We start from the raw sequence: 144,179 nt of genomic DNA, 5'->3' as shown, positions 1-144,179 counted from the left end.
TCATTATTGGTGTCTAACCCAATGGTCTGAAACAAACTGGGACCTGAGTATGAGTACCCTGAGCAGGTTAAATCTGCACAAAGTGCTTGACATGTTTGCTCAAAGTCAGTGACAAAGTAAGGGGGCAAATCTTATTTTTAGAATCAACTATCTTTGATTATTCCTTGGGGGGGACAGTAATGTGTTTGAAATCATCAATTGCCCAAGAGAAAAGGAACAGGATGTGCTATCATTAAATCATTATACCCTGCTCAATTCACCTAGTGCAGTATTTTACTTGTGTAATAAAAAATAGCACATTTTTTTTCAGGGGAATAAGGTCTCCATAATACTAAGCCAAGTTATCTATCCTCAGGAGTTAGTATAGATCTTATTGCTTCTTAATATGTCAAAAGCCAGCCTTGAAGCATCCAAAGTCCAAAATGAAGTTTAAAGTGATAAAAAATAAACACAGGGTAGTTAATAACCTACATAAAAGAAATATAACAATTCAATAATTTTGGTAAATGACACATAAAATCTATGTTTGCTGGGTTTAACTCCTTTTAGACACCATATTAAAGACATAAAAAGAGCTATTACAACCGATACAAGTTCTAATAAATTAAATTGCCCGTGCTATAATCATTTATTTGCATGCACTCCCCCTAGAACAGCAAAATTAAGTGTGGCCATTTTTAGCCTATTGGCAGAAGCACTACTGACTTCCATATGTGTTTATGTGTACACTGAAGTTTGAAGTTTTAGTAAATGAGGCCCCTCGCCTCGGAGGTAGGCACACTTATCGAAGTTTACCAAAAACAAGTCCGCTTCTCAATTCGTGTGGTTGGCACTTTGATTCTTGTTGATGCTTTGGGATCTTAATGGCATGCCTAAAAGTATCAGCCAAATGTGTTTTTAATCACGAGTAAGCAGATTAAACAGGCCATCTATGCAAACGGCTACAATTAGCGATCATCAGGAATCTAAATTGTTAGGTTTTATTGGAGTGGAGGAATGGTGCAAGACATGTCAAGTCAATGGCAAAGCCTGGAGACAACAACAATATTGAGTTAATGCAAAACTGGTTTTGGGCCGTACAAATACATCACTAACCATAAATGTAACATCACTTTGAACTATGTCATACAAAACAATGAAATAGGTCTGTTTTTTTTTGTTTTATAGCATAAATTGGCATTAATAAATAGGCTTTAATGTGAACATGTGGTCATACACATGCTATCAATGCCGTATTTCCATGACTATAATTTAACAGAGTGCGAAAATATGACACCTCATATATTGATCATGATTTATTTCAAATGAAAACTTCTGAAAATCACATATGTGCACTCTCAAATGACTTTGAAGACCTATCAAAGAGTGTCAAGGCGATGGTTGTAGATGGGATACGGAGGAGTATATATTATGGTAAATTAATAATTAGGTAAAAACCTGACTGTAAAGACTCTGCCAAGAAAACTAATTACTCGTGTACTTATGGAAAATATATCACGTTACATACACTATCATGTCAACCAATGCTCAAGTCAGGCCAAAAAGGGTTTGTGTACTTTTCTTCAAACAAATACTGTGCATCAAAATGAACATAAATTCCTTAGATTCAAATTTTTAAGTGCAGCTGTGTTTAATAGCCGCACTATAAAATACATATATATTTTTTTTCTTGTTGTGTTTTACAGGCCCCAAATGAGCGCAAATGTTTAAAATTATTAGCTAAAAAAGCTGCGTAACAGCTGAAAAGGAATCTGTACACTAACTTTTATGGATGATTTGCTTCCAAAGCATTAGACAGTCATGATACTCCACCAAATTGTCTTTTAATGTTTATTACTGATGTAAAATATGCAGCTTTGAAGATTTCATTCCCAGCAGCAGTACAAACTTATTTTTGTTTTTCCCTCGGGAAAGTTAGATTTTCTTCTCTCCTTGCTCAAACCAGCATGTGATGCATCATGCATTGTGTCAAAGACAAACTGAAACCCTTGTTGGGTTACAACTTTATTCCTATGCCAAAGTCATCCCGTAGCACTTTCACTACTGTCCTCAAGTGGGGAAAAAAAGGATTACTTAGTCCTTTAAATGACAAGCCTTCTCACTCCACTGCTTCTGCAGATGGTACTTGTTGGAGCCCATCTGCTAAGGGTAATGTTCATGTAGTTGGTGATCCAGAACTCATTACCATTCCACCTTCTGTATACGTGATTGTTCCTCCTTCAAATATGAACACGGCAACACAGCCTTGAGATGATGTATAGTTTTTAGGTGACCATTATTAAGTTTATACCCTGCCTCAGTACAAATCCATCTGATGGGAGTTTAACTGTATATTCCAAAAGTGTACTATTTTCACTCGTGTTTATGACATACCTGTAAACCTCATCCCAAGGTTTCCCTTATGAAACGATGTTAATGACCGTAATACTTAAATAAAATTTAACCACATCTAAGATTAGAGTGTGTGTCTAGTACACATTTAAAAATGACACTTTAGCGCAGTGTTGAATGTGATTGCAACAGTGTTGTCAATGTCGGAAAAAAAACATATCGTACATTATATCATTCAGTTTCAAGATCAAATTAATATGAAAAGTATAGATGTATATTACATTTCCTGATTTTCCCCCTTTTCAATCAATAATTGTAATTTTTCATCAATTTTTTCAGTGTTTTTAGTTCAAAATTAATTTTGTAAAAATCTAAAAATATATTTAAAAAGCTAAAATAAACATTGTTTTAGATCTGTAAAAAAACTGAATATTCAGGGCTTTTAATCCAGTTATTTTAATCCATTTATAAAAAAAGTCAAAATATTATATCTAAAATGGCCCACCCCAGGTGAAATCAAGTTGACGTTAAAGCGGCCCGAGAACCAACCCTGAGTCTGACACCCTTGCTGTACACCATCATCCTTTAAAAGAATCCCGTTTCAAAAATGGGTAAATTGTACAAGTATGCACTCCACATCATGTATTTTTTAATATAAAATTCCCACTTGTTCAGCCTTCTGCAGCGTGTATCACATTCGCTATGTCCAGGAGGCCTGCATGAACCAAGGATATAAATTGAGCCCTTAAGGTGTTAGAAACCAAGCGGGAGCGGATAAGTAGACCCAGGAGAAATTTCTGTGTCAGTCTCTCCTAGCAGGAGAAGGCACCAGGGTGAAAAATCCGAAGACGGAAATTGAAACTGGAATACCATTTCCGACACCTCCAACAGCAGCATGTCGCCAGGTTAAAGCTGCGGCATCACCCACACCTCAGTGTGCCCTGCCAGCTGGTCCCAAATGATCTTGAAAGACTATCCAACCAACAATAATGCTATGTGAAGCGGTGATATATCTACTGGTTAGCCTTTAGCCAGTAGCCTTTGCCGCTCACGTTGCGCTAGGAAAGTCTTAAAGGATTTTTATAAGCCACCAAGAGACTCCCATTACACTGGGAAGTAGTGAGAAGTAAAGCTCTTATTATATTCATTGTTATGTCCGTTAACTCATGGGCAGTGACTTTGAGCTGAAGACAGAATTTGCCAGTATACATAGTGACTGACCATCTTCACCCAACACTTTCTGGAAATGTCTCTCAACTTGATTTAATGTTAATGCATAGTTGAAAGTAATGAACTTGGGCAACTTTAACAGATAACCAAACGCAAAGCTAAACGAATATAAGGTAGGTTAACCCTTTTACTTAAATTGAGATAACAAAGTGCTTTAAAATGATTTGAAACTTGCTTAACAGGTTCTAAACAGTAGCTTTGTGTTCCCTAAATTTGACAAAGATAATGTATGTTTGTCCATCTACAGATGTAGAACTAGTGAATTTTCTAGAATTTTAACTGTTCTTATGATTCTCTTTGAAAACACTGACTAAAATTGTTACCCTTCCGTCTTTTGTGGACTGTTTGGGATTACATTTGCTAGATATTTGTATGTATCTTATCTCCATTTTTTTTTCATGCCTGCCACACGGGATTAATACATGCTCCTGTACACATAAAGACGTAACGTTGCACAGATGCATGAATGATGATTAGCTATAGCAAGCTACCATCGGAAGGTAATGTAGCAACATCAACATCATGTGTCCCCTCCTAATAAACTCTATGACACGGATCCAAATAGGTTGTTGGTCAAAAAATCTTATCTCCCTACAAATTAAACAGGTGAGAAACTTTGCAGTACATAGCATAGAGCCAACACTTCTTTTCAGTAAATCATCCAAGTCAGAAAATTCAAGAAAAATGCGATGTAGATGTTTTTCTAAATTCTAAAAGTCAGAAAATTGTTCAGGGTGGCTGTGCCAAGACACTAATAGAGTCCCACGGGAACTTCTATGAAAGCCTATCTACATTCCCGCAGGGGCTCCTACTTATTGATGACCAACCACACGGTTTGTTGGCGCCAAACCCAAATGCATAAACAGGCAGCTACTCAAGTTTGCTTAATTAGTGCTGATGACAATAATCAACCAGCTGATGGGCTTATCGGGAAGTCAACTGTGCCACATCGATTAGGCATCCGTGCCGTATTTGATACAGGATAGCGGCCTACGAGGTTGGCAGTACGCCAAACTTAATCCATCCGTTTGCTGAGTCAACTGAAATAAGCAATCATGACTTTTTTTCCCACCCAAACCTTACCTTAACAAACTTTGACTGCTACGAATGAACTAATTATTCACTCATCAGGTGTGCCGCTAGCCTCAGGTCCCAGGTGTGCATAAGTATGCAGTTCTGATCGTTTTGATAAAATTCTCTCCGTGCAAGCTGCCTCATCTTTACAGGTCATTTCACCAATTCTGCAGCAGCACATCTCCAGAGTCTTTAGGTACTGGATATATCTGCTTGTTTGTTGAATAAAGTAAATGAAACCAATCCTGTCAATTCAGCGCTAGGGGGTCTAAATGTCTATATCCAGTAACCAAATGTGGGTAGTTCCTCCATCTGAGATCTACATTTAATCTTTGGCTGTCAATAAAATATTCAGGTTTTGAAAAGCCCCGATTCGTAAACTTTGTCTTAGTCTACGAAAAAAATTCAAACTATGAAATTCAAACTCTGAAAAAATCAAGTATCCCTGAAACATAAATGAATTTCCTATACCCTGCATTTTATTTTGAAATAGACTTGTTGGAGTTACTCTCCCGTCTCCCAACACTCCGCTGGTCTACCATTGGCTGTCTTCCATCACTATGGTTTACCTATTCATTCACAATTTTGGTGTGTTTCTTACTTGTTTTCATACAAAATTGGAATATTTGTATCCTTGTTAAAAGGGCGTAGTTGGAAGTATTGAATAGATGAAGACTTTTCCATGTAAAATGCGTCTCTACTTATGACAATTTCAAGTTACAGAACCGCTTCTTGAACAGGTTAATTTTGTAAGTAGAGGTACGACTCTTCTTTGTAGGTAAAAAGCAACTTGAAGAAATGCAAATGTCTCAACGTCCATCCCTTCTCTAACTTTTTGTTGTCTTGTCAGTTTTGCCATTTGAAGCTTTCTCCAGGTGAATCTGATGTCACTCGCAGTAAAAATGAAGGTGTTGACATTTAAGTAGGATAAAACCGCCTTTTGGTGGAATGCAAAATAATACAAGGGGTTGAGAGAGGTGGGAGAAGTGACAACTTGAGAGAGGGTATGGTTGTCTGAAATAATAATAAGTGACACTTGAGAGTGCAAACAATACTGCTGGAAGAAATCAATGAAGTATTGTCGAGGCATTTTGCTGTGACTGCGGACAGCTGAAATGATAACCGACATTTGAATTCAGCCCTTCATGCCGATAGCACCTAATGCTTGACGTTTGGGCCTTGGGGAATAGAAACGCATGTAAATGGTACACGCAACCATTGCTTAGATGGGAGGGCAGAGTGACACATCAGGCCTTCTGCCAGAGCTCAGAGTCAGTGTGGGAAAACACGTTCACTTGCATAGACCCTGTTACGGTTTTTAAAATTAAAAAAATGTTCTTTAATGTATTAACTCTATGGTTGGCATTGAGGGTGATCGACGCTCGATCTTTTCAGACCCAGTCAAGGCTATCGCAGCTAACGATAACAAAACTGTATGAGATGCCAGCATTACTTTCTATTCAATTTTATTATTTTTAAGATCCATTGCAAATCACACGATGGAAAGCCACAAAAAAATGACTTGTCTTAAAAAAAATTGCTTAACTTTTATCACCACTTTGCCACTAACGAGAACAAGCAAGGATAGGCAGCACACAATCTCATTTCAAAATGTTCACCTTCCTTACAACCATGTCTGTAACATATCTGAAATTGTACACTCAAAACCAGAGCTGCCACTTACTTCCATAGTTTACTACGTCAGTCTTTACCAAACTTCTCAATAGGCATTTTGTATCACAATTACGAAAATATGTTGAAAGTTTTCATTTTAAACTTTTTTAACGCTATTTAACTTACCATAAAAATTACATTTCAAAACAACATGATTTTCTAAATACATTTTGCATTTTCCTCGTTGCCAAAACATTCAATTATTTTCAAAGTAGCATGCTCACAGTTTCTTTTCAACGACACGGGGATTCTTATCATTTGCTTCAAGCCGTGTCCACCAAATGAAAACGTGATTATAATAGTTGATTTGCTGTTTGTGTTTTTTTAGTTTCTTTGCAAGAATGAACATTTGAAAAAGAAATGAAACAATTTAAAAAGCATTAGAAATTGACCACTTGTATATGCCACTAGGAAAAAGGGTCACAAAATTTCAAAATTCTTTCTCCACTAAGAAATATGATTTTTGACGTTTAGTAGCAGTTTAGGTGTACATAGTGTACATGCAGAGACGGACTCAGCTTTTTTACATCTCCGATGATCCTAAATACCTCTGGAAATGAGGTCATGGCAGGGTCATATCATTAACCTGTATAAGTGTGTTTCTGGATCAACTGCCTTGCAAACCTCTATGGGAATATCAATCACAAGTAGGTGTCCACCATAATTTCCGTGCATGCACTTGTGTGCGGAGAGCATTATGGGTTGTTTGCTTGGATGGATTTGGAGGATCAAGAAATAGTGCCCCGGCATTTCAGTGCTTTATATTACGGATTTTGTGGATCACAAACTCACACTCACTCAAGAATAAATGGACGAGTGGTTGGAGTGGGCTCCAGCATCCCCTCAACCCTCGTGACGATAAGCGGATTGGAATATGGATGAAAAAATATAAGAAAACCTTGTATTTTCATTTGTCTGTATTTCCATATATTAGTTAAAACACTTCTTTTATTATAATTTCATTATAATTGTATAATTTAATCTCAAACCATTTTCTGAACCCTTTCATTATCTTTATGGTTGCGGGGGGTGCTGGAGCCTATCCCAGCTGACTCATATAGCTTCTGCCGAAATCATTCTCTTTGATTACACCATCGTTTTCAATGATGCAAACTTTTACATACATTATTTTTGTTGAACAATTTCGATATTTATGGATCTGTGTAACTCTTGATAACTTATTACTGAATACTCCTTGACAATTTCGATATTTATGGATCTGTGTAACTCTTGATAACTTATTACTGAATACTCCTTGACAATTTCTATCATTTAATTAGTGTGTAAAATCTCATAAAAGGCTTGGCCATAAAAAAATGGCTCAAAAACTATTCATAAACTCCCAAGTTGTTTTATTTGCATTATAAGCAAGTCTAGGAGCGGCACCACCATTATCACAATAGATGTGGTCTATCCTTATATATTATGAATGCAAAATAGTAATAGAACAGCTCATAAATAATCCATTTTTTGTGAAGACCTTTAGTAGTGTAGACCATAAAAGCTCAGCACAGACTTGTATGTCACAGGCGGACATTAATAGACACCGCACACAGATCATTTATTCATTTACAGACCAAGAGTGCAGTCTGTGTCATTGGATTGCATTTTCCCATGTTTTATTACTAGGAAACAGACTCACAGCCGAGTGGTGGGAGACATCTCCTTGGTGTTCATTTACCAATGGCTTCGCCCCAACTTGGTGAGAGTATATCACCGAATTCACATTGCCCCCCAGAGGCTATTCCCCCTGCTAACCCAGTAATGCAATTGACGGGCTTTCGGGGCATGTGCTCCCCGTGGATCACTCTCCTTCGAGGTCGGAGATGGCGTCTACGTCGCGTAGGCATGGGTGTCGGTTGCTGGGTGGTAAACCAACTGTCAGGTTTAATTGAGAGAGAACCTTGAAACAGATTGCATACTCACGCTAGCATGTTTGGCATTTTGCCGGTTTGCTTCTGTGATTCCTGCATTTTTGGCTTTGGTTAGGAAGGGCATCTGGCATAAAATTTTGTGTGTCAACGGGTGACCATGAAAATGCCAACACCATGCTCACCCTCATCCTCAAAAACATTTTCTGATCTTTCTCATTGCATGAGAGTAAGTATGTAACATTTTACGTGGATTAAATTCACCATTTCAGATTTGCCTTTCCAGTTTAGGCTGCACTGACTTAATAATCGCTATCATTTTGTGTTTAAATTTAGTCTTAAAATACAGGGTGACTCAATTTTTTTATAACTTTTAATTTTTAAATTGCATATTGGCAGACGTGAGCAAGTACTAATAGCAATGTAAGAAAGCAGTCTTGAGAAAGTAAATACTCCGCCATTTTTGTAATCATAGTAAATTCGGCGTGGAATTCACAGTACTTTTCCTACTGAAATGAAGGAATAAATGAACAAAATATGTTCGTTTCATTACGCTTGGTTGCATTGTAGTGTCAAAGATTTCCTAATGTTTTGGCATATATATATATATATATATATATATATATATATATACATACATACATACATACATACATACATACATACATACATACATACATACATACATACATACATACATATATATATATATATATATATATATATATATATATATATATATATATATATATATATATATATATATATATATATATATATATATATATATATATATTTATTTCTATATATATATATATATATATTTATTTCTATATATATATATATATTTATGCAGTCTTCAAATGACTAAATATAAAGAACGGAAATAACTATTTTAAAATTTAGCATTTAATAAATATACAAAACTTATCTTAAAACATCTTCCTGGGAAATGAGCAAGAGTGTACTGAACGACATCAGTAACGACACAGCAATCTCAGAATAGAGTAAATTATGGTGACATTTGCATTATGAGTATCTTCTTCTCTGCACTTTGTACTAGTCTCGATCCTTATACTTAATCAAGTTCTACTGTAATTGTGACATTGACAGATAACACAAGCAACTGTGCCAAAAAAAACCCAACAAACAACAACAAAAGAAAACAACACATGATGAGAGGCGTTGCGGGACATTGGTGTCTCTTGGGAGCAATTGTAACCTAATTGGAAAGTATTGATTCTCCACCAGCCATTTGTTACTCGCCAGCCACCAATCAGAGACGGCTCATGACTCCTGGTGAGGATTCCCCTGCATAGATCTTGATTAGCTGTTTCCGATTAATTGCACTGACACCAGGGAACCAATTTGGTGTGTTCGTGTGTGAGCGCACTTGGTGGTGTGCACTCTAAAGTAGGATGTAGACAATATGATAGCGCATTGTGTCCTGGGCACATCTTTTTTTCTAACTGCAGTAGTCATGCAGCTGCAGTAAGGATGTCTTCCAACTCCAGGGATCTCAAACCCACGGCACATGGACTAGATGTGGCCTGCTCTTAAAGGCAGATGTTTGTGAGTTGGGTGATCAAATGCACACACTACTGCATTTTGCTAAATTACCCATCTGCAATCAAATTTGTTCATTCGCCGTCAAAACAGTGCTTTCAGTGTCACCCAATGAGTTAATAAGGAATGTTAAATTGCTTCAGTAACCTGGAGATGCCCAAAACTTTGCAGGAATCGACAAATGAACAAGAATCATCCCGGAAATGATCCAAAATTTACCGTGACCTGTGTGTAGCCTAAAATGGAAGTGAAAAAAACTCATCGTCCATTATTGACAATAATAGATGTCCCATTCACTTAAACTGGCTGTTGATGCTCATCTGTCAGTGCCATTGATGGCACTTGACGTCCAATCCATTTTGACTGGAAGAGTTAGCTCAAGCGCCTCCAGGTCAAAATGTATTGGACGTCTAGCACTGTCTATGGCGGCAAGTAAGTTATCTTTTTGAGCCTAAAATAAACCTGGCCCAGCTCACATGCAATCTAGTTGGCATGAATGTCGTCAGCGAACCAAACTGAGTTTGAGACCCCTGCTCTACTCAATAATAAATACAACAACATAGCCAAGGAATAAAATATTAAAATGAAGTGACAACACTTTGTTTGCTGCATGGCCCGCCCTCACAGCCGTTATCATAATGGCCTAATTACTCTTTTAAAATAAATGCTTCATAAAATGTTAACCCACACAAGGTGTCTGCCCTCTTTCACAGGACTAAATTGCCTTGGATATTTCTACAAATAACGGGTTGGGGGTAAGCCAGGCAAGATATGTTTTAGGAATATTTATCACACCTTTGGGTTTCAGCTCCAGACCCTGGAAATGAGGGGTCAAGCTGTTTACACTCTGAACCCATTACGGTCATGTGTGCAGTCTGGTAAGGCATTATGGCTATTAAAGAGTATGTGCCATTGAATAAGCAGGTTGGTAGAGTAGAAGAAATATGTTCAAGTAAAAGTACAGTGTCACAGTGCTACTTCAAGTTAAAAATATTCAAGTCATTGTAAAAGCATTATCTAAAGTACAAGTAAAAAAAAAATCAGTGAAAAGATCCCTTAAGTAATGAGTAACTGCTTAAGACGTGTCATTTGTTTGTTTTTCAATTGGTATTTTTTACGGAAAAATGTCAAACAGTATGAACTGTCATTATTTTACTATAATATAACCAAAGGCATGACCGCATGAACTCAAAACTCGTTTAACATTCACAACGGACGTCTAAAAGCATCCACATACACCTCTGGAGCCGCAGATTACAGGCGTCTGTCATCGTCAATGGTAGTGGAATAATTGACACTGTACTCGAACCTTAAATTGATCGCGTTGTATTAATTCAAAATGAGGTCAGCCTTACCTAAAGTACTTGGTTTGAGGAGAAAAAAGAGCATAGGTTGGTTAAAAATTCTCTTTGTTTTTCCCCAATAAGCAGATGGAATTTTTTTTTTTAAATCTATTTTTGTCTGTGTGGTCATGCTAAATAACACCCAGAATAAGGCTGAAGAGTGGTAACCGTATAAGGTCAGCGACTTCATCAAAAAGTAACAGATGCTCAAGTTAGACCTGCTGACTCTCCCTTCAGGCATGCTGCGTAATTGGAGTTGCACACCAGCCTTTCTTCACACAAACCCCATTAAATCCAAAGTGTTCCTGGCATGACGCTTTGTTAGGCTTTGGTATCCATTGAACAGTTAAGGCTGGGCTGATCCCTTCAACGTGACACCTTTGTGGCGTTTGAACTTGTATAACATTAACATGTGCCAGCAAAGAGTCTCCCTGTCGATTTAGGTGAGGACACTGAAGAAATTGCCCTGAAAAAGGTGCCGTTCTGAATTCTTTTGGGTGGATGACAATTGGGGCTAATGGTGAATGGAAAATGGTGGACAAGATTTTGATCTTAAAGTCAGAATTCTGTCTTTAATCTCAGATTGGATGTGTGGATGTAAAATCACAATTCAGAATTTCGAATTCGGATATAATTATTTTTGTAATTTTGACTTTCTTAACATGATTCTGACATTCACAGAATTCACACTCACGTGAGGGAGACAGAACGAGAGAGTGCCCAAGACGCCAAAACATCTTGGCCCCTTGGACATGGGATCCTGGGCGGGTGCCCACGGAATGGTAAATACCCCACATTTACCCCTCTTGACTCATTGACATTGGAATACAAATAATTTATGAGTTGCAACATATGCCAGCTAAAGCCTTTTTGTCTCATTTGCATGTCGTAGTTAAAGATTCTTAATTTGCACTTGTTAAAACCAGTCAACGTAAAATGTTTTGATCAAAACTAAATAATACTCACTGGCTGGTTCACTTGTCCATTTGGACAAGTCCACTCAAAATCCACTCAGCTCTGCTTGGTTGTACAGAAAAAAATGGCATCTATATGCAGTGTTAGAGAAATATCCTATATAACCTTTGCTCTGGTCACAAGGCGTATGAACCTCTTTCCCCTCTCGATAAAACCGATTGAATTTCTTGTAAAAATCAACTAAAACACCGGCCTAAAATAAACTGATAAAAAAAACAATCAATTTTCTGAGACAGTCCTTCTGGTAACTGACTCAAGCTTCCTGGGCAACAGCAAAATCTGATGGATTTTGCGCTTTTTTGGGGGGTTTAAAAAAGGACTACAGATTGTAGCTCAGTGAATTCCAATCAATCTAACGTTAGTACTATAGTTTCATGTGCTGTGTCAAGATCACCCTTGATGGCCGACCCAGACATATCTTTTTACCGCATGCAAAGACTTACAACTGCTTATGTAAAAGCTTTCACAACTGTCAGGAGAGCCTGCAACTGGATGTAATAGCTTCTAAATCTGAAAAGAACGGGGGAAATACAGGGCTATACCGTGTATAGTTAACTGGCTATTATCAGATGTACAGTGTTTTTTACAAAGACTATTTCTCAAGAAATTTCAGTAAAAGCATAAATTACATTCTGACATACTAAGCGATATGATAGAAAGAATACCGAACAATCCTATTGGGGAGGGTCCCCCTCAGGTAAATTCGTAATCGGCATGCTGGCATACGCGTGGAGGAGAGGCAGTCTGCTTCTGAACCTAAAAGAGAAAGGGTGGGGGGGAGAAAGACCATTTGAGCCCCTGTGAAAGTTACTGGATTCATCCCCGTCACAGCTAATCGTATTTCCCATGTTGAAAGTATCATTAAAGAGCTAAAATAACAAAGTGGCAAAAAGTGAAACACAGTGCAAGCGTGATTTGAAAGCACAGCGGTGGTTGGATTAAGAAAGACTGTTCATTTGCGACATATTGGAGTTCAGAGAAGCTTATCAAAGAAGAAAAAAAAAAGTTAGAGAGTGCAGAGAATACAGACAGGATTGGACTTATTTGTAGGTATGGTTTCGCTACAAATTCATAGTTGTAAGTATACCTCTATTAAAAAGTCGTGCAGTGGTACTTCTACTTTGGAAATTCATTCATTCCAGAAGTGGTTTGGTAACTTGGATTTTTCGTAAGTGGAGACACATTTTAAATGGAAAAGCTTTAATTCGCTTCACCTAATATAACCACCTAATATTACCCTCAAAATCTCTGAAAGATGACATGAGTATACAAGGTTTGGATGAAACACTTTGACGACAACATGCTTTTTCTTCTCATTCGTTTCGCGAATAGTTTTCTCAGTCTCATAATGTAACGCAAAGAGTAAAGCTGAAGCATAGTAAGAAAAAGCCATGAAAGAATATGTTAGAATTCTTTGGCAAATCAGAAACTCGTCACATACCGGAATGGCTCCACCATGGTCGAAGAAAAGGATGAAAAAGGGGACAGAATGGAAGATTTTTAGTCGGACGGTCGCCCTCATTTATCCCAAATAAAATACAGGATTGCTACAAGGGGATGTTTAAATCATTTAGTTTTCTCGTTTTGTAACTTGGAATTTAGTTCGTATCTAGAGACCAAATGTTCCCAAAGTGGCTTTTCATAACCTGAATATTTCATATGTAGAGGGATGTGAGTAGTGCTACCTCTCAATGAACAAACTCGCTCATGGTGCGCTGTTGAGTGATCATATTCATTTTCCTGTTCAGCTCACATGACAAAGCAGAGCGATTCCGACACTATATTTCCCATTTTTCTTTTGTTTTTTTTTCTCCCATATCAAGGCATATGTGACACTGATCATGTGGCATACTGTATTTTCTTGATAAATCTTAAACCAATAAAACGGGACTCGTGTGCTCAGCTGCGTAGAAGCTCACAAAGCTCATTCCGCTAACTGACTCGCGAGGTAGTATCTCTAGGCGCCACCTATTTGCCTTTAGGCTGTAACCCCATAAACCTAGCAAAGCATGTATCCAAGGCAAAGCCAGTACACGCGGGTGATTTGAAATGATTCCAGATGCCCACTGCGATTTATCTCTTGATGTTGCGCTTGATCTAGTCCACAAATCCGGCGTTCTCCTTTGCCCGTGTCCAATCACGGCAATAGATTGCGTCCTTCTGCGGTACGCCGAGAAGCCTCGTAGGGCTTCGATGCACTCCCGCGGCTGTCTATCATTCTTGACACCAGCCTCCGAGGCCGCTTCTCCCCTCTGCACTTGATGAATCTGCAGCCGTTCAAAGGATCGTTTGAACTGGGTTGGTCGTGCTTCACATTCTCTTGACCCCTGTTGTGTCGGGACCTCTGTTCCGCGGGCTCTTACGTCTTACTTCATTAGTTCACAGGGGACCAAGGCAAGGTGAAAAGGAGACTGATTGATGCACCGGACTAGGAGAAGCATTCTCGTCCTTGTAGGGTACAGAAATGAAGTTTACATTAACTGTGCAGCATTTGTTATTTGGCTGTTCGAATTTGTTGAACAACTAGAGCGGAACTGAACATTGGTAGAACTGTAGCATCGGAGAAAGGTGGTGTATTATCGTATTTTTTGGATTATAAATCATATATTTTTTGTAGTTTGGGTGGGCTCTCAATTCATGCTCAGAAAGTGTTATTTTTCTGCAATAACAATAATGGTTGATGTTTTTTCTTTGTCTTTGATACAATTAAATTCCTCCCAAAATTAATTTTGTGCGATTTACAATTCCCCCCGTTATTGTAGTTTATCCTTTGACTGGTAAAGGACTTATTGTTTAAAATGTCATGAAGTGCGCTTTGGGATATTATTGAGGAAATTATTCATTTTTAACAGAAGCATGAATATGTTGTTCCGATCTGTTGGAATCCGCCAAAGTTTTCCCAAGATGTAGATTAGTTGGATTTGTGTTTATGTGCGTTTGAGAAGTATACAAATGAAATCAGTAAGAAAACTAGTGTCATTTGATGTACACATTTGCCTGGTGAATGTCCTTCACCTTGGGTTTACACATCACTAAAAAGAAAACAACAGCAGAAACCGATTTCCTGAATTTTATTAGGTTGCTATGAACAATTTGACTGCTTTGTACATTTTTACAACCAGATAAATTCAGCCCTCCTCTCAATGTTCAGGTTGGAAAGTTATAGAAACTCACCCCAAGGAAATAAAAGTTATTTCAGGACGGTTTTGTTTATCCCAGCCAGGACTTCGGCAGTCATCTTTCCTATGCCTGGTATGCGCAATGTATTTTATTTTTTTATATGTTATTCTTTCCAATGCACTGCTGTCACACAAAACCCTTAGCCAGGATTAATAGATGATTAAACATTACACAATGAAGAGTGCTAGGTGTTGACGCAGATCACTTTAGATTGAGTGTGATGCCTGGATTTAAACTTTATCTATAGAATAAACAAGCTTGGCTGATTAAATACAGCACATCATGGCAAATCCCCTTTAGGGAGAGCAGAGTAGTCCCCATGTCAACGATTGCTTTGACTGATTTCCTACAGCTTTGTGGCTTAACAAAAAAAGTGGTTGAAAAAATAGCAGTTTGGGTTTGGGTTGCAGATTTGTACACGCTGTCCGCCATCTAAACCATCTTTTGTCATAAGCTACATTTGGAGTTATGGCCTCCTCCAGAAGGCCATGATTTTGGATAAATTAACATGGAAATAAAATAAGTCTTTGACTCATGTGTGTGCTGTTGAAGGTGCAACACTTCCAATCCATTTTGACGAATATAGATTACACACGTAATGTGTAGTTTTTGTCGCATTAAAACGACTAAGACTTTGCCACCAAACGCATGTACATGTAGGCCAGTACAAGATGAGTTATATGGGCTCTAGGCAAAAACAATACTCCTAAATGCAAGTAGATTAATTACATTCAATTATATAATTATTATTCATATATTATTTTACACTAGGCTATGTTACACTACTAATCTGTTTTCCCACAAGCGTATATTGCATGCCAGTGTGTTTTATGGCGCGTGCATGCTACCATATGTTACCATATGGACCCACAACTGAGACCACGCCATTAAGTACAGTAATGCCTTGACATACGAGTGTCCCAACTTGCGAGGAATTTGAGATACGAGGAAAAATCTGAGCAAATTTTTGCCTTGAGATACGTGACAAATTTAAGATATTAGCATACCATATGTTTCCCAATGTGGTCACCTATGAGAACATCAACTTATTTTTCTCGCCGCATCTCCCTCGCGTAAAGATATCTACAACGACCGAACCATACCGGTTGCATTTTTTTACTCGAGATATCGAGTCGATAATCTGCGAAAAAGACAGCGGAATCTAAATGGACTTGTAAGCAAAGCAAGCATCTGAAAAAGACAGCAGCGAGTCATGGTTGGTCCGATAATTTCTGTGTGTTCATTTATGTAGTTATTTTTTAGCCAAGGATGTTGCATTCTTCAGTTAGTTTTCATATAAGGTTTGCACTTATTTTACAAGCCCCTAAGTTAAAAAAAAGCATATCACAAGTGCATTATTAAGTTTCCTGTTGACAGTTAATTTGAAGGGATAGAGGTGTCCAGTTGCCCTTGTCTTGAGCAACAGCTTAGTATGACAAATAGCATTGTAGTAAACTCCAAAGTCGCCCGGCCGCACTGCCTGTTCTGAAGATTAACCTTCTGGCTCTGCCTTCGATTATTTCCACGGTTGCCGTAGAGGAGTATGAGCACCAAGTACAGATTATGTTTAAAGGAATCATGACATACACACACTTACTGCAAAGGCAAGACAGTGACACTCGTAACAATGAGTGACAGAGGAACAAAGCAACAGGAAATAAAGGGAGAAAATCCACGGTAACACCTGCCGTGACCCAGAAGAGCTTGATCAATTTCAGCAATATCTTTTCTTTTCTTTATAAATGGATGGGGATTCACTGTGATCTTATAGTTTTAATGCAGCAAAAATGTCGTCCTCACAGGTAGGACATCAGATAATTATGAAACTCAGCTCCTTTATGTGGCTAATTGTATTTGTAGAGAAGAGGAAAGGAAGCAATTGAATGTAATTATAATTTAAAAAACAACACGCGATTAATTATGCATAGTGGGTGTGCCCTGAGGAAACTCCTAACCACTGCGCCGTGGCACATTAGCGTGCCGTGAGCGATCATCCGGTATGCCATGGGAGAATATACAATTTCAATTAATTGGTCTGTAAATTACCCCAAATATTGTAGTCTCATTCATCTATTCATGCCGCTCACGACTAGTGAGAAGAGAGAATGTTACGCTCTGATATTCATAGCTTTTCCGTACCTGTTTTCCTCACAAGGGTTGCTCACACTCATACCTGCGGCAATTTAGAGTGTTCATCCAGCCTACAATGCATGTTTTTGTGGGAGGAAATCGGAGTACCTGGAGAAAACCCACGCAAGCCCAGGGAGAACATGCACACTTCTTGTAGGATGGTCCGGACCTGAGATCGAAGCCTCGATCTCAGACTGTGGGGCCGACACGCTAGCCACTCGACGACCTGCATCCGTTATGTCATCTGGAATCGAACTGCTGACTCTTCAGGCCCAGGACGACTTTAGCTACCTAACAAGGCCACCCAAAATTTAAATTCGTACTCTACAAAATTGATATCTAATTTCTCATGGGAACTACAGCCATTTCCACCTCATCTAGTCAGCCCCTACACAGACCTTACATTCAGTAGGCCTGTCAGGAAAATTACTGTATGGATTTTTCATTTGAGATAGAAACTGGCCAAGGTTTTTTCTTTTTCAGAACATGATGCATGTTCTCTCTTCCACCATAAACCAACTAGCTCGCAGCCAGGGGCGGGGCTTACATATACATGTATACAAAGACGTTGTGATTGTTCTGCGATACTGTGTATGTTGCACCGATCTGGTCCAGATGAGTCATTGGCTCATTTTTCATGACCTTCAAATATTTCTGTAGAAAAATGGCTCCACATTCAGGACTCTCTGAAGTAGAAAAATGCTGGAGTAAAAGTAATAAATAAAGACATTGCAAGAGCGGGAGAAGTGCAACTGAGACAAAATAATCCAGTTTTAGAATTGATCTCATCTGGTCCGTTAAAACAATGTTAAAAAAGGAATATGAAAACCAATGCTGATGTGCGTCAAAATACTGGTGCTGATGAATGGTCATTTTTAAAAATGAAATGATTATTTCAATAAATGCATTAGATCATTACATTCAGTCAGATATTAATTGCTTTATGAATTTCTCAAACCAAAAGGTGCTTCACCCTATAATTCCCACAGTTTGTTGTTTTTCTTCTACTTCAACTGAACTTCCCTCTACATCTTGAAGCTTACAAATCCTCAACAGAGAAAACCCAAAAAACCTTTGTCATTTTGACCAAAGAGGTAAATTATTCCGTGTCAATTTTGAGAGTGAACAATCAACCGCCGTCTACTCATCAGAGAAAATGACCCGTTAAACTTTTCCTATGATTTTACAGAAGGTAAAGTAGTACTTCTACTTTACCGTCTCCTTACACTTTGAACAAAGAGGCTTTGTTCTCCTCACATGACTCCTTCTGACAGGACCGATTTTAAATCAATGTTCCTTGGCAAGCTTGCTGTGTTCTTCTTCCAGCATTATTTTATATTGCTGCCATAATAAATCAAAGCGACAAATCCCCATGGTTATTTTTGAAACCCTTGTATCACCGAGTACTTTTCCTTGCTAACTTTAAAATTTGCTTATTGTGCTACCAAGCGTCGAAATCTCACGTAATTCAAGTTTTGTCTCATTTTCTGAACTGCTTTATCCTCATTAGGGCCGCAGGGGTGCTGGAACCAATCCCAGCTGTATCCGGGCCAGAGGCAGGGGACACCCTGAATCGGTGGCCAGCCGATCGAAGGGCACGAGGGCACTTAGATTAGATTAGATTGGAACTTTATTTCACCCTGTATTCGGGAAATTTCTTGGTTGCAGTGGCAAGACGGACACAAGACACAAAAGACATTGTAGACCTAATTAAGAAACGGAAAAGACAGACAACCATGCACACCCATACCTAGGGGCAATTTAGATTGTCCAATCAGACTACCATGCATGTTTTATTTTTAGAATTTGGGGAACAACTGGAGTACCCGGAGGAAACCCATGCAGGCCCGGGGATAACATGCAAACTCATTAAAGTTTCAGCTAATATTTAAAAGTCAACTTGCTCTGGAGTTACTAATCTTCTCCAGGAAATGTATTTCCTCCAAGCACATCAAGCTAATGCATGTACTTCATTTATGTAAATCACTATATTTATATTTTACTCTGTTTTATGCTAACTTTGAAGCCTACTTCATGGAAGTGTACCGATTCGCATTGGTAACGGTACACGCACTTGTAATCTTTTCTAAAAGATAACCATCTTTAACTCGGTTGGGACTGTGCGGCTGCAGCCACAAACAAGCTCTCGCTTGAGCGGCTGGGTGACTAAATAGAAGAACGTTGCTGCAGGTGAGAGATAAAGACAATATAACCCCGGTAAGAGAAAATCCGGACTTCCATCTGTTGTCATAAGGAATGTGGAGGCGCTAGCTAACAAGATGGATGAGCTCGCCTGAGTAGACTCTGCAGGGAGCTTTCCAAGTGCGTGAACCTAAGAAAACAAAGGTGTGTGAAAGATGGAACTAGCCTTGCCATTTTTATTCTTTATTGATGTCATGTTTTTGGAGAGCCTATACATTGTAAATATCAAGGGCACCTATTATACCGTAACCTGCTTTCGACAGTCCGAGCAGTTGAAAACTCATTTTTTGTGTGTGTTGTCTTTGTTGTGAAGAACTGGGTCTTGCAACTGTCAGGTTTTTTGTTTGCTTAGAATTCAGATTTAGCTGGATAAGATTGACGGTCTATTCTAAGAGACTGGGGAAAAAAACACAAAAAAAGAATACAGGTTAGGAAAAGTCAAACAAAAGCAATTATCTCAAAACATAAATACACTTCCTGCATCCTGTATTTTATTTATTTTTTATTTTTTTCACAGTAGAGTTGTGTTTGCATTGGCCACATCACTGGCCTAAAAAATGAATGTATTATTCATTTTAATGGCTTAATAAATAATTTTCTTATCTTTCTTTTTCTGCATACATACACATTCCATACAACATGGTTGTACTTTTATTCTTGAAAGAGTTAAGTTGTAGTATTGAAGATTGTGTAACAAATTATGCTGAATCGTTGTAGATTACGTCTCTTCTTATGAAAAATTCTAATTTACTAACCCATTTCCAGAACTAATTAATTTCATAAGTAGAAGTTGTCTGTTGAATTTGGCCCTCAGCATAATGAGCTTTTGTGTTCATGTCATTTAATTCTTTATTTATTGAGACCTGAATTATCTTTGAGATGACTTCTTTACAACGGGGTGGTAGGAATGAACATTGAAGGAATCTCCAAAATTAGGATAAAAATACAATAATAAAGTACAAAATAACACATTTCATTCAATAGCCAAACCACCCCTAAACAAGTTATTCATGACTTTGCAAGATGTTTGGGCTTGTTACAGATTGCTTCCCTCCTACTAGCATTTTTCCAATGGTTCTCGGGGTATTTTTCTACAAAATAGGTGAAAAGACAGAATGTGAGACAGACTTTGCCCATCAGCACATGAATAAATGGATCACGCAGTAAAGCAGATTCCATATCAATATGTTATGATGAGCAGAGAGATTTTATCTGGCTGTTTTGTGATTTGAATTCTTTGTTTATTGTGGATTGGTCACAAAATATATACCATGTTCCCCCACAAATGTGTGACATAGGTCTATGACGCTCAGATGAGATGTATTGCAAGAGCTGTCAAGTGATCATCAGCAGGTGGTTGTTTATCTTTGAAGATAGGCTAAATCCCTTTCTATCCAGGTAGATTTTCCAAACCAGTCCTCAAAGGCCCCCTTATTTCCTGGTTTTTGTTCCAACCAATCCAGCAGACAGATTTACCAATTATGTTGCTGCTGCTCAATAAGGCACCACCTGACTGCAATCCACTGATTACATGTGTAAGACACCAGATTGCTGGAAAGGTGTTATCTCATGTGGCTGGAATGAATAGTTTGGAGATCCCTAATGTAAACAACCAGTTTTAGGTCAGTCTGCTTGAATCTGACAGAATTTCAAGGATTTGATTGTAGAGAGGGGGTTCTTTTTAGAGATAGGGTCTTTTTTGTTGGCACATTCTGAAAGCTGTGGGAAGGTGGGGATTGAATAAAAGCCCACAGGATGATCATGAAAACTCCACAGCAGCCTAACATATTCGCCTTCCTTTTTCTCCTCAGGTAATTATATACAAACATTGAATGATGAATCCTTCAACACTGATGAGCAATGACTTCCAGAAAAAAATGCTTTATGGCTTTAAAGCTCTGATGAAGGTTTTGTGTTCAGTATGGCTTCTGCTACAATATGAGTCAATACTACCAAGCTATTGGAGTAGATGGGAAGGCATTTATCTTGTTTGTCATTTCTTCTAGTGGACCTAAACAGTTGCTTGATAAAACCTTTACACATATGAGTCAGTATAGTGGAGAAATACTACTTTCGTTGCAATAGATCAGCAGAGGCTTCAGAGCCTGCTGTAAATATGTGTATTTTAAATGGCACACAAGTGAATAGAAACCCTTGTTTTCTTCATTATGTCTGCTGAAGTGTTCTCACATCATCGTGCTGAGCTAGCAAACCCTCCGGGACCAAAAGTGGAATATTCATGATTCATTTTTTTTTAGTTCCTGGACAAATGGTTCTTTAGGTATGTTGATTTAAATGTATGAATATTCCCCAGAATTTTCCTAGCAGGGGTTTGGCAGCAATGGTTTGGTCCAAACATGTCAAGTCTGGAAAGAGGGTTTTAAGCCAAATTAATTTGTTTTATAAATAGATAAAATGGATCACCTGAGTTAATGATTCCGATGGAGATTGAAATACATTTTAAATGATTTTTTTGGGGGGTCTCTGGACAACGGAGTTCTTCACACAAAGTAGAGAGAGACAGCCCTGACATGAGGAATAAAAATAACTAGGAAAAAAAAAAGAATACACTGCCAAAATAAAATTAAGTGAATTATGGCCCAGAGAGGCTCCCAATTAAATTAGATTCTTCTTTCATCTGTGAACATAGAAACCTAAGCACCCTTTGAACCTATTATCCAAGCAATTTACAGCCACTAAAATTATTTTGAACTGGGAGGACTGTCTATGAATTAATTTCATCTTTTTAAAAATCAGAGAAAAACAGCAACTTATCTATTTAAGTAGTATCTATCATATTCACTGGGTTTTTATCATAAAGGTCATGAGTTTTCAATAATTTATATTAAACAGCAGTATATAAGTATATTAAATGTATTAACTTTCTAACTAACTTCTAGCTCATTTTTCCTGCACTTTATTTCACGAATGAACATTTTACTTTCATGCTGTCGGCTTTTTTTTAATGGCAGAATAATTCTGGCAATCTATGCCGGCACATTTATCGAGTTATTTTCCTGGGATGCAATGATAGGATATTGATTTGTTGCCCAGGCAACAGGTGATAGTCAAATTTCAACAGAAAATGAAGATGAGCCTGCTGGGTGAAAGACAAATTTGAAATATGTGAAAAATAATTTGTTACTCTAAAAATAATCTAGCTTGATTATGTTTTACTTCTAATTTATTGAGTGTGAGTTATGATAAATGCTGTATTAATTTTTTATTCTCCCATCACGGTGTCATGATTCTGATTCCATTCATCTCAGTAAAATATGCCAATCAATTAAGTAAAACTCAGTATTTTCTGCACTGAAAGATTTTGATTTTCTCAAAATATTCCCTGGTGCACCTTATATGTGGATCAATATTGGTTAATCTTGGTATTAATTTCCCTTTAGTAGAGCTCCATTTCGTTTTATGTACTATAAGACAACCACAACTAATACTGCGCCTTATAATGCGGCAAATACGGTACACTGCTCATGATATTGATCACATGAATCAGCAGTTTAGCAGCCCAGCTGAATTTGTTCTTATTCACCTTGCAAACTTCACATTGATAGCTCCACCCACTGCCACTGTCAGACATTTTTTCCCCTCCTGCAGTTATGTTCTTTGAAAGAACAGAATATAGGACAGCATCAAAGAAATGATCAACTCCTCCAGTAGCAGACTTGTTCATCATAAAAAATGTACTCTCGGTCATTCCTTCTTTTGCTGTAAAATCTTCTATTCAGACAGATGTGTTGCCTTGAGTGTGTCTTTCTTTTGTTCGTTTTTATTTTTCAAAAATAAAAATGATAATTACAATAACAGGTTGTCAGGGTGACTGAGGTCTCATGGTGGCAGCTTAGTGTACTGCTTTGTATGTATTCATTCATTCGTTTTCCATGTTTTTTTAATCCTCACTAGGCTCATGGAGCTACTGGTGTCGATCCAAGTGGATTCCAGGCAGTATGGAGGATACATCCAGCAATAGCTTGACAAAAAACAGCTTTTGTTCGGCATAAAAAGTGAGTACACCTAAAGGAGAAGTGTCTACAAGTTTTTGTTTATATATATTTTTCTTTCTGTCCTGTTATTATGTTTGTTTTTTTGCTTCAACTTGTTCTTTTCTTCTTTCATGTCATTTATTTCATGTCAAACCTGTATTTTTTGTTCGATGTCACTTTTCGGCCACTTCCCTTCAACATGTTTTCCTCCTTTCTCTTTATTTTCTTCTTCCATGTCCCCTTAGGGGGTTCTGTAGTTTTTTGGGATTTAAAAGCACAACAATTATTTTTGACTAGTGCTCTTCAATGCTCTCCGAATCATCAGAGTGATGCGTTCAATGGTCTGAAAAAAAAAGCAGCAGTTGCTCAACATGGAAAGTGAGTCCACCTGGAAGGAAGTAACAGCAAATGCTATCTGATAAACATAAAATATGAATACCCGTCCTTAAACAACAACAACAACCTTAAATGACGTACTTTTACCTTTTCACAGCTTCCATCTCAATTCATTTATTTTCTTTCATGTCATTTTAACTGGGACACCCTTTTTTGTTTTATTTTTACCTCAACAAAAAAAACAATCTTAAAATGCCCCTTTAGAGGCACTTCCCCCCCCCCCCTCTCTTGCTCTCCCGCAGGCCGTATGTTTGACACCACTGTTTCAAAGTAGGGAAGCTTGCCTGAAGGTCAAACATGATCTCCATAATTGACATCGCCTCTCCAGACAGAATAAAACTAACGATGCAGTAGAGTGGCCATTGTCAAGTCCTAATGTGAAAATGTTAAAAGTTGATGACGAAAGGAGTCCCTATAGTCCAAGTAAAAGTGGACTTCCACTGTAAGGCACGTTCCGTTACTTTATAGAGTGAGAAACCGTGGCGTGACACCCTACGTTGCTTCTAATAGCTTGTAACGAGAAACACTGGCTGACCACAGAACACAACTTTATTGCCGTTACAATTTACGTCCTAGAGAAGCTCCTTTTCACGGGTCTGACTGGGGCACTAAAGCACACTGATCCTGTCTGCCTGATACCTGGTAAAAAGAACACCATAACAGCTGAAGATTAGCCTCGTTCTGCTTTGTTAACTAGAAATGATTGGATTTCTGTTAATGAGTTGACTGTGAATGCTTGAAATATTTGAACCCAACGACTCAAATGGCTTGTTTTCATTGAACAGTTGGATTTATTCGGACTAAATTGCTTATGGTGACCTTCAACGATGAATTCTTGCCGCTAGGGATACTATCAAATTCAATTTTTCTTCCGGCGAGAGGGTTGAAGTCAATTGTATTCTGGGAACAATGTTTGACAAATAGGCAATCATTGTGTGTTTTGTGATTTCGGCGCTTTAAGAAGATTACTCATCTCTGTTCAGTTTTACAATGATACCCCATCATTAAGTTGCACTATTGTGCATTTCAGTATTCAGGATTTTTCTTTTAGTCACAATATTTATATTTGGGGGAATTGTGTGCCGTGCCTATTGTGTTCATTTTCTACTAATACATGAAGCACATTTGAACAAGTGAGTCTATGACTCCAAACACTTTATCATATCTGGAGCGCTTGCTGCTAGCTTACTTTTGGCTTCATTAGCCTCAAATTAATGAAAGTTGCAAGTTTATTATCATGAACAAAGATTAAAAACAGTTAAGGTTCATTGCAATGAATAAAATGTCTTGGTTGCAGTAACAAGACAGATATAAAACACACAAGACATTGTAGACCTAGGTAAAAAACTAAATACCAAAATGCAATAAAAATGGGCAGAAAAGCAGCAGAAACACTAAACGAGCGGACGGAGTTGCACATCTACTTACAGAAATACAAGAAATGGTTGGAACTTTGATTTTTTTTAAATTGAAGCATATTTTACATTCAATTAGCATAATTCATGACTACTTTTACTTCTACCCTCTGAACTCTTTTTGAAAAATGAGAAAAGTATCGCAATTTTGTATGAAATATGCACGCAAATGTACTTATGTATGCAAAAAAAGGAATGTATATCTGGATTATTTTCTCATGTTTCATAACTCCGTAGTCATCATTAAACAATTAAACATAGCTTTCCACTGTAGTGACCGCTGTCCCTGAAACGGTTAAAAATCAAATACTACATCCAATAGTAGAGTTATAAACTGTGCAGGAAATTGTCATATTGCTATTTACGGATGAAAATAAACTGACAGAAAGCAGTGCAGTTTGTTGTTGAACTGTAACCTAAGAAAACACTGGTATCATTTTCCCTATTCAAAATTTTACTTAATAATGACAGTTTTATGAGAGTAAACAGTTGAATTTCTTGGTAGTATTGCCATATTTCTTGCTTTCCCCCCAAGTGACCTGCATCTGCATCACTTCTGCTAGGCCACTTAAAGCTACCTAACGCTTTTATCGCACAATTACTTCACTTTGAGACGACATTTATTACAGTGCTGAAAGCGATATCCACAGTGCAGGTGTGCGCGCTCCTGTTGAGTGCTTCTGTGCCCTCTTACAGTTTAAAATTCGACTCAAATAAGTAAAAGCCACATCTTTGGTGAGTTGTATAAATCAATATAGTCTGACTATAGTCAACGGTGTGTGTCATGTTTATTATTGTTGATACCTAAAAATGATGGGAGTAGCACAAAACAAATCTTAGCACATTAGAGTGGTACTTCAAGACATGAGCTTAATGTGTTCTGGGACAGAGCTCATATGTCGATTTTCTCATAACTCAAATGAATGTTTCCCATAGAAATGAACTAAAAACACATTTGTTCCAACGCTATGAAAAAACACCAAAAACAGGATATTCAATTGGAAAAACATATTTATTTGTTCTAATTTGCCATCAATTAAAAAAGTAACAAATAACTAGTTGTTTAATAGCACAAACAAGGGTTTAATAGTACTAAAATTAGACAGATTTCGTGGAGGGGAGAGAGGGGAGTGGAATTTTTGTATGGCAACGCACTTGTAACATAACACAAACACATTTAAATTAACTTGGATTACGATGCAGACATGCTCAAAAATAAGTTTAATCTAACCTCGTCTTGTCTGTTTGTATATCGAAATGTGTCTCATATCTCAAGATAAATATTTGCTCAAAATTTAACTCTTATCTCAAATTGCTCGTATGTTGGGGCACTCGTATGTTGAGGTACCACTATAATTGATTTTTGTGTGTGTTTTACACGATAGTCTTTGTTTCATGTAAAAAAAAAAAGGCCCTTTTGATAAGCAAGGCCGCAGGAACATGAGCGATTTTATAACATTTTAACATTTACAGGTCTTTGTAAGAGACGCGAGAGAGCAAAGGGCCGTTTATGTTTGCCCGTGGGTATGATTATATGATGTTGCTGTATGCAGTAAAAGAGTAAAAAATGGTGACTCTTAGCCTTTGACAGGTCGGACATCGGTGTTGTTGACAGTATTTTACCGTGGAAATTTTATATATAAATTCAGTCATTTCTTTTTTCCCATGGCAATCGCAAATCTATTGCAGAACCTCCGCCCACACACACACACACACACACACACACACACACACACACACACACACACACACACACACACACACACACACAGACACAGACACAGACACAGACACAGACACAGAAACAGACACAGACACACACACACACACCACAGCCGTGTGCCTTCTGCTGCCTTGATGATAGCTAGTTTGATGTGTTTTTGGCATGTTTGCAGCTGACAAAAGGTTTCTGGTAAAAAATACACTGATATGATACAGTTTGGGCATGCCCTGGGTGCCCAAACTTCGAGTTATGCTGTCACATAAGAAAGTAATTTACTGAATTAGATAGATTGGACTTTACTAAGCCGCAACACGTAGTGGTTTTCTTTGGAAAATGAACCCAAATGGAGCAAAATCCCATCTGCTTGCCGTATTTTCATGTTTTCATGTCCATCATACTCAATGGCAGCAAATGACAATCAGTGAACAAATAGATAAAATGATTGTACATGTTGCAATGTGGCCTCTTTTTCATCCTATTTTTTTTTCAAATCCTTCAGTTCACATTCTATCCAGTGAATACATATTTCTCACTGATGGTTGAATTTGCAATAATCACAAACCCACTTCATGGGACACTCGAGCCGGCGCACATGAACAACTGCATCGTGTGTCATTTTGTGCTGTGCAGCTTGATTAACATCACTGCCACGGCGTTATTATTCGAGAACTTTGTCCTTGACACAGTTAAGAAAATGACAATGGGAGCTCAAACAATGTTAATCTGACAAAACAATTTAAATTGGGATAGGACATGGTTATTATGATAATCAGGCTATTGTGTTAAAAGAACATTCATGTATTTTCTGTCTTTTACATGCATAATCCGTTTTACTTGCATGCATGCACAATAGCGGCCATTTGCTTTGAATACGATGTCGCTGGTAAATTGTAATATATTTTTGTTGTTCTTCCCAAACCTGAGTATATTATGCATACTTATGAGATTAATTTGTCCGATACGCTATTGTCGCATAAGCAGTCATCGGAACAGTTATTTCCGTCGCCCCCACATTTTTGAGTGCTACTTTATTCATCCTAAAGAAAAATTCCGTCCACCGTTTATTCCCCAGTGTTTTCACTTAGCCAGTACTTGTCTGTTAGTTCTACACCAGGGAGTATCTTTGCCTTCTTTGCCCAAAGAACAATGCTGGGTCTTCTAGCAATGCTTGTCCTGCCAAAAGAAAAGCAATCACCATGGAAACAACGGTTGACATCATAAAAAGAAGCTAGAAAGTTAGGACGCTGACAAACACTGTGTTTGATATGCTGCGTTTGGACTAAAGTGAAACCGTCCCATGAAAATGCCTTGCTTGCACGTCACCCTTCACCAAAGCAGTTTTGTGTTGATTCAAACCTTACGCCGACAAAAGTTGCTGCACACAGCTTTTGCAATCGCCTTTTTTTCCCAATTCCCTTCTCAGCAGTAAAGTCCATTGCGGTATATTTGTATTTTATTTAAATATATTGATGTGTGGCGGCAGCACGGTGAAGAGTGGTTACTCTTACTATGTAGTGTTTGCATGTTCCCCCCAAGCCTGTGTGGGTTTTTTTTCTGATGCCCGGGTTCTCTGCCACATCCCAAAAACATGCTGGGCTAGTTGAACACTATATATTGGCCTTAGTTATGAGTTTGAGCATGATTGGTTGTTTGTCTCATTACGCTCTGTGATTGGCTGGTAACCACTTAAGTGTGTCCCTAACATTTCTCCTGAAGTCATATGGGTTAGGCTCCAGCACCCCACGGACCTGACATGTATAAGCGCTATTGTAAATGAATAGAAAATCAATAGATTAAACTAAAATGGACATTTTCTTGTCTGTATTGCATGGAGTTGATTTGGAAGAAAGAAAAAACATCAAGAGTAATTTGATAGTGGATTCAGAGACCCAGAGAAAGCATGGGCATGTGGAGATCACCCAGGAAGCATCTCCAATCTGGCCACACTTGCCTGCGGCAGATGGAGCAGACAATCAGCCAAGTGGACACTGTTGTCAGCGTCATGTACAAATAGCGCAGCATGCTGTAACTTTGCTGGCTGATTAAAGGACGAGACATGGGCAAAGATTAAATGTCCTCGCCCACTGTGTGGAGTTAAGGGACATGCTGCCTTTGTCCTTTTTTCAAAGGAATATCAGAGAAGAGAGGCAGCCATGCGTATGACTAGTGGTGATATTACCCGTGCTAACTACTCCAGGAAGTTGGATTTGCTTCTGCAGGTTGAGTGCTAGAAATATAAGCATGGTTCAAATATTTTTGACACTTTCACGTCTGTAGTTCCAGTTCTTAAAATAGCCACATACACACACACACAAACAAAAATACACATGTAGAGAGTGTTGCTTTTAAACAGGGGTCGGGAACCTTTTTGAGAGAGCCTTAAACATTGTTACTCCTTGAGAGCCATACTCGCATTTTAAAAGTCAAAATACATGAAAATGTGCAATTTTTTTGTCATTTTACCACTTGGAGTACAAAATTATTTTGACAACATTGTTACGCTATTGCTGATCAATGGATATTAATCAGTTTAATGAGTACCAATGAGAGAATGCCTGCAGAAGACTCTAATGGAAAAAAAAATCAATGCCACAGTGCCGACGTGACGTTCCTATTGGTGTGTTGGGGACTCGGATTTCTCACCACTGGTTTCCATATTTTAGCTCAGAACCATATGCACCCATTAAAAGAGCCATATATGCCTCCTGAGCCATATATTCCCTACCCCGGTCTTAGAAAATTATGACTAGTACTTTAAAGCAGCCCAAAAAATTCAGTGAGTATGAATAAGTGCAAACATAATATTCATCTTGACATCAGCAAATTGCAACTTGAGATTATATTCCAAATATTAGTGTATAGCAGGTGCGGAAATTAGAATGGGTGCTGGGGTTGCGGCTCTACCTGGGTTCTAGGTTTAAAATACACTTAAATTATTCATTTAAAGAAGAAAAAACAACGGCTTTTTGATGGGAATTAATGCTTCCACGATTCCCCTTGACCAATACGTCATGCTGTGGCTTAATGTTATCGGTTGGAGACGAATTTTACGAGCCACGCCCAATCAGGGGCCATTTTTTGGCTCCTCCCATGAAGAGTCTCAACAGCTTTCCAAGATGGAGATGTTCAATATGTTCGTAGTGTAAATATGGAACAATCTATCACGCGTGCCACGTTACGATGGCGAGCAAACAAAAAATGATGCAATTGACAGTCTCGGTGGATATGTGCTCCGTTGTTTTATTGTGGAGAGAAATGTGAAGCTTTTTAAAGTGTTTTATAACGTGGTTAAATTGTCATCTTTCAAATTTTCTGTTAATATTTTATTTCTGGCTCTTATGTGCAGTACATTACACGAGGCATGATCTTTTGAATAATGTTTATTATTTAGTTTGTCTCTTCTCTTGATAAAGTGATACATAGACAATCAAACACTACGCAAACAGAGAAGTGGTCTTCTTCGTATTTGTGAATATGTCACACATTCCTGTTTCACGTATATATATATTTTTTGTGTATACTAACTTTGGATGGAACATCCACTATCTCTGACAGTTGTTTCAAGCTTGTTTTCCCATTGGAAGCAACAGCAAGTTGCTGAGCATCATGAATTTCTCATTGTAGGCAATCCGGTTTTTTTTGTTTTTTGTTTTGCCTTTGCTTCAGATAGTGCATTTGATGAATCACTGTGACAGAAACTACAATACCAACCATTACTTAAGTATTGATTGTTTACGATGTCTGTATGCTTCTGGAGTGGTTTGGCCAGCTTTAGTTTGTTCCAAGCCACGGTAAACAAAAACAGCCTGTGAAATTAATTGTTTGCAATTCAACTAAGTACAAAATTAGCAATCTTTGCTAGAAGCACAGCACTTAATCATAGCACTCGGTGTTATATCACTTTACACATACACACTGCTAATCTACAAAAAAAATAAGGGAAATTATTTGCCAGAGCCTCTAGTAAATTTTATTATTTACATTTCCTGAAAATAGATACACTTTTTCAGATAAAAATAGGCTTAACAGACCTATTTCAAGCCATGAAGTAGTTTAGTGTATGTTTGTATTGCAATTTTAAGGAACAGTTTCTAAGACACAGTAAGGAAATTAAACCTATAACAAAGTTTCTAACACTAATACAAAGCGACAAATTCATTATTTTACATTTTAGAGGTAAATCTTAATTAACGGTTTTATTTGGAGGGCCATCTAGGCTGCCACGATTCATCTGTTAATGAATCAAACAGCTTTTCTGCTCGTTCATTGATCATTTACAGGTGTTAAAATGTGTCAATGTGCTCTTTTTGAGCCTCTTAATTATACTCTTGTATTTTTTTAATTTTTGCTTTAACTAATTTACAATTTTTAATTTTTTTTTCTAATTAAAAGCAAAATTAATGCATACACTTTGTATTTATTTATCTCAGTCAGATCTGTGACGCAGACATGCTCACCACTCATTTACCGCGCTTTCTTAGTAGAATATATCGCAGTAAATAATCTTTTCACTGTCATTTCCATGACATACGCTTGTGCCTTAGGTGGTCTATGAAAGAGTGAGTGGTCTTTAATTAAAATGTGCATAACAGGTTACCCCCCTTTAAGTGCCCGCCCTAATTAATTCACGTATGAGCAAGCAATGGGATATTTATTTTCCTTTTTTTATTATTATTATTTGTTTTATTATAATCAGTGGTGTTAAAATCTTGGTCGTTGAAAGGGTGCCCTACTTTTACAGCCATGCTGCGAGGGGTGACAAACAAACCCAGGAACGCATGGTGAAAATGGAAAGGAAAAGATGGCACGAAAATGGTCAGCAAAACACGTTGCGATGGTGCTCGTTATATAATGAGTGTAATGTGAGGAACACATTCCTTACTGCCTAGCACGTTGGTCATCGGCATGCAAAACAACATTAAAACCAATGGGAACCATTTATAACCAAGCTTTGAAAGCCAAAACATACCACCACTGTGAGATATTAAAAAAAAACACATGCCTGAACTGGCACAATACTGTTAAATATGCAACAAAAAGCCTCTCCTCCAATGCAAGATTTTGCCCTAAAAAATTCCAACACATCAACATGGGCTGGCTCTAGAGGTGACTGTTCCCTTCAAAAAGAGTGCATTCAGCCAAAGCATATTCTCTCCTCAAACCTGGAACTCAATATAATTAACATGCGTGAACTGCCGTCTCTGAACCTCTTGGCTATCATCTTAAAGTCTGGCAGTTCGACCAACTAAATTGTGATTACAACTCTGTCTGAAACTGCTAGGTGTGTGTTTCTGTGTGTGTGTCTAGTATGTGTCATTGTTTATCTTCAACCTACACAAGGGACTAAAGATGGAAATTAGCCCTCGGCTACAATCTTACATATTTGCATATACGTTCATTATTATGTGTTGTCCCTTATTAAATAAATCAAACTGCAACTCAACTTGTGACACTTTGTCTGTGAGACAATTTTCATCCGATGGAGGTTCTAAAGCTCCAAAGGTGCTGACTTGCCCACTAGCTTTTTCAGCCACAATTTTAGAGAAGGGGGAAATCCTCTTAGGACTAAAGACTCTTATGGGCACTTTTCCAATTTTGTTCACAACTAAGGAGAGCTGAAACATAATTTTATTGACCTATCATTGTGTCATGATGATGTCACATCGCAACCATTTTACAATCCGACCTTTGTTGACGTTAATCAGAAGAAGGTCAAATGTACTCAAATGTAGTCATGTAAAAATCCAAAACAATGTTTGGTGATGAAAATGTTATGTAAAAGCAACAAATCTAAGTTTAAAATTTAAACCAAGATTAACTAAAATGCAAAACGTGAAAAACACAGCCCCCCAAAAATGCAGGTTAGTTCATAGGATAGATTTTTTGTGTGGATTTTTTTCCTATATTTACCACATCATCTCAAGCAGAAGTACAAATAAGCTTGAATTATTACCAAGAGTATAAAGAGAAGATGAAATGATCTAGCAGAAGTAATTTCTGCTCATTGAACATAACTCCCCTCGGAATTGAATATTATGTGAAAAACTATTCAACAAGTTCAACACTTCTTTGAAGGATAAATATTTTTATGTGGACCCTATCGATGTGCTTTGGACAGGGGCGGAGCTAGAAAATTATTTATTTATGTGGTGGTGAGATGGAGGCAAATATTTCATGATGCTATACTACACTACATCATCCAATCATTGAACAATTATATGATATTCTGCAATGTTTCATCATGGGTAAATTATTAAAGAATTATGAACAGAATTGACACAATCAGCTCCAATGTTCTGAGAAATACAAATATTTTTTTGTGTCTGACAATTCTGGTGAGAAAGTGTAATATTTTTTCATTGATTTTTTTTTTTTTAACAAAACATTTGAAATGAAATTGTGCTGAAAAAATGATATATTGATCCACAATGATTAATTTGCTTGCCCCTAGTGTCCACACAAGCTTTCTGATATGAAGTTTTGCACTCAAACGTATTTATTTTTTATTTTTTTACTTCAATTGGTGCCAAATGAGGTCGCACGGATGACATTTGCATCAAATCATCATCCCCTCTACTCCCCGGTCAATCTGCCTATAGCTGTGAATATACATGAACACTTAAGTTTATGTGAATCTCTGCCAAAATTCAAACGTGATCCTTATTGTAGTCATAATCATCACACTTTAGATGATTCTTAATAGTATGCGCATTACCAGATCTTTTTATGAATCTGGAATAATATGAACTATCTTCAAAGGGTCTGCTTTCCAATTCCAATGTATTCTAGCAGCCGTGGTAGAAATCCTATGTGTCTCATTAGGCCTTTTATTGGGTCACTTCTTTTGTGCAGTTAACAAAGTCCATTTTAAAGTCATGAATTGAAAATGAAAATGGCCGTGTATTGTGGCAAAAGGTGTTTTTACTACTAGGAAATAGCTTGGACTTATTCGCTCACAATAGGAAGGATAGAAGGATGCATAAATAACATTTTTTTTAACCGTCATTGAAATAATTTGCCCTCATTGGAGGCGATAGATGTCCAATCCAAGGCCCAAAAACTAGTTGAAACTGACAAACGAACAAGAATCATCCCGTAAAGTCCCTCCAAATCAAATCTGCTAGGTTCTATCCGGAGTAATGTTTTCGTCATACTTTATTTATGTGAGAAATAAAGCATATTTTTCCGCAGTTGGGCAGCGTCTAGTTAGCATGCAGTGCTCATTTCACGATGGAATGTGCAGTGTCTATAATTACGTGATAGAATGTGTGTGATTGTCTCTGGCTTGGTGATTTACAAAATATGCTTGTCCACCCCTGAGGAGTGCTTGGAGCTTTAGCTAATCAATAATTCCAACTACTGCAGTCATTTGGATAAAAGCCAATTCTGCCCTTTCAGTTTGCAGGCTAAATCCTGTCTTTAGCTCATGATATAGAGGTCAATGCCTTTGGGTTGTTAGTCCCTGCTTGACATTTTGTTCAAAGGAAAGACAATCTGTGAAAATGAAGAGAAATACGATGGGAATATAGGACTGTTTTCTTGCAACCACTCTTAAAGGCTGAGCATTTTTAAACCCTGATTAAATAATAGAATCGTGACCAAGAGTATGAAAAAAAGATACATGATCAAGACTCAAACAGATCCATAAATATGTAACGTGTACAATAATTTATGTAACGGTTTGCCTCTGCATAGTTGAAACTAGAAGTTGTTCTGCTGGTGGCCTGTTTGTGTTTTCCAATACATCGCTCAGTTGTGGTACTCATTGCATCACAAGACAAAGATACCATGTGTGATTATCAACTTTTCATGGGCAACACGTCATTATTTTCCAGTATTTATGATATTTTAATCAAAATAACAAAAATCCTACCTGGTTCACTTATTTAAATGTATTTTATCTATTTGGAATAGGAAAAAATAGAGGCTAATATAAACAGTGTCCATTCATTAATTTTCTGAACCGGGATGGAATTTAGTTTTAGTAGTTTTTTGGTTTATTTTACAAAAAAAAATGGTTATGGCTCTGTCCAAACAATTGAATTCAGTAAATATCCCCTGAGGTGATAGTGAGCCTTAAGGCATATGACACCAATCCTCCTTTTTCACCCCTTTTCAAAGTGAGCATAAATATGATCCATTTTCTTCCCCACATCATTTGTAAGAGTTCCATATTGAGGTTGTCGAGTTCGGCATAACCAGACATAATGTATTTTTAATGTTAAACTGGTTTTAAATATTTCAGTAGGAGCAGAGAATGAGATCAACTCGGTTGCAAACCTGTTCAATTGTGTGTCTATCCTCTTCTTTTGCTCATTATGCAAGATAGTTTCTACTAAAATTGCACTGAGATGCAGTTTTGTTTTTGCCGTGTTACCTTGTATGATATATATGTATGATATATATATATATATATATATATATATATATATATATATATATATATATATATATATATATATATATATATATATATATATATATATATATATATATATATATATATATATATATATATATATATATATATATATATATATATATATATATATATATATATATATATATATATATATATATATATATATATATATATATATATATATATATATATATATATATATATATATATATATATATATATATATATATATATATATATATATATATATATATATATATTTATATATATATTTATATATATATTTATATATATATATTTATATATATATATTTATATATATATTTATATATATATATTTATATATATATTTATATATATATATTTATATATATATATTTATATATATATTTATATATATATTTATATATATATTTATATATATATTTATATATATATTTATATATATATTTATATATATATTTATATATATATATATATATATATATATATATATATATATATATATATATATATATATATATATATATATATATATATATATATATATATATATATATATATATATATATATGTATATATAATTTCTTTTTTTTTTTTTTTTTATACAATCATAAACAAGAGCAACCCATTTGAATTAGGCTCCACTGGATATAGTGAAAATCGTCAAATAATTGGAGGCCAATTGCATTTGGGCCAACACAAATTTTCAATGAGTTGGCTCTTTTTTGTTTTGTTTTTATTTAGAATTCACTGATTATTTTTTTAAACATACGCATGTTTATTTTCTAATGCAAAAGTATAACTGAGTACATTGGAGGTGTAAGATGCTTATATAAATGACCTAATCCAAGTACAGTGTTCCCTCGGTTATCGCGGTTAATGGGGACCGGGACCACCCGCGATAAGTGAATTTCTGCAAAGTAGGGATGCCCCTTCAAAAATGCTTAATTTTAATTTAATTTTTTTTTTTTACCCTCCTTGTATACAGTACACCATATAGTATACGGGTTTAGAGAGTGAAATTCATGTTATAACAAAAAAAACTAAAATATGTTGTCTCAATGTAATATTTGTATTTTTCCCCCCACAAAATGCGAAGCTCTGAGTCTGCAGTGGCTGAACCGCGAAGTGGCGAGGGAACACTGTATTACCACATTTATTTTTGTTACTCTCTTAAACAGTGTTTTGATTATATTAATAAGAATTCCGTCGTTATTTACGAATCGTAATCATGTGCTGAATTTCTTTATAAAGTCACACGCTTGTGAAATGCCAATCCGTCACGTAACCTATACAAACACATTGGATTAAAGCAGCAAATGTGGGAATGAATCATTCCTTGATAGTGGGAGAGAGGAAAGACAATAGAATCTAAAATCCATGAAGACTTGGACACAAGGCAAGGTTTATCCTGCAAATGAACATGCAAACCAAATGAGAAACTGAATAAACAATGGTAATACGGAACATATTGTTCACAGGTGTGGCATCTGGATGCATATTTCATGGCAGAATTTAATTGGAAGGAAATGCTTTGTTCGAGGCGCCTGTCGCAAGGCCGTTTAAGATGTAGCAAACATGTACTCGCAATTCTCAAGGGATAAAGGGCATAATAGTATGGAGGGCAGGATTATGACATTCCATTTGCTCGGTGAGTTGTAGCAAACAATGAAAGCGTCGGTGGAAATCTCCCCTTTGTTTGTATGATATATGGTTGCCTTTGCAAAGGGCGTTGCATAAAGTATGACACAATTGATTCCATCAGGCAAATGTATACAGCAAGCCTACTTATACATGACAAAGCAAAATGAATAATGAATTCAGATTTGGGTGCTTTTATTTTTTCATATGCATCATCAACCTATAACATTTTTCAAGAATCAGTCAGTTTATTATGAATAGTCATGGTAGAAGCTTCATGAAAATGACTGAGCTAATGTCGTTTCAAACCTAGAAAGGGAATTTGGTATCTGGATTTTTTTTTCTTCGCATTTTAGAGATATTCCTCTCAAAATTATGCGTCTGGGAATTTGCTTTTGGTAATTCTTGGTGTTAAAACCAGAATTTATGATCATTTCGAACCAATTTGACAGAATGGTAACATAGCGATAAGAGAATAGATTGCAAGCAGAACACAATTATCTGCATCTTAATCTGCGTGGGAAATCATCATCTGTTTGACATTTTTTGTTTATCGTATAAAAGACAAATTCTGATCTAATTCCATAAAAAAATACCTCCATTTTGGGTGGATTTACGTCCAAAATAAATTCGACTATCACTTGCTTTAGTATTTCATAGCACCTTTAAATCAGGTTAAAACCATTACTCTTTTCAACAGCCTATTCATAATTGCCCCATTGTTCAAATATCCATTTAATATTTTTATTAACTTTTAAGTTTTCTTGTTTTTATCCTTAAGAGTCTTACTGACTTGATGTGACTTTTATGTATTGTCTTGGTGTTTTTATTTCCAATTCTTAATTATGTCTTGCTTGTTTGCATGGTGATTGAATAGTTGGTATGTCAGCCTCGCATCTCTGTGGTCAAGGGTTTGACTCCAGACTGGCAATCACCATGTGGAGGTTGCCTGTTCTCCCCGGGCTTGCGTGGGTTTTCTCTATGTACTTTGGTTTCCTCCCACATCCCCAAAGCATGCATACTAGGCTAAAAAAAAACACTCCATGCATTGTTTTAACTCTGCAAAAGTACTCCTTTAATGTAAATGCATTGAATGTGTGGTAACCTAACCAGAAAAAAACATCAGCCTAGAAAAAAAAAAGTAATCCATCCAATTATTTGCTAGAGGCTACACTAAGTGACTTGTGCGCCACACATCTTGCGACCCATGCTGAATTAATGGACCTACAACATGCATCATACTGCTTTTATTGATTTTTAAACGACACAAAGAGTAAGCATCTCCCATGTATGTGCTGAAATGCTATCATGCCAACTATTAGAGCCACAGCGGGATCACAACCTCTCCTACAAAGTGTGCTTTCAGCACGGAATCCACTCATCCCGGAGCTTTTTCCGCTCAGTCACGCGGCTCCCACTGGCTCCACAATGGCCGCACGACCATTTGATGTCTGCATTGATTTGCAGCCTTCAAATAATGAGCTCGTGAAAACAATTCAGCAACTCTGCTAAAAAATCTTTTTCAGCTTCAGTCGCTGTTGATGCTACTACCAATGTATTATTTTAGTCAAAACGGTTGTTGGGACACTGAAAAAAAATTCATTAATCAGGCATGGGTGGTTTTCTTCCCGCATTTTTGTTCGATTGTGTTTTTAAGAGGAAATTAAGCCATTGATTCCATCTCGGCAGTTTTCTAACTAATTTGTATGACAGGAAGGGTTAGTTAAGGTTTAGAGCAAAAACTCTAGAGCTTCTGCAACATTTGCAAAATACTTCATGACTTCAAACCTTCAAAGTTAGGATCCCATCTTTGTCACAAAGTAGCAGGTTGAACTAGAGTTTAATGGCATATTCACAACAAGAAAGCCCATTATTCTTTTTCTTTAGTATGAACTAAAATACATTTGGTGCAGTTACTTTTCCACATTGTGTTGAAAAAAGACCACAGCAGATTTTGAGAAATAGGCCCATGTTAAAGAATATCTGCACCAAATCTGCAAAATTGCCGGTATGATATCCAAACTAAATTCCCATCCAAAGTCAGCTTGTCCACTTGAACCATTGGTTCCCGTCCTTACATTTCAATCTCGGTGCAAGCAGCACTGCAATTGCTTTGAAAGACACAGCATAGCATTTTATGTTCCTCATTTGCAATTTGAAGAGGAAATTACAATCATCATGGGCAGCTCACCCTACCTGCTACCTTGGGGCCATCCTAAAATGAAAATACTGATATTCAGCTTAAGTATACCTTCATTCAAGCAATAACGTTTTAGGAACTGTGTTTGAATAAATATTTTTGATACTCCTGCTAGCCTAAAGCAGGGGCATCAAACTCTGTTTGCTTTGCAAATTTACATCTCCGATCCATTTTGAATGGGAGGGGCAAATGCAACGTCAGTCAGAACAAGATCGAGGGGGTTTTAAACGCCCAGCCCGGGGGCCAGAAGTAGCCCACAGTGTATTTAAACTCCCAGTAGTTCTAAATTCCCCACAGTTCTGTTGTCGACGTGTGTTCAAGACTTGCGTCTGCTTTTTAGTAAGCGACCAATTCTGTCCAGTGACCCAAAGGGTTTTATGTTGACCTTATTCAACCCAGGTTATCTTCCAGAGCCATCAGTTTTGTTTTATTTTCCTAGCTTTTAGAGGGGAAAGTACGCTAATGAATATTACATCATTACTACTTTTTTAAACCGCTGGGATACAACACTAGAATTTCCCCTCTAGGGATCAATAAAGGCCATTATCGTACCCTTCCGCAGTATATTAGTAGAGACAGGCCGTTTTGAAGGAATGTCACCACTACTTATATTATGTGTGTCCTAACTCTGCACGATATAAATCCACTGGTTATTCCTGGAGTGATACAACATCTGACTTTTACCTTTTTCAATGGCAAGCCTTTTGCCCCTAAAGCTTCATTACTTCACCAAAACAGGAAATGAGACACTGCACCCCCCCCTGCTGCCATCCCATTATTTGACCCTCTTCTTGATTATGAGATTAGCTGGCGCAGCTAGTTGGTGACGCATTGTTCAAACATGTCAGATCTCATTTCCCCGACACCTCGCCTGCTATGATATTTTTGAGGCAGATGAAAACATGGCCTTTTGCAGCACAATCACTGGGCTGTGCACGTTTCACACCGTTTCATCATGTTGTCCACTTACATTACCGCACTGTTCAATAGATGACACATTCTATTGAGGCTTTCAGAACATTGAAGTTGTGGTATTACATGACATTGCATGGACTGCGACGGAATGTAGAAGAAGCAACATTGTCTAACAAGTTCCCCCATAGATCAAACGGATAATAAAGCCATTTCAATTACGCGTAGGTCACGGGCACACTTCAGGGTAAAAAAATTCAACAATGAACATCCTGTTCTGAAATTAAAGTTCCACTATCAATTTTTTCACACTAATTAAATGATATCATCTTGACGAACAGTATTCAAAAATAAATAATTGAGAATCACATAGAAGGGGGTTGACAACCCTAAAATGGTTGGCTGGGATAGGCTACAGCACCCCCGCAACTCGTGAGGATAAATGGCTTAGGTAAGTGTTGGGTTTATTCTGTTTTATTATTATAATAGTTATATTAATTCATTTCTTTATTAAATCAATCTCTTTCTTTTCTTTGTATTAATTCATTACTTTGTTAAATCATTCTCTTTCTGTTTTTCAAAAGTCTTGAGGTCACACCAAGTCATCTTTAACCTAGACAGCCTGTTCCAGGATGGTTATACAAACAATCCACCCAATCTGGGTCCTTGAGATTTGGTGGGCCCTTGGTGACGAGGACAGGGCTATTCGGACAATAACAAGAATATTGTTATCGTTATGTAACCATACACTTCGGGTTTTTCTGTATGTAACGATTATATGATTATGATTATATTATATGATTCTTAGGTCAAGGAGGTTGTATAATTACTCTAATCTAAATGTTGTTAGGTCTAGTCCCTGTTTTTGTTATTAGTAAAATACTTTGATTGTTATTGTAGTCCCAGATGTTGTTTTTACTCATACGTGATGGAATGATCAACAACTCTGTAACTTGTGACCATAAGAATGGGACGAAAACGTCTATTCGAGGAGACGTTCGGAAGTTGTAAGGTGACACTTGCTGACTCTCCCCTCCGGAGGCTTTTACCCATTGTTGTATCCATTTCTATTTAATTAAATGTCAATAATTGAATAAGATGTCTTCCTGCAGTTATTGATAATTACGGACGAAGGTAATTATTAATGAACCTGACATTTTGGTCCTTCGAGCCATGGAGGTCAATATACCGGAGCGAGAACCCAGGCGCTGCTGTTCGACATCTGGTAAGTGACCGTGCGCACGGCGTCTTCAAAACCCTTGGTGGGCCGGAGTTTTTCGACGGGGGCGCCTGGATTCTCGGCGGTTGAAGACTTTTCCTGCTGGAGGGAGACATCTGATGGATCTCGGGTAAGTCCACATTAATGTCTGCATGTTGTGAAGGTGTTTACAAATGCGTTAAAGGGACATTGTATGTGAGGCCCATTGTTGGGCTGGTTTCGCGTCCTGGGTGACGGCGATAAAACCCTGTGTTTATACTAGTCAATGGCAGGTACGGTGGGGCACTTTGCTGGAAAGTGTCCTGTGTCTCAGGGGTAGGCACGAATGTATTGTACTAGAGGTACAATATTGGGGCCGGGGAGTGTCCTGTGTCTAAAGGGTAGGCACGAATATACGTTGTATGTTGTTTGTGTGGTTTCTGCAGTAAAATTAAGATAAGCCTAGGAAATACAGTCGAAGGAGTGATAATAATAAAAATAGATATAATAAAGTTAACTCTGTGAGGCACACGAACTCACTACAAAAAAGTAAAATATGGGAAACACGTGTTGTAAGGCGGGTTTGGATGACGATCCAAAAAATACGTCTAACTTGTAAGGATTGGAAAAAAATTGGAAAGACAAAGCGCTTTAAAAATATTACACAGCTATATTTATGGATAAATAAATATGGGTTTGCTGGCCAGCTTAAAATGCATAAAATGCAGGATAATATATGCACTAATGCATAGAGGTAATATACATATATAAATAATATGTGAGTGGATAAAAGTGTAACAGCTTGTTCCACAGACACTAATGGAGGTAATATACATATATAAATAATATGTGAGTGGATAAAAGTGTAACAGCTTGTTCCACAGACACTAATGGCGAAATAAGGCCGGGGAGAAGTTAAAAATACTATTTTGGGAAAACAGTGGGGGCTCCCTCGGATAACGGGGATATATTTAAGAGGGAAAGTACTGTTTGGTAAGGAAAAAAATAGCGGGGCCTCCTCGGCTGACGGGGAAAATATTTACCGAGATAGGTGACGGGCGCGGAGGAAGTTTAACAAAAATAAAGGGAGCTAGAAAATTAATGGGGACACTGGTATTTGATTTGGTTAATCCGGGTATGACGTTTTGTGATTACAATAAATTGGGTTTTTTTGTGATGCTTGGGCTTGTATAACAACAATTAGAATGGTTATTTCCAAGTGCTGGTGGTGCTTTGTTAATATAACCTATATGTACTGTCAATTTACAGCAATGTGATGGCTTATTGCAGCTTGGTTTTTTGATCCCGTCCGCTAACGGGAAGATGGTGTTAAAAAAAAAAAAAGGACAAAAGAATATATACAAAATGATAATTTAAATTTTAGCAGGGAATGTCACTTGTGTTTTTATTATGCTCTAGACTTGCCAAAAAATGTGTCAACTGCGGGGGAAGCGTTTCTGGTGCAGCGGCTGCTGATTAGATGGGAGTGAAACATGTGGGCCGCGGGGCAGACGATTTAACTGTGTTGGGCTTTCGGGAGCGTTCGGACCGTGTAAACGACTAAAATTTTGTGATCCTTTCCGTGAAGACATTATAATAATAATAATTGGCCTTGGGGGTGCTGAAGCAAACTTGAGGGCAGAAAATGGGTTTTTGCCATATTGTTGTGCTTGCAGCATACATATTCTGGATATATGGGGTCTTGGAAAAATATTGTTATGTAGTTGAATATCGGAAGAGGGGTTAATTTGACGTTTTAATGGTTGTCTTCTCTAAAAAGCGTTGTATTTGGGCACAGGGAAAAAGCTGGTTTGTAAACATAAGATAACAATGCTGTTTTCGCAGCAAGAGTGGAGGTCATAGTTAACGGCTAATTGCGTTTTCTGTTTGGTCTTTTCAGAATAAGAACAATACATGGGCTGCAAGAAATGCAAGGTTATGCGAATGCTTTCGAATTGATATTTTGGGTTTTAAAATGAAATGCATTAAGAGGATAGAAAAATCTGTTCAGTAAAAGGTTGATTTGGTAAAAAGCTTTGGATTTGGGAATTAGACCAAAATAGTCATTTTTGAGCAATTGTGGATTTCAAAGGGCTCTTAGTTAAAGGAAACTAGCTTTTGGAGGATAAAATAATATTAACACTATTTCAGAATTTTTGATTATTCAAAATACTTTAATCCAGGAGGTTGGCTGTTTAAAAGAAAAAAAGGCCAGGATGACAAAATTTACAAAATTATGGTATATTGGTGACGATAAGGTTTTTAAAACATTAAAGTTTGTAATTAGGAATTGTCTAACAAAAGGTTGATTTCTCTCATTTAATTGTTGTAGATTTTTGTTTTGGTAACAGGCTATGGGAAATGACTCGTGTCTTAAGTAAACATCATATGAGGTGATTTACAAAGTATAGTAGGTATTGAATTATTTGGCTGTTAACGACATCAGATGGGAAATTTACAATGCAATAGTGGCATGATAAAATTCATGGCATTCATCCAAATAATTAGGTGAATTGTAAATAAAATAATTGGTTTAGGATGAGCATATTTTCCCTAAGAATGGAGTAACATGGAATGTTTTTCAAAGTGCACTTGAAAGAACATTGTCTGTTGTCCTGGCAGGAGGAAATATGCTTTGTCACAGGTCATATTGATGACTTTAAGGATATTACGGATTGGATAAGCATTGGTCAATTGATACAACCAAATAACGTTGCTTTTTACTGCTTTAAGGGCATGCAAATTGGTGAGAACTTTAGCAACGATGGGGTTAATACGCCTGAATGTTACAGTGATAACGAGTGGCAATAACAAGCTTAGATAAGGGAGGGAAAGGAGAAATTCTCCAAATTCCAGAATCTGACTTAGAAACAGGTTATGTTAGTCGTTTTGGGTTTTTGACAGGATGTGGTAGTACATGAATTCTGGGAAATTTTGGGAAATTGGGGACCCCATATCTAAAACAAGTTTGAGACAAATGTGTAAATAGGCTCTATTTGGCGCTGGATGCACGAATTCTAGTGGGGCCTTTCATGTTTTGAAACAAGTGACGCTTTAGGTAGATGGGTTGTCTATGAACAAAATGGGATGGGGGAAATTCGCTTACAAATTCGGCGTGTTATCTTGGTTCATAGAATTTGGAGTCAAGGCGACGTAAATAAAGGCCATAGGCGTCATGTTGTATAAATTAGGCATGGATTAATTTGTTTTACAAATGGGGGGAGATTATTTTATCACCTGGGGGAAAAAAAAAAAAAAAAAAGTGGAAACAAAATTGGATGGCCGCATTAAAAGGTGATTGGCATGCTATTAAAGGGAATTGGGATTTTCCAAAAACATGATAGGGGGCCATTAGGTCATGGCGGCTGTGAAAATAAAAACCTTAGATGTGAAACTATTGCCACCTCAATTCGGGGAACAAACAGCTAAACTGATAGCATTAAAAAGGATATAACTTTGTGTGAAACTTGAAGGTAATTTTTTTACAAACGGTTAAAATGCTAGAGTGGGGGTGTGTATATTAAAGGATCTACTAATGAATGCGGGGTGGATCCAGACTTTCCGGAATGTGGGGTATTCATGGCGTCCTCGAGAATTTGTGGATTTTCTCCGGGTACTCCAGTTTACTCCCACAAAATGAAATTATGGATGCTAGACTGGTTGAACACACTAAATTCTTCTGTTTATGAGTGTGAGCGTGAATGATAGTTTGTCTTTTTGTGTTTTTTGATTGGCAGACCACCGAGACATAATCTATCAATAAAAGATCAATAAAGAAAATAATTTGGGCTTGAGTCAAGGGAAGACCTATGTCTCGACAAGGGGGAGGTGGCCTTGCTACAACGGCACTACAAGGCTTAGGGTTTAAATCTATATGCATACCCACATATCCATTTCAAAAAATACATATAGATTTTATTTTATTTTTATTAGATCATATGGATATCATTCCACGATATGGAATTCCAGAAACTATTTATAGTGATAATGGCTCCCATTTTGTTAATATAATAGTTGTCTACCATCCACAATTGGCGGACCTTATATGAAGTCCTGTTTGGTAGACCTTACAAATTGTTATTATTCACTACACAATGACAATTGGATGATGAGGCGAATCTATCAGAGAAAAAAAAAAAAACGCACACACCAAATTTAGACTATCAAAGGGAGATTTTGCTTCTCAACAGGAAACGGACGAAGCGACGGTGATTCTTGAAGACTGGATGCTGATAAGCAGCATAAAAGAAGAAACATCGGAGCAACGCAAAGTGGGAGGGTCCTTGTTACTGAAAGGGGACACGGATGCACCTTTCCCACAGTAAGAAGGTTGTCTAAATTGAAACGTTTCAAGAGGAAAACTCCCTAAACAAAGACAAAAAGTCATGTTGAAAACAATTATTGCTTTTGGGGCAATGAGATTAATGATGATTGTGATTCTATTCCTTTCCACAGTAGGGTTGTTTTCTCCAGTTGGAGAAAAAGGCGGAGGCGTTTCAATTGAGGATACACCTTCTTACGGGAGGGTAAACCGAGAAACATACACATTTACATTTAATTAACATTACCTACTAAATCAAATTTCCAAATTGAAAATATATATTTGGACTCGGCGACGTCCCGGTTGCCATACAAAAAGAGATGGTGGGAAATATGTGTGGTACATTAACAGCAAAAAAATTAAAGATTGGGAAAAGCCTTGTTGCAGAAATTGGTCAAGATTGGAAAGCTTGGACTGACATATTAACCTGTGAAATTTATTTCTGAAACAGGGATTTCCCAAACGGGGGATAATTGGGCGCTGTTAATGGAGTGTAAAGAAGGCAAGCACTATGTGGAGCTACTTTGGTAAAAGGGTGGTCTCAATTGAAACATTGAGGGGACGGGTAAGATAAACTTTCTGACTTAATAAGATACGGGAAACACCAATATTAATTGAAAAGATTATTGCTCAGCAAGCAATACCATAAAACTATAGGGAACTCTTTTATATTGGGTTTGACGTCTCCATATGGTTTCAATTGAGACTAAACCATCTTACAAAGGATTAGGATAACCTACCAGACAAGGGAAAATACGATGGGATCTAACAACTCCCTCAATCACCATTCATTTGGGGAAAAGTGTTTTTACAAATGAAAAAACGTGTCCTACTTGGCAAGAAAAAATATTGAAGCAGTGTTTATCCTGTTACGCGGTAAATAGGAAGTCAATTTTTCCACTGTTTAATCATTTTACCTGCTTAAACCTTACAGGGCATGGTCTGAAGCTGGGGGCGATAAATGAGACGTGGTGTACCGGCGTTCTAAAACAAACTACACCCCTGATACCACGTTCTGGCCTATGGTGGCGGGGTGGTAGATAAATTATACGACTCCTGCCGACACGCGGCAGGACTAGGTACTTTGGTCTCACTGCTCTTACCGATGTCTGTTTTTCCATCCACAGTGGAGGAGATACAATTGGCGGCTCATAATTCGGAGGTGAAGGGTCGACCCTCCCGACATCGTCGAGAGGCATGGAGGGAAGGAGATCCAACATACATTGATGCGATTGGCATCCCCCGGGGCGTACCAGATGAGTATAAGCTGGCTAATCAGATCGCAGCAGGTTGGGAGTCTATCTTCCTTCTAATCACCCCAAACAAAAATGTGGATAGAATGAATTACTTACATTACAATGTTCAAAACTTGGAAATTATACTGAACAGGGATTTGTGGCCATGAAGGAACAACTGGCAGCTACCAGTCTGATGGCGTTCCAGAATCGCATAGCGGTGGATATGATCCTTGAAACAGGGGGCGTGTGTGCAATGTTTGGAAAACAATGTTGCACCTTCATACCGAACAACGCGTCACCCAGTGGATCTCTCACCAGGGCCATTACTGGCCTGCAAACACTGAACCGCAATATGCAAGAGCACTCTGGAGTAGATACGTCCGCATTGTCAGATTGGTGGGATAAGACCTTTGGATTTGGCTACATCATTCATGGTGACTTTAGGCACAATTACCGCTATCCTAACATTGTGTGGGTGCTGTATTATCCCCTGTTTGCGCTCCCTGATAAGCCGACTTATAGCTACCGCAATTGCCCCTACAAATTCTAAAGTACATGAGTTGTATCTTATGGGACGGTTTGGGGAAAGCAGTGAGGTCCAGGAGTACGGTAAATCCGAGGACCAATTGGACGAATATAATTATGTTTTTTCTCTTTCAGACCAGCCATGGGAGTAAGGAGTAGGCGGATAAAATCGCAGTCACCGACATTTCCATTTAGTGATTACTAAGAAATGACTAATAACATACATATTATAAAAACGGGGGAATGTTGGGTTTATTCTGTTTTATTATTATAATAGTTATATTAATTCATTTCTTTATTAAATCAATCTCTTTCTTTTCTTTGTATTAATTCATTACTTTGTTAAATCATTCTCTTTCTGTTTTTCAAAAGTCTTGAGGTCACACCAAGTCATCTTTAACCTAGACAGCCTGTTCCAGGATGGTTATACAAACAATCCACCCAATCTGGGTCCTTGAGATTTGGTGGGCCCTTGGTGACGAGGACAGGGCTATTCGGACAATAACAAGAATATTGTTATCGTTATGTAACCATACACTTCGGGTTTTTCTGTATGTAACGATTATATGATTATGATTATATTATATGATTCTTAGGTCAAGGAGGTTGTATAATTACTCTAATCTAAATGTTGTTAGGTCTAGTCCCTGTTTTTGTTATTAGTAAAATACTTTGATTGTTATTGTAGTCCCAGATGTTGTTTTTACTCATACGTGATGGAATGATCAACAACTCTGTAACTTGTGACCATAAGAATGGGACGAAAACGTCTATTCGAGGAGACGTTCGGAAGTTGTAAGGTGACACTTGCTGACTCTCCCCTCCGGAGGCTTTTACCCATTGTTGTATCCATTTCTATTTAATTAAATGTCAATAATTGAATAAGATGTCTTCCTGCAGTTATTGATAATTACGGACGAAGGTAATTATTAATGAACCTGACAGTAAGAAATGTACGTTCATGTTTTCATTTTCTCGTTTAAGCACCAGGAAATGTTTAATAAGTACAAAGTAGTAACTGCATCGAGTAAAACCCAACCAAGGGAACCCAATACATAACACTAAAAAAAGGCTGCAAAATGTAATAACCATGTGAATAACTGTGGAAAAGGTCACCTTTTATTTAAATGGTAAACCTAGAACACTAATTCTTTTCAGCCTCTGAAAGAATGTCCTTCATAAATCAAATGTTTCCAAGTTGTGCAGTCTTTGTCAATGCGACACTTGCATGCACGCACTCTTTTCTGCACTCTACGCTAGAGCTCCTAATAATCCTTGATAGATGAAAAAGATTGAAAGAGGAAAGCCAGTGATAAAGGATAAAAGTAAAATAAAGGTACAATTTTTGCCAGTTCATCAAAATGGATAGACTTTAGATTTATGCATTCGATTTTTTTTAAGATTCATAACGTTTAACTCTTTAAAAAGAGTTTCAATATACAGGCAATCCTTACGATTTGATAGGAATGAGCGTTGTAAATACCCTGGTCCATAGACCGTATTATCCGCACTATAAGGTGAACAGGATTATAAGGCACACTTTCAATCAATGGGCTATCTTAAAATGTGTTTCAAATATAAGGCAGATAATAAGATTCAGTAAAAGTAGTTGTGGTCATAGTGGTAGTAGTAGGGAATTGTGTTCTACATCCACTAAATGGAGCTGTAGTCATAGTAGTAGTGGTTAGGAGTTGTTTCATGCATTAACTCAATGGGGCTGTGCTAAAGGGAAGTTAATCCAGTGATTAACCAATGTCGATCCATGTATAAGGACACTTCTGGAAAAAATATAGCCTTTTAGTGTGGAAAATACAGTAATATTTGTCAATGCTTCTCGGGGCCCCCATTATGCCCATAGACGTGACCTCACAGCAGGACATTCTTCACAGAAATGCCGTGTGACCCCAGTGTCAGCCAATCGCTCGAGTGCCACGCTAACGAATCACTGGGTAAACATGGCTTGTGCTGAACTTTCCATCTCCAGGTCTGCTTAATACATGGCAATCCAGTGACAAACCACTCTGCTCCCATTAACCTCTGTCTGCAAACACAGCTGTAAGCAGTGGCAGGAGCAGATCAGGCCTGCTTTGCATTCTTTACCCCGGCTGCTTGACGCTGGGCTTGAGGTAGATTGAGAATGATGAATGTTAATTGACGATACAGTTTGTCCCGGACTGCATAACGAGCTTGTCCCTCAAGCTTTGCACGGTACAGCAAATCGAGTTTGGCTTCTGCTCCTTGTTGGGTATTCAAGTGTGCATCTCTACACGCCATTAAACATGCTCTCCAAAAGGCAGAAATCATCTCAGCGCTGTTGTGATGTTGGTTACTTGGTGTGTCATAAATTCTCATAACTTAAAAAGGAAAAAAAGCAACATATTTTAACAAGAAAGTGGGATGTGTATACTTAAAGGCAATCACTTTGTAGGATGGGGTTTTTAGGCTAAAAGACATGAAGCTCACTGGTTTGTAAAAAAAACGGAAATTAGCCACACTATATGGTATAGTAAAGTGTGGTAAAAATATATATATTTAGTTAGTTATTCTAATAAAAATATGGAGGTTGTAATTTATGAGATTGGTTGTCATTCATTTTTTAGCTTATATTTATCTTACGTAAAACATTAGTCGTTCGGTTTCACGGGCGACATAACGCAAAACGATGTTTGTCATCAGATTTGGAGAAAAAAGTAACATTAGTAGGAAAAGGCGGACATTTTTCGGGGAATGTGAACTTCAACTTTTGGCGCCATAAAGATTGGTCTGAACAAAACTTGACTGGTCTGTAAATTAGCATGATTTTGGAACAGGTTGGGTTTTTTTTACAGTGTGCATTAATTTTCAGCTATCTGGTAATCATACCAGGACAGCTCATTGACTGTGAGTGTCAAATCCTGTATTGTTTTGTTTTATGACTCGTTATGTGGCTAGCTATTAAAATAGAATAGATTCCTATTGCACAATAAAAGGATTTAGCGCCATGGTTGGCAATCACTATTCTGCAGAATGGATGCTAAAAGCATCCACTCAAAATGCAACTTTAATCAAATTTATCATGAAATGCTGAATTGTCTCCATCTAGATTCCGGGAATATCAGAGTTCTGGTGTCTGTTTTCTACGAGCCATCTGGTTGCCACATTTCAAAGAGTTGTGTTATAGGACATGATTGCAATGATTTATTTTCTGAATGATCACAATCAGAGGGTGTGAGACAAAATTGGTTGCATTGGAGTGGTCAGATTTTTTTCCTTCGGAGAGCAGAAATTACATCATCTTGAGCAATATGATAAGTGGTGCTTTTCTAGAATGAAAAGCGCCTCATATCAGCCCTCTTTATGTTTGTGACAGCTCTTGAATCATGATTGAATTATTCTTTCCGCAAATTATAGGTTATGTCGTGCAGCACCCCCGTTGAGCAGCCTATGTCCTCAACATAGCCAATTGCACCTTATACCATATGGATAGTTTTGCTTTACTGCTGTATAGTTGTTCAACCTCACAAGGGTGCTGGAGATAAATACTGTCAGTTGCTAGCCAACCGTAATGCAATTTTTGGCCTAAAACGTTAAGTTATAGTGATAGCGCTCAACTGATTTTTTTCGGGGAGCATTCCCATGTCACTTTCTGTTGGATTAGGAGATTTTAAGGTTTCTTATGACCTCATCGGTTGCCATTGAAGGTGCTGTTTTGAGAGCAGAAGGCAAATGGATAGGACATTAAAGAAAGTAGTAGTACACACACTTGATGACAAAACTCTCAATCATCTGGTTTTGCGGAAAAAAATAAAAGCATTTCATTGCAATACAAAGTGCCTGTCAGGCAGAGCACCCCCGCCGGCCGGGTCAGACCCCTTAGCGAGCCAATTCCGGCCCGCAGGCTGCATATTTGACACCCCCGATTTAGAGTCTTCCATCAATTTAGCAAGCATGTTATGGGGATGAAACCCGGAGTACCCGAAGAGGACTTGGAAACTCTGCAAGACTAAAAACCCTTGTTTACAGATTGTGAGGTGGACGGGCTAACCACTCGTTCACCGTGTTTATGGGAACTCTCGAACAAGGAAGGATGCAAATGTATTGAGAAAAAGGAGTCTGATCCACATGTTTATTGATTTTTCTGTCATAAAAGAAAATAATATTCGGGGATGGAGTCGTCGAAATGAGCATCATTAACCTTGCAGCAATAATGAGCTTTGCTAGCCTGAGAAGACTGTTGCACATTTGAAAAATGTGGGTGACAACATTATGTTGTGAGGTTGCTTTTCTTCAGGAGGTATTGTGCACTTGAGAAAATAAATGGCATCATGGGGAAAGAGCATTATGTGGAAATAGTGAGGCAACATCTTAACACATAACCAGGAAATTCAACCTTGGGCATCCATTGAGAAGACAAATAGACAATTACCCAAAGCGTACTGTCAACCGGGTTAATGTTGACACATGGATCGTGATAGAGGAACGATGATAGCTCGGAAAATCTCTACATTCATACATACGTAGATCTATGTGTATGTATGTATGTATATATGTGCTTATATATGTATGTGTATGTACACCTATGTGTATAGATATATACATATACACATACATATGTACATGTATATATATTTCAGGAATGCGCTTATTTATTTATATATTTATTCATGTATTTATTTATGAAGTTACTTATTATATCTCTATGTCTAAAATGCCTTTCCTATTTCTGCATTCTCACCCTCTTGCTACTGTGACTACGAAATTTCCTGAATACAGGACAAATAAGGTTATCCAATCCAATTCAATCCCAAAAAAATGTTTTTACGTCACGTCAAAACGTTTGCTGTCGTCTCCAAGTCAAAATGGATTGGACGCTTAATCCTCTAAAGGTGTGTTGAGTTATAGAATAAAGACATTTTTCACTTTAATTATTTTCCAAATCTGTTTAAATTTTCACACACTCTACCCAGACCCTCTAGGTTTTCAAGTTACACGTTTTCTTTATGGCTTTTAGAGTCCATTTTTACTCCCCAGAATGTAATGTTCATAGGTAATTCAATTTATGCTCAAGGGCACTGAGAGAAGCAAAAATTGAAGTCATTTATGCCATTGTTCTGCCGTTAACTAAAGCAGATTTGAACAAATTTGATGCACTGAGACATGGATTATAATTACCTTACTTGAGCCACTCTCTAAGGTAATTAAATTTTTATCTAAAACATTGACAGAGTTTCTGTTTTCTCATGAGCTTGAATGAAGAAATGCATTAATACTCTCACTAAAATGAAAAAAACAAACCAACGTACATGAAATGATGCCCATTTTGATGCATGATTTATCTTATTTTAGTTTTTTGGATGTTTATATAGATTAGGCGACTGTAGCTCTTAGTCACCCGTATTTTGTGGTGTTTTTTTTAAACAATTTCGCAAAATATTGCGATATTACATGGATTCTCATATTGATTCAAAATCTGCCTGAATGTGTTTCCTCAAATCTTCCATACAAATTTGGGTTACTTTGACCAATTTTAAAAGGTTTAGTTGGTAGATGTGTGAAGACCATGGACCGAATTAGAGAATTTACATATAAAGTACACCTCTACTTACAAAATGTTCAAGTTACGAAAAAAGTTTGGGAGCCAATTGATTTCTTAAGTAGTGGTACGACTGTACCTGTGTGTGTGTGTGTGTGTGTGTGTGTGTGTGTGTGTGTGGTGCATTTAACACGGCTCAATCTGTGCAGGCTTTTCATCCAATTCAAAATTAGCCCTTTTATTTTCAGCACGAAGCCCCCCCCTCCCATGACACGTGTTAACTCCTCATCAGCAGGGTGCCCAAAAGTTAGGACCCTGTAATAATCACGCATTCTCTGTGAAAACTTTCAATTACTTGCCTCCATCTAATTGTGCCCTCTTGAAGGCTTTCTTTTCTTCCTGTGATGAGATAAATCCAAGCAGCCCGCAGAATAGGAATGTGGCTGCGCTTTTGTTCTGTCATTTTTAATGTGAGACTCCCCCGAGAGCGACATGGCGTCCTCTTTGTGGCGGGCATAGCGATCGCTAACCCTGTCCCGACTTCAAAGGCTTCAAAAATTATTTGGGAGAAAGTCAGCGGAGGGGTACACCTGCACGCAACCTCGGTTAAGCAGCTTTTTTTGGCCTTGTTTCCCAACATTTATTTATTTTCACTTCAAGGGACTCATCCGAGCATGGCAGCAAGAATTGTAATTAAATTTAATCCTGTGTCCATACCACTGGGGGGGTGGATACTTTAATCTAACTAAAGGGTTCTTTTATTTTCAAACAACTCTCATGCTAAAACCCCTGGAGCGCTTTGCACAACACCCTGCTGTGATGATGACCACCATCCAGGCTGAAACAAGTAGACGTTTAATCTTTGATGTGATTGACTTCAATATATTTGCAGGATCATGTTCTCAAAGGGATGCGTTCATTGTCTTACTTAATATCCCGTTCAGGGAGAGCAGTCACTAGATTTAGGCATTTATCTCCTCAAAAGTTGGCCTTAGTTTACCTTAGTTACTACTATTGCGGCCTACCGTGTATGCATTGTGGTAGTCAGTAAACAAAGAGATTAAAAAACACCTTGAGGGTATGTTCCCTGCCTCCTGCCCATAGTTTGTTGGGCTCTAGAACCACACTCGACCCTTGTGAGGATAAGCGGTATGGAAAATAAATGAATGAATGAACAGTGTTATTCAATGCCGCATCGGTATTCAACGCTAGCTTGCCTTTCGTGCTAAAACCAAATGGTGTTTTCTCGCATATAAACCATATTCATAACTAAAAAAATGATGACTGAATCGAGGGTACAGCTTATATGTGCACATATTTGCCTTGGCATGTACGAAACTGCAAGGTGACAAAGTCGAAACGCCATAAGGCAAGACAATACGGCCGATATGGTCATTTATTTCAAAATATAGAAAAAGATAAACAGATAAAAAGCTAAACTAAATTCATTTCAACGTTTGAAATTCAGGAAAAAAAATAAACCCCATCATGAATAAAACATGAAAAAAACTCACTTGCCCCTGCCATTGCTCACTCAGGGCACCGGCATCTTAACTTTTATTGGTAGTTAAATGTCCTCTGACTGGCCAGACGCTTTGATACATGGGTTTGCAGTGTTTGACATGTCAGCAGACCCAATAGTTGTTAAAGCTGATCGAAGGTCTTGCGGTCGATCATTAAAACATCAGCCTTGATACCTCCGTGATGTGTATCTCATGCTATTATTGATTTCAAACCCGGGCACACTTCCTGGTTGTACTGCTCACGTGACTTACTTTTTGACTTTGTCTACACAATTTCGGACTGTGAAATCCAGCAGAAATACCACGTTTTTCTTAAGGTTGTCCCTTCAAAGTAGCTCATTTGTAGTCGCTATTAAAAATGAATCAGAGGTCGTCTTATACCAGAGAAATTGTAAAATTCAAAGTCAAGTTTAATGGTACGGCTTATACGCAGAGGCGGTCCATATGCGAAAAAATACGGTAACTCATTCCAATTTGTCAAATTTCACAGTTTAAGACAACAGGGAAGACCGTGAAAGCTTTGGTTTACAATGGGTGTCATCGCCTGTAGGTATTTTGAAATGTAATATGAGTCTCCCATTAAAATCAATATAGCGTTTTCTTTGCTGAAAAACCAAAGTTAGCATAGTGTCACCGTGCACCTGGGAACATCTTCTATGCGTCAGCCTTTATGTTCGCCAGTGAATCCCTTATGTCGTCTCCAGAGCATAATCAAGAGAGCCTTCTGGGCATTTGGAAGTGATTTATTAGTCCTCGCAAAATTCGTAGACAAGGTAGCTGCGCTATACGTGATGCAATGTTTTGATACCACTAAACAAGATCAAGGTCGTCTTTGGGAGGTGCATCTAGACTACAAGATTCCATTTAAAAATTTTCTCTAAATAGTTGTCGAGTAATGGTAAATCAATACCAGTGTGGGGTGATGATTAAATATTCTGTCTTTGACTAATGGCATACTGACACGTGCGTCTCATGTTCTCACATAAATTACCTCCTAGCACAATTTGAGCAATAAAACATTTAAAGCGGAGCGTATTATCTGAAATCTTGGCATTGTCCAAGAATGGGGCAAAAGGTGCGGAAGATCTGGCGGAATATAAAGTGTGCCGTCTATCTCCAATTAAAAGATGGAATCGATTTGGGCCCATTGCTATTCATGAGAAAGTGAGAGGTGATCCTCTGTTTTCTCAGCTTTCAAGGAAACAACGGCCAATTTGAACAAAGCGAAACAATGTTTTCTGCACACATTGTCACATGTGCATCATAGCGTGTAAATTTACATGAGGAACTTTCCTGAAAAATATATACTTTTACTATACTTTTTCTTTTACTGGAGTATTTTTGTGAAGAAACACTACTCATGCTGCGCTGCTTTTGTCTACACTAAAGTTTTAAAACGTTCCTCTTTATTCTATATATTATGCCATCCCTGTCAATTTGTTTTTCCCGTAGTTTTTTTCTCATTTTATATTTTGTATGGTGTTTTTTTTACGTATGTTTTTGTGAAACCAATGTTGTTACACCCATTTCGTAGCAGATGAGAACATCATCATTGACTGCTAATATTGTCATGCTTTAAACATGATTTGAACACACACATCAGTGACGTCCGCCTTTTCAGTATTTAAATATAGCACGTCAGCAAGCAATGTACCCAGACAGTCAAGCTGTCAGCGTCATACAGCGGCATCTACAGAATCTTGAATTTATACTGATTGAGCACACTTTGGAGAAAAGTTTTGATTTTTAAGGGATCGGGTCCTTCACCAGGTGGGGGAGTTTACGTATCTTAGGTCTTGTTCACGAGTGAGGGAAGAATGGAGCGGGAGATTGACAGGCGGATCGGTGTGGCGTCTGCAGTGATGCGGACTCTGCACTGGTCCGCTGAGTCAAAAGCCGAGGCTCTCTATTTACTGGTCGATATACGTTCCCACCCTCATCTATGGTCACGAGCTGTGGGTCGTGACCAAAAGAAGGAGATTCCGGATACAAGCAGCTGAAATGAGTTTCCTCCGCAGAATGTCAGGGCTCTCCCTTGGAGATAAGGTGAGATGTTTGGTCATCCAGGAGTGGCTTGGAATATGGCCACTGCTCCTCCTGATCGAGAGGAGCCAGATGAGTTGGCTAGGCATCTGATCAGGAGGTGTTCCCGGCAAGCCCCACCGGGAGGAGGGACATGCCCGAAACCCTTGGGGTATTCCCGGAAGAGCTAGATGAAGTGGCTAGGGAGAGGGAAGTCCGGGCCTCCTTGCTGAAGCTTCTGCCCCCATGATCAGTCTTTGGGTAAAGCAGAAGAAGATGAGATGAGATGAGACAATAAAAACGAAAATGGAGATTGCAGCGGGTAAAACAAAGTATGCAACCCATCTAATATATGAAGTAATACAATACTCGGCACAAATTATCCCTCGAGCTGTAATATCAGCACGATGTGAAATCATATTACATTGCCTTTTGTATGTCTCATGATGAAATGTGCCATATTTACCGTTGCTGGCAAAACATTTCATAAAAGATCTGTAAATCATTTCAGGTCTGGCATCTTCGAAATATACTCTCTGGTCTAATTTGCCCAGGATAATGATCTTTCCCTAAAAGCAATTAGTCCGATGATGCCATTAAACAAGCACTTTACATCACCATCATCGTTTGAGTAAGTCACAGGTCTCCATCTGTGTGTGTGTGTGTGTGTTTGTTATGATTCTCTCCATCACACCCAATCATAATGTACATTTATTAGTGTCAAGTAATGGGAACTAGCGTTTAATGGATAAGTGATTCTAAATTATGAATTATTCAAGGTTGCAAGACGGCGTTGATACTTCAGCTGACACCTAACAAGATGGGTTAAATATGGAAGGAAACATTCAAATAATTACTTTTTTTCCTAGTAGACCTTAAATGAAGTACCCCTCAATTAACTTTAAAATGACAGCAGACCAAATTTTGGGCTCAACTTCACCCAAAAATATTGGCAGATGAGGTTTAATAATGAAATTAGATCCCAATTAATCTTCTTTTGTAAGCTCCCTTGGCCCCACCCACTAAATAAAACCCTCCCCTAACAAAAATATGTCAGTCTCAGAATGAGCTGCTCATTTTTTTGCAGTCTAGATAGCATTCCCACACTCTTGTTTCCATACTACATTTACTATCTGCAATAGAAAACATTATTATATATTCTATATGTGATGTAAAAATCAGATTTTCTGAACAAAATGGGCGTCTCCCAATGCATTGTTTTGAGTAGAGTAACTCATGCCTCTCAACTTGCATGTTTTTCCGTACTTTATTAGTTTTTTGATCATTTCAAATTGTGTGCACTATACAACATCGGAACATTTTGTACGGGAAGATGTTTATTCATGTTTTTAATAAAACTGGTCTCGTCGACTCTAATCGGGATCATCTCTGTTGCTGGTAGCAGTCAAAAATGGCATCAATTTAGCGAGTCAGCAAGCAATGTACCCAGACAGTCATGTTTTCAGCATCCTACAGCGACACTGAGTGCATACAAAAGGCGCACCAACTGATTAGGCGCCTTTTTTCACTTTGGGAAAAAAATTAGACTTTTAACTGTGTCTTATGTGAGGACTAAATATGTACTGCGTTGTTTGCACGGTTTACCATCACTTACTATGGGTAGCGATTGACCGAGGTTGACATAATTCCGAAATGGTAAAAAAACCAAAAACTGATTTGAATGCCTTTTTGTTCTACATAGAAAATTACATCCTTATAGTCTTTTTGTTGACTGAGTCACCATTTTATAGCATATGCGGTATACACACCTTATCTGTATCCATTTGCTGATTTGTTTATCTGGTTATCTTCTAAATGGATTATTAAAAGCAAGCCTATCAAGCTAAAAAAAATGGATGAATGTGTTGTATTGGAATCACTTTTTGGGCCTTACTTTGAGACAAAAAGCTTGTTTGTTTTAAATCTATCAAAATCTTGGCCCAAGCATCTGTGTTTACGTATCAGGCGAAAGGAACGGCGAAGAATTAAACGGTATTTCAAGGTAATGACCCACCTGCTCGGTTCCAGATTTCCTGGAGCAAAGTGCTCCTCCTCACTTTCATTGCCTTGGCCCAAATCAGCATCAACAGCCTTGATGGAAAGTGGAATGGCGGCTACCTGTCGCCACTCAGCGGGCCACGATTCACCGCCTGCCTGCCTTGTGCGCTCTGACACAAAGAACCGGAGGCAAAGAAAAGATGAGCTAAGATAACCTTCAAGATCTCTGCAAAGAGGAAATTTGCAGCATTTCAGAACTATTAGTGGATGCAGGAAATTAAAAAAAAAGATAGAAAAACAGTATGCAAGGGAAGACACTCATCCAACAAGCATTTAGAACAAAATAGAAACTTAACTATTATCATATGAAATCTCTAATGGCGCCAAATCTGCGTGATTGCTACAATGACCTTTCTTGAGCATTTCTTATGCTGTTGATTTAACATGGGAAAATAACTAAAACGACGCTTAAAATGTCGGAAATGTGATAAACGCTCTCATTTTGTATTGTATATTCAAACAACCCAATTAGTTAACTGGCAGATACCTCCAACCGAACGAATTAAACCCATTTTCAGAAGTGTGCTGGGAAAAAGTCAATAACTGTCACCCTAAAGTTATTTTCTTTTTTTTTTTTTTTAAAGTTTCTCTTTTGTTTTTTTTGTTTTTTTTACTCATACCTGACTTAATTTGGTGCATATTTTAATAATATAAGCATCCGGAACAACCAATTATCCAGAATATATTTTATTAAAAAAAACAAAAAAAAATACAAAAATCGTAAAAAAACATCTGTCCTGCTTAATTATAAAAAGTATAATTTAACCCTTAAGGTTCTAAGGCTTACTTTGTTTTTTTTCTTCAAGTACCATAGTTATTTTGTCTCTTTATAACATTAACATGCCCAACATCATCTATATGAACTGCTATTATTACACCATCCCTTAATATAATACCATAAAATGCCATAAAAATATACGAAAAATCTGTATTTATTAAATGAAGTGTTAGAAAACAGAAGTGCCCTCTAGAGTCTAGTGCACACACGTGAATGGTCAAAGGCATCACATCTCCGACTTTTTGTAGTCTATCGGTGCCAATTAAAAACTTCCTCAAATCCCACACGTCCAATTGACATCTATGTGAAATAGTTAATTAGGTAGTCCGCTTTAAAGCACTATTTTGTCCTCAATTGCAGCTTTGTTTCATTTCATTATCTTCATGGCAAGTGACGGTTCCTTGACCAATGACATGTCATTGTCATACGCGTATGCTCATTGGCCACAAAGCAGGAGAGTCGGAAAAATACTTTGGCGTGTCTGTTCGACAAAATGGACACCATTTTCCAGTTTTACGCAATTCAGGACGCGTACAATTGTCTCGAGAATACAAATTATTCCGTTTTTTCATGGGACAATACCATTACTAACTTCGTACAAACTGACGAAATGCATATTCATAAAAATGAATTACAATTTTTCTACTACCTACCTAGTGCAAGATGGCTTCATCGATTATTTATAATCTCTCAATGGAGCCATTTGTGATGGTGTAATGACAGTTAATGTACTTTGTTGAATAAAATATTAGAAAAGGTAAGCCGACTGCCTTCTGTAAGATAAAAATGTTTACGTGAGCGCATTAGCATCCTGTCAGTAGATATCTTGAGACATTTCAGCAAATGAAGGCTAACAGGGCAAACTTGACAGGAGAACTCTGGAGGGCATAGAGTATGAAACTTTTAGCCTCTGACATATTCTTACAGACAAGTGACAAACAAGTTAACATTCATCTGACCTGACAGATTCTCTATTTAAATAGCCGTGTATCAACCTGCGAGTACACTTGTCATGATATGTCAAAAGGAAGCGCATGATTAATTTAGAGTGGAAATGATTAGCCTTCTTCACTTTGCGTCTAACTTTTCACAAAGATTTCTCCACGCCCTAATGTTAATCCAACTGGCATTTTTACCTTCTTTTGAAAACTACAAACTTTTGTCCCCTAGGGTTTCTATAAAAACTCAAATCAAAGAATGCAAAGGCCTGAATTCCTGGATTTAAGCTTCTCGGGTGAGCTATATTCAATGATATTTTTGTAATTTGCTGTGGGCCAATAAAAACTAGGCAACAGGCTGTACTTTGGACATTGACAATTTTATAGATATCAATGATTTGAAGGTGGGCTGGTCATTTCTGGTGCTGTTTATAGAAAGTAGTGCAGAAAAAATATATCATCAAGTTCTACTTTGTGCATTTACGTCACAGTGGGATGGCCCGCCTCACAGTTCTGGGGTCCTGGGTTCGAATCCAGGTCAGTCCACCAATCTAAATTTCCCCTTAGCATGAGTTTGGGCGTGAATGGTTGTTTGTCACCTCCTGCCCTGCGATTGGCTGGACACTAAAATAGGGAATCTCCAATCAATCAAACACATTAATGATGTTAAATTTTAATGGCTGCACTTGATTTACGCTGTTGTCAACAATGGGGACCTAATCTTGAGGAGGAAGCCCAAATTGACAAAACTGTGTATTTTCTATTGGACTACTATAAAAAAAACAAAAAAAAAAAACACCAGAGAATAGGGGTCTGAAGCAAGGGGGAAATTGAGGTTTCAACGCACCAGGGCCCCGCAAGCCCAGTTGTTTTGAGAAGAGATCATTAACCCGCAAGCACCCCCTAAGGAGCTCGTTGGCACTCATCGCACCTGGGCCCATTTGTTCCATCCCTGTTGAGAACAATAAGAAGAAAGTTTGACGTCTGGCGGAGACAGATTCATTGGAAGCTATTGACAAAGTGTTTTAGGGAAACAGAAGCACGACTTCATTCTGTTGCTCTTATATTACCGGCTTCACAAATGCACATTTCTTTCTTTGGTGTGTTTGAGTGACAGAGACAAGACAGAGTATAACTCTACCTTTGTGTAGTGAAAATGAACAGATTGGTGACATCTTTTCTAAGTTGCAGGCATTTATCTCAGCTGGAGTTGTGCTTTCAAGGGAAACAATGATTTTGACAAGACCACAACTTCTCTCTCATCTCCACCATGCTTGTCCTCTTTAGCGGAAATTAAGCTAATTCTGCTAGAAAGGACTGAGTTCAAGACTTTTGGAATGTTAGACCAAAACAAGACAAGTGAGTCTAGTCCGGGGGTGTCCAAACATTAACTTGCAAGACCGTCCTATATTTTTTGTCACTTTTACAAAGGCTAATTTATTTGTATTCTTCAACTCAACATACCTGTCAGTTTTAGTCAGTTTTTTTCTTGTGTGTATTTCACAAACATGGATATGTCCACTTTTAATATATCAAAATGTACTAAAACTAATTATTTTAATTTTTTATTTTAAACCAACATTTCATAAATCCTTACTATGATTACCTTTTTTAAGTGTTATGTCTCTACTTATGTAGACTCAATGATAAAGCCAAATTTCTGTCTAAAGCAGAGTCGGTTTTTGCCATTAGAAATGTGGGCAACTGCCCACGGTGCAACCTATATGTGGGCGCACCTGCAATTTTTTTCTCGTCAATTTAGTGGATTTAGTGTCTATTGGGTCACAATTTGTTGTTATACTGAAACAATACTATATAAAAGAAGACCTACATTTGAATTTCATTTATTTAATGTACATAAATAATATAATGTATTGTGTTTGTACATTGGGGCAGGGTATGTGTGTGAGTGGGGGTGGGTTGGGTCGAGAACAGGGTTATCCACCCAGGGCGCATAATTAGCAAGGCCTGCTCAAGGCCCTTGCAACAATGACACCCACTGTCAGAAACATATTAGTTGGTGTGATTGGGGAATAACAAGTCTATGTGTTCAGCTCTATTAGCCACATACACACACGCAACCGAGATGGAATGAAGCACTTCTTATATAATGTATTTTTTTTCTTTTTCCATCTAGCCACTGGGCCTCTGTTCTTGTTTACCCCCTGAGCATATATGGAGACAAATAGAAATCAGGAAGCAAAAACAGCAGGTGAGCATTGAAACAATTAGTCCAAGATCTTGCCTGACACAATCCATTGATAGAATTACAATACACATGTTGTATGTTGTACGAACATTTATATATGTTTAATCCCACAACCAGCACCATTCTGGAGTATGCCCAATGTATAAAATATCACAGGAAAAGGGCATTCTGCCTGAAAGGATGTCATTTGACATCTTTAAAGGTCCTCTTTTAAATGGTATTTTTCCCATTAACATTGTAGCCCTTATATTTTGCTATATTGAAAATTCCTAGATTGTCCTCTTTAAAGTAATTTTCCTTTCTAATGTCATTGTTTCACTCCTTTCTGAGGTCAGGGTGCTGGAGCCTTTGCCAACTGACTTAAGGTGAAAACCACAATAGGCCCTAAACTGGTTGCCAGTCAGTCCTTGGGCACACATAAAGACTGGCAACAATCACAATCCCAGTGATGCCCACAACAAAGTCAGACGGATGAACCACAAGACCATTAGGTGAGGTTTCTAACATCTGTTAATTATGTATTATGTTTAGATTGTTATCCTTAAAATTGTCATCTTTGATGTGTACTGACAGGTATTTATTTATCCGTGTTTAAACGTGACTGACGAGATCATATGGAAATAAGTACTCACATTCAATCAATTGACTCCTGACCAAATGACACACTCCATTCCCTGTGCAATGACCACTTGCTTTGCTATTTAATCCATAATTAAATACAGGCTTAAGTATTGTGAAAGGAAGTATTTTGGCTGCGGCTCGTCAGGTGTCAAGGAGCTAGTTTTTTCAAACTGCAAGATCTTTCTTTATTGATCTGCCATAGGGAGGAATTTGGTTGTTTGGCTGTTGCAACAGCACTGGCTTACAATCAGAAGTGATAAGTATGAACAAATAATAATACAGTAAACATTTTTTCGTGATGAATAGGTTCCAAGACATGCTACCATGATGTAGGGATGTTTTTATAGTGTCTTTTAATTTAATTTTATTTCATATTTGTTGGAGTCTTCAAACCCTTCTTTGACTATTATTTATATTTTTTTCCTGCGCTGAGTGGGCAGGAACTTTGGTAAAGAAGTTAATGACGTGACAACCAATTAGTGCACATTTCAGAACAGCACGTTCTCAGAGGTGTCTGATTAAAAGGTGAATGACATTCTGACTTGTTATCTATGGAAGATTTTACAAATGTTTAATGACATACTATGTTCGCGCACAACAATGTATTCTTTTCTGATTCTCAATGCGTGTTATTAGAACTCTGACACACACTTAGTGCCAGACTCAGTTTGACAGAGCCATCACTTTAGCTCCATTACTCTCTGCCTGCTTCTACCACCAATAATGCCACTGCATCCATTGAGTGTGATCTTAATGGAAAATGATATGCTTGTTGGCAGCTGAGTGTAGTTGTATTGCAGTGACCCATATCATGTTAAAAGGAAATGGAGGAAGGAAGGGGTTGCAGCTAAAGTAGTCTCCTCTTACAGCTATTCAGACTGATGACAGCGCTTTTCTTTCTTAGAATTTGTATGGCTGATTTGGTTTCTCAATCCATGATGATGTTTGACTTTATAAAGAATTCCTAAAAGCAGTCATGCCATTTGTTGCACTTCAAATCTGCGTCAGAGGGGAAAAAATTCTTAATACAAAGACATTCCAAAATATCACTGAGCAGTAAGAAATACATGTTATCCTACTCGACTTAAAGTTCTTAAGTCTAAAGTCCTTGAGTTTCTATTTGCTTATCAAATGACATAATCTTATTAAAGAACAAATCATTATCACTCACAAAGATCCAGAACTATTGAAAATGTGGAATAGCTCAAACCGATGAGATCATTGAAAGCAAGGATTCCGGCAAAAGACTCAATGGAAAACAGTAGTCGATACTCGTGGTCTTTATCGTGTGATGAGTCGGAATATGAAAATATTTTTTGAGGTACATTTTTGGCCCACCAATGTTGTGGTCAACAATGCTTCATTGGCAAAAACGTCATCAAAGTGATTTGATTAAAACAACAGTTTGTTCACTGTTTGCCAATCATAATAGATTGGATGTCTTTCGTTCATTAATGGAATGGAAACATGACCATTTAATTCGAGCCATTCCAAGAAAAGGAATTTCTTGCGTATTGTTGGCAAAGGCAAAATAAATAGTTAAAAGCATAATTTGTATTTGTACTTTCTAAATTATTTGTTTGAGGACCATGGGGTCAAAATAGCTGCAGTTTCATTACCATTACTTTTTTTTTATCAGCGCTAGACTTTGAATTCCACAGACATATGAATGTTTTGATAAGGAAAAGAAAATGTCTTTTATTTCATTTGAAGTATCAGCTTTGCAAATAAATAGATTTTGAGGTTTGGACGCTTCCATGTGTTAATTGAAGTACCTGAATATAATTTCTAAAATAAACATCTGTCTTTTAACCAAACAAAAGTTAAGCCTATTATTCAACAGATATGGGAAGACATGAAAGGAGGAGGAAATCTTGTTATCAAAGCATCTAAAACCTCAGCCAATCTACTTACTATTCATCAAGCAGAGTTTCCTCTTCACTTGAATTAATTGCAGCAATTTGGGATACCATCATAAAAACAGAGGGCTTCTTGGAGTGTAGTTTCATTAAAAAAATACCCCCATCCCCAAAAAAACTTCTGGCAAGTGGTGTCTATCAGGCCTATAAAAGACTGCTGCAAAATGGACTACTCGATAGATAAAATGAGTCAAACCATTGATTCAAAATATATCAATGGAAATATAGACAAGAGTTTTAATGCAATAGCTTTTATTGATTTATTTTTAGTGCCATTCACACTCTTGGATTCAGGTTGGTTTAAATGATGTAAAGTGACATAAAATACATATTTTACTGACAGTAATTACAACTTTAACCTGTTTTATGAATATTATTGCCTCTAGGCGCAAATTATGTGAATTTTCTGACACTAATGATTGGTCGACATTTGCTCATGGGGCGGAGTTTGCGAAAAAAATCAATTTCGAAGACGGAAAACTATTACATTTTATAGAAAAATGCAATGAATTGCATTAATAGTTTTTTTTCTAAGTTATTTCTGTCTTTGTCAATTTATCTTTTTTAGAAAACTGATTCATCATTGAATTATTACTGCCTCACAATGTCATTATCATATCCTGCGGTGCAGTTTAATTGGATAAGGCTATGGGAGTATTATTGCTTTCAGTTATTATTGTGCATTGCCCCGGATAAGGTAGCTATGTGGCATCTGTTTAAAATGTTACAAGTAGTGGAAGTAATGTGACAACAGCTGGGAACACTAAAATTGTCAGAAAAGCTTGTTTGTGTGCGAGAAATATTTATTTTCATGAATGGTTTGACCGTCAGTGTCGGACACAACGTTAGGACCCGTACACCTCCTACAAAGGAATAATTACCGTGTATATGTCTCTTGGAAATCAATGGTGTTTTTACAAAGGACTGAGATGCCCAAGAGCAATAAAAATGAACTTTAGTAGCTAATGCAATTTTCTTTCTTGTTGCGACTTCACAATAACCGTCTCCGTGTGAGGGTTTGAAGTTTTTATTTGAAAAGCCTCTGTGTTTGAAACAAAAAGTGTGCCGAAAAGATACTGTTGGCTGTATTTTCTGAACATTTATAGGAGGAAGCTCCTTGGTGAGACATCACAATGCCAGTCAAAGCACTCCTAAAACCCTATGATTAATACTTTGAAATCCTTATTTGAAATGCAGGCTTGATTGGCTGGGGAAGGTTGTGGATTAAGGGTGTGGTTTAACGTGCATGTCATTTTTCTGGATGTGATTTCCCCTTTTTTCTCCTATTTTAAAGCCTCTAGTGCTGTATTGATTAGCTTCTATGAAAGGGATATTAACTGGCTTATAAAGTCCCACTATCACGAGATTTTACACACTAATTAAATCGTGTCAAGGAATAAATTATCGAGAGACTCATCGATCGAAACTAGTGAAATCCGTTCATTCATCTTCTGCTTATCCGAGGTTGCAGAGGCATTGGTTTGAGCAAGGGAAGGCCATAATACCATACATGTCAAATTATACGTTTTTCACGTATGTTATAATTCCAAATTCTGTACGCCATATAACAACTTTTGTACAGGATTTTATTTAGTATGTTTTTTTTTTTTTTTTTGTAGAACTGATCTCCCGATTTTGGCTCCAATCCGGATCGTCTTCGATCTCGTTAGTAGCAGACGAAAATGTCATTGTTGACTGCTAATAGTTATGCTTTAAGCATGATATGTGCATGCACATTCACCTTTTATCTATCCGCCTTTTCACTATATAAATATAGCATGTCAGCAAGTAATGTACTGTCAGCGTCATACAGTAAAATCTACAGAATCTTGAATTTAGTGCATACTGATTGGGCACCACGTCCACTTTGAAGAAAATTTTAGAGTTTTAAGTGTGCCTAGGAGTAAATATGTGCCCCGTTGCATTTGTATGTTTTTTTTTTTTTTTAATTGGTTAATAAGGGGAATTGCAATCGTTAATAAGGGGAGCACATCACGTTTCAAACCATTTTCTGATAAAATTGCATCTCTTGAAAGCAAGCGCCAAAATGCAACTAAACTCACTCACATCCAGTATTTGACTTTGGCTTCCTGGCCAATAATGAAATTGGATTAAAAACTTTTTTTTTCTATTTTCTTTCTGAAGATAATGACTGGTTGTGGTTCCTTCAAATCCAATCTGTCCAATTCATTAAAGTACCCCCTGAAGTTATACTGCGACTTTAACTTGCATGTCATTTGTCTGTATGTTCTTTGTTTGTTTTGTTCTTGCCATCAAGCCTGTAGCGCTGCATGGCTTACCATCTATAAAAGGGAAAGTCAGTTTTTAAAAAACATTGAGCAAAGACAAAATGAGCATTTTCACAAAACAGTCACTAGGAAAATATTTAGTTCAATTGATTTTTGCAGTTATAATATAAAGAAGTTGTAATGAGTTGTCGTGGACTGTTTTTTGTTTCCCAATGATCCGAGCGGTTATGTTGTCTGAGGCATTGTGCGCCTGGCGGTATCACCCATAAAAACCAAGTCCTAGTTGAAGGACCAGACAAACGGCTCAAAGGACCTCCTATAAAAACAAACAGATATGGAGTTATGTTTCCCCCTTGGTCAGCGGGCGCCCTTCTGGGGAAGGAAGCAAAGCCCCTGACTCTGAGGCGGGCTATTCTTTCTCTGGGCTTTAAGTCAGTGAGGTGGTAATAAAGAGATCGACCTGGTTCCTAAAGGTTTCTGGAGGATATGGTGTTGTCTTGGCAGAGTCAGTCTGCATTGAGGGCGGTAAATCAGATTAGTTTCTGGCCAGGGTTGGAATCTGACAAAGCTGCCTTTCGACACTGATTCATAAATTTTATGGTGGTGTTGAGGGGTTTTGGTTAGGTAACCTTATGTTTGTTTTTTTCTTTGCATGATTTGGTTCTGTTAGCTTTATTGAGCCAAAATCTTTTAGCTAATTTAAAATATAAGGTTATGCTTTCTCAGGTGTCTTTTTTTTTTTAGGGTAGATTTTTTTAAAGTCATTTCAACACTTGGTGTGTGTATTATTGATTTTTCTTTGTATCTAATGCATGAAATATTTGGCTTTTATGGATATGTTTGCATTTATTTGACATTTGCCCTTACTACGTGTGGCATATATCTACAGAACGGAGTATTGTTCTGCTTTAATTCTTACATATTTAGATTTAATTAACTGTTTTAAATGCAGTGACATGCTTTAGGTCTTTTCCTCTACTTTCACAAAAAAAAGATCATAGTAGTGATAAATTTCAAACATTTATTTTCTGGGAATATCTAACCACACCTCCCCTGTTATTCCCTTTTTATTTAGCTACTTAACCTTAAATATATCTAAAGACATTTGGTTTTGACACTGTTCTCTTTAGCATCTTAACAGTGATTTGCATCTAATTCTAGCAGTTTCCAAAATCACACATTAATTAATCTGTTGATTCACTTTGATCACTGGCCAAGTGATTGCCGAGATGGGTGAAGAGTTTAGTTTTGCGAGGGGAGCTTGCAGCAAATATGCCCCATCTGTCAGTATTTAATTATACAATAACAGGAGAGTACAGTTATTCATTTCTTACGTCTGCTTCCTTACTTTAAACTAAAGCCACGAAAAGGAACTGATAATGGATTTAAGAATGATAGACTCACGTGGACTTTGTCCATGTTATACAGCACTTGCTTTTCATTTTAACAGCAGCTACAAAGTGCCTGAGGAATAATTCCATATTATCGTCAATTTTTATGCATCGTGTGCTTTGTTCGTTTTGCTGGGCAAACATGCCATCTATCATTTGCCAAAATTTATCTCGTCTTTGTCATTACACAATGACTGAGAACAGCTCTCCACCCCTCTATGTTTGATCAGGGGAGGGGGCGGGTGGTCCGCATTCAGGCTTACAATGTTCAAAAGTTTAAAACTCACACAGAGGACGGAAAATATCATAGGGTTGCTGAACATAGACACTTATGCTAAGTTTTAATATTTCTGGTAGTTCAGATTTTTAGCATGGTAACTTTGTAATCCCTTTTTTACTGATACAGATCCATATTTTCACTCTGGTAAAATGAATGCAAAAATTAATGTTAACCAGTGAAGGCATTTTTAAAAGAAAGTATTCAGGGATATTGTTTCACAGTATTTGTATTGTTTTAAAATCCGTCTGAAACGGTCTTTACACATGCTTTTGGTGGTAATAATCAATAGATACCTGGAGTTCTACTCCAGCCCACTAGTTGGCAGCACACAAATCAATGTTAACCAGTAAAGGTGATTTGGAAAGCAAATATTCAATAATATTATGTTTCACAATTCTTACATCATTTTAAAATCCTTCTGAAATGATCTCTATTCGTGTCTGTAAAACACAATAGGTCCCTGCAGTTCCACCCCCGCTCACTAGTTGGCAGTACACACCCAACACCGACAAATACTGATAGCCCCTGAACTTAGAATATTTTTTCAAAATTAATAAATTCCTTTTATGCCAGTATTCAACCATTTTCACTGTCCCACTGTATTTATTTTCCTTTTCATGTTTTAATCAAGCATTTGGGGTATTCAGCCTTTCAAATGTATGCAGATAATTAAACACAGGGGACACTATTTATGAGACAGGTATGGTTAATTGACTGATTTATAGAAGGCAAGTGAACAGATTAATGTTATATGCTTGGTTAGCGGAATGTCCACATGGGAAACATCATTTATCTTTTGAAGGCAGATTGATCTGTTTATGCGGAGGGTAAAAGTAGACAATGTGCAGTAGTTAAAATGTTTAAAAATAATAATTAATAAAAAAGTGTTAAGAAAAAACATTTGCAGTCAGCAGAGATTAAAGTTGTATCGTTGTTTAATTGCATGTAACATGAACCGGATGTTTAGTTTCTCGGGCTTAAAATTTTGGTGCGAAACTAAAACTCCTTTCATGAGAAAATTGCGGGATGAAAAAATCACAACGTTGAAATTGTTATATTAATTATTTTTCCAATTTGTCAACCAGAAGTTTTTCAGTTTTTCTCTCCTACTTTTTTGTGAAAAATTGATGTAGAATACTTTTTTTGTGATTCCTCTTGATTAAAAAAAGATTTACTTTCACATGGCTTATTTATTCATAGTTCATATTCAGCATGTAGTGTTCCCTAAGATTTTTTTTGGAAGCAAAAAGTTTAACAGCTCAAAGGGTTACAAAACACTGGCATATCGTAATGTCTTGTGGTAGGACAGAGTGAGTAGTCCTTGGGGGAATTTATCAAGAAAGGTAAGAGAGTCGAACCGTGTTCCTCACCTGCCTTGTATAAATCGAGCTCAGTCAATGGATTAAAACTGTAAACGATTAAATAGTTCCATCATCGCACTTGGTTTGGTAATTCATCACATTGCAAGTATGAACATGAGCATAGATGACTGATAACATGGCAAATGAGCTGTGAGTGTTCATTCCTTATCACTGATTCATGCTCGTTCACATTAACAAGAAGACACCAAAAGGCATTAGTTTGGAACAGTAAATCCGATTCATGTTGAAAAGTGATCTGTTTTTGCAAATTGTTTGTGAGTAAGCCTGTACTTTTCACAGTTCTGAAAGGAACAACGTTCTTCATGCGACCAGAGGATATATTACTCGGAGATAATTTCATTTTATGGAAAACCACCCAGTTTATCTTTATTGTCAAGTATGCTATTAATGTTGTTTACAAATCCTGGAGCCAATTGTGCCCGTGCACCCATTATTGGCTTGCATACCTGCCAAAAGGAGTTGGAATTTAAGTCATTCAGATGTAAACAATGGGTAGTTTTCTAAAAGCCATTCTCCTGGCTAGTCGCACACATTCACAGAAGAAATGTTTAAAATGTCCTGTCCAATGCAGTCTTTTTTTTTCTTGCTTCACTTAACTTTATCACCAGCTCTTGTCACTCTCCACCACTCCGTTGGGATTGATTTCTCGTCAAGTGGCGGCTAGTTGAATCTGTTTTGCAATAGACGCGCAGTTGACAAAGTAGTCTGCTATATACCGAGTACCAGGAATGGGTGCAGTTGGCCCAAAATCTATTTAAAGGATTAGTCACACCAAGAAAGTCCATCGTTAGCTTTCTTTGGTCCAGATCAAAATACATTCGTAGCGGACTTTTCTGGATTCTTTTCATTTTTTCTGTTACAATTCCTGAAAACCATCCAGGATTTTACCAAAAAAACCTATGCATGTGCATTCATCATTTAATCATTGGACAAAACAGTCTGGGTAGGATAACACAATGAAATACAAAAGTAAAAAAGCCACGTAGCTGTGATGCTAACCTAACAGAATTCATGTGGCATTGCCAGCTTTTTCTGTGCAACACAGCATGTGATTTCAGAACTGGTTCTTATCGCGGCGCGAAATGTGAACTGAGACCGCCCTTCCGGTTTGGTCCGCTGGTCTGTATTCACACCGGCCGAAAAGGTGCGCACCACCACAAGTTTTTGGAATTAGTCTGGACTAAACGTTTGAATATGCCTTTCGTTTCAGGACATCATGTTAAAATTTGAAGGAAAATAAAGACTTGTTATCCTTACCCCTCGCTTTAGGCCCTGCACGTATCGGAATCTGCCAAGATTAATTAAACACCAGGGCAGACTGTTTGCAATTGTCAGATGAAATTAGGCAGCTCAGTCTGCTCGAGCTTCTTCAGCATCAGAAGTCCTCAGAAAAGACAAAATGTTTTAATCCTTTCTGGCCCACACACAGACTCTCCGTGATACTGACTGCAACTGTAGTTCAAAGCATGTATTGGCCCTTACTCACAGAACGCGTCCGATAAATAGCGAATAGTTTTCTATGTAATTTGAGGGACCTTTCAGGATACTTCATCTTTATTTGTGGTTTCTTCTGATTTTTGGCCATTTCCAGGTCCCACGTTTTTTTCCAAATGATCCACCGTGGACAGTTTAACAAATCAGGAGCTGCAATCATTATTACATTATGATTACACTTTTTAGACACTAGATTGGTTCAAAGGTGTCATCTTTTGGTTGGAATAAAATCTTGCACAAGCTATTCATACCAAAAATAGTACGGCAGCATTTTCTGTTGACATTACAATCAATAAATTAATCAAAGAATACACATGGACATGGACTTGTTATCATAACCATTTCACATATCCCGGGGACCTGAACGGCCCATCCGGGGCACTGAACTGACACCTCCACATGTCGATACTGGTCATCCTTATAAAGTGCTTTTCCGTTCTGTCACACAGCTACAGCACCTCATTAGGTACACTCAGGTATGCTGCTTAGAGTCCAATTTGCTGGATATTTCCCAAGGCACCTTGCTCCTGTAAGGTCAACACAGTACACGCGTATGCTCAGACTATGAGTAAAAGCCCTTGCCATCACCTATAGGTCTCCTCCGGACATGCTGTGTGGAAAATGTTTCGTTTATGAGTTTTATGGTGATTTCATTTCTTTACTTCCAACGACCTCGGACGCAAAGAGAACTCCACTTACAAGCACATGTTTCCTATTTGCACACTGTGATGGGCAGTGTAGAATAAATTGATTTTTAGACAGACATGACTTCGCATTCGAATCCACTGGATTCACGATTTAAAGGCAGACCTGGTATCGTTTGTTCAGCATATGTGAAGAGCGGTTAGTAGTTGTCGAGAAAGTAGAATTGACTTTTGGACCTTTGAGACTCGAAGTTGTTTGTCCGGTTTGCTGAAAGTTCTACATGGTGGGTTTTTTTTCTTCTCATGACATTTTAGAAATATTGCCTTGTTGCACCGCGTCCAGGCATAAAGAGTGCACAGTGGATAGTACCTTCCCATTTGTGCGCCATTTAATATACTCCCTGACGTTTAATATATCCGGGTATTTTAAATGGGCGGGTATATTAAACAGCACAATACGGTAATTTGCTCTAGTATTTTGTTGTTCAGTTCATTTGACTTAAAACAGGAATTAAAGCTAGTGGTTTTGGACTTCCGTAACTGTTCTACTTTATATTTCTTATTCACATGATGTCATCTGTTTCAACTATGCAGTGGCAAACCGTGACATCATTGGATTGTACAATTTCAACAGATATGGATCATGATCATTTATGACTACTCCTTTAATTAGTGTGTAAAAACTTGTGATAGTGGGAATTTTAAATTAAGTAATGTTAAAATATGACGCAAATTGTGGCTGTTGAATTCAATTGTTCAGAAATGGTTGTTTCACTTGGGAACCACTGGTGGATATTTGCTCGTGGAGCAGAAAACTCTTTTCCTTTACTTTGATTATCCTCGACCGTGACAACTGAGGATTAACGGTGCTTCAGGGATAGGATGTCATAAAGGATTTAGAGATAGATATTTTCATCTAGATGGGTGTGTTCGTTTCACTATGAGACTAGCTGGGCTTGACCTTAAAATCGTGTAGGTATCCAAACAATGTCAAGATATTGCAGCAGTAATTGTGTGGAAGGCGTGCCTGGCTCAATGTGTTCAGGTTAGCTTGTCCTTTGGTTGTCCTTAAAAAATGTTTCTGTTTGCTTTCATTTCGGACGCAGCAAATTGCTGAATCGGTCGGGACATTTTTACTAAGTAAGGGCATACGATTTTCGAAATTCCTTGAATATCTCAGAATCCAACAGAGCTTCTGACATGTTCAACTTCCACCTCTTGATTGAGTTACTGTATGGAATAGATTAGCCATCTAATGCTCTAAGGCAGGCTGCTCATTATATCACCAATGTACTATTGATAGATTGCCTGGAGTAAGATTTGATCCGGTCTGTTAGTTGCCTCTGGGCCTGAGATGAAATGGCATTGACGTTAACGCGGCCCGTGAACCAACCCGAGTTTGACACCCCTGGCTTAGGCTAACATAAACGACCTGTCACATCTGCTTGTGAACTGTTTCATATTCATATATAACAGATGAAGAAACTTATTGGTAACAAGATACCCTCCATCTGAAATTGGTAGCATTGTACATCTTCAACGCAAACTCAATTTGACTTGGGGTTAACACATTTTGGGCAATATTACACCGTTTGCCTATTGATATGAAGTAAATACTATTATATATACATATCTGTGTACCTATATGTTGGTAACCTGCTTCTATATTGATGGGATTTGCGTTCCACAATGTAATGCATCTCAGTGTAAGACTCTCAGACATTTGGATTATTACAAAGTAAGCGAATGCGAAGATATCTGTCCTACGCAATTTCGGAATGACCACTAATCCCCAACGAAAAAAAACGCTGAAATGTCAACCTATCACAGTAGCCAATCAGATTACACCCTTGTGTGGCCGAGTGATAACAAGAAACATTCCCCCGTTTTTGTCAGTGGTATCGTATGGGAAAGTGACATCCTTGAAATTGCAGATAGAATTGAAATAATGTCTCTTGCTGTCGATGAACTTGCCAGTGCTGGTGCACGTTGATAGAAAGTAAAGCCCTAACATGACAGACAGAAAAATGTGTGTTTAGAGCTTTCAAGATTGTTCTGTCTGGCCGTTCTTGGCGTTTACTTTGAGTAGAAACTTAGAGTAGAAATACAAAGAATGTGACTTTTCTTGTTAACTGTTGGAAAATCTCAGAAATAAAAGGACAAAAGAAAACACTGAAGTTAGTGTAGGGTGGCAAACTAAAGGCTGCTTGCCGAAGCCACAAGCGATTGCCACATTCACAGCTTCTCCGCCGGCAGCAGCGAGAACAGATTCCATCATTAGTGGAGCGTCACTCTGCGCTAAGGCCAATTCTGCCCTCCTTTATCTTCTCCCTCTCTTATGTTTTGCGGAACACACACATGCACACACTTCTTTGCTAGCGTTTCTTTAATCCGGCTCATTAGCTCTTTAGTTTGTTTCTTGATAATACTACATGTTAGAAAAGCCACAGTAATGGTGCTAGAAAAAATACAAAGATTCCTTGGGTTGCGACATCCTCGACATACAATGTTTTGACTTTATGACACCCGTGCCTCATCTGACGGCGTCATACTTATATTTCTTGCCTGTGTGTGTAATGGGCATACTGTACTCTTCATGGAATAAATTGCCTCCAAATATAGTTTGCGCTCGTCAAAAAAAGAACAATGAAAGGGATTTTTTATAGTACACCTCTATCTATATGTATATATATGTATATATGAGATGAGAAATAGAGATATAATCTCTGACTGTGTGACTTAATTTCCGGAAAATATGGTGTATTTGCCTTTTTTGACTTCCTTTTGTATACATTTTGGCAAAGATATGTAACTTTCAAAGTTAAACTGCCACGCAAAATTGCTTTGCTCGGCGCCAAATTCAATTTTGTAGTCACACAGACCTTACGTCGCCAACAATCAAAGTCAAACAACTTCACGTAGCCTAAAAATATGGACAGTAATATCATGAATCTGGTTGTGTCTATTCTTCAGGCTACAACTTCAAATTGGCCCACTTGTTGAGATTGATGTGAAGGTCACCAAGTATAATAACAATAAATATCAAACTAGTAATATTTCTTTCCAGAATGCTGATGATATCATAAAAGCCTGTTTTATGGCTTAATGCTGCTAGATTGCAACCTACATATACTACAGTATCTATCAAACTTGATCTAGTGGAACGAGAACCTTATTTTCAGGCATAAATTTGGAGAAAAAAATAGCATGAGGGAGTAAATGTCTTCCTCGAGGGAATCATTGCATGCATCATTAAATGTTTTCTTTTTTTCTGTGTCATGCAGTGTGCATGTTTGTGTTTGCAGTGCGGTTGGAGGGTGTTTTCTTGTTATTGTTATCTTGTTTTTTTACCATCACATATAATCAGTGCTAGTGGACACACCGTGGATGCCAATCAGGGCAGCCAGAGCAACATCCTATAAAGGAGATTCTTGCAGAGAAGAATCTCTTTACAAATTGTTTACACAAGTCCTCTCTGGATATTTCTTTTTTTCATTTGTAAAAAAAATGGTGACCCAAAAGTCCACACCTTGTCGCAGAAATTAGATTCTTCAAAATGTTCAGCCTGTAACTCATATAACATTTTCTCACATATACGCTGTATTTGTCGCTAAAAAAATGATGACTGAATCAAGAGTACGGCTTATATGCGCACTCATTAGACTTGAAATACACAAAACTTCAAGGTGACAAAGATGAAACGCCATAACGCAAGACAATAGGGCTGATATGGTCCCTTCAAAGTGACACATTTGACCCCCCTATTAAAATCATGAATATGTAGGTGAAAATTGTGAATCAGGGGGCATCTTCTTTGAGAGAACTTGAAAAATTTCAATGATTTTAGGGAATATGTGAGAAAATTGTTTATCTATTTTGAAAATTATTTTTGTTTTGTACAAATTGCAATTTACTTATGCGCAGAATTAGATTTTCAAGTCAAAACCTCGATCTGAGTAACCCAAACTAGACTTTCCGACATAATGTATTTTATAATGTCAAGATGTGCTGTCGTCTAGAGAATTGGACATTTTGAGGGCAGAAAAGAACTGCCACAATTCTTTACTCTGACCTGTCATGTGCGGTTGCTCCTTTTCAATTGACAAAGATTAAATGGAAATCCAGTTTCCCTGAGCTTTTACTTGTTTTGTTTTGCTCCAAAGGAAATCAATACATCATAGCCATACATCCCTGTGTGGCAAACCAAACCTGACACCTTGCGCCACATTACATTAACACCAAATGCCGTGAGGATGAAAAAAGAAAAGAACATCAGGGTTTTGTGTGCTCACACTCCGAACAAGAGCTTTTGGTGGCACGTGGCTTGTTTTTAAGACAATTGCTTCAAACGCGTTCTCAAATGTCACCCAATCAACTTGCTTTTCGTCTTTTTCCAGCTTTCGCAGACAAAAAAAAACAGAACAGAACAAAAGCAAAATTTCCCTCTTGGGTTGTTTTCATGTGTGTGTAAATCTCAAAGTGGAGGAAAAAAAATAGCGGCAACCCGAGTTTTTTAGTTGCCACCGCCAGTGAATTCTTTAATTAAAGAATGCAAATTTCATGTTTCTGGTCCAAGGCTGACACATGCACGAGCCCCAGAGGTCTGCAGTGAATGCACAACCCAAAGCATTCTTGCAAAGAGACAACTGAAGGCACAAATCAGTGTCTCTCATCCCCTTTGTTCTCAAAGATGGAGATAAGGGAGTCTGCAGAGCAAATGACCTCACATGGGTACAACTCAGGAAGCTGATTATAAAGAAGTTGCATGTAAACATGTTTGCCAATATGCAAAGCCATCATTTAAATGGGTCACAACTTAGGAAAGTTTGTTCGGGCGGGACAATGGTGGTGGGCTTTTTCCATTTCAATGCCAACTTTGCATGGAAGCACTCTAATAGAAAAGCTCATAGCTCTGAAGCTGCATTCCAAAATAGGATTCAATTTAGGGTTGGAAATGCTTTTTCATATACGTGGTCTTGGGATTGAAATTTTTCAAGGATGTTTCAGGTGAAATGTACTGTAATGGACACACAGGATACAATGATTAACAAATATTGACCCTTTCTATAAAGCATATCTATTTAAAAGGTGCAATGCTAGCTTTCAGGGACATGTAAGTCTTATTGTATGGAAAATGTGGTACTTTTGTCCCGTGAGGGGTCGCAGAGCGAATCAACGTTTTTCCATTTCACCCTGTCCTTTGTCCTCCCCTACACCTCCCTTCTACACCCCTCCCCCTCTCACTACAGCCATGTATGTATCTTCTGCTCTCCTAGGTTAACCTCTAGCTGGCAAATAATTGCACCTTCAACATCCTTTTACCAATCTAGTCCCTTTCGCTAGTCTGGACATGTCCAAATCATCAAAGTCTTCTTTCTCTGACCTTGTCACCGAAACGCCTAACCTTCATTTTCCCTCTTGTTCCTTCCTGATCTTAGGGAGAACCTCAGTATCGTCATTTCCCCTTTTTTGACCCGTAAAAAAATAAGCTGAGCAATAAATTTCCTTTTCCCCCTTTGAAATAACATTAAGAATGCAATTTTAGGAATGACCTCTACCTAAACTAGTATCATATTTCTTTCTTTCCAACTGACAATGAATGGTATCCCTCACAAATTGAACAGACTAGAGTTATGTATATTTATGGATTCACACATATGTCTCAAATCAGCCTAAAGACAAAAACTACACAGTACACACACAGCTGATAATACATCTCAATAATAGGCAGGCAACAAATCACATACTAGACCCCGTCACATTAAAAAAAAAAAACACTCCCAGCAAAATCAATCTCACAAATTTTAAATGTGTCCATAATTACATGGAAATTCTCAAACAATCACTGTGACTCCCAAGTTTCTAAACCCAGCACAGGGGGAAAAGCTAGTAATTATTCTAGTTTGGCCTCCACCCACTGTTGGGGGCTGGTTGCCATTTGTAAATAACAACCTGCCACAGCTCAAAAATAGCATGCCTGTCTCTGTTGTCATCGTTTTGATTGGATCCACCAAACTTGAATAAACTTACTCTGCAAGCTGAAATGCACACGCACAGATATGAGCGGTTACTTGCCTAAATTAGGAGGACATAGAACCCAGACGTAATGTTCTGTGAAGATGACAACTAGTGGTGTCATGACCCTTGACCTTCTCAATGTTTATACACAGAGAATGGCAAGCATAAACCCTAGAAATAATCAGGCCAGGAATAGGTAGAGTAGCCAAAAATCATTTTCCCAGCCGCTTATCGTCACAAAAGTAATCGTTACATTGTGAGTACGAAAGTCTTCTTTCCAAAACTTCTCAAGCGTAAGTAAAAAGTTTGCCGTGGTAAAGAAGTACCGTATTTTCTCGCATATACGCTGTATTTTTCGCTCAAAAAGAATGACTGAATCGAGGGTGTGGCTTATATGTGCACAAATTAGAGTCGACGAGCACAAAACTGCAAGGTGACAAGGATGAAATGCCATATCATAAAACTAATTCAAATTGGTGTCTGTGAATTCCAGAAGAAAAATGTATCTTGCATAAAACATGCATAAACTTACTTACTGACTGCCATTGCTTGCTCAAGGTGCCGCCATCTTACCTAGGGCTGACAAACCTGACCGCTACACGCACACTTTCTGGTTGGACTGCTCACGTGACTACCTTTATGAATTTGTCTCCGTGCAGGGAACACCCTTTAGGAATGTGCAATACAACAATCGATTTATACAGTATCTCAGAAATATGAGGTGCGATCATTTTTCCTAAGATTTCCCTTCAAAGTAACACGGATGTACTCTCTATTAAAACCATGAATATGGAGGTGAAAATTGTTAATCAGGGTGTCTTATATGAGAGAAATTGTAAATGTCAGAGATTTTAAGGTAATTCAAGGGTACGTTTATACGAGGCAGCTAATATGCGAAAAAATGCTGTACATATTTTGCAAAAAGTTACTCAAGTAAATGTAATGGAGTAAATGTATTGCTTACTACTTGGTTCTGCATCCGGCCATTAATGAGTCTATACTTTAGCCTTGTCGACCCAGCCAGCTGTGCGAAAAGCTTCAGTCCTGCGCGGGTGTTTTTTTTCGCACAAGCCAGACATCTTTCAGAGGGCGGCAAATGTGGCTGCGTGTATTAAATCCCCCCCTGCTTAATTATAAATCCCATAAACTGTCATGGACTCCTTACTCATATCCCATGAGTTTCTCTTAATATTTAATGCCTCCTCACCCACGGCAACCACGCACAATGGGCAAGACCGAGTCTTCGGGAAGCGTCGGTGAAACTGACGGGTCGAGCTTGTTAGCTAAAGTTTTTAGACAACAAACTTGGATACAGTTCAGTGCTTTAAAAATGTCGGAGCAATTATGAAATAGTACATATCCAAAGGTCCAGGCTAACTCTGCTCTTTACCCGTTGTGCTTGTGTGTGGAAAAACACCATTTTGTGCAGGGAGATAGATTTAAACGCATTTTAGGCCGTGGTATAGCGTCCGTGTCTGGAAGAGTGTGTGAAAGGTGGAAGGGAGTAAAAATTGCAAAGAAGTAGTACGGTTGTTGCGAATGCAACACGGATATGAAGCTTTGAGTAAGATAAGAAAAGTGTGTGTGGGAAGCGGAGGTGAAGTGGCAACACCAACAAAACAAACTGTTTCCAGAAACAACATCGGAATACTAACAATTGCACTTTCCGGACTGCATAAATCAATAGTTGAATGGTCTTGCAGCAAACCAAATTCAAGTTTCTTCTCTGGACAAACAGGAAAGTGACCTGTGCCCAGATCCCATGAGAACAGGTGTCGCTGCCGTGACCCTAGTTGTGACATTTTGAGCTTGCTTCAGTCCCTTATCAGACTGTTTTCATCCCTCCGTGGCTTTTTCTTCAGTCAGGGACGTATAATGACCTTTATTCAAGCCAACGTGGGGACTCGAGCCATTGACCTTCATCCTCTCCTGTACTCTTCCCCTTTGACAGGTTCAATTTGATTTATTTTGTTTTGCTATTTTTTTATTTATTTGTTAGATACATAGAAATCGGTCACCCGATGCTTCCGTGGTTCTTCCGCCAGACTTCAATAAGGGCGTGTCATCGATTCCCACTTGGTAGCCGTCTCATTGTGAGTGTGAATGGTGTGACTTACTGGTGACTAGTTTGTACTGGTTTTAATGGGGGTCTTTCTTTGTCATCCTTCCTTCTTTCAAAGAAAAGCCACATTTTTTTTGATTGTTTTTTAACTTTTCAATTGTTTTCATTTGCATTGTTTCTGGTGCGACTTCAATGACAAGTTGGCAGAGAGAGCCTGGCCTGTATCCCTACAATGTAGTTCGTATTTGATCTTATATCTGTCAGTTGGGCTGTACATGGGACCCATTTCGTTGTACTAGTACAGACATGGGCAAACTATGGCCCACGGGCCACATACGGCCCGTGAGGCTATTTAATCCGGCCCGCCGACGTTGTCCAAATAATGTTTTATTTCCCCAAGATGGCGCCGTCACGCGGAAGCCAGAGGCAGTAGCTCTGTCCACTCTTATTTGTTTTTCGTGTTTTACAGCCCCTCTATCTTTTTTTAAATTACATTTTAATATTTCTTAATACATTCCTTTTTACTTTACTTTGTACTTTGTACTTTACACTTTTTTACTTTCATGATGAGTGATGAGAATGTTAATACTTGAGTCCTTTTTTCTGTTTATGTTTCATATGTACTGTTAACGGATGCACTTTTTTATATGTATCGTATCTTGTGCTGACCCGGCCCATCTGTCAAATTTTTAAAGTTAATGTGGCCCCCGGGATGAAAAGTTTGCCCACCCCTGTACTAGTACGATGACATAAAACTATATCAATTTCAATTCCAATTCTGCTTTTCGTTGGCGGGGATAGGCTCCAGCCCCCCGCAACACTAACTGGAATACACGATTAATTAATTAATCCCCAAAAAAATGACACACACACACACACAAAACAGCATTTAGCAGCATTTAGCGATGGTCATAGTGCTAATGACGGAAAAAAATAGGCCGTTGTGAAAGTGGCATAAGTGTATGCTCACCAATCCTAAGTAGCTGATATTAATGAGTGGCACTGCTGTGCACCTGAGTACTTTGTGGTAACCTAACAGCTGGCTCTACCTTTCTGGTTAACTGCAAATTCCCCCAAGAGAGACCGTTGCTTTCAGCAGTTGGTTGAAAGGAAGTTTGCAGTACTTCACCAACACATTCATGCTAATAGATGCATTTATGTGCGACCTTGCTGTACAAGAATACAATAGAAGAGCAGAAACTATTCATATACTGTTTTACATTTAAAAGCCTACAATTGCGAGTGTGGGACTCAGTTTGATTTACTTTGTTAAAAGAAAGAAAGTTTTAATCCCATTTCATGGACAAGTCACCAAGTATTCTGTTGTTTTTGATCAAAACATTTTAGTCAAAACTACTATGTGAAAAAAAAATGTCATCCCAATGAAGAATTTTTATCAATGACATTGGAATCAAAACAACAAGCTTTTAGGGCCGAAAGTGTAATAGTAAAAGAATCTCACTCTGAATATTTTTGGATGCTAAATTACTAATATTTTTTTTGAATATGGTATTTTATTTAAGATTGCTATCAAGTCAAGTGGCAAAAATGTAAGATATTAACATTCAATGCGATGCAGCCTGAAATACTTGATTGTTGGAAGCTATTTCTATCGCAATCACTTGCACCGTATTATGGTAATTAATTCTGCGTCCAATTTGAATTTTTGGAGTAAAATTTCCACTGAATCACATTTTTGGGACCAAATCAGTTATATTTATTGTACAATTCAAATAGTTATGGATCTCTGTCACTCTTGGTTATTTATTATATCCTCTAACAACATTCTATCGTTGTAATTAATGTGTAAAAACCTGTGACAGCCAGACTTTAAAATGATGTTTTCCGAAAGCCATAAAGCTGTACTAAAACTTTTCGCAATTTACAAAATTTGGAATTGACCTTTTTTTCCCCCTTATAGATTTTTCTGTTTAGACATTTATATTTGTCCACAGGAAATCAAAAAAAAAAAAAAAATCATGACCTAAAATGATCAATATTAGTGTTTCCATGCAGTTGCTGTAAGTATTTCTAAAAAAAAAAGGAAGGGGGAGAAATGGCCCAGAACCAAAACGGGCCGGCGCCGTCTGGTTGTCGCTTTAGCTGTCTCTCACACTGTGGCCTAGTGACAAAGAGCCTGCAGGGAAAGTGATTCTGAGGCTCTGACTTTGCCAACAGGCAACTAATCCCTGCACAAAGCTCATCTGACCTGAGGGTGCCTGTCTTCAGCATTCACAACTCACACGCGCACACACAGTTTAAATCTCCAACTGTACGCGTCACGTCTTGCTGACAGCCACGCGCTGGCAAAACACAGACTGGAATGTAAAAAGTGTGGCATTCTCAGGTGGCAAATACCTCAAAGAGCCAGTGTGGTCTAGTTTAGGAGACACAACTCATGCTTCTGTGAAGCTGTGGGGTTTCAAATGCAACACGGCAAGAAGAAAATGAATTTCTGACTTGAGTAGTTGGATAAAAATAACATCATTTGAATTCAAACTCTTGACACTGTGTTGGTAGATATTTTAGAAATGGTATTTATTTGATTGAGATTTCAACCAAATATATTTTTCACATTCATGTCTCACAAATCAAATTTAAAGTGCTTGTTTTTCACATAATTATCTTGGGTTTTTTTTGGTTGTTTTTAACGCTAAATGCTAAAGAAATGAGAAAACTATGTATTAATCCAATATGTTCTAGTCGCACATTGTTAAAATGATGCTATCTGGGTTGGCCAGTTTTTTTGCAGGTGATTTATAAATCAACAAAACTTGCTGATTGTTCGTAGCGCCAGGTTACAATGACGAAAATATAACTAATTTCTTCCATAGACTCACCGGCCATTTCACATGCGCTATTTGTCACGTATCGCTTTGCGTACGTTCCATAGAAAATGAATTGAACGCTAATAACATCACCCCCCCCCCCCCTTATGTCCCTTTCATTCTGCGGAAATTCGGGTTACGTTGCCAGCATAGGAACCAAATTCGGTCTTAAATCAAGGACTCCCTATTGCGGGTTCTGTCTCCGCCCCTTCCAACTAGCTTTTCTACCTGACAAAGAAATGCTATCATTGGCTCTTGAGCGCAAAGTGGAGAGTCTCTCGCTAAACACTCAACTAGTTGCTCATGTTCGCAACAGTAAAAGAAAGCGAAAGTGAATGGATTGATAGTTTCACCTTGTACTAAGCCAACGAGTTCTAGCATGGTAGACCAATTGGAATCACCCGCAGAGGAAATTTGCTAGGTCTCGTCAATACTATAAAAGTGAGTAGAAGGTACGAGACCAGCACCAGAGTAGCAAAGGAGGGAAAAAACTGTAGCGGGGTACCCAAGGCAACCCAATTCTGATGCAGCCATTAGAAATGATAAAAGACTGGTTTTCATTACTGTATAGTTCAGCATTTTTTGGTGGTACGAGACTTATACATAGACAATTGATGATCTGAAAGCATGTCCGCAACTGTCATCAAAGGATGTGTATAAGACCTGAACTTTGGTTCTCTTGGTATTCATTAGCAAAGGTACACCTGCAACGTGTGCATATTAGAAGAAAGAGGAAAACTTGGAAAAGAAAGAAAAATAACACAGTTGGATTTTCTGACTTTAAATTCTAGAAGACAGATTCAAATAAATAGATAGTATTTCCCTGCTATGCTGTTCAAAGTGAAGGCAAACATTTTCTCAGTACTACATCACTATATACGATATATTGAATTAACTCATGTTAAAATGCTACCAAATCAACAGGTAGTCACCCATATTGAACATGATGTGACCTAACATCAATAGGAAGTAACAGAAAGTGCCCAATTTTGACAAAAAAAATCCCTAAATGTCCCCAAACCAACCAGAACAACCAGCAAAATGCCTTTGAACAAAAAGGAAGTGACCCCAAAATGCCCCCACAAAAACAAATGTACTCCAAAATAAACAGAGTGATTCACCACCCCAACAAAGCTACCATTACAATTTCTCCGGACAGTGTTTTCTATTCCTTTAACCATATAGTGTCATACTTAGAACCATATATAGAGAAACACAAGTAAGGTCACATAAATTGCCAATATGTCTTGTTTGTTTAGGATTTCAGTCATCTAGTCCACAATAAAAGAAAAAAAATGCCAGTCAATACAAATTGAACTCAATAACCGGAGCTCTGTGTGTGTCAGCTCCCCTCTACGACTGATGTGACGATTCAGTGTCAAACTCCACATACGCTGGTTCAAGATCAGGGCGCATATTTAAACATGAGCGTTGACATTAAAAGGTGAACACATTCTCAGATAGGAGGAAGAATGAGAAGGCTAAACAGGCCATCACCGCTGCCTGGCATCGTCGTCCTTTACTCCTCTGCAAATGTCAACCATAATACCCCTGACAGTACACAATTAGGTTTAGATTATGAAAATCTAAACAGAGGCTATTAGCCCCACCCTGCTCTTATGTACTCGGCTAAGCCATAAAAGAAAGGGCGGCGCGCGGTAAATAAATCCCGAGTAGATTTGCTGTCAGGTCACATGTGATTCTTCATGGTTGCTGTCTAGCGTAATGCAATAAAAGGCAGCAACATGCAAGAAATGGTATGCGGGGTAGCAACATTTGCCTTTCCAAGTACATGTCATGTCTGACCTTTAGTGAGCAGTCTGAAGGAATTAACCTTGGGCTGATTAGTACTTGTTGTCCTGCTCATATTGTTGAAATGTAGCAAGTAGCGATGAACTGAAAACAGTACTGAAACTTAAAGGGGGCCTGGGGACTACAGTAAGGGGCTGTTCCAATACAATGGTACCTCAACATACGAGTGCCCCGACATACGAGTGCCCCGACATAAGCAATTTGAGATATGAGGTACATTTCTGGCAAATGTTTATCTTGAGATATGAGACAAATTGTGGTATACGAGTAGACAGTGGACGTGAGAGGCTGCTCATAAGAACATCATGGCCACTGTCTCTCTCTCCCCGCAACTCCCTCGTGTAATGTCTCTACGAGCACTGGGCGGAGCGTTGCAATTTTTTGGGGTTTTTTCCCCCGTTAGTCAGTGTGAAAGGCATCTATCCTACTTCTTGTTGGCAAGTGGTCATGCGTTATTCTATTGTAAGGATATTTGTGTGCATATTCTTGGGAATATTTTGAAGGGAATACAAAAGCAAACAACCCTCGATAGCTTGCATCTGAAAGTCAGGGTGAAGGCGGGGCAAATAGAGCCAACCTGAGAGAAAAATGGTATAAGAATTTAAAAAAAAAATAGAATTAAGTTTAATGTAAGGTTAGATTAAATTTATTTTTGACTGTCTGCATCATAATTCAAGATGATTTATATTTGTTTATGTTATGTTACGAGCGATTTGCCGTGTAAAAAGGATCGAACCCAATCTTTTGATCAAATCCGATATTGTCCCGTACTTAAAAAATAGCTGTATCGGCTGAAGCTTTTAAGACCACTGGTTATGGACACAATTATGTTGTGAAATGATGTTAAGATCATCTTTTTTATTTGGGTTAAGGGGGTCCGGTTATAGGCCTCGCCCCCTGGCCCAGCTCTGATTTCTTCCGCCACTGCTTGGGACACAGGACAATAATCGTAAAGCTGTATTGGAATATTCAAATACAGGCAATAATTTCCTTTTCCGTTGTGGCCCTGTTTTTATTGCATCGATAAATGGTGACCTCTCTCCACCTGAGCCTGCCTGTTTCCTCACTCATCTTTAAAGCCAGCAAAGGCCTGCTCCACTGGTTGCCACGCAACTGACCTCCCTGCACCAGCCACACGGATCTCACTTGTTCTTAATCTCTCTTTTGCTCCTGCTGTCTTCCTCTATCTTTCTGGCAACCTGCACCTCTTTGTAAAAGCCTGAAGAATTAAGCTTCTCTTTTCGGAATTTTTGTTGACGTTGGATTTCGTGGTCGTATATAATGATTTTAGGACAATAGGTTGCTCTGTTTTGTTGTTTGGTTGGGCCTGTGACTAATACTCAAATGTGACTTGTATGTTTTTTAGGCGACAATTATCTGAAAAATGTTAAATTAACAGATGCTTATGTGGCCAGTTGTTCTCCATTTTTTATTATTTTAACGTATGGTTGTTTTTTGGTTTTCTGATCAAATGAAAAATTACCGTCCCCAAAATGCAACTTAAAAAAGAAAAAAAAAAATATATATATATATATATATATATATATATATATATATATATATATATATATATATATATATATATATATATATATATATATATATATATATATATATATATATATATATATATATATATATATATATATATATATATATATATATATATATATATATATATATATATATATATATATATATATATATATATATATATATATATATACTGATGTGACTTATACTCAGTTGCATCTCATAGCCCCCCCCTAATACTGTATTCACATTTATACATGGCTTTCAGCTACTTTGCACTAAATAATAATATATAATAATATTTCACAGTTTATTTTACGCATCGTTTTTTTCAAATCCAGTACATCACATTTTGTCTTGTACTGTAGTGAAAAATTGCATTGTACTTTTGTATGTGGATTATTTCAAATTTGACATGAAAATCCAATTTTGGAATAATTCACTGTAAAATTGTATGAAAAGTAGACATCCCCACATTTTTATTCAGCACACAAAGAAACAGAGACATGGCACATAATGACATTTTCACTCTACCTCTTACTCATCTTGCTTTTTCCACACGTTCCCAAACATAGGCACACACTCGCATGCGCACGGTCCTCGCTATGCAGTTGGCCTCCATCTGTCACTGTTATTCATGAGGAATGAGAATCCGACCCCATGAGCAATGAGTTCTCACTCTTCAATGGCCCTGCCCGAAAACTCAAAGAAGGCAAGCCTCCTTCACGTAGAATCTCAGTAAAAGTCAAATATTGACCTCCCTCCTGACCATGCTAGCCTGGTAACTTGGCACAATTCCTATAATATATTATGCATATTTAGCTTGAAAGAATGGAAAACATGTTCACAGCTTCTAAATTTTGAGTGTATGCGGAAGCGTACGTCTCCAAATTCACACATTTCTATATGTGGTTACAATGTAGGCAAAGGTGGAATTTGAGGGGGGTGTGGCCACTAATTTGTGGGCGTGGTTTGTTAAGGAAGGGCATCAAACAAAAGTGCAGAGACAAAATAGTGTTTGAAAAATTAACATCAAATAAATTAATAGGGGGCACGTTGGGTGTTTTCTTTTAATTGTGGGCACATTTGTTTTAAGAAATATTTTTACAATCTTCATTTTTAGTGGGTAGCATTTCCCCACTTATAATTCTATCGATAGTTATTTTACTGGTGCGCTTTTGACGAGGCCAGGTCCAATAAAGTCTCCTTAAAAGCTAGTTGGTTTGGTTAAAAACTTTGATTGGCAATTCATTATTTGTCAGTTAGCCAAAGCTGTCTTGAGTCAAATGTTTTGATCAAAAAAGCCGATTACTTATCGTCTGGTCTTATTTTGTGTGCTCATTCAACTGAGCCTGATGGGATGGAAAATTGTGCATAATAGCAATCTTTGTGTTGGAGCAATTTCGGCAAACAAAAATGACTCATTTTCTGATTTAAGAAAAAAATAACAATTGAAATTCTTTGACAAAAACAATTCCAATGCTCACACAAGAAACGGATGAAAAGGCTTCTTTCCACTACGACACTAAATTATTGCTTATTACATATTTTTGTTTATTTTACAAATACAAAGTATGTGTCGCCCAGTAAAGTCCAATCTATCAAATTATGCAAGTACCCCTGAGGTGACGTGCAGGGCCTCCAATAATTCGCTAGCACCCACCGTCCCATTGATACTCAATGTACACGGCCCCTGGTCACGTTTGTTCCCCAACTGCCGCTACTCTGGCTTCAAAACAAAACTGGCTGTGAAATTAGGCCACAGCCTCAAATTGCAGTCGGCAAAAAAAGTCTCTGAATGATTTCCACCAGCCATTGTCCCAGTGTGACTTTAAATGACAGAAAGAACAAAGTCGTTGAGCCCGGGTGGTCTCCCAATTACATCTCTGGTTCTCCCCATTGGGAGATCTCTGCATGAATCACCTGACTGAATGAATCAACCGGCAGCTTCTCCTCTACCTACAGCCGGGTTTCTGCCATTACACAGATGTCAGCCCCAATTGCGATATCATCATAAAAAAAGCAGCTGTGATTTACAGCACGTAAGGAATATTCCTCCGGCATGCTCTTTTCTCTCCGCTTGGTAATGAGCAGGAAATGGACGAGAAGGGGTCCTGAGGAGTGAGCTATAAGCACAATTGAGTTGCTTGATGTGCTTGGGCCAATATTATGATGGCGGTGGATGATAAGAAAGCAAAACAGCCGCACCCGCATACGAGAGAGCAGGGCTCAGACAGACGGGACTCCCAGCTATGATGGATTGGGAGTTACGGGCCTACTCCGTATTCGCAGAAATAGATGAGTTCATTCCTCTCCACCAAATGGCATACACATATTTGATGGTTGTGAGACAAGGATGACATGAGCTCTGAATATTATTGGCAACATGACCAATCGTTCAACTCGGTGAAGAGGATGACAACCAGGAGAGGCAGAATCCGTGCCTTTCTCCTCACATTCACACCGATGCTTTTTGTGACTAACTTTAAGACTTTGGAGACTGTTAATGGAGCTAGATGTCACGTCCATTTTGATGCTGAGTGTCTTCTCAATTCTAATAACTTACTTGTCAATTTTTTCCCGTATTTTTTGTTTTTTTGATCATTTCAAATTGTGTACGCCGTATAACAACTTTTATACAGGATTATTTTAAGTACGTTTTTTTGTAAAACTGATCTCGTTTTACCCATTTTGGCTCTAATTCGGATTGTCTCGGTCACTGATAGCAGAGGAAAATGTCATCCTCAACTGCTAATATTGTCATGCTCAGTCACGTCCACTTTTTCACTATATAAATATAGCGTGTCAGCAAGCAATTCACCCAGACAGTCAAGCTGTCAGCGTCATACAGCAATATCTACAGAATCATGAATTTAGTGCATACTGATTGGGCACCCCGTCCACTTTGGACTTTCAAGTGCGCTCTATATGAGTAAATGTGCTGTGTTGCATTTGTACGCTTTTTTATCGCTTATTAAGGTGAATTGCAATCATTAATAAGCGGAGCAATTGGCCGAGGTTGACAGGTTTTTAATAATCAAACATCAGCTGAATGCAAAGGGTTTATTTCGTTTTTCAAAACTGAACAAATTATGAAAGATAGAAAAAAAATGGTAGCGTCAAGCACTTTGAATTACCTTGTGGTAAATTGTGCCATATGCTTAAATTACCTATTATATCAAAGCCTATTTACCATGTTTTTCCCTCATTGTCCTTCAACTTGAACTCTTTTCTGTCCGGCTGCATTTTCAATAAACATCACAATAAAAAGGAATAACGGTGGATTTATTTCAAAGTCCCCCGTTGTACAACAAAACTGCTCTAGCATTAAAAGACATAAAAAAAACTCTATTTTGCATGACCTTGCAGCTGAGCAGAATAAGTTTACTTAAAAAATAAAAAGTTTGGAGAGGGAATTGTTTAGTTAGTAACAATCTCACTTTCATTCATGCTCATACCTGGTGGCAATTCAGTGTTCAGCTAGCCTAACATGGGTGTTTTTGGGGTGTGGGAGGAAACCGGAGTACCCGGAGAAAACCCACGCAAGTCCGGGGAGAACGTGGAAGCCCGTAACCGATTGGCGATTGAACTTTTAATCTCAGAAATTGTGAGGTGGTCTTGCTAACAAATCTTCAATTTCACTGCCTATTTAGATAATAATATATATGCCGTATTTTCACGACTATAAGGCACACTTAAAAGTCTTAAATTTTCTCCAAAATAGACAGTGCGCCTTATAATCCAGTGCACCTTATATATAGAAAACTGAAAAACAAAACAAACGGCACTGTCTGATATTAAAAATACACAAACACCTGAACTGAAACAATACCGTTAAATATGCAGGTGCCATCTTAGTTTACAAAATCATCCATCATATAGCTCCTCCCCCACTGCAAGATGTTATACAACACAATCCAAAACATCAACAATGGCTGGCTCTAGAGGTGACTGTGTAGTGAGTGCTTTATACCTGGAAGTAAATAGCAATTACCATATTTTCACGACTATAAGGCACATTTAAACGTCTTAAATTTTCTCCAAAATAGACAGTGCGCCTTATGATACAGTGCGCCTTATATATAGAAAAATGTCATTCATTGAGGGTGTGCCTTATAATGCGGTGCACCTTTATAGTCGTGAAAATACGGTATATATATATATTTTTTTTGATTTTTTAAGTTTTGAAGCAGATAGCAATTTGACTTCATTACTGTTTCGTTGTGGCGACCCCTGAGGGGATAAGCTGAAAAGTCGGTCTATCCGGCGGTGTTTTCTGCCACAAATCAAAGACTGATTAATGCAATCACACATTTGGATCTGATGATGAACAGTACTTTTCTCCTATTCGTGATTTATAGACACATTAAAAATATTTTAGTTTGGTCTTTTGATTTCTTCTCTCTGCATTTGAAAACAATCTGAATTTAGTTTCCGTTCTCCGTTCTTTTCACTATAAATAAAATAATGTCCTCTTCACATGAAAATCGATGCACAATCATATTATACAACCATAACAGATTTTTTTTTCAAGATATTGACTCACTCTCATCTTAACCTTTACTTTAATGAAACAAGTGTCAACTGATCCTTTAAAAATCAAAAATGGAAATGTAGACATTCTACTGTCCCTCAATATTGACCGCTACTCAAATCTCGTTTTTATTTATTATTTATTAGTTTTTTATTATACATCATTTTATAGCCATGAAATGCATTCAAGATGCCAGAAATTGCTTGTAAATATGCCTGAACGTGTTACCATTAAGACTGATATCGATCCCAAAAGGACATTTAAAGGTGACTCCATGCTAGCGATGAATCTCTATCTTTGTCAACCCATTGCATCCAATCATTTAAAAAGTTTGGGAATAGGAACTTTTTTGTTCTCAATATAACACTTTTACACGGAATTGACGTTATCTTTCTTTATAATTTAGAAAGAACACAGGATATCTGATAGAAGTCACAACAGGCATGTTTTTGAACCAGCGGATTTTCCGCCAACTGTTGTAGATTTCGATTAAAAATATACAAAAAGGCAGAAGTTAATTTCGGAAAATAAAGGAGGTCGACACCAAGCTGGGAATTAGTTTCAACGGAGAAACACACAGCAGGTTAAGCTTAGATCAGAAGAACGTAGCACCTCTATTGTCAAGCGTGTTAATGGTCTGAGAAGCTACAAGCATTACCAGATTGGTGTGGATTTTTTTTTTTATGTGATAAAAATCTATTCTGTTTAAAAAGTTCCATTATCGCAAGCTTTTATACATTAATTAAATCCCAAAACAGTGTTCACTGTCCCAAACCACAATTGTTTAAAGTTCCCTTATCTTTAAAATCACAAGTTTTACACACTAATTAAATGATAGAATCTTGTCAGACTATTGAAAAAAAAATGATCAAGACTCACAGTTCTGAAACTACTCAATAAAACTAATTTAAGTAACGGTTTGTCTGTGCATAGTGGAAACCAATGACATTTTCAGAGGTAAGAATTGCAGCAGAAGGGATATGACTCAAAAGGAAACAGTAGTTGAGAGTCGTTGTTATTGTCATGTGAGGAATCATGAGTCACTTTTGCGTTCCATGGTCGTGTGAACGTGGCCTTGCACTCAAAATACAGAGCATTTGTAAGTTGTTCTTGGACCGAGAGTTTTTTGAGAGGCATGACAAACAGTGGGGAAAAAAATGTGCTCATCAGACTCCATCCGTCAGATGTTCTTGTTGGGGATCATTTAGGGTTCAAACGGAGAAAGACAGCTGTGGCCTACTTTACAGGCCAGAGGTTAACATTGACTCGTAGGCATGTGACTCACGATTAGCAAAATTCTCTCCAACCATACCGGCTTGTTGAAAACGTTCCGTGACAGTTTCCTTGAGCCCCAGTGTGTCACTTAGCCTAATATGGCTCAAAACTTTGGGGATTGATGCGTCTATAAAAACCCTACTCAACAACCACGATTATAAAAAAATGAAACTGTATAGCTAGTTATCTAGCTAGATAGATAGATAGATAGGTGGACAGATAAAGTACATTTATTGAACCTGTTGCTTTCTGAAAAATTCATTCTTAATTCCAATAGCACACTCAATTTCCTTTGTAACATAAGGTTTGTTTTTAATTGCTGGAAGTGCCAATTGCTAATTTGTTACAGACATTCATATTTTGATCAAATTGTTTTCCATTGATGACAATGAATATTCATGCGACACCTCAAGTGTTCTACGGTGACACCATCTGGATTAGATTAAATCTGACGCACCGCTGAGAACAGAGTTGTATTGTTGAACGCCGCTGCCAAATTTGAACGGTTCGGGAAAGAACAAGCTGCAAACGAGCCGACAAAATGCAGAAAAATCAAGCTGTCGCCACAGAAAGATCTGTTGTACCACCGTCTATGGTAACAGCTTCTGTATAATTTTGCTTGCCTGTACAATGGCTCGTGTTTCTCCCCCATAGATATCTCACCAGTTTCTGTGCTGCTTAGTTACAGTTCTCACTAGAAGGAGATGGAGTTAGCGGAAGCATGCCGCAAAAAAAACACAAGTGAGCGTAGACATTCGATGCAATTGATTGTCTGAAAAATCAATAGAACGCACTTGAGCAACAAAAGACACTCATCAGTCCAATACTCTTGATCACAGAAAACAATAATGAGTGGGTTCATACAAAAGATTCTCATTCAAGATTTATGGGGCCTCAACATTTCGATGATTCGTAAATGTTGATGAATTTCTAATCTGAGTTGGCATAAACAAGCTTGTTATACTTCACTACCAAAGTGTGTATTGTCTAAACCCACAATTTCCGGTTCAACACTGTAAATATTTCAGGTTTTAACCATCTAGTGCTGCTTTACATTGTTAAAAGTTGAAGTCTACGTACTCCGAACGACTTCCAATTCATGTCACCTGAAAATAAGTCATAAAACAGCTTAATTTCTCACCCTTCTTAAGCTAACACCCAACATAGTTTTCTGTAGAAATGTTGCCAAATGTAATTTGCACTTCACATAACATAAAAAAATAATAACAAATTAATAATTACTCATTTAGTAATTTTGCAATTTAAAAATAGGCAACATATCTCCTTCTATTACTATTTTAAACATGTAAAAACACAATGGATGACTAAATTCTCCTAAAGTTTCGACTATAATCTTATAGTATTCTGACTTGAATTCATTATTTCACAATTTCATAACATTGCCTCTTTAATCTAAGATTTTACTATCACCGTTGTCCCATATTTATTTGATTGGACTGTTATGATTAAGGTTGTTGTAATTCTCATAATATTACAACTAACTGTCATAGTAGTCTGACTTTAATCTCATTATATTACAACTCTTGTCAATTTTTGTAATATCATAATGTATGGCTTCAATCTTGTAATATTGCGACTTTAATCCCTTTTATTTTGACCATCATATCCTCCTCCTGTTTTTCTTTCTTGATATGACTGAATGTTGATTAAAATTCGAGCAACTAAAGCCACATGATGGAAAACACATCGATTGGTCGCTTTCTCGTCATTGCTGAACTTTCTCACAGAAAGATGAAATTGGATATCTTCAACTTGCGACGAACCTGTCTCCTCAAATTGCCATTGCTTGCGAAAACGCCGGTCTCCCTTCAATGGCCAACATCATTGACTTTCGATATGAATCCATCGCGCCACGATAAAAAAAATCAAAAAGCACGCCTGCTCTGAATCCAGAATAAGACCTCCCATGGACAGGCAATCCGCCCGTGCTGACCCGGAGAAAGAGTAATTAATGACTCCCAATTATCTTATAATTGTTTTAATTCAAATCAAAGTGGCTATTTCGAAATGACTGACGACTGACTCAACCGACAGAAATAAAGCAACATCTGGCATCGGAAAAAAATCCAGGAGTGAGAGAGAACCAACGGATGACATTGGGAATATTTTTTTATTCATTTATACTGGATGATACATTCTGCCGGCCTGCTGCAGAACCCCATTGCAACTCCATTTTTTTTTTGGCATAGATATGAACAATATTAGGATGCATGAAAATAAATTCAGTACTGAACTTTGTCACCAACAGCGCCACTGCGTCACGATATTTGTGAAACTCAACAACAGCCTTGGCAATCTTCACGGCTGCACACTAAAATTCTACCAATTAGCTTAGAAATTAGTTTTGTTTATATTGCAAATGTTTGATATTATACAGAATGCTAATTTTGGCCTTAGCATATAAAGTACATGTGCGCTTTATGGGTACAAAGTACACATGGGTCCGCAATACATTAATTAATTCAAGGTTTCTGGGGTGCTGGAGCCTATCCCAACCAAACTGTGGGCACCAGTCAGGGTTCACCCTGAATTGGTGGCTGGTAAACTAACTTGATTTATTTTCGACAATGTACACAGCTGGTGGCCTTCTTGGATAGGGTAAACAGTGGCTGAAAACTACTCAAAAACTACATATTCCACAGAATGAGCTAGTTTTTTTCTTACTACTTCCCAAATTATGTCATGTTTGTCATCTATCAGTCCCAATATGGATAGAGGTATCATTAGTGCAACTCTAGTATCATTTTGAGTAATTATTAGAGGCAAGTTTTGCATTTCCACTCAGCTGCAATCTCACTTTCATGCATCGAAGAAGGACACTTTTCTATTGTAAGTAAGCATGAAGAGGCTTTTCAATGTTTGGCTAATGCGCGCCATCACGGCTGCTGTGAGTCATCTATTTCCCCACGGCACATGAAATGCTAATGTATCAGTGGTATAGTGGGTGGTGGAAGTGCGCCTCGATTACAAATAATGCCGGTCCAAGGACTTTGGGGATGTTATACATTTTGCAAAATTCCACTCAACTACCAAAATCCTTGCATAAGGCATTTGTTTAAAATATTTGATGCGCAAAACAAAAGTGACCCAGCTGTTTGTTATCGGTTTATGCATCCGCTTCACATTTCTTAAGTCGAGGGTTCAATGCCAGGCTTCACAAACAAAATAAAGTTACTGGGCATTCCCCTCGTGATCATCAAATATACTCGCTGAATGACTACACGTTACCTTGGCGTGACATATTGAAGAAACCATGAGGCTGTTCAGCGATTCTTTTATTTACCTCCTCGTTATTTGGCTAATGAACAAAGTGCGTCACGACTTTGACATAACAGCTTCTTGCTTGCGGTATATTTGAACATAAAATTCAAGCGGGAGAACACAATTGATCACTGGGAGCATCCAAGCAGTTAGCTATTTCAAATAAATGCCACTGTAATTAAATCCTATTTCATATTTATGGGAAGCGGAAGCACCAAAGTATATAAGGACTGAGACTAAACGCAAAAGACATTTACTAGCTTTTATAATGCGGTCTACGCGTTGCCATAGGAGTGGTGCTTGAAGGAAAATCTCGGAGGACAATAATCATCACATTTTCTGGGCGCGCAAAGACTGGGAAACAATGCGCAACCCTGTAAATAAGCATGCACATACTGCTGAATGTCGAGAGACTGGTGAAACAGAAGTGGGGAGACTGAGAACTGTATTGCTATTTACGCTGGGATTCCCTTGGGCGAGATACAATATTCATTGCACTTTTGTATGCTGGCCAATTACAGCAGGTGAAAAGATGTTCATATACTAGGCACAAGGTTGAGGGTAATTTACAAGCCTGCGTATATATAGTTATGTATTTAAATATATGTATAGGAATAGATGAGGGAATCGTTCTTCATCACCCCTTCTAGTCAAGTAGAACCGATCCAATAAAACAGAAATAAGATATGGATCATAATTTGGCACAATAAATTTTGTGCTACCATTTATTTTAAATGCATCAGGGATGTGTGTGTAATATTGGAACTCATAGAGTTTGCATTTTCTGCTACTAACTTGGCAGGGCAAACATTTAGACAAGTGTGTGAATGGAATATTATCTCATTTTCTAAACCGATTTATTCTCATTAAGAACGTGGGGGGTGCTGGAGCCAATCCCAGCTGTCTCCGGACCAGAAGCAGGGGACACCCTGAAAAGTGTCCAATCAGCCTACCATGCATTTTTGGGGGGAAATGTGGGAAGTAACCAGAGTACCCAGAGGAAACCCACGCACAACATGCAAACTCCCCACAGGTGAACCGACCTAGACTTGAACCCAGGATCCCAGAGCTGTGAGGCCGACACGCTAACCACTCACACCTACCGGGCCGCCCTGAATACAACACAATTCATAAAAATAGGATCCTTTGAATGACTCGCTTATTTTCGGGAATTCAAAATGGCCCCTTTACGGTTGGATTTGGAATTCTGCTCTAAGAAACTAAATTTGAAGGTCTTTGGGGTAGGAACAATTTTGTTCAGATCTAGGTGAAACTTAGGCTATCGTTAGCGGGTTTTTTTTTCAGAATCTCAATAGGAGCTGTATTCAAAAAATGTGACCGCTATTTTCGAAATCTCTTTTTTTTTTTCTCGGCCGAATTGTAACCTGTTTCAGCCCTCCCTCTAAATCAGCCATTCTGCGTGGATCGACTTCTGTTCATTAACAAAGTGAAAGTGATGGGTGTCTGTCTCCGTTTGTGCCCTACGTCTGACTGACGACCAGTTTAGGGTGTAGTCTGTCACATTTAGATGACAGCGTTTTGTAAATAATCACCATTTTATTCCACTTCTACTCCTGGAGCAGTAAAGACTGCCCAGCTAGCTAATTTCCACTCAAATCAACACTATTGCCTCTATTTTTTTTACTAGTTACTTGCAATTGACTGAGAAAAAGACATAGCAGTGTTGCCACTGGAGGCAGATGATCTTCTTGGGGGTCGTTAACTCATTCCTTGGCTTTTATTGCCTTTCTAATGGATGTGGTTATAGTGTATGAGGACACTGATTACCTCCCATTGGCTATGGAGACTACAAGTGTGTACCCAGACTGTTGCATGCATGCACACATTTGTGTAGGCGTGTGGCCTCCCCAGAGGTCTCTCCCATTGAAGGAGGCAGACAAGCAGGGAACACAGAAGAAAGCAGGCCAGCTAAACACTTCCCTCCTACTTGTCTCCCAAGAGACAAAAACAACAGGACTGGCACTCGGCTCAATAAAAATTCTGCTCACTTGATAGGCCCATCATACAGTAGGAAATCTTCAGCAATGCGCAAAACTAAAATTAAAAATAAAACACGGGAAAATAACATAAATAAATAACGGATGCAGTAAATGTATTGATGTTTTGGCAAATTTTGTAACGTGGATCGTGCTTTTGTATATTGGAACAAATCATGTGCATATCAAAAGGTTTCGTAACCTGAACATTTCGTATGTAGAAGCATTTGTAAGTACAGTGGTACCTCGAGATACAAGCTTAATGCATTTTGGGACTGAGCTCGTATGTTGATTTTCTCGTAACTCAAACAAATTAATTTGTTGCAACCCATCTGAAAAAAACACCTAAAACAGGATATTGGATTGGAAAAATGTTTTTTATTTGTTCTAATTCGCCATCTATTAAAGTAACAAATAACTAGTGGTTTAATATTACTAAAAATGTGTTGAATAGTACTAAAATTATACGGATTTTGCAGGGGGGGGAGAGAGAGATGGACAGAGAGAGACAGGGAGAGAGGGAGGGACTTTTTGCATGGCAACTCGCTCGCGACATAACAAACTAATTTAAATGAACTTGGATTACGATGCAGACACAAAAATAAATTTAATCTAACCTTACACTAAATTTAATTCTAGTTTTGTTTTAAATTTTGATACCTCTCTTCTCCCTACTGGGTTGGCTATATTTGCCCCGCCTCCAACCCTGACTTTCAAATGCAACTTATTGAGAGTTGTTTGCTTTTGTATTCCCTTCAAAATATTCCCAAAATGATGCACACAAATGTCCTCACAATAGGATAACGCATGACCACTTGCCAACGATAAGCAGTATATACGCCATTCCCTCGTACGTCAAGGTACCACTGTAGTATGTATAATCTTTCAACACATGGCAGTCAGTTTCTATACTGTAAGTGATAGTAATTTCTACTGGCGGGTTTACATTCATGTACAGAAGGTGTCAGTAGGAGAGCAACATTCTCAGTGAGCTAACACACTCGAGATGACTAGTATACACGTAGTGCCAGCGTGCCTTCCACCTTGTGTGACAGCCATTAGTGTGCACTTAAAATCTAAACTAACATTGCCAAGGAAAGTGGCATCACTGCTTGACTGGCATTTGTTCAGAAAAATAAATTGAGCTCGCTTGATAGCCCCGCATGGGTGGCAGCAAATGTGCGTCACAAATGCGTTTCTCCACCAATGTGAAGATTTACATATTCATTACAGTCAAAAATATAAGAAGACAGCAGTGTGAGGGATGTAAATCCAGTGAAGAATATTAGCCAGACTATTTTTATTTGTAGACTTTTTCCATCCAATCATCCACTGGTGGGTAAATTACTAAGATTTACAGTACAGTTACTAACCTGGCATGCTAGATTTATTGTTCCATATATTTGTTATGAATATATTACATGGATCAATCTGGGGAAAATGGAATTGAGACTTTTTGTGGAAGGAATGTAAAAAAAATAAAAATAAAAAGACAGCTTCTGATTGGACAAAGGCTCTTCTCGTAACACCCATCATGGACCGATTAACAATAAGATCAAGTATGACATATTGGGCAAAAGTATAAACCAAAATAATGATTTTCGTTAAAAAAAAATGAAAAAAAAAAGATTTTAGTGCTGATTTTAATGTGAAAATTCAGGGCATTTAAGAAAAAAACATGGAAAAGTGAACCACTTTCTATTCAAGCCTATAGCCACTTCCTGCTCTTGTCTACAGCTCCTACCATTTTACCCAGATTGACTCACCGCAAGAAGGTGACCAATCCACACAACATCTCAGTGTGGCGTATTGTGTTGGGGGAAGAACTAAAACCTGATGTTCTTTTCTATTCTTTTAAGGATATATTTTTATGTCTGGAACAAGTACTTTGCACTCTGACATTGTATACAACCACATAGTTGCTTCGTGGTCATGTCTCCAGCTCCCGCCTCGTTCCCCTTGAGGTCTACTTTGTACTGAATCAATGAAATAGCCAGAACTGTTTTGCTAGCAAGGCTAGTATGTTAGAAAACAAATGTGATGTACTAGCCACTTAATTTCTACATGTTCTACTATACTTATTTGCATAGAGACTAGTGCCAGCAGTATAATAACAGAGCCAAACAATCTGTTAATTGTTTAGCTTTTTATCTGTTATTCATTAGTTGCTGCGAGCATTTGCACCTTTGAGCTCATTAAAACGTGTTGAATTCAACCAAAGATTCCCCAGCTCTCTTACTAGAACCCCTGGAGCCATCAAACATTTCCAATAACAAGTTCAGAGGTTGAATCCTCCTCCCGTAGCTCAAAAAGAATCAATATTATTCCATATTTTAATGAGACACATACATTGTTATGCTTGTGAGGAGTGCGATAACTAAGCGTTTGAAAATAACTCTGTGATCGATTAATAGGAGTTACACTTAACCGTTGATGCAGTGATTAGTCTTACGCTACTTTTCAGTGGCAATTATCGTATATCAATGAAAAGAATATTAAATTATACAATTTGCGTATATCGCTAAAGGGATTGTAGTAAAAATTATGACTGCTACGTAAGGAGTCGGCAGTGTTCAAAACGAAATAAATCGGAACATCCGTTTCAAGAAAACAAAGTAAAATCAATTCATGGATGCTTAAAATATTTGCCAAAGTATCTCTTCTTTAGTTTAATCTAAATATTCATTGTCAGTTTTGCTGTGCGGAGGTGAAAAATGAATAAAATATGTGAACATATGAATCAATGTCTTTTGATTTCAGGATAACACCTTCCTTCATAAGCACCTGTTAAGGACTGATTTATGATACAGAAATCTGGAAATTTCTTTTCAAGGGTTATTAATGGTTGGCGTTAGGTGGTCAAGAGTGTGCGATTAATGTTTAGAAATTCCAGCAAACCAACATCAGCATAAAGTACCGGGATAATCTTGGTTGTTTCCGTGGTGATGATCTGCAACCGGCAGTCATGACGATGACTCTCCTAATGAGTGCATGTACACTACTAAATATTACAGAAGACATTTTTATTACAATAGTTCTCCCAGTTTATGCTAGCATCAATAAGGAAAGTAGTTTAAGTCACCAAAAAATGGCCCTAAACATACATGGGTCAAAATTACGGAGTCCATTGTTGTAAGAAAACAGCATTTTTTTTTTTTTGCCCCACCAGCTCTCAGGGCCACTGTGTTAAAAGAGTGCGAAGGATTTTTACACAAAGTTTAAAGTATAGACAAAGGCATGAAAACTGTGTGGGAGAAACAACAACAAAAACGACCTATCAAACAATGGCTTCACCACCGATATGTATTTTTCTCTTTGTATTCTTGTGCATAAATTAAAAAATATGATTTACGTTTTGTCTAAAGTAGGCGGACCCAAGGAAAAACATGGGGTGGCCATTATTAATCATTAGCGGAATCTAGGAAGGGTAGTTCCCCTAAAACAGAGTTAGATTTACCTTTAGTTACTGAATTTGATCAGACAACGTAAGTGAGATGATACTTTTGTGAGTATTCCCATTTAAATTTTAGCTCTTAAAGCCCCGCCTCTTAGGGCTGCTATAATCTTTGCTTCCTTCTTAAAATGAGCAAAATCCGTCCTGTGCAACAAAGAAAAATATATCCATTCTGATGGTAAAGTCATCCACTAAAAAGGCCTGAATGTTAAAAACCTGACGTGCCACAACATTAGCACTTCCATGTGGGGTGCCGGTGTCCTAACACATTGCCGTCAGACCTTCTCACTCTTGGAAAGACCTTTTAAGATGCCGAGAACAGTTATAGTCGGCGTAGAGCCAAATGCGTCTTCTGCGATGTCTAAATGGATGATTTTCTTTTTGCTGGTTTGTTTTAAATTATCTCAATTTGAATTTGATTCTTGCAACACATTCAGGGAAAAAAATGGGTTTTGAATAAGTTTAAAAACTATGATACATATGTTTGGATCCTGTTATGAGGTGATTGCTAATTGGAAGCAGGTGAGTCATGATTAGCTTTGAAGAGCTCAGGTGTTCCAAGCCGGGATGGAGGATGGTTGACAACATTATTCGTGAAAAGAACAAAGATATTCAGTTGAAATGTTAGGCTTTGTAGTGTATTATGTTTTGATTTGCATTTCACACACTGGCATAGCTTTATTTAAATTGGCTTTGGTGGTTTATGGAAGCCATACTCATCATTTCTATCCAAAGGGTGACTCAGCCTCTGCAGTTAAAAAGCAAAACAAAAAGAGGAGAAATATGCAATATCTCTGAGATGTAATCTGTCTTTGCTGAGGACAGGCACATTGTTTGCAGCACAATATACTGAAACAAATCATGTAAATAAAGTTACGCGTCAACAGCATCAAATTTTAAAGGGTATAAATTCCGTAAATTATCTGCTATTTAGGTTGCACAAGAAAGGCCCTAAGAAAAATGGCAAAAAATGTCAAATGAATATACTAATGAGTATACTAAATGTGAAAAAAAACATGACACTCAAATCTTATCTTTTACCATTACCTAGCATGTGGTTTGATTAAAAAATGTTTTATGTCTGAGGTTGCCATATAAATCACTCAAGACTTCAAACTAAAAAAAGAAGCAACTTGTTACATGCCCCCATAACCAATCATGGCCTAGCTAAGATTTATTTATCAATAAATATTTTCACAGTTTCCTTTTTTTGTCGACACATGACTTTGTTGCATTCGGAATATATATTTTTAATGTTGACTATCACATTTATATCAATACATGCCGTAAACCCAAAATCGTTCATATTTCGGTAGCTGGTCACAATCGATTAGCGACAATTTGTACCTTTCTAGTGTTGCGCTAGCTAGTATATATGATAGCGGAATGACAAAACGCTCACATGGCACCTAGAAGGCTAGTATGCTAGCAGACTTTAACAAAAAAATAGAAAGCCTATGGCTCGCTATTTTTTGTTTTATTGCAGTAATTTCGCGATTTTTGTTTAGGCAAAATTTTGAAGTTAATTTTTTTTTGACATTGGAAATAAAATTGGTGTTACAAATGTGATTAAAATAGAAACAGCGCAGATTCACGTTTATTTTTTGGTCCTTTACATGGCTGTCCACCAAAGTAGTAGCGTCCCTTCAAAAAAAATGATGGCCACGGTGCATCAAAATGCGGTGTTGGCCGAAGTTAGATATGGTCCCACTGGATCAATCTTGTAGCTGTGACTTAATCGTCAGTTTCGCAGCAGGATCCAAGATGCACAGATGTGCCCATGAACGTCCCAACTTTATTTGGAATTGTACAGATGGATGCTCTTTGGAGCTGTCTTTTAGTAGGCTGAGGTTCCAGAATGTGTGCTACTTTCAGCTTTGCCCTCAAAAGTCCTCTGTAGTTGTTTTTCTGCCAGTTGATGTTTATCTCCAAAATATTTGAACAGAGCCGAATTGTGTACCTTTTGATCTTTAATGTATTCGCTGAAGGAAGCCGCTTTGAATGATTGTGCCTCACTACTTTTGGAAAGTGTGCTGCTTTACAAGAGGAGAAGAAAACACAACTTGTCAGTCATAGAGCTGTTTTTGTTTTTGTTATTTAATGCAAACAGCGTGACTAAGGCTTTGGTATTTTTTTCGGTTTCAGTAATATTCCTTTTGTTTGGGGCGTGTATTTCATTGCTGACCTTGAGACCTGAAATCTTTGTTGAGGAAGGGCCAATAAAAATGTGCTGCAGGTGAGGGATACCAAGCACGAGCGAGATTCTTGGAAATGGATTTATTTATTATGTGACCGTACGTTTCGTCGACGGATACTTTGTCCCCGGACGTTTCGTCAAACGGACATTTGGTCGCTGGACAGTTTGTCGAACAGACATTTCATCGCCGTACAATGCTTCTCTCTCACGATTATAATTTTGAGAGCGCGCGAATCGGCAATGAATTGTCCGGCTACGAACTGTCCATTCGACGAACTGTCCGTTCGACGAACTGTCCGTTCGACGAACTGTCCGTTCGACGAACTGTCCGTTCGGCGAACTGTCCGTTCGACGAACTGTCCGTTCGACAAACTGTCCGTTCGACGAACTGTCTGTCTCTTTTTTTCAAGGATTTGTCTTAAAATGTTTGGCCTCCATTACCTCAGGCAGCATGACTTCTTAGCAGAGTAAAGTCTTTGTTTTTTGTATCAGAGACTGAGCTAAGAGAATTGTAGTATTATACGGTGAACTGAGAGAGCTGAGTATGTCACTACCAATAGAGACATAGATACAATACAATTCACATCAAGATGTATGTTTACATTGTTGACGTTAGAATTTATGTTTGCAATTATGCTACACAGAGGCTATTGATTCTTTCTTGTCAGATACATCAATAAGAAGTCCTTTACATCAAGGGTGTTGCGTACTTTACTGCATCACTCTTTACCAAACTATTAGGTACGCATTTTGTATCAAAATTACGAATATTTAAAAAAATCAGGCAATGGTTAAGTTTTTTTAACAGCATTTTACATGAAAAAATGTACTGTATTTTTTTAGGCACGCCATTTTAACTTATGACGATTCAAAGCGCAACATCATGTTTTAAATAAATTTTGCATTTTTTCAATGCGTTTAATGCGTAAGTGCTTAAGTAGCATGCTCACTTACTTTTCAACGACATGTGTGCATTCTCATCTGTTGTTTTCAAGCAGTGTAGTATTTAAAAAACTATTGAAAAAGATCTATAATGGGGAAAAAATTAAACCATTTGAAAATCAATTCAAAATTAGAAAATTTATTTTTGTGGACATCACATCGCTGGTAAATGTCATATTAGGGGGAGAAAAAAGTAACACAATTCTAAAATTACCTTTACTACTAGCTCATTGGCTAATTTCACTGACTAAATCAATCAGGGCTCAAACAGTCATCTATTTCTTTTCATTCACAACATTACTAATCATGCCTCGCAGGCGAGAAATAATATGTGTGATTATAAGAAGAACTTTCAGTCTATTTTTTTCCATCTGTTCAAATTCTGTTTAACTGCGCAAAGTAAGCAACATTACTCTGCACTAAGAGCTATATGTATTATGCACCCGAGTTCATTCTAATGTTTGTCAGTCAATACGTAATTAGCCATGGCCAAGTGCTTAAATAGTAACATTCTGTGGGCTGAATTTGACAGGAATTCATTATTCAAATATGTGCTGCAATATTTAGGCCCTGATAGTGATAAATAATTGAAGACCAGATGATCAATTATGTATAGATTTGACAGAACTAAATGAAGTATTTCTATAGCCTTTGTCCACATGGCGCATGGATGAACATGCTATAATTAAGAGGCCCGCAGAATTGTGTTTGAGTTAAGGCTTTAAAACGTCAATCAGGGCACATTCAGTTGGTGGCAACTCATTTGACTGTATAGATTCCAGCGCTTGAACCAAAACACGTTCGCACCATCACGACTCCTGCAGCTGCATCCATTCTGAAGGCGCCACATTGTGCACATACTGTGTGCCACGGCAATTTAGAACTTCATTATTGCGCTATCACTGAGATTAATTATGCAGGAAATTCCTATTTTCCTCCCCTCAGTCATCAGGGAGGCAGCAAGTAAATGGCACAGGTGTGTGATTTAAGTGTGTGCCCTTACACTTAAGTGGTTGAAATAGTCGTAAAATCTGATACAGAAACACTTCACCCAGCCTTTTATCCCATTTGGCCAATGGTGCAATGTCCATTGGAATATACAAGATACATCTATATAGTAGTACCTCTACTTATGAAATATGTAGTTTCATAACTTGAATTTTTCTCAAATAGAGATGCATTTTGCATTAAATTAGCATAATTCGTGCCATACACTTTAATTGTAGGGTGAAAACCTATTAAAATGATAAAAAATATACAATTTCGTTTTAAATAATAAATGCATCTATGCATATATGCAAAAAAAGAAAAGAAAATTATTTATTATGGCATTCAAATGAATAAGAAATGCAAAGACATTTTACAAAGGGGTGGAATTGCGAGTAGCAGCTGAGTAAATATTCGTACACCCTTACGTAAATATATATTTGCAAATCTTCTTTTCACCAAACACTTAATTTGAGTCCATTTTATGAATGAGTACTTTTACTTTAAATAGCTTTATTCTTGATCATAAGTAAACATCTTCAATACTCGACCCACCGATGCCCATCTGCTGCTTTTTGTCCGTTAAAGACCAGGTATTTATAGATTAAATCCGACTTTTCTTTTTACTGAAATAAGATCTGTTCTTGTAAATTTCAAAAATGACTTAATAGCAATAAATAATTAAGTGTCACCATGTTGTGTTAACATAACATATCCGCGCCAGAAGTAATGCAAGGCGACACACATGTCTTGTCTTAACCTTTTGACTCATCGTATTTGTGAGCAAGTCATTTGCATATCGGCTTTTGAACATAAACCATACGGAACAGAGACCATGGGAATGCAATTTCAAAGCCTCCTGAATAAATTACAGGAAGGCTTCCTAAACTTTATTTTCTTCCTCTTTCAGAATCCCTCAGGACTGACAGGAAAACAAAGTTCCGTAATGTCAACGAGAACAGCTTGTTATCCAGCAAATCTGGACGAAGGTAAATTAAACAGGAGCGAAACAACTAAAATGGGATTAAGTGCAATCCTGCTGTCATTTTTGAAGGTCATTGCATAAGCAAAACAGAGGGTCATAGCAGGCGCGAAATAATGAGGGTAAAATGGAAGTGAACCAAGCGTCTGAGAAGATGATAGAGACGAACGCCATTCTATTTTTATGGTGTAACTCCTCGAGCTTTGTGATGACGAATGGTCGTCTCTGTGTCAAAAAAGAAAGTATACCGCAGGGAGCGCATTTTTTTCTTGACCTCGACAGTGACAAAGTGAAAGCAAAAACAGACCAAATCCTCACAGAATTAAACCAAACTAGGTCTGCGTTGAGTATATTTAGCTCGTGCCTACATTATGCGTTTCAGGGGTGAATTCATTCCCGTTCCACGAGAAAAAAAATCCCAAAAATATTTCAAATGTTTTTTGTTCAATATAAAAACTGTAAAACTAGAATTATGTTATTTCTCTGATTTATTGTGTTAACCATTGCACTTTGCTTTTTTTACCACACTCCTATTCGTTCATTCACTGTCAAAGGCAGCCAATGAGTTAACAAGGAACCTTAAATGCCACAAAATTATGGAGTACCCTTTAAATGGCTAAAAATCTGCAGAAAGTACCATATTTTGCTGTTTAATATACCTTCCATTTGTATTTTATATTAAATGGCAGTTGTATATTAAATGGTAGGGGTATATTAAATGGCGCTCAAACGGAAGACCCAAAAGCAAAAAATCATTTAATATACCCGGGTATATTAAATGGCAAAATACGGTAGTCCGGCAATTCCCTTTGAATCAATTGGAAATTATCAAAAATTTACAAGAAGTGACCTGTTTGAACCCTGAAATGACAATGAAGTGACGCAAAATTGACAACAATAGAGGTCTAATTCATTTAAACTGGCTGCAGATGGATGCTCATCTTTCTGTACCTTTCATTGGCCCTACCCAGTCGAAATCGGATGTCTAGCGCCGTCTATGGAATCAAGTAAATTACCTTTTGGGCCAAAAGTCACCTGATCTGGCCCATATGAGATCTAGTTGGCATTATTTGTGGCTTTCTATCAATGATTAAAACAATACGGAAAGAATGGAAAGCAACAAGTGTGTTTACAAGAGCGAGCTTCCTAGTGATCGATCCGAAAGTGCGTATTCATCCCGTGAGCTGTGTGTTTGACACTGCTGACTCTCAATGCCAACCTCAATTTCCGTAAGGTGTCCTGAAAATAATCTGGAGATGCTCCAAGGTTCTTGTCTTGTTCTTTTTTTTTAATTCACTCAGTATTCCTATTGATTAGTCCAATTTACAAGGCTACTTGTCCATTTTCTGTTGACTTTGCCAAGGATTAGTGGATTCGGAAAGGCTTCTTTGCTTTTTCTGGTCTGAAATTCACATTGGGCTCTCCATGTTTATTGATATTATTATGGAAGCCAAGGATTGGACCGTCATGTAAAATTGTTGCTGGTTACACTCTTGGTCTTGCTAGTAGCCAAATCGGATATTTTTATAAGGCAGATAGATGGAAATCCATTTTCCGTGGGCGTGTGTGGGTTTTCTTTGGGTTCTTCAGTTTTCGTCCCACAAAAACTGTCTGAATGGTTAATGCTAAACTGCCACTCAATGTGTGTGTGTGCTTAAATGGTACAGAAAATGTATGAAAAGGATCAAAATTCTTGTTCGAGTAAAATAAAACAGGCCAAAAAATAACCAGTTTAGCCCAAATATATTTAATAAGAATAATAATTTACATGTTTAAAATGGGAAAGGAGAGATGTGCAGACAATAATGCGTATTGATCCATTTAAAAGGAGAAAACACTGTACCATTCTGTACCAAAAATATCAAAATTCAATGAAACAGAATGTTATTCTGGTTTACCTGTTTATAACATGCACAATTCTCTTTTCAGAAGAAACATGCTAAACATATGTGCATGCACCTAGAGTGTGATTGACAGTCAGCCTCAAGTATCCTCACACTGACAGGATGAGCCTTATTTCATGTAAGTATTCATTGTTTTTTGCATTCAAAATTGTCCGGTTTGTGAAGCACAGTCTTTACTTTCGCCATTGGTTTTAATCTGACCTTGCAGGACTTTATGTAGGTGTGTTTTCTGCCGTGTGAACAACAGTTAGAATAACTGATACTCGGCACACATTGAGCGATAGTATTTCCTGCTGCGCTTGTAATTACTGCATATTTTACTCAATGTTAATAATATCCAAACAGAATGCACACAAAAACAAGTCCCCTATCGCATATGTTTTGCAAATGAACCTTTACTGTACTGATGTAGTTTGACTTTGGAGGCATTTTTCATGGAGTTAACTTGGCAAAGAACGCAACATCCCTCTCGGGGGAATTCCGTTCGGACGGGCGAAAAATGTACGTGTTGTAGAGCGCCAAGTGAACAGTTTGTGGCAATGCCCATTATGCTTTCAAGTGGATGAAAGTTTGTGTCATCAACAAGGCTTACACGGACATCCCAGCCTAAAGGGCTCATTGATCATGAAAATGAAGGCCCGGGCATATTTATACACCAGCCAGACTCCAGCAGTCAAAAAGTCTCAACATTTGTTTTCCTGCTTGTCACTTTGTCTCCAGGGATCCGTGTGCCACCTGTTTAGTTTTCCACCGCCGAATAATTGCGAAGAAACGGGGACCGTCGTCCCTGCCCTTCACATTTTCCACCATATTTGTTGGACATGTTAGCCTGTGGCTCTCTAGTCAAACACAAAAGAAAAACAGGTACAAGCTTGACAGCCAGAGTGATTAATGAGGCGTCTTCAATTAAGAGGAAAAAAAGAGAATCATCCATCTTAAAATGACACTTTTTTTTACGGTTTTGATGCGCTATTCAAAAATGTCAGATGACTGAGAATGAAGTCAGAATTTAGTATTTGTAGTTTGGGAGTTTGAACAAACGGCACAATCCGGTTCCAGACAGGAGGCAATACGGATTTATTGTTAAGCTTGGCACCTTTTATAGGCTGAGTACAGTACAGTGAAAACATGGACATCTGCCCTCCTTTGTCATCGTTTTGGCATCGTCTAATATCTTTCTTGGAAGATCAGTGACTCACGGGCACCTGCAGAACTGGTTTAAAATGGATTTAATTCCACATAACATTTTATCTGGACTAACGGGCGCCACGATATTTCACAATAGTAGAGAGCGATCTAAAAAAATTCTGGATTTAAAATCAGAATTGAAGTCGAAATTCAAATCAAATCAGAAAGCCTTTATTGTCATCATACACGGCTCCGTATAACGGAATTGGTGAAATTCAGAGAATCAGATCAAAAACTTTAACTCTACCGCCAGACTCTTTGCCATCTTTCTCTCAAAAGAAAAGGCAACACTTTAATCTCCAAATTCTAACTTTGAATCAAAGTCAGAATGGTGATACATTTATGACTTATTCATTAAATCAGAATTATGACTTTAAGGTCCAGATTTTTTTTCCCTGAAAAGTCAAGCCAGAATTCTGACTTGAATCTGAGAATTTTCCTTTAAAATCAGTCTTAATTCTGAGATTTTAAAGTTAAAATTCTGCTTCAGTTTCAAGCCCCAAAATCCCGACAACAAATTCTGAAATAAAGTCAAAACTCTAAACCTAAAAGTCAAAATCTTGGCTCCCTATTTTTTCCTACAATAGCCCCAATCCGTTTTCTTAGTAGATAGATGAGGTACATTAACAGAAAATCAGCTAGAAATTCATTTACTTTTTGACAACTGCATTTTCTCTGTTGTTTTTACCCACGATAGAACAACACCAGTCACCAAGATGGAGTGTACGGAAACAAGCAAAAGCAAAACAAACAACCGTACTCCATGGCTGTTTGTGATATCACCTTTGTTTTTGCTGTTCTTGCACTCTAATCACGAAGCTTGATAAAAGCTCCCGCAAAAAAAGCATATGGTCTGTCCTACTAATTTTATCACGTCCCAACAGGAGACATTTTCCATTTGTTCGCTGGCCACGTACTCTCTTCGACAACCGCTTAGAGTCTGCAAGTTGGTTCTGGGCCATTACATGCCACTGCCTTTGTATGCTTTTTGATCTGGATGCAAATTGGCTTGCCTATGCAGCAAAAACTGGACGCTGACTACTGCTTCCGTAGATCACACCGGTCCCTTTTGAGGCTTCCCCTTAAAAGATTACATCGGGGAATAAGGCAGATGGGTTGCTCCTACTTTTAGAGGTATAAATATGCAAATAGCCTTGCAAAGTTTGGTCGTAGGGTGACCTCATAAGTTTTGACAAGGAATGAAAACGGCAAATAAAGAGGAAATTTGAAAGCAAAAATGACAGCCAGATATCAAACGCGTACAGTAAGATCTTCGTGTTTTGAAGATGTAGAAGGATTTCCTGGCTAGGCGTGTGTATTGGGATTCATATCTGCAGATATTATTTGTAACAGGTCACGATTCGATCCCGATGAAACTTGATGCTGCACTTTAAGATGAGGATTTAGATTTTTCTATGTCCTTTTAGAAAAAACAAATTAAAATGTACATAAAAGTACATTCAGATCAATTATATTTTTAATTATGGCTTTAGTCAAAATAGATTTAGTCCAAACTGCTAAAAATGCAGAGTTCTAAAAAATAAAAACCCTTACGGAATTTGATATGAGACTTGATCTGAGAAACATCGCCCTCCTCTGGTAAGCACAATTACTACATGTCAGGCTACAGAGGCTCACCGCTGCTTACTAGTGGGCGTGCATGGAAATGTAGCCTTGTATTGTTTATTTTACCATAAACCCACATATGAAGATTCAAAGGCATTTTGATTCGATACGAGAACCGTACATCGTGATATCAGGCTATATTTATAAAAAAAAATTTTAACTCATCAATTCTTGACTAATACCTCCATAATTGTTGCAACGCCATTTCTTGAGCATATCGCAAATCATATCTTAAGGTAGCAAGAGAAAATTGGCAACCATGCCAAAAAAATGAAAGCGAATGTCTTTACGTTTTTAAGAAAACGACATTTGTTCATTCACCCCTCGCTGTCAAACAAGATTGGACGTCTGGCGATAGACACACAAAGCGAGTTGTCTTCTCCTTTAAATGCACAAAAGCCAATTACTTAGAGATGTTCCCAATCAGCTGATGGCGGTTGATGAATCTTAATCAATGAATCGTGAGTGTCCAGCAAAATGACATGTTTCCCAGATCTGCATCGTCTTCAAAGACTTTCAAGAGAAAAAGCGCCAAGAAAGAACAAAAAAAGTGTTGATTTAATTAGGTAAAAACATGAGCCGCTCAACTCAATGTCTGCCAATGAGAGGGTGAGCCATTCAATCCATTCTCAATGGAAGACCAATAGCCCTGCCTTGCCAACTCACCCACTCTAAATGGATTTGACTTTTGTTGTCCTCATTGGGTTAAAATATCTAATGTACGGGGTTGTCAAAGTGACGGCCCGGGGGCCAAATCTGGCCTGCCTCATCACTGTGTTTGGTTCACGAGTCTAAATCGTGTAGTATTCACTTCATGCATCATGTGTAAATCAGAATGAATAGTATAGCTAGAAAATGGATATTTAGTTTTTTCCTTTTTGTAGTTTTTTTAAACTAATATTTTCAGTTTATGTTTTTGTTAAAGTAAATGAATAACACCTAGAATTTTCAATTCAACACACAATATTTCTCTGTTAATATAAAAATATAAAATGGATTAAAAGGAACTGTTTAATGTTATTTCTTTTATAAAAAGATCATAATGTCTTAAAGTAAAAGAATGGCACTTAGAATTTTCAGTTTAACATTTTTCGTGTTAATATAAAAAATATAATTATTAAAATGAACTATTTAATGTTTCCCTTTTTATGAAAAGATAAAAATAAAGCCACAAAAATAGCCTTATAAAGAGTATTGGTACACATTTTAATGATCTTTGGCACACCACACCAGAAAAGCCATCCATTCCTTAGTCGATTAACTGTGACAGACATAACGGTCACCAAAAATGAGTTTGACACCCCGAAGCTAATGGCTGGAAATACTCTTCATCACGCTTTATTACTGTCTTGAAAAGAAACCATCGACTCCTAGTTTGTTGTTCAAGGGTCAAACTGCTGTGATGCCCATCCTTATTGTGATTCGTGCATCTGGGCCTTTTATCATCAACTTCTTTCCACTGACGCCGACAAAACCCGGACTCCCCTCAGACCAATTATTTTAGTGCGCTCATTGGCAGCGCAGCCTCGCCATTAGTGCGGGGTTCTGGATGAAGTTAAAGCAGGACATAATGTCGTCCGTCTGCCCGGCCGTGCGCGAGCTTCAAAGTGTGCATTGAAAGGCGCCGTGCCAGCTTCGTCTCCCAAAGTCTTTACAATGAGAGCTCTGTCTCCGGGGGGAGCCTGTCCACTTTTCCGGCGGCCGGGCCAAATAACTAGGACAGCCATGGTGTGGGGAGGTAAATAAAAAATGAGCGAAGGGAGCTATCGCGGGACGCCTGTGCTGCCTGATGAACTTGGCAACAGGAGGACACGCACTGTTTTATCGGGAGGTGATTCCGTCCTAAATTATCCCGGCTTCACTTGGCTGAATCCACTACCACGCGCCAACTGCTGGACATTCAAACGGAAGGGGCTGTGTGAGGGGTGCTGGAGCTTAGCCCAGCTAACTACAATGACCAGGTGCGGGAGTACACCCTGGTGGCCAGCCAATTGGAATCCACAAGGAGACAGACAACCATTTATGCTCACCTAGAGACAATGTAGAGTGCTCAGTTACCCTAGTATGTACCCAGAAAAAAAGCCATGCAAACTCTATATAGAAAGGACTGATCTCAGAACTGTGATGCTGGTGTGCTAACCACTTGCCTCTGTGCCCCAAATTCTTAAATACATTTATCCATTTTACATATGGCTTATGCTCACCAGGGTCGAAGGAGGTGGTGCCTATCCCAGCCAACTACACGACCAGGTGCGGGAGTACACCTTAAATTGGTGGCCAGCCAAGGGGGTGCTGGAGCTTAGCCCAGCTAACTATAATGACCAGGTGCGGGAGTACACCCTAAATTGGTGGCCAGCCAATCGCAACGCACAAGGAGACAGACAACCGTTTATGGTCACACTTAAACCTAGAGACAATTTAAAGTGCTCAGTTAGCCTAGCATGTACCCAGAGAAAACCCACGCAAACTCCACATAGGAAGGACCGAACCTAGGTTTGAACCCTCAATCTTAGAATTGTGAGGCTGATGCCCTAAACACTCGCCACTGCGCCCCAAGTTCTGAAATGTTCATTTATTAATTTTACATATGGCTTATTCTCAGCCTATCCCAGCCAACTACAATCACTTGAATTGGTGGCCAGCCAATCACAAGGTTTTTTCATACTTTTGTATCCAAATCAGGAAATTCCATAATTATTTTTTTTGGAGGGTCGACCCAAAAATAATTATTAGGTGCAGTTTCTTCTCACAGCGCCTAAGATTTGACAACAAACGTGACTTATGCTATCGTCTCTCCAAAAATAACATCATGTATTTCCCGACTATTGTTCTGTCGCTAAATTAAACCTGAATGAGAGTTTTATCCGAACACAAGGTTAATTTGGAACTTCTCCTAATGGACAAATACGTATGGAGCTACTTTGTTTAGCATCTACTCCCTAAAACTCCAGGAAAGCGCCATAAAGAGAAGTGCAGTGTCTTTACACACCCAAAGAGTATTTGCGGGGATGGATGTGCCTGTTGTTCCCGTGTATTAATGTTGTGCCGTAAAGTTTACATGGCGGTTTCTTGCATTTAACAGGCGCTACGCTGTGCCAGACCGTAAAGATAACAGCCACAGTCCATCATTTGAGCAAAGATGTGTTTAAAGAAGAGACAGCCAACCGCAAATGTCATTAATCCCAAACGAGAATCGACTTTCTTATTGCCATTCTATTTTTTCTTTATCTGTGTTTGTTTTATATCGCTTCCTTGCAGCCTCTTTATTATTTTTTTTAAACTTAAAGCTTGTTTCTTTCAAATGGCTCTTCTCCCGACATTTCATTCTGCTCTCCCACCCAGTAAAGATGGCCTCCAACCACAGCGAGTGGGAAAACACACTCGGTGAGAAACGGTCCGCGCTAGCACAAAAGGGCGCCGCTGCAAATTAACAGTTTGCGCACGCACCGTCACCTCTGTGGGATTTTCGATAAAAGACCCTGAGTGCTTCGCTCAGGTGGCGTGGCGCATTTTAGAGGCCTAACCGCTATTTTCATATCTGACCAGCACTAATCAGAACACTGCAATATACTAACATAATGTATTTGTCATTACTATCACACAAAGAAGGACCAAAAATCTGCAAAAAAATCCAATGATTGTTTATTTTTACACTTATTTTAACCTCTTTCATGCTCGTGTCCAATGAATTTAAATGGAATAAATGCATGATTCATTTTCAGAAGGAATTTTTTGTATTTTTGCTGCCTCCCTTCCCACTTGAAATAAATACGACATTTATCACTTGCAATGGTTGTTAGACATCATGACAAAATATACCAGCTTTCAGAGTTGGAATTGATTTGATGTCAATAACTGTCAATAGAAGTGAATGAGTTAAGGATATTCCAAAATATATTCTAGTATATGAATGTATTCTTTTTTTGGGGGGAATGGATCCCAAGATACCCTCACGGAAGTCAGGCCAATGAACCACTACGTCATCAGTGACTGCTTCTGAAAAAAATCTACACATTTTTCCATATTTTTGTCAACATGTCAGGTTTTCACCCCTCACCTAACGTTTAAGTGAGATGCTCCATCTAGTGGTAATGCTAAGAAGTGCAATGCAGGCTGAACTAAAGTGTCTTGTGAATGCCTTGTTCAATTATTGTGTGGTTTTTATTATTTTCTTTTTGCAGTCGATATGGAAAAGTTGCTTTCTGAAGTTTTGTTGTAAATACTCCCAATTTCCTAATTTAAAGAAACACAAAGCACATCATGAAAATATTTTATTGACTGGAAACTATATATTTTTTCCTCCATTACAAACCACTATTGGGGCTTAATGTAGATTGACCATCTTCTGATGGTGACCCATTGAGGGGGAAGAGGCGGAGCTATAGACATAACCAGCAAGCATCTGGTTGCAAACAATGTTGGCAAAGAAAGTGGCTCTTTTGGTTATTCCAATTTTTAGTATCAATCTGGCGTGCCAAGTTTTGTCGGTAACGGTGTTTAGCATGTATATCACAAAACATAAGACAGCCTGGTGTTTGAAGACCTTTGTCGACTTTATGTGTGTGCTAGCCCTTAAGCACACACTTCTAATCTCCTCACACTTGACATTTTGTGTTGTTATTACAGTGTCTACGCCAGGGGTGTCAAACTCAGTTTTGTTGGCGGGCCAGCTAGATCTCCTGTGGGCGGGACCAGTTTATTTTCTGTCATAAAAAGGTAAGTTAATGGCACTGAATGATTAATATCCACACTGAGTTTAAATGAGTTGAACATTTATTGTTGTCAATAGCAGGCAATAGGTTCATTTTTAAGGGTACTTGCAGATCACTAAATTTGTGATTATTTCTTATTGATTTTGAGGAACTTCTTCTTGGTTTGTCGCTTCCTGTTTGTTTTTGGGCATTTTCAAGTGACTCCCTGTCGGTTTTCGGGCATTTTAAGGTTCCTTATTAACTTGTTGGCTGCCATTCAAGGCGCCGTTTTGACGGCAGGTGGCAAACGGGATTTCAGATAGGAAATGGAGGAAAGTGTAGTAGTGTTCGGACTTGATACCACAACTCAAAGACCTGGTTTTTGGCAAAAAGATTACGTACAGAATTTTGCACTTCGGCAGAAAAAATTAGCTACAAAGTGCCCGTAAAGCTGAACAACCATGTAGCCCGGATCGGACCCCCTAGCCACTTTTTCGACACCCCTAAGTTCCACAGACCTCGTCAAAATGTGGCCTACAATTGGGTGAAAAATCCGTAAAGAGAAATACTTGGTATATATTTTCACCACACCACCTCTAAACTGAAGGGACTGCTGTCCATTATTAGATTTGTCTTTGGCAATTTATGTATTTTAGGTAAGAGAGTCAGTCACCTTGCCTGCATTGGGCATTTTCAAGTCACTATCTGTTGGTTTTCGGACATTTAAATGTTGGTAATTAACTCATCGACTACTATTGAACACACTTGATCACACAACTTCTAAAAATCTAGTTTTGCGGCACCCTTGCCTAAAATAAGGAAGCATTTAATTGTGTACGTATAGTAGGAATTAGCTACAAAGTTCCCATCAGGTTGGACAACCCTGTGGGCCGAATTGGACTAGAGGGTCCAACACTTATTATAGTCATTGTAGCATTGTGCATTCTATAGGAAAACTTTGTTGCACATGTGACGATATGGCATAGTATCGTGGTTCAAAGTTATTTGGGGCAAGAAAAACTTTTTCGGGTCTCCACGTCTCTGCAACTGTGCCAAGTTTATTGTGTATAATAAAAAAAAAAAGACTAAAAAACAAAGCAACATAAACGAGAAGGTGGAGAAACTCTTTCACTAATTGGCAGCAGATGCAAGCTCCTACTGCACATTCGCAATAATTGCGGCAAGGTAAAACAGTCACGGTGGATATGATTTATGGAGCCTTTGGGAATGTAACAAATAATAATCTCCAAGTTGCTTTAAGAGCATTTTAATTAGGACAAGGCGCAACGATTACACCTTACAAATACGCTCAAATTGCATCCGTAGACATCATTAGTCGGGAAAGTTATCGTAACGCGCTTCAGAACGGAATCTTAAAACAAACACGGCCACGAAGAAGTTGAACAAAGTGGTAAAAGTCTCCGGGTAATCAGCCCGGACGATCATGGGAACAAAGTATATAACGCCCGTCGTCAGGTCAGAGCTGACGTTTACCGCTGATGGCGCCTCGAGAAAATAAAAGGATCTCACCGCTGTTTATGCCGCTGTCCTTGCTGATTGTCTCGGATGGGAAAAAAAACTATTAAACGGTGCGAAAAATCATATTTTCCTGCATTTTGATGAGATCGGCTGGACCAATTATTTTCGCCTGGCTGTCAAGAGAAATGAACCTGCAATTTCACAAGCATGGCTAACAACCCGCTGGGAGAGCGGCCTGTCTTTCAGCCATGTTTCTTGTAGAGAGAATTGAATGGGGATTAGATAAATGTGTGACCAAGTGCAACAGGTTCGAATTAACAGTATATATATTGCGGGGACGGCTAAAAGCTGGGGCAAGAAGAAGGGCACGCTCAATTCACTTTGTTCTACGTGCCGGTTGTTTGTTATATATTGTCTGGATTGAGGCTCGTGGGAGCTCAAGTCATAACTTTAAAAATAAAAAATATGTTAGCCATTTTTTGTGAGACTAAAGTCCCACCATCGTGGGTTTTATACCTGGTAATTGAATGATTGAATATTGTCAGAGTATTCCGAAATCACTTGTCAAAAGATACATTTGTATATTAAAAAGTGGACGAGTGGTTAGCGCGTGGGCCTCGCAAGGGTCGAGGGTCGAAGTTGGTCCTCACAGTGTGGAGTTTGCATGTTTACCCCGAGCTTGAGTGTTTTGTTTTTTGTCAACTTTAGGGCCAACAACACTGGCTGAAGCCTTGTTATTTGGGTTCCCATGTCATTGTTATTGAATTGAAGTCACTGCTTTTATTGTCATTATACAAGTATTAGATTCACCACAAAGTGCACAAATAACAACAACAAACAAAGACCGATTAATGATGACAATAAAAAATAATGATAAATAATCATGATGAAGAAAAATGATAAATAATAATGATAAAGAATAACAATAAAGAATGACGATAAAAAATGATGATAAAGAATGACGATAAAAAATGAGGATAAAGAATGACGATAGTTAATGACGATAAATCATGACGATAAATAATGACGATAAATCATGACGATAAATAATGACGATAAATAATGACGATAAATAATGACGATAAATAATGACGATAAATAATGACGATAAATAATGACGATAAATAATGACGATAAATAATGACGATAAATAATGACGATACATAATGACGATAAATAATGACGATAAATAATGACGATAAATAATGACGATAAATAATGACGATAAATAATGACGATAAATAATGACGACAAATAATGACGACAAATAATGACGAGAAATAATGACGATAAATAATGACGATAAATAATGACGAGAAATAATGACGAGAAATAATGACGATTAAGAGTGACGATTAAGAGTGACGATAAATAGCGACGATAAATAGTGACGATAAATAGTGACGATAAATAGTGACGATAAATAGTGACGATAAATAGTGACGATAAATAGTGACGATAAATAGTGACGATAAATAGTGACGATAAATAGTGACGATAAATCGTGACGATAAATCATGACGATAAATCGTGACGATAAATCGTGACGATAAATCGTGACGATAAATCGTGACGATAAATCGTGACGATAAATCGTGACTATAAATCGTGACGATAAATCGTGACGATAAATCGTGACGATAAATCGTGACGATAAATCGTGACGATGAATCATGACGATATATCATGACGATATATCATGACGATATATCATGACGATAAAGAATGACGATAAAGAATGACGATGAGGAATGACAATAAATAACAACGATAAATAATAATGATAAATTATTTTTTCATAAGATGTATTAAGACTGATTAACCAACCAAAAATAAAACAAAAACAATAAAATGAACTAAAACCCTGGCCACCACAGCAATGAAACTAATCGCTTACTCACTCTGGCTTTCTGGCCAACAGTGAAATGGGAATAAAACTGTGTTTTGTCCACGGAAATAGACTACAGAGAGTCGTTTAAGTCCAAACTAGCAATTAAACCCAACACTCCCCAATGTAAGTTATACTGGCACTTTGAGGTAGAAACTGACAAATAGTTTAAGTTTTTTTTATATATATATATATATATATACAGAAAATTTAGAAGCAAATACACTGTTATTTCGAACCCACACTGTCTGATTTATCCCCATGTGCCACAAATGTGCCAAATATATATTTCTTTCTTTACATTTAGCCACCCCATCATTCTTCAGCATGAAATATCAGTGTGTATTCACTCAGCTTTTCTCATATGAAGACATAAAAATGACCAACATCACTCGCTTTTTCGGCTTAGAGCATTTTAATTATTCCGTGTTGTCCACCGAATGTGGTGCGATAGTTTTGCATATGTTTCGGGGCTCAAATGTGCTCGTGCGAGAATGACAGCGATAGGAAGGAACAAAGGAAACATGGACACGTTTGGTGAAAGCCAGCTCTCATCAAAACTGCACCCTTGAGGTAAAGAATACTATCCATGGTGATGGCATGTCAGTTGCAGGTTCTCAAGGCAAAATAAAATAAAAATAAAAAGCAGTCACAACTAATTTAGAAATATTTCGCAAAAAAATATGGGGAGATGATGACTGCTGTATTTTGCTGATGTTTGGAGGTATATTTGGTCAAAAACAATACAATGTGGATATCAACACATTTTCTTGCATCTTAGCCGTACACTTAAAATTGCCTTAAAATTGTAGAATTTTATAATTTCTCGTTCGGGTCGGGTTACGGCTTTAATCCGGTCCGGAATTGGGATCGTAAGGTGAAAAATATTGTATGGCACGCAATAGAAATACATGTTACAGTTGTAGAATTAAAGTTAGTACAACTCACACCTTTGGCCAATTTATAAGAATTAAAAAAAGAAGATGCAACTTATAGTCCAGGAAATACGATGTTTTTCTAAAAGTTCAATAAATATTGTTGACCATTTGAATAAGTAGTGGGATGTGTCAAAGTACTAGCAAACTGACTAATTTTCAACATGGGCGACACTGACCTTTTGTTCAGGATGTTGCGCCAGTTGCCATGGTGGCGTTGTATTTGTGTAATCACCCGCTGGAGGGTGAGTACTGGGCAGGGTGGCACGTGGCTGCAAGTGAGCGCCATGACAGGGAACATCAGAAATGTCAGCACGATAATGCCAAGAAGGATGACTAGAAACTGATGGAATGCAAATACATTCAAAGTTTTGACCAACTACTCCACTGTATCTAATGCAATGATAATGGCTGGAGGCAGGTTAGATATTTACATTTTTGTGTCATTTTGGATAAAATTTAACGCTTAGGAAATTATTTTTCAGCTGAAATTGAGCCTCTATTACAACAGCGTGTCAACATCTGATTGAATTGTTTTGCTCTCAAAACGTCCGGTTCACGTTACGTCAAAAACGTGCAACAAAATCACTTTAATCTTTTAATATTTCAGTTTGGACTTATTATTTTTTTATCGGAATATTGCACTATGTGTCTTCATGGCAGGTCATTTCCTGCGGCACACCTGACCCTCGCTCAGTAGTTGGGAAACAGTAGTGCATTATTGGAAAATCTTGTTTGCATCGTGTTTTAAACCCGTTTGGAAATCACATGCCGTTTTGCACATTACAGACTTCTGTGGCCAAAGGCATTTTGAGAAATGGAGTTTGCCATGTGCATGTGTGTGTGTATGTGTGTGTGTGACTCTACTGTGGCCTGGTCTTCGGCGGATCCAAGATGACTTAGCCCAGTCGAACTAGGAGATTAGTCCTTCTTGTCCTTGTGATGGTCTATAGATTTCACCTATTTTGGCCTGCTCGTTGTCTTTCGACCAATCGGCATCCTCCTATGTCACTCATCTGTTCCTCATTGTCTGGTAACCCCAGATTGGACTTTATTGAGCCATAACCTGCAGACATTTGGGAAGTAAAATGAACCCCAAAAGCTCAAAGCACAGTTTTAATCCCATTACACTGTTGGCCAGAAAGCGAGTGTCAATTCCCAGAAGTGATATAACAGAAGGTTGGCTTTTCCATCCATTTAGGTTTGCTGTTATAAGTGACCCTGACTGCTTGATCTTCTAAGTCTGCCCTGTGATTGACTGTGGCCAATTCAGGTTGTCCCCCAAAGACTACCCAAAGTTGGCTGGGATAGGCTCCAGCACCTCATGACCTATGTTAGGAAGAACATTACAGAAAATGAATGGACATTTATTGACCATATTTGTGGTGAAAATGAAGACAATTAAAACTTTAGTTCAAAGCAATATAAAACTAACATACTCTGGCCAACAGAGAAATCCGAGTAATACTGTGTTTTCTGTTTATTTTCCAGAAAAAAAAGATCTATAGGTCATTGCTTGGTGAAGTCCAACCTATCGAATTCAGTAACATAACCCCTGAGGTGACAGTGGGACTTTCAGGGTCTTGTTTGTTTCTCCCCTCGGTGCGAAAACCTGGAAAAATAAAGCCATTTTTCATTGACTGAAGAAATCTCTTCCTCCGAGTCCTGGTTCGAGTCCAGTCGCAACAACTGCCTTTTATTCACTGCAACATTGCCGTAGATTGGCTGGATGAAAGATGACCTTGAGTTTCCTGTTTACTATGTAAAAACATTTAAAGAATGAAAATGGAAAAGTGTAGCCAGATAATGTCCATGGAGCATTCAGCACCCTAACCGAGAGTAATGGAATGAGAACAGGAGTCTGCGCATTTGGCGAAGGGGGTTGAACAGAGATTTGTTGGCATTAGTAGCACGCATCGCTAGGAAATATCATTGTCTGGGTTGCCATGACAGCGAGGAGATGCCCTCTCTCGCTCTGCCACTCGTCCCTCATTTTCTCCACTTGCTCGCATTTGTCTTTTTCTTCCCCGGTCTTAATCTCAGCCCCTGAGCACTTCCTAAACGCATTGTACGAACCCTACATTTTTCCATCGGTCCATCCATCCCGAACGAGTGCATTCTTCTGACAACGGGAATTGCTTTCTGCTTTTTTTAAGACTAAGTAACGTGACAAAGAAGAGAGAAACAACAAGGGAGGCTTATCAAACTTCCGTCGCAGTACTATTGACCTGGCGACGACTTTATCAAGTGTTTCGTTAAGTCCTTACTCAGACAAACTGCGAGAAAATGTGCGAGGATGGAGCCCACATTTATTAACACATGATTCAACAGTGGACGCCTGGCGGAGGTGTGGTTAGAATGTCCGCTTCACAGTTCTGAGTCAAAACAGTGGTCGACAAGTCAGTAATCGGTGCTCGGTTTTAGAGATTTATTAATTTTTTAATCATAGTTTTTCTTACATAGGGTTATCAAAGTCATTTTTGCTAGTGTTAGTTACAGTTTCATTTGCAGGGCAAACAACCTACCATGATTTAATCTACATTTTTTTTTATAGTCGATGGATAACTTATAGACAAAAACACTAAATATTAATTCTAAAAGGTAAATATACGGTATGGTTTCAAGGAAACACAAATATCGACATATTTCTTTAAATTTGAGCATGAAAGATGAAGTCGACATGCATGATTGACTTTGGCGGGCCGCATAAACTTATGTGGCGCCCTGGATCTGGCCCCCCGCTTATATCACAGTGCTGAAATGCACTCACATTTCAGGTCAATGTTCGAAAGGGGAGGGGCTGGCGGTTTTGCCGACATACTTGAAGCCAGGAGGCAGTTCTGACATTTTGGCTATAAAGGTCTTGATGAAACATTACTTTTTGCACGTATACACGCGCATGTGCAAGCACCAGTTAGCCATGCTATGTTATTTATTTTTTTATTTAAGTTCTATTGCCGATTACTTTGAAACACAAGTTTCAGCTTCTACGAAGAAACCTTGGCATATGGAATTTAATAAATGCCACCTGGGTGTAGAATGTTAAAGATCATATGTACAGTTTGTATTGGTTGATTGTTTCATGTATAATTTTCTTTCTTGTGTTTATATTGTATTTAGACAGATGATTCAAACCTGCTTAGCTATTTTGCGGCGGGATAAACTGTAAAAATCTCAATGAAAATTCTGTTCCACGATACAAAAGAAATTCAACTTACGAAATGCAAAATCTCCAAAATATCATGCATCCCTTGAAAATTAAATACACACTATCCTGTATTTTTTTTTTGAAACTTGCAGTATAGCATTGCTCTCTCAATTGGCCGTCTCTCAACACCACGCTGACCTTTCATTGGCTAAGACATTATTTGTCGTAACAGAGTTCTAACACGTTTTTTTTCCTCTTCAAATGTGCTTAAAGCATCTGCATTCTTTATTTTTCATCTTTGGATCCCTTCAGCAACAATAGAACATGTTTTTCAGGTGATTGTTATTCATCAATGTCTTTTGCATCTTTATAACATTTTTCACATGTATATAGGGGTAGTACTAAAGATCTTGGAATTATGCTAATTAAATGAAAAAAAAACCTTTCTACTTATATAAAGAAATCCAAAGTACAAAACGACTTTTGAAACCAATTCATATTGTAGGTAGAAGTACTACTGTAAATAACGCGGCCCGTCTTAATGATTATTAGAAGTCAATTTCTCCATCCAATCCGAAAGCCCTAAAGGAGGCAGTGCTGGAGGAGAACGGCAATCGCAACATAGTAATCTTAAAAAGTGGAGCAGGATTCACCGCAGCATGGCAGATGGCGAAAGTCATCCGCCCAACCCAATTAGGCTAGAAACTGAAATAAGATGGTTGGCTAATAGAGCTAACTAGGGCACTGAGACGAATAAAAATCTGCTCCGGTTCCACCTTCACCCGCAGTCCAACTGCGGTTGATCCTGTAAAATTATAGCATATAAATCAAGAGAACTATTTTTTCAAAGAAATATCTTTGCTCAAAAGCCACTGCTAAAATCATTTGAGTCGCCATTAAAAGGGGTTTGGGCATCTCTCGCCATAAATGGCAGCTAATGATTTACCATATTTTCTCGCATACACACCATATTTGTCGCAAAAAAATTATGACTGAATTAATACTACGGCTTATATGCGCACAAATTAGACTTGACATGCACGAAACTGAAAAGTGACAAAGTCCAAACACCATAACGCATGACAATGCGGCCAATACGGTCATTTATTTCAAAATTGAGAAATGATAAATCGCTAAATAAAATGTATTTTGACGTCTATGACTGAAATTCAAGAACAATAAATAAACTTTCTTGCATAAAACGTGAAAGGACTCACTTGTGCCTCCCATTGGTCGCTCGGGATGCCACCATCTTACCTAGGGATGACAAACTAGTTCGCTACGGACACACTTTCTGGTTGTACTGCTCACGTGACTCCCTTTTTGAATTTGTCTACGTGCAAGCGACACCCTTTCGGAATGTGCAATCCAGCAATCGATTTATAAAGTATCTGAGAAATACCACGTGCGATGATTTTTCTTAAGATTTTCCCTTTAGAGTAACACGTTCATACTCCCTATTAAAACCATGAATATACAGGTGAACATTGTGAATCAGATTGTAGCGGAGAAATTGTTAAATTCCAAGATTTCATGGCAAATTTAAGGGCATGGCTAATACGCGGAGGCGGATAATATGCGAGAAAACACCTACAAATGTAAACCAAAAGATTTTTTACCCAATTCCAATCCTCAGAAAATGATTGTCTCTGATTTCCACTAACTGTCAATCCGATTTTTGATCAGGGACGTCCCGAGTACACATTTTGCTCACATGAACAGAGACGTACCTTGATTCCACTTGATCTTGAACTTCATTGATGTAGCAGAGCCATCCCTTGGAATTTTTGGGGCATCTGCATCCATTTCACTGGTTTAGATCAGCACACATGCTGGTAAACTTGGCATCGAAGGCATGAATCATTCATTTATCCTCTGCCCACCCTGAACAGCTTTCACAGTGGTGCCATTGACAGAGTCATTTGAAGATCTCATCTAAAGGAGTTGCATTTTGGCAGGCGGTGGTGGAGGCAGCTTGGGGAGCTCCCAGTTTGTGACCACCACAATATGAGAGAGCAAAGTTGAGTTATTAAAGTAAGGAATGCGCTGGGAGGTTTTTTTTTTTTTTTTTGCTTGGTGCATCCATAATGCAAATCTTAGGGAGCAATTAGCTTTTAGAATTTCCAGTTCAATCTAGATCTACAGGATTCTTTGGTGATGACTAGTGGCTGCTTCTCTTCAGATCTCAGAGCGGATTGAAGGCTCTAAGGGGGAGGCACTATCAGACGGTTGGACGCACAGGACCAATCGGGTTTGTTGTTATTTGAGCCCGAGCTGCGACAACATCAAAAAAAAAAGGATTGCGCCAACGACACATGTCGGACTAGATTGAAGAAGAGGGCTGCTTACAACTTTGAGGGAGGGTTTGAAGCAGGGGTATAGAACGGGAGGCCCATAGACATAACTAGTATGTATCTCATTCAGATGTTTGTGTGTTGTGTGATCAAGTGCGTACAATAACAGCCAATAACTTTGCAAGGAATCTTAAATATGCACGAAACCAACAGTAAGTCACCTGGGAAATGCCCCCAAATCAAAAACCATCCTGAAAAGTGCTTCAAAATAATAGGAAAGTATACAAAATACACCGGTGATCTTTAAGTACTGTAAAGTTGAATTGAATGCTTTTTATTAACTTTTTGGGCCAAAAATAAACTGGTTCGGACCACTTGAGATCTAGTTGGCATTAATGTGGTCCACAAACCAAACTGAGTATGCCACCCCAGTTTTAAAGTGACAGACTACTCAAGCGTGCTAACCACCCTCTCAGCAGACCTCCTTTAAATTTTCTATTATCTTAATTTATTCTATTTAGTTTTTTTCAGTGTTGGTACATTTTATTTATTCATTGACTCATTTTTTGAACCGCTTTGTACTCACTAGTGTCACGGGGGATGCTGGAGCTTATCAGTATGCAGTAAATTCTAGGTTCTGTAGATGTCGCTTCATAATGTTGACATCTTAATTGTCTGGGGACATTGCTTGCTGACGCACTATATTTAAATAGTGAAAATGGCGGACGTGTCAAAGGGGAATGCACATAGCATGACAATATTAGCAGTCGACAATAATGTCTTTAACTTCTACCAGTGAGAGAGACGATCCGGATTAGAGCCGGAAATGAGTAAAACTAACGGTTTTACAAAAAACGTTCTAAAAGAAATCCCCCCCACACAAGTTGTAGTATGCCGTCCACAATTTGAAACGATAAAAAAATATATATATATATATGTTGACAGGTATGGGATTGTCTGCGCAGACCACAAAATTAGCCACGACCGCTTCTGGCTGAGCATGTGGACCAACTTGTTTCAATTAAAATTGAAAAAAGTATTTGCCGCACCAAAGTACAGAGAGTTTTGTGTACGTATTAAGGAAATTAGTGATGTTTTATAAAGGGAATCTCTGCTCGAAGTTGACAGGAACGGAATTGGACATCTCTGCTAGACAATCTGTCTGAAACTCTTTCCGAAAAGGTCCGCAACTCGCTTTCTGGGTCCTGGGTAAAAGTTGACGATTACTCATCTAAACTAGGCTGGTGCCAACGTGTAAACAGTTCTTGGCCTTCTTTTCCGCATCACTGTGTGCCCTGGACATTTACCACTGGCCGTGAATCTCAAAGATGGCCGTGAACAAGTGCCAGTTCCCGGATAAAACACGGCCATTGTTAATTATTCTGTTTCACGCCATAAAATGCGGAATTAAATACTTGTTTTCTCTTATTTTGCATCTATAGCCCACAGTAGATCTTCTTTTCATAAGCCGCACGCTCTCCGAACACAGGTTTTGCCTCTTGGGCCAAAATCACTCCAGTCAAGCAAAATAAGCAATTTTGCAGCATGTTTTGTGGAAATTAGACCAGCGTGAAGTGTCGCGTCACAGACGAAGACGGCCCGCAAGTGAGGAACATGGTTGTGTTCGTTCAAACATTCATGAGTCAGCTGCACCACTTTATCAGATTGTGTCATTATAGCAACCTGGCTCAAAAAAAAGGTGTCTGTAACAAAATGTAAACATTGCGATAGTTCACCTGGTACAGTGGGAATAGAGATGGGTTGGTCAAGGGGGACTGCCATATTTTATCTTCTATCCCATGTATTCTCATAAGGATTGAGGAGGCTCAAACCTCTCCCAGGTGACTACAACCTCGACTGGTCGCCTGTCAGCCATAGGGCACACAGAGAGACAGATGACCATTCGCACTCATAATCACATCGCCACCAGCGGGAATCGAGCCCGCGCCAGCTTGCACCGAAGTCAGGCGAATAAACATCTACATCAGCAGGCAGCATTATTTCATTCATAGATTTTTGGAACTGTGGTCGCGGGCGGTGCTGGAGCCTATCCCAGCTGAAGCAGGGAACACCCTGAATTGGTGGCCAGCCAATCACAGGGCATGAGCAGACAAAAAAAAAAACATTAATGCTCAAACTCATACCTAGGGGCAATTTATAGTGTCCGACCAACCTAACGTGCATGTTTTTGGAATGTGGGAGGAAACTGGAGTACCCAGAGAAAACCCACACAGACCCATGGCCAGCCAATCACAGGGCATGAGCAGACAAACAAAAACATTCATGCTTAAACTCATACCTAGGGGCAACTTAGTGTGTCCAACCAACCTAACGTGCATGTTTTTGGAAACTGGAGTACCCAGAGAAAACCCACACAGACCCTGGGAGAACATGCAAACCCCACACAGGTGAACCCAGGAGCTCAGGACTGTGGCCTACAAGCTAACTATTTTATCTTCGAGATAGAAAAATAAATAAATAAATAGATAAAACAAAAATGGATTTGATTTGGACTCCCGCCCAGCATGAAGCGGTGACAATACTTTTATTTGACTCGGTCACAGAGGTTCACTCTCCAAATCTTGCTGTGAAGTGTATTCAGCAGGCAAACAAGTCCTCGACATTGGGGCTCATTCACTGGCAAAGCCATCATTCGCTTGGTTGCATTTGAATTGTGCGCTTGTGGCGTACAGCTCGGGTGTCTTCTCCAACACATAAGTAAACGCAATATTACATCCAAATGACTAATGGCTAACATCATAGCAACAAGCACTGGCAAAATAAAATTAAACAGGGCCCCGAGTGTGACGTGTTTCAAAGGATGGTTCTTGGATTTAATGGAGTGGATGGGGGTAGGGGGTGCTAGTGCAGCCGAATAGGGGTATGGGGCTGCTTATAGAGATGATTTAACACTAAATTATTGCTCCGCCCATCATGTTACATTTTTTTCAGGAGCACGACAACCCTTGAATGAAATAATATCATGTAACTGTTGACCACTGTTAGGCGTTGTAAAAGGGATGTTGTTTTCATGAACTTAATTATATATATATTCACCCCATTTACTGGAAAATGTGTTTTTAGATTTTTATAGCGCCACCTGCTGTTCCGGAAGACCGATTCAAAAGTCACTTCTGTTTTTTCAATTGTTTAGACCACAACGAAAAGACAAAACATTGTCAATATTTCCACTTTTGATGGAGTTTTTGCAATTTCCTGGTTTATAAATGATGGGACTATCTGAAAAAGAGAATTTGGAATGTTAGAAATGTGTCAGAGGTCGTACAGAGGGTGTACTCATTAACTCATGCCAGCATCAAATGCTTTTTTTGGCAGACTGCATTTGACTTATTTGTTGATAGGATGCAATCCCTCCAAATATAATTCCAAACATGACCTGTTCCTCAGCAGGAGAACTTGGAATTCTGCTTGCCAGTAATGCACCAATATGAAGGAGGAAATCCTCCACAATATTTTCTGCTAGCACACAGTTGTACATTAAGGCAAATATGTTCATCCCAAATGGGAAAATGTAGCTATGAAATTCTGATTTCAATGCAGGAAGGTCACTGGAGCCATGACCCACACTTGGTTGAGGTGCTTCTATTTTTAATGTCTCCCTCGGCAGAGCTTTTAAAGATTGTGTTGAATAGTCATTAGGTCATGAATGTGACTATATAACTTGTGTAGAATTTAGATGTCAGTTATTAATGCCACATATCACAACATAAAAAGAGATTTAAAGTGTCACTGTCACTTTAGAGATGGGCTGTCAAACATACGGCCCTGGGGGTCAGATTTGGCCCGAGGGGGTGTTCTGCCTGCCTTTGTAGCTCATTCCTACGACACATACAGAATCAAATGCTTTCAGTTTTTTTTCAAAGTTTCAATGGTCGTTCATTCTACTCACCCAGTTAAAATGGATGGGACACCTAGCGCCATCTATGGCAGCTATGTAGTTACTGTATCTTCACGCATATATGCCGTAGTTTGGCGCACAAAAAAAGTGATTACTCAATCAAGAGTACGCCTTATATGTGCACAAATTCGACTTGAAATGCACGAAACTGCATGGTGACAAAGACGAAATGCAATAATGCAAGATAATGTAGTCGATATGGTCATTTATTTCAAAAGAGAGAAAAGATAAACAGATAAAACGCTAAAGAGAATTTATATTGACGCATTTGAATGAAATTCAAGAAAAACATAAACCGTATCTTGCAAAAACGTGAAATATCTCACCTACTTGTGCCTGCCATTGCTCGCTGAGGGCGCCACCATCTTACCTAGGGATAACATATGAGACCGTTACAGGCATTAATATGGAGGTGAAAATTGTTGATCAGGGGGCGTTTTATACGAGAGAAATTGTAAAATTGAATGATTTTAAGGCAATTTTAAGGGTGCGGCTTATACGCGTGTGCGAAGAATACGTGAGTAAATACGGTACCTCTTTATGACCAAAAATAATCTAGATCTAGTTGGCATGACTGGACTTGAGTTCTTTAGAAAATGTACCAAAAACAGCGTGACACCGTTTTTATTTGGTCTACATTGACATTTTTCACTATGTCAGAATTGGACAAAATCCTTCAGCAAACCCAACCATTCATCCGAATACTTTTAAAAGTGCATTAATATGACCATAAATGTTCCTAACAAAATATCTTGCATGATCTTGAAAGCTCATGAAAGGCATCTTTCTGTATTTTTTCCCCAAAAAGAAAACAGTGCACTTTCAATCAACACTAATCCAACTTTAATTTAAAAAAAAAAATGGATTCCAGTCAACAGAAAAGATAAACATGAGCTCCGTCATTACCAGTCGTAGCACCACAGCCGAGATAATGACATCCTGCAAAAGTATATAAAAAAAAGGCTGTTATCTTATTTTACAATTCTCCAAAACATAAAACGTCTGCTGCTTGCCTGCGTATCTATGACTACAGTCTTCAAATAATCTGCTGGGGTTTGTTCTTCTCCACCGTCTCTGCTCATTAAGCACTAATCACAAAGTGTGTGTCCGAGTGAGCACCGGTGACTGACCATTACACTTTCCTTCCAGCTTGTCCCTCTTTTGTGCATCACAATTATAATCACCATTTGATGAAGTGGACTAGGATCTCCCCTAAACAAAACAAAAAAAATTCAAATAGACTGCCAAACTGTAATCAACCAGACCACCACCACCAACACCCCCCACTTCCCTTATCCCTCATGGCCGCCACACAAGCACAAGATGATCAGTAACCCACACACGACATGCACCGACTGACAGCTCGCCCACGCCTGTGCGCCCATTTACACTTCTGGTCTCTGATTAGTACAGATTATTTATGCTCGTATCTTTCACCCTGCTGTTTATAAACCGTGGCCAGTTTGGATTTACATTGGCAAATGCTTTGTATGAGGTGTTTGGGTATGTGTAGGAGAGACCAGTCTGACCTTAGAGTCACAATTCAGATGTTAAAGTCAAAATTCAGGCTTTGTTCTCCAAAATTTGATTTTATTGATTTTCTGATTTTAAGTTCTGATTTTAGAGTCAGAATATTCATAACTGGTTATTTTTTCTCATTCTGACTGGATTTAGAATTCTGTTTTTTTTACTAATGAGAATACCGGTTAATTCCGATTTTTTTTTTTTATTCTCAAAAGTTATTATAAATCAGAATTCTGGTTTTAACCTCAGAATTCTTAATTTAATGTCAGATTTCTTGTTTTAGTGTTAGGATTCTCAATTTAAACTCTGAATTCTGGTTTTAATCAGAAAATTGCAGTTTCAAAATCCAAATTTTGTTTTCAATCTCGGAAATTCTTACTATTCTAGGAATTAGGACATTATTATCAGAATTATGATTTCTGAGAATAAAGTCAGAGTTGTGACTTTATTCTCAGAAATCAGAATTCTGATAAGAATGTCCTATTTCCTAGAATTCCAATCACTGAGAACAAAGTCATAATTCTGAGAATAAAATCAGAATTCATAGATTAAATTCAGAATCCTGATTTTGGATCGTACATTTTCTGATCTCAAGGTCAACAATTCTGACTTGAAAGACCAAATTCAGAAACTAAAATTACAAACCTTTCCCCTAACCCTCTTCGGTACAAGAAGGCAGAGGGTGCGTCTCAACGAAACTCACACTCAACACGTCCCTCGAAGAAGCCTTCTTGGCTAGGGGTCTGAACTTTAAGGGTGTACACCACACTTCCCTGTTTAATTCCCACCTGTATTACTTGCTCTGTCATACGTGCTGTACATAAAGAGAGCAGGCTGAAAAGATGGAGAAGGGGATAAGCAAGCAGAAGCAGCAGCAGCAGCCCATAAACACAAAGACCTAGAAAAAGGAGGAGGGGCTTTGGGCATACCGGCCCAGAATTAGAATCCGATCCACCACTCAACAGTGCCATCTATTGGATGGCGTCTCGTTCCACATGACCTCATCCTTTATTCCTCCCCAGATGTCTCATCTTGCTTGTTACCCTTCATCCCAAACGCTGCATCCTGTCACTCTATCACATGCATCACACACGCCTACATCACAGACACCACATTACATTCGTGCACGCTAGTGCACGGACGGCCTGATTTGTCACTTTGTCCTTGTGCCTCGCACACCAATGATTCACTCTAAGTAGCCTGCTAGATCAGGAAAAGAAAAAGGAAACCTATTCCCCTTAACGTCCTCTTCTAATTTACCTCTTTACTTTTGAGTCCAATGTCATTTTATTCCAACAGCCACCCACCCCCCTTCTTGTTACCCCTCTCACGCATTCTTTGCCTCTCTCTCTGCGTCCTCTGGCTCCCCATGTCTCCACGGCGCTGCCGCCTCCAACAGGAGACAGCAGTGTCGGATAACCAATGTCGAGAGGCAGGATGACTGGCCTGTGTGTGGGTGTGTGTATGTGTGTGTGTGAAATGAGTAAACGTGTGTATCAACTTTACCATTCACCTAAATTCCTTTCGATCGTCCACGCCGTCTGTCTGTACTGAGTAATGTCACATTATAGTATTGAAGATCATAACATTTAGTATTCGTTACTTTGTGAGTAAATGGTTAATTACAACCAATGGAAAAAATCAAATCTATTGTAATATCTTGTTTTGGTAGTTTTTCCTCAGAGGGTGGGAACAAATTAAGTGGTATTTCGTTCATTTCTATGGGAAAATTTGATTTGAGATACGAGTGTGGTCCCGGAACACATTGAACTCATATTTCAAGGTATTACTTTACATGGCTGGCGCTGACCTGGGTGGATAGACAAATAAACAGAATGACAAATGAATGGACAAATGGAGATTATAGCTTGCCTTCCAGAGTACTTTAATTCATTCAATTTCAACACCCCCTATCCTCCTCAGGGTGGCAGAGCTGACTTCGGTACCCTGATCTGGTCAGTCGTAGGGGACACAAAGACAGAAGATCAGAAGATGTACCCCACAATCAAACCACCACCGAGCGAGAATGGATCCCACGCTGCCGGCATCCAAGTCAGGCAAGTGAACCACTACAGCAGGGGTCACCAGCTCCGGTCCTGGACTGCCCCTCTCCAATCTCTTTTCCATATGTCCCTCCTCTATCACACTTGAATTAAATGATCAACTGACCAGAAAGCTGCCCTGAAGCCTGATAACTATCCTGATCATTTGTGTTGGAGGAAGGAGACATTGAAAACAGACTGGATAAGTTACCTTAAGAGCCATTTCCGGCCCATGGGCCATACCTTTGACACCAATGTGTTAAAGTATAGCTAATGCATAACGCATGCCTATTCCTTCAATTTATTGGTTGCTATTGACAGCGATAGACGTCAAACCTGATTTAACCGGAACGGATTGCAGTAATTATTCGCTCCCTATCTATTCCTGAAGCATGATCATTCAATGCCAGACATCCCACTTGGAATGGATTTGACGTCTATCCCTTCCAATGAAAATGAATGAGTTGAGATGTCACATTCACTTTTCATTTTTCATGTTTCATATTATTTTAGCCTTGCTAGCAATGAAAAGGATCCATATCAACATTACTTTTGTTTGCCACAACAACACACGTACAGTAAATGCTGGCAATATGAGAAACATGTTATACAGTATTCACTGTTGCCATGGCTACATTTCCTTTCAGCATTTGAACTTGTGATAATAATTACGCTCTATACAGTGCAATATTGTTGTCAGTAGCCGACCCGCACATTAGAATATGCTGCCTGGTCAAAGCTTTTTCAATAATAAAACAATATACTTTTTAATCTTTCTTATTCTGAAGCTGTAAAAAGTGTGCACATTATTATAAGTATTTTTTTTTTAGGTGACAAGTTGGCTAAGTGATTAGTCATTCATATTTTGCTTTTTTTATATCTTTCCATGATTGTTTAGGGTGTTTTTGTTGGTTGATAGAGGGCTACCAAAACCTTTGATAATGTGAAAAAGTATGATAGTTTTCTGTAGTTTTGGTTTATGGATAGTTTTGACCAAATTGTGCAAGTGGTTGAAACTACGGTTGCGAGGGTGGATCGTATAAACAAAAGCTTTGTGACTCACCTTTGCACCAATCTGCAATTTTTAGTCTTGGTTGAGCTTATAAGGAATGTTTTTGCAATGTGGGAGTAAGTTTCCTGTGGAATCCCACTCACATGAAGTCTAAATATAAATGACAAACTTAAGAGCTGTGAGAAAGAAGTACCATATTTTCTCGCATATATGCCGTGTTTGTTGCTTAAAAAATGATGACTGAATCCAGGGTACGGCTTATATGCGTACAAATTAGACTTGATATGCACGAAACTGCAAGGACTAGGACGAAAAGCCATAACGCAAGACAATGTGGCCGATACGGTAATTTATTTCAAAATAGAGTAAAGGATAAACAGATAAAACGCTAAAAAAATAGATTTTGTCTTAAGATTTTCCTTTCAAAGTAACACATTTGTACCCCCTATTAAAAGCATAAATATGGAGGTGAAAATTGTGAATCAGGGGGCGGCTTATACGAGAGAAATTGTAACATTTGATTTTAAGGTCATTTTAAGGATGCAGCTTATATGGGGAGGCACCTAATATGGGAGAAAATACTACTAGCAGAAAATGAGGGAGAAAAAGATTCTAGAATTGTTGTCATTAATTTTAATATTATTATTTTATACTATACCAAGTATTAGCATAAAAACGGAATTGAAAGTAATAAGATTGTTAAGCTGTACGAACGGTAGCTTTTTCTCTGCTGTAGACGTTAACTGTTATTGCCAAAAGCACTCATTTACTTCCATAATAGTAAAGAAAACATGTTTTTTATGTGCTTTCTTAAGTGTTAGATGTCCCATCATGTGAATTTGCATACTATCATAGTGAGAAATTGACAGTGTGTTCTTTACTAGGCTTTCATATTCACTATTCAAATGTCATTTATGATTAAGTTTCACAAAAAAAAGATGATTTTAGCTTCATGTTCTTGACATCTTTGCCACTATGAAAATTGATTTGATCATCCGTGCCCTTCAAAAACAGAGTGAAAGAAAAATAAGTCATTTGGAATGGAGAATAATTTAAATGCAAAGTCAGGTCACCTCTGAGCCGTTCATTCTGGAGAGCAAAGATTTTGATTGATGTCATACCGTAGCCACGGTAAATCAAAACTAGGTTTTTAGCGGCATTTCCCTGTAGCTGAAGATGCAAATGTTGAGAAAAGTCTTTATGTATTCCGATTTGGTTTTGCGCAAATCACCGAAAAGCCATTATAGTGATCAAGAGCAGTTGTCATCACGAATTGCCCATAAAAACATTCAAGCCAGCTTTTTTTTTTGTCAATGCTAATTCAGCTGTCAAAATAAATAGCGGCAAATCCTCACCGCAAGTTGGGTGTCTCTTTTTATTCGGATGACTGTCAGCCGTAGTGAGATCTCAATTGTTTACTGTTTGCCGCGCCGTCCAGTTGGAAACCAAAAACAATGTCACCAGTAATATGGTTCCACGCCATGATAGGGGCATCACGGTGACAAGGCTGTCAGGTACCATTGCATTCAACAGGGGAGACCTTGTTTGGAGATTTTTGCTATCAAGCGGGCTTTCTTTTATTTATTTTTTTTGGGTGAGCCGAGGTTGTACGATCTACTCATGACGGACGATACTCAAAAGTTTAAAGATTAAATCTGTATAGTGCGTTCAGACATGCCTCAGACGCAACAGTACCGCGACAATTTCAAAATAAAATAACAGATTCGGAAATAAAAATGTTTTTCCAATCCAATATCCTCTTTTGGGTGTTTTTTCAGAGGGTTGGAACGAATAAATTAGTTGTTAGTTCATTTATTTGGCAAACATTCGTTTGAGTTACAAGAAAATTCAACATACGAGCTCAGTCTCGGAACGCATTAAGCTCGTATCTCAAGGTACCACTGTATTCACATCGAAGATGGTGTGTGGATGAGCTGATCATGTTTTTTTTTGCTAAACCCTCCGCTGTTTCTGCCATACATTGCTTCTAATAAGCCCCGCTTGTTGCCTTTCCTTCAGTGAGCCAAACTAAACGTGTAGGGTTCTTCTTACCTTACGGCTTCCTCGAGTGTTCTGTTGATTTTTCAACAATTCTGCACACCACATGACTTCTGTTTACCATTACAGATGTTCTGTAGAAACAAGTAAAAAGAACAAACCGAGCGGCGCGATAAAACCAGCAACTGCAACTCTAACGAGAGCAAGGTTGTGCCATTATAAACCCGAGAGATGAGGACCCATGTAGTTATTTTATCCAGGCAGATTCCGCTCGGGAAAGGGAATCTCACGTGGGCGTGCGAGCCGATGCGGCAGGTTGATGGCAGCGAAACTGTAAAGTAGCGCTCATTGAGTTAATGATCTGTAGTGTGGATCTCTTTCTTGAGGAAAAGTTTTCGCTAACTCTTTCCGTGTCACCCGATAGCTCGTTATCTCCGACCTGGACAGGCCTAGTTAAGCACCGTAATTGATCGCGGGAAATGATCCTAATTATGATTCTCCGGCATATGTCGATAAAGAAAATATATTTTTAGAGCATTTGGTTTTGACATCTAACGTTAAAAATGGAACAATGCATTCACGTCTTTCTGTATGTTTACAAGGATGAACTGAAAATGAGATTTAACAAAATCAAAATGATAGGTATGTATGATTTATTTTTTTTGCTTACGATGTTCTTGATTGACATTGTTTTGGCGCATGAGTGAATTCCTAGCACCATTGTTTCTGTTTTGTTATTCATTCACTTATTTTCCGAAGTGGTTATCCTCACAAGGGTCGCAGAGGGTGCTGGAGCTTATCCCAGCTAACTATGGGAGACCTTGAATCGTTTGCCAGCCAATCTCAAACCCGGACAAACATACTCATTCATACCTGGCGTTAAATGTGTGTTTTAGCCTAATATGAATGTTTTTGGTATGTGGCCACAACTAAAATACCTACCTAGAAAACCCACGCAAGCCTGGGGAGGACATTTAAACTCCAGACAATGAAGTCCGGCCTAGAATTGAACTCTTGACCGCAAAACTGTCAGGCCGACGTACACTTGTCCACTGGCCTTGACTTTTTTATAGTAAATATTTCAAACTGTGCGGCACAGCAGATGAGTTTGCATGTTCTCCCCGAGGCTGTGTGGGTTTCCTCTGGGTACTCCGATCTTCTAACATTTTCCACATGGTAGACTGATTGGACATTCTAAAAGTTGGCCCTAGATTTAGGTGTGATTGTGCATGGTTGTCTGTCTCCTAATGAGGATAAAGCGGTTCAGAAAATGAATGCATGAAGTCCAAAGAGGGAAAATCAAATTTTCACGAAAATCCGTATTAACTGGCCATCGTAAGAATGGAACTCAAGAACATCCTGTGTTGTCTCAAGCCTTTGACGAATGGACAATACCAAACTTTTTTGTCCTTCTGGCTTTGCACTTTTAGTAGTCGTTTTTATCCTTTTACTCATCAAGCCATTTAACTTTGTCCGAGAATTTGAAGCTCGCCTGCCCTTGCAAATTTTTGGCAGGCTTGCCTTCCTATTATATGCTAATGAGTGTCATGCACCTTTCCTAAGAACTTTTGTTCAGGGAAATGCCGTCCTATAAAACCATCACTCAGCCTTTTTCCTGGATGCTACTTATTTTACCGACAATAGCTTTAGGGCAGGGGTGTCAAATGTTTGACCCATTCCCTGGAATGACCTGTCAAGCGGTTTATCTAATTCAGGCCATGGGATTGTTTTGGCTTTCAGACTTTCATTTTACATTGACACCTTGTGAAATTTCTCGCATACATGCCGTATTTGTCGCAAAAAAAATGATGACTGAATCAACTGTACGGCTTATATGCGCATAAATTAGACTTGACATGCATGAAACTGCAAAGTGACAAGGACAAAATGCCATAATGCAAGACAAATTTATTTTGACGTCTATGAATGAAATTCATGAAAAAAAGAAAAACATATCTTGCATAAAATGTGAAAAAAAACACATTTGTACCTGCCATTGCTCGCTTAGGGTGCCGTCAGCTTACCTAGGGATGACAAAACCAGACCGCTACGCACACTTCCTAGTTGTACTGCTCACGGGACGTGCTTTTTGAATTTGTCTACATGCAGGCAGCACCCTTTAGGAATGTACAATCCAGTAGATGATTCATACAGTATGTCAGAAAGACCATATGCAATGATTTTTCTTAAGATTTTCACTTTAAAGTAACGCATTTGTACTCCCTATTAAAACCATGAATATGGAGGTGAAAAATGTGAATCCGGGGCCGTCTTATACAAGAGAAATTGTAAAATTCAACGATTTTAAGGCAATTTTAAGGGTGTGGGTTATGCGCGGAGGCGGCTAATATGCGAGAAAATATGGTATTTTGAAAGCCATATTTTTTGTTTGTTTTCCTTTATTGGCTTCCATTGAGTCAACAAAATCCAATAATTCTCCTAAAAATAGGCAGGTTGATATCTCACAGGTGATAACAACTTAAAGAAAAGAAAGTACACCGTTGTTTTCAAGGCAGCAAAAATTTGGTCACTGTGTACCTTTTCTGATATGACTGCAGGATGGGTTTCGATCGATATAGATTGGGAAATATTACAATTGAAGCTCTCCAGCGAGCAGCAAGAAAATCACCAGGATTAACATGTTTTGACGGGCAGTACTTTCGTAGAGCCAATAGTGATTTTGATGTAAATTACTTCACAGCAGCGGCTTGTCAGTCATGGATTAGTCAAATCCAAAAATAAGATTTGAACCAATACAAGAATATTATCCACTTTTCAGCATAGTCACTATTTTTTTTCTCTAGTGAGTCTCTTTGTGTTACTGCCACGGTGGTCATTCTTTTTCTTTATTTCTTTTGCTTCCTGGAACCAGCCACGGACATTTGTTTGTTGTTCAGTAAAGCACCCGCCCACGTTGGAAAAAGAAAAAAAATGATTGACTGGTTGTTTTCATAAAGTAAACTGAGAGCTTGGTCTCTTTTGATTACCTCAGTATCAAGTAAGAATCCATTAATGTACGAAAAAAATATGCAAAGATAATAGTCGTACCTCTACTTACAAAATTAATTGGTTCTTTTTGGACTTGGACTTTTTTTGTAACTTGAAAATTCCGCAAGTAGACGTGTACTTTATACGTAAATTCTCTAATTTGTTTGTCCTCACACAACTGCCAACTAAACCCTTTAAAATTGGTTAAAGTGTCCCAATTTGTATGAAAGATGTAAGGAAACACACAAAAATGAGAGAGAATTAAAAGGAAATGATATATTAATGTCTTAAGATAAAAATAAAAGCTGGGATAGGCTCCAGGAAAATGTGTTGCGTTCGTTTGCTATACTCCAAATTTTGCCAGGCTTGGCTATCCGCAAACCAATAAATAAAAGTTCTATTTTCCTTCCTCCAACTGGGTTTGACACAAATGACCGAGTGATGTTAGCTTAAGTGGTCTCCGTATCTCTAGCATCAATACGACTTGGATTTATAGCAAGATCGGCGGATTAGTTGAGTGCGAGACCTGGAGCTGATGGTTCTAGTCAATACCTGTGATTTGGCCTCATTTGTAGCAGCTGTCAAGCTCGTGAGCACAAACAACCTTCTCCTACTGTCAAAGTAAATTGGGTGCACTTCTCTAAACCCTATTTATGGTTCCCATTGTTTTGTTTCAGTACGTGAAATGCACAATTAATCCGACCCTCGCACGGATTGGCGCCAAGAAATTTGGAAGCCACAAAAAGAGTGGAAGAAATGGGTCAAAGACGAAAACAAATTCTGAAACAGACAGGACGAACTTAGTTGTCTCTCTCGCCGTCAATCCCCCCCCCATCTCATCTTCCTGTCAGTCACAGCTGCTGACATCCCCCATCCCGTCTCTGTCACCGTCACCTCAATCACACACCGATCCGATACTGCCATCGCGCACCAAGTGCCGTATCAGACTGTTTGCGTCTGTGGTTGGTTGCGTGCATTTGATTGGGTGCGGTGAACTCTCGCTTGGGGAAAAAAATGCCTTTATGGGCGTGTGTGTGTGTGTTTGTGTGGATGTCTTGTAATTTGACAAGCAAAGCTTCTTGAGAAAAGCCTTGACTGTCGGTTCATCTGACACATTATTATTCTCCGGAAAATCTGTGGATTACTTGAGGCCAAAGAAAAGCGCAAGATGTAATTTCCCATTGTGCAAACGTTGATATCAAATGATTCGAGTGGTGAGTTCGCGGGGAAAACGTAACGGTGCGCTTGGAAGAGACACATGCCGGTAATTGCCTGATGAATGTTAAATCGAGAAAAACGTGCTTGCATGATATTACATTGTCATTTTTTTGTGGCATTTTTCTTTCAGACAGCCTTGGCCAAAGTGGCAGTTTATCGCCACCTACTGTGTCGTGACTGAATAATACATTGTGAAGCGTTTTGTAGTGTTCTGAAAAGTAAAAGGGTATCTCTACTCACGAAATTAATTGGTTCCAGAGTGTTTTCCTTAACTTGGATTTTTTTGGAAGCTGGATAGTAGAGCAGAATTTTACATTGAATTAGCATAATTTGTTCGACAATCTATCACACTACCCACTATAAACCCTTTAAAATTGATAAAAGTACAGTGTTCCCTCGGTTATCGCGGTTAATGGGGACCGGGACCACCCGCGATAAGTGAATTTCCGCAAAGTAGGGATGCCCCTTCAAAAACCCTAACTCTAACCCTAACCCAGACACACAATGAATTAAACTAGCAATTATGAGTTGGCAGGCCACCATTCTATCTATTGTATTCATGAGTCAGCATAGATCCACTTTTAAAAATGTGTATAAGTGGCCTCTCCACAACAAGAAAAAACAACCACTGCAATATGGCGGCATTTACATCACAACCCGTGCTGTTTCATCCTTGTCTCGTTGCACTCTCGCCATTGCAATCCTTGTCCTCATTTACATTTTAATTCCAGAGTGCGTATGTCTCAGATAATCCTCTACACTAACCTAAATGAGGCCTGTGTTGTTTTTCTGTCTCGGCTTTTGCCCAATAAACTAGTTTATGTTTTTTTTCTTCCTTTTTTTACAGTAGCAAACACCCAAAAATGTTGAAAAAAAAGTAAAAATAAAAATTGCAGTGCAGTCTGTCAGAAAATGAGACCTATTTGTTAAAAAAGTAAGATGTGAATCTTCACTCCTTTGACAGGCATACCACATAAACATTTTTTTCTTCCTCTCATCATACTGGGCGGACAATAAAATCCAGATTCACATTTTATGTTGATGCAGTGTAAACACCCTCGCAGACAGAGCGGGGAGTGGCGGATAACTTATCTCTCCCACATCTCCTTTCCCTTGGTTAAAAATATGCTTAGATGGAAAGAGGATTAGAGGTTTGCTACCCACCTGAGATCCCTGGTGGTGGCTTTATTGTGTTTGAGCGTGAAAAGCCTTCTCCAAAATTGCTGACCAGCCGTGGCCACATGCCGAGACGGGGAGATGCAAGTTTTGCAGGCGCCAGTGCACACTTATATTGTTTGTAGATGATGCTTAATGCAGTATCTGTCCATGAAGGTGGGCGGTACAAATTCAGGTGTTGTTGAAATGCATCACTAATACCTCAGATATTAGGGCAGCGTTTAAAAAAAAAAAAAAAAAAAAGTGTCATTTAAATACCTGTCAACTTATAATTTTGTTTCCGTATTTATGTTTTTTTTTAATCATTTCAAATTGTGTACGTCGTATAAAAACTTTTGTACAGGGAAAAAAATGTTTAAAGAAAATAGGAAATTTAAAAAAGGACTTTTTTAATGAGTGCACGAGGGTCATTCACTTCTGCCCTTTTCACAATATAAATATACAGTGTCCGAAAGCAATGTGGGCGGCCTGGTGGTGCGAAAGGTTAGCGTGTCGGCCTCACAGCTCTGGGGTCCTGGATTCAAGTCCAGGTCGGTCAACTTGTGCAGAGTTTCAAAGTACTTCCCAGGCCTGCGTGAGTTTCCTCCGGGTACTTCGGTTTCCTCCCACATTCTAAAAACGGGCATGGTAGGCTGATTGGACACTCTAAATTGCCCCTATGTAAGTGAGTGTGCGAGTGCATGGTTGTCCATCTCTTTGTGCCCTGTGATTGGCTGCGGAAAACTTTGGGGAAAATGTAGACTTTTAAATGTGCCCTATGTGAGTACAAATTTGCTGTGTTTTGATTTTATGGTGTATTGTCACTTAATAAAGGGAATTGCAATCATTAATAAGTGGAGTGATTGACCAAGGTTGACAGGTATGCATTTATATTGTGAAATATACAGTAACTGGTATATGATATAATGAAACTGAGATTTCCAAAGTGCCTCGCTGCTGCATAAGTGTAAATATGGTGTAATTTTGTAGTTGTTAAACTCGCGTGTCAAAGTTGATTTTGTATCCCGACGTAGCTTTTCAGTCTAATACATCGGATATTTGGAGGAGTTAAAAAAGTGATTTATATTGAGGTAGATGTGGTAACTAGCATAAGCTGGAAGGAGACTGAGACTCTCAAAGTGCCCCGCTGCTATTTTAATAAACTGGAAAGACGGTGTAATTTTGCAGTTGTTGAACTTGCGTCTCAAAGTTGATTCTGCTTTCCGACGAATCTACTCGACGCGCCCTTTTCACTCTTCGCATTTTGGCAGGCTTCAGTGGGTCAGCCGGCATAGGATGTCAGTTGGTGAAAATGATTAAAAAGAAGAAGTCGCACGTGGCTAGTGGCAGTTTAAGTCTTCACTCGACAGGTTGGGCGGGCAGGCGATTTAATTGACGTACAGCCTGCCTGCAAAATAAAAAAAGCGGCCTTCAGCCCAATGTGAACATTTCTCTGCCAAATGAGGCAGTAAGACAAAGATGGGATGTGGGAGGATTGGAAATAGGTGACCATTCCACGTATGTGCAAACGTTACTTGCCCAACTCCAGATCGAGCCCATAAAGTATCTGTAGTAGTGTAAATTGATTGATTGTCACACGTAATTTCCTCTCTTTGACTATCAATTTAAAGTTTTCAGGTTCATACAGAAATTCGGGTTACGACGCCATCGTAATAACGTAAGTCGTTTGTAACTCGAGGACTCCGTGTATCGTTCTTGTAATGCTAAATTTCAACTAACTGTGTTGAAAGTTATTCAATCAAGGCCTGGTCCGATTCTGCTTAACTCTACAGATGCCACTATACGTCCGATCCATTTGACATGAGAGGGCCTCTACATATGAATTTCATTTGTTACAGGACCTGTTTTGTATGTTGAAATAGTGGTTTTGCACGGCAACGCGCTCTTAACATTACATGAACAAATTTAAATTAACTTGTATTACGATGCCGACACACTCGAAAATAAGTTTAATCTAAACTTGCACGAAATTTAATTCTAATTTTGTTATAAATTTGTTATAAACTTCTCCCGGGTTGGATCTATTTGCCCCACCTCCACCTTGACTTTCAGATGCAACCTATCGAGGGTTGTTTTCTTTTGTATTCCCTTCAAAAACTTCTCAAAATGATGCACACAAATGTCCCCACAATACGATAACGCACGACCACTTGCCAACGAGAAGTAGTCTCGTTTTAGCGATGTTCCGGGAGCTAAAGGGCTAACGGGAGAAAAAAAAACTGAAAAAAATGCAACGCTCTGCCCAGTGCTCGCAGAGACATTGGACGAGGGAATTGCGACGGGTAAGACAGTGCTAACGACGTTCTTATGAGCAGCTTCTCGCGTCCGCTGTATGCTCGTATAGCAAAATGTGCCTCCTATCTCAAGATAAATATGTGCCCTAAATTTTACTCATATCTCAAATTGCTCATATGTCGAGGTACCACTGTATTTGATTCATTTTTACTTTTCACCTTAATCCTCCTCACTGTTACTTGCACTACAGGCATTTTTTCTTTTTTTTTTACTTCCACTTAATTCATTATGATCACCAGTTGCAGGTGGCAATATTATTGGTATTTGGAGATACGCCTGAATTAGGAAAAAATTTACCAACTCTGCAGACATGTCAGGTAAAAATGAATCAACTCACTGAAGTCCCCTAATGAGAAGTCAACTACC

General features: G+C 38.2%; 1 long non-coding RNA gene across 2 annotated transcripts; it reads left to right on the top strand.

Annotated features, from left to right (window-relative positions):
• The first annotated feature begins 62,531 nt into the window (after positions 1-62,531).
• Positions 62,532-134,311, top strand: LOC144202587 (uncharacterized). Of its 2 annotated transcripts, none has more exons than XR_013327514.1 (6): positions 62,532-62,608; positions 62,941-63,096; positions 106,417-106,495; positions 108,418-108,510; positions 115,833-115,922; positions 133,008-134,311. It is a non-coding gene; the product is annotated as an uncharacterized LOC144202587 (long non-coding RNA). The 2 variants fall into 2 exon arrangements; XR_013327520.1 differs by having other exon boundaries at positions 62,534-62,608; positions 62,936-63,096.
• Positions 134,312-144,179: the final 9,868 nt, after the last annotated feature.

The sequence above is a fragment of the Stigmatopora nigra genome, chromosome 1 (assembly GCF_051989575.1).
Source record: "Stigmatopora nigra isolate UIUO_SnigA chromosome 1, RoL_Snig_1.1, whole genome shotgun sequence".
Taxonomy (NCBI): Eukaryota; Metazoa; Chordata; class Actinopteri; order Syngnathiformes; family Syngnathidae; genus Stigmatopora; species Stigmatopora nigra.
This window is presented reverse-complemented; position numbering and strand designations above follow the sequence as displayed.